This window comes from Natator depressus, chromosome 11 (genome assembly GCF_965152275.1).
Source record: "Natator depressus isolate rNatDep1 chromosome 11, rNatDep2.hap1, whole genome shotgun sequence".
Lineage (NCBI taxonomy): Eukaryota > Metazoa > Chordata > Testudines > Cheloniidae > Natator > Natator depressus.
The window spans coordinates 62,627,913-62,763,681 of NC_134244.1; the positions used below are offsets into that span (position 1 = coordinate 62,627,913).

General features: G+C 43.1%; 3 protein-coding genes across 5 annotated transcripts; 1 reads left to right on the plus strand and 2 right to left on the minus strand.

The window, feature by feature from the left end:
• Positions 1 to 49,506: 49,506 nt before the first annotated feature.
• LOC141995858 (uncharacterized) lies at positions 49,507 to 55,206 on the minus strand. Its single transcript, XM_074967309.1, has 4 exons — positions 54,556 to 55,206; positions 54,092 to 54,436; positions 50,928 to 51,071; positions 49,507 to 49,953 (listed from the first exon to the last, which is right to left on the minus strand). The coding sequence occupies exons 1-4, from the start codon at positions 55,204 to 55,206 to the stop codon at positions 49,507 to 49,509; spliced, it is 1,587 nt and encodes a 528-aa protein (XP_074823410.1).
• On the plus strand, positions 54,333 to 100,738 carry CREB1 (cAMP responsive element binding protein 1). Its single transcript, XM_074968018.1, has 8 exons — positions 54,333 to 54,557; positions 78,367 to 78,488; positions 82,251 to 82,397; positions 84,178 to 84,278; positions 88,204 to 88,346; positions 89,581 to 89,763; positions 91,046 to 91,196; positions 94,085 to 100,738. Exons 2-8 carry the CDS (start codon positions 78,375 to 78,377, stop codon positions 94,227 to 94,229), a joined length of 984 nt encoding a protein of 327 aa, XP_074824119.1. The 5' UTR covers positions 54,333 to 54,557; positions 78,367 to 78,374; the 3' UTR covers positions 94,230 to 100,738.
• An 11,096-nt stretch (positions 100,739 to 111,834) lies between these two features.
• On the minus strand, positions 111,835 to 121,324 carry METTL21A (methyltransferase 21A, HSPA lysine). 3 transcript variants are annotated; one of them, XM_074966889.1, is made up of 4 exons: positions 121,254 to 121,324; positions 119,330 to 119,506; positions 117,736 to 117,847; positions 111,835 to 114,564 (listed from the first exon to the last, which is right to left on the minus strand). In XM_074966889.1, the coding sequence occupies exons 2-4, from the start codon at positions 119,486 to 119,488 to the stop codon at positions 114,167 to 114,169; spliced, it is 669 nt and encodes a 222-aa protein (XP_074822990.1). In that variant the 5' UTR covers positions 119,489 to 119,506; positions 121,254 to 121,324; the 3' UTR covers positions 111,835 to 114,166. The 3 variants fall into 3 exon arrangements, with proteins under 3 accessions (XP_074822990.1, XP_074822992.1, XP_074822993.1); XM_074966891.1 differs by lacking the exon at positions 121,254 to 121,324 and adding an exon at positions 120,318 to 120,884; XM_074966892.1 differs by lacking the exon at positions 121,254 to 121,324 and adding an exon at positions 119,923 to 119,944.
• Positions 121,325 to 135,769: the final 14,445 nt, after the last annotated feature.

Sequence of the window (135,769 nt, forward strand, 5' to 3'; positions counted from 1 at the left end):
AATGCCACAAAACCCTCAAACTAAGACAACAAGTGCCAAATTTGTACAGTGCCTAGCACAGTTGAGTTCTGGTCCACAGCTAGGGCTTCTAGATGCTACAATAATGCAAATCAGCATAATCCTTCAGTCCTTTTCCTCTCTCTCACACCCAAGCCTGTGCCCTCTCCCTATATCTTTTGCTTTTATTTTGTCTATAGACATAGAATGCTCTGAGCAGCCTGGAGCCAGAAAAGCAGAGTTGAGTTGTCTCATTGAAGTCAATGGGGCTTTGCACAGGTGCAAAGATCAGCCAGCATGGCTCTCATTGCGGGATTAGGGCAGTGAGTGTGTGCATGCATGTGACGTTTGGTTGGTTTGGTTTTTTTTTTACCTGCTGTCTCTCTGGTTGTAGCAGTGCTGGTCCAGTTTCAGCTCGCAAAGTCAGACTTCACTTTTGGTTGGAGTAATCATTAAAATGACAGTTCCTCTGAAGCCCAGTTCACATAATGGAGATTTGGAGCCGGTATCAGGCATTTTTAGATACTGCTTTGTAATTGCCTTGTTTAACTTGCATGTTATGGGTAAGTGACTCTTTCTGTCATCATCACAGGCACAACTAAAAAAAAATATCACTCCAGTTTTCTTTTGGTAACGTGAGCCCAGGCTTTCAACTAGTCTTGTTTCACATGTGTGCTTTCACTTCGGTCTTCGAAGGGCTGTGTCACTGATAACTGCACTTGGGATGTCGAGATGGATGAGTGCCAAGTCTGGCTTAGACGGATGCATGTTGGAATTGGCAGACTATGTAATTGACCTCAGGCACACATTTGTGTTCTTTCAAGGCACTGGCTTGCCATCAGTTGTCTGATCTGTTCCACTGACAGATCCTTGTCAGATGCTGTATTAATCTCCGTGCCAGTCTGTCTTTCTGGATATTCCTGAGCAGAGCAGCATATTTCAGTCTTCACTCTGGAGACAAGGCCATGACTTTGCAATACAATACTGCTCGAGTCACATCCTCATCTTCCCTTCTGTGGTTGGGGATGTGGGGGCTGCCCAACCCTCCATGTAACTTAGAACCACCTCAGGGCTGCTGTAATTTATACTTTGCTTCCCACATCCCCCTAAGGGTCTGGGGAAGAAAGAGAACCCCCTTGCCACAATCTATCCCCTACGTTGGGGACTGGGAACAGGGCTAATGTAGGACCCTAGAGCCAGCTGTGCGCTAGCTGGGGAAACCCATGCACAGAGAGCTCTCAGAATGTTGTTTAAGGCCCCTTTAGGTTTGCCAGAGTGGCTGAAAAGGATCTTAATGCAGGTGAGAATCAGGCCCTATATTGAGATTTAGGGATGAGAACTGACAGAGAACCCACTCCCACTAAAATCATAGTCATTTTGAAGTGAGAAGGGGTCAAATTCCATGTTGATTTACAGCTTGGGGAGCCCATTGGCATCCGCGATACAACATGGGGTTTTAAGTCAGTTGCAGGCTTTAGCTGGAGGTTCCCAAATCCGCTGCACCAGCTCACTCAGCCAATTTCACTCTTCTCTTTAAATGTCGTGAGGTGGAAATGCTACATCCAATTCTCAAATAATTGGGGTAATGAATGAGAGCTGCAGCTTTTCTTGGCAATAAATCCAATTGGGTTGTCTGTCTAATCACCTCCAACTGCCTGTTCCATCCTCATGACATGAACAAAGTGGGCTGATATCCTCTGAATTGGTAATAGTATGATTAACTGCCATTTCCTCGTTTTAAAGCAATTTTTATATGAAAAAAAATGTAATAACCAAAAGATTAAACAAATTGAAGGGTTACATTTGGGTAATAAATACGCACTCTGAAATCCTCTGCAGTTGTTAAGAAGTAGCCCGATGTACTGGATTTATTGTAATTTTAACATCAGAATAATTGGCTTGATTTAGCCAGGGCTTCTGTTGCAGTAGGTGGTGCAGGCTGGGGATGGTTGTGTTCATCACACACAGAATACAGCCCCCAGTCAGCCTCCTATGCAGCCCTGCTTGACACAGAGAACTGCCCTCCCCTGGTGGCAACCCTGAGGGATGGCAGCCGTGTAAACACCACCTGGAATGAATGCCCACTGGGACACAGCCACCCTTGCTGGTGCAGCAAGATGCAAATTACAGCTGTGAATCAAGCCTATGGATTAATTTAGAGGGCCTGATTCAAAGCCCACTGAACTCAATGGAAGTCTTTCTGTTAACTTCTGTGGACTTTGGATCGGCAGCTTTCATCCAGAAAGCTACCTGAGTGTTTGTCTAACATGCATGTAAATAGCACAGGTGTGGAGATAACACCCAGGTGACAAGTTGTGGAGTCATGTGATAAATTGCATTTATCACGCACCCTTGACCACTTAACCTGCTCTCTGCCTGCTAATCTGTCTCCTCGGGATTTATTCTGACATGATGTTGCAGGAGACCCCAGAGCTAGGGGCCCAGGGCAGAGACCTATTGTACCTGGGGGGACATAGGGCAAGAGGTGGGGACGGAAGAGAGTAGCAGTGGGGTGGAGGAAGGGGAGTACCCAGTGAGACTCATGGGGATTGGGATGGAAAGAAGCGTGAAACACGGGTGGCCTCAGTTTCCCCCAGGGGGAGAGAATGTGGGGAGATGTCCCTGTCCTCTGGGCACAGAGAGTGGGGAGATTTGTGACAGTGTCCCACTTCCTGGGGGGAGGTGTCCCTGAAAACAATGGAGAATGGGAGGAAGGGCTCTGCCATCCTTCCCTGCAGATGCCAATGAGGTTATATTTGACCACTGGGCCTCCACCCCAGGAAGATGCCTGCGGGTAGGAAGTGCTTGATGAAGTGGGGAGGAAAGGCTGGGTGGAGGCCAGAGGAAAGCAGGACCTCCTGAGGCACCTTAATAGCTTCAGAGAAGCACCCAACACTCTGGACACTTCTGTAAATCTCTTTGAGGCCCTGATATAACTAAGCAGGTTGGTAATATTGACCAGGATTTATGTAGCAAATCTCGACAACAGTTTGACACCATCACTGAAATGCAGCCACTTCTGGGGAGAATCACACGTTTAACTTGGTGCTGCATAACAATGCTGTGCAATAGTTCAGAACCTATGTAGGCAAAATGCAGTGAAGCAGTCATGGCAGGGTTAACTAGGTTACCCAGAGTATTATGGGATGGAGCCCTGCCTATTTAAGCAGTGGGAGTTCCCCTCACCCCCCCCCCCACTCCATTGGGCTGCAGGGCTGCAGTTAAACGAAGCAGCAAGTTCCCAGCCTGCAGTCCTGTGTGTTACACTGAGTGGGTCCTTTTACAAAACAGAATGTTCCCCTAACTGGAGTGTGACCAGAATGCCTGGAGAGGAAGTAGTCAGGGCCATGGCATTATGTAGCATTCAAAAGTCAGGAACTAACATTTCTTTTTCAAACCAATTTCTGATGACAATGTGGCATGCCATAATGGGGATTTCTTCATGTGTGTAACAACTAAACACACACAGGTCATGTCTGCAGGCTGCTGAGCACCTCCTCTGCGGTGCCCAGCAGCCAGCAGGATTGACCCCTAGCACAGGTAGGGTGACCAGATGTCCCGATTTTATAAGGACAGTCCCAATATTTGGGGCATTGTCTTATATAGGCACCTATTACCCCCCACTCTCTGTCCCGATTTTTCATACTTGCTGTCTGGCCAGCCCAAGCACAGGCATAAGGGCTGGCTTCTGGGTTCATACTCTAGTCTACATGTGTGACTGTTACACTCTCTTGTGCTGTGCGGTTATTCCATGGAATACTGTGTGGGAGGAAGTTCTGAAGGAGCCCTCCAGAAAAGCTACAAGCTTGAAAAGCTGCAATGTTGAATCTCTGGGAGAGCGGCGGAAGCTAAACATTTCCATTATTCAGAAGAATGGGTTTGGGTTTCAAATACCTTTTCCACATCCACTGGAAAATCCTGAGGTCAGCAAGACCGTGGCCTGCAGAGTTGGAGTTTTTCACTGTCGTTACGTCAGATTCATTCCATTTAGGAAAGACAGTTAAATAAATCTGTGTGGGCGGGATCCCTTTGGACATTGTGCAGCCTAATCCTTCCTTTTCCGTGCTCCATGTCAGATTGTAATTGCACAGGGATCAGAGAATCAGTTTGCTTTTGCCGTTCAACTGAGCCCATGTAGTCTCTGACAGTGGCTGGAGGCAGCATCCTGGGAACTGTTCCTCTGTCCCAGTTGTTTTCAAGTTAGTGAAAGATACCGTTGGCTCATCTGGAAAGGCAGGTATGTAGTACAGAGTTGCAGCTCATCTGGCCTCTTCAACAAAACATTCCCTTTGCTGAAGCACTTTAGGAAAAACTTGCCCGTGCCTTCCCCGCTCATTTCAGATTTCGTCTGCAAGGGACCGCAAATTGGCCTAATCCCAAATTATACCTTGTTATTAAGATCAATTGCCTTAACTTGCTGAATCACTGACACTGCAAGACAATACCCCAAACTGGGCAACCACTGCTGTGGCACATTCACCATGGTTTGTGGAAATACATGCAGCTTCATAGGTTTTTGAGCTTAACCCTTTCATAGCTGGGCCCCTCTTTACCGGCCATAAACCCATTTCTTTGCAGCCATTCTAAGAACACAGCTTTTTGCTGATTTGACTTGCTGACTGGAAATTAATATTCAGGATATTCCAGGGATATAGGACGGCAGAGCCGGGGTTCAACAAGATTCATGTCTCCTATTTCAAATCAGCGTCACAGCATAGATTGGATTTCTCAAGTATCATCTGTTTCATAACTGGCATCATTTTAAAAAATGTTGCCAGACAGTCTTCCAAATAACCCGGTCCTGGATTCTTTGCCAGTGATTGGCTGTGTGACCTGGGCAAGTTTTACCGTCTCTGTTTACCCTTCTGTTAAATGGGGATAATAAACAGCTACTGCACTTAGGTGAGAAATATTAAGCTACCTTGACCTGATAGGTGAATATTGACCAAGGCAAATTTCCTGGCGATCCAATGGGTTTTGTAGTTAACTAAGGTCTTTGAACGGGAACCCACTAAAGCCAATGGGGAAAAACTCCCATTGACTTCACTGGGCTTTGGATGAGACCCTATAAAATTAGGCTGGGATTTTTGAAAGCATTCAGCAGTGGCCTAACTCTGCCCTATTTAACTTTGGAGGGAGCTCAGTTAGGCCAACACTGTGCGCTTTGAAATTCCCACCCTAAGTCTAAGTCTGTTGCCACGGATATTTGGACAGGCGTTAGATGTGGCTAGAAATTTCTCCCCGTTACCAAATGACCTTGAATTTCAAAAATATAAGAGCTTTTCCTTTGAAATGACCTTTGTAAAAGGGAGCCAGGCACTTAGAAGTCCAGAAATGTCCATCACTTACCTCCGAGAGGGGACCGGTAATTTCCACAGAATTCACCACAACCAATCAGGATGCTGTCTCTGGTGCTTGCAATATGTTTACCATTATTATTGACCTCCTGAGGCGGTAAACAGTAGAAGCTTGCTGACTCCTCACATGACTGTTCTCAGTTAGCCCTGATCCAGGATTCTTCTCAGGTATTTAACACTTCTATTGACATAAGTTAGAGGTTTGGTATGGGAATTAATTAATGTTTGGCAAGCGCTTTAGATCCTCAGATGAAAAGGGCTATGGAAGTACAAAGAATTATTATTGTTAGGACAAAGGGGGGGGGCAAAACTATAAAATACAGCAAACATTTAAAAACAAGAGATTCTCAGATTACCAGATTCTCAGCTGTGTATATCAGTGTAACTCTATTGACTTCAAAGCTCTGCTGACTTACGCCGGTTGTGGACCTGGCTCAATGGAAAAATAAAAGACAAAGGGCCAAATTCAGCTCTGGTGTAAATGATTACAACTATTTGGACTTCAGTAGAGCTACACTCGGGGCTCTCAGATTTGTCTTGCACTCCAGCAATGATTCCATGTATATAAATATTTACCTGTTTAAGACCAGTTGCTGTGGAAGCCTGAATTCAGAATTTCCTGACTTTCATGCAATTAGAATCTCATACTTAGCATTGCACAAAAATAGGATTTTTTTTGGTATATAAGAAACGCATGCTGTTTAGATGGAATGAGATAGTGATGGGTTGGATTTTTGAAAGCACTCAGCGTTGGCCTAACCCTGATGTTAATGAGTGTTTTAATACTGACTTCAATGGGAGCAGAGTTAGGCCAACCTTAGGTGCTTTTGAAAAATCCCATCCATAATGCTCAAATACTTACAATATCAGGGTCATAGGACAACTCTGAGATCTTATTGTGAATCATGGGAAAGGTATCTTTCCTATGACAAAAGGAAAACTCAAGAAACTAACAGTCTCAGAGTTGTCTGTCATTCCGTCAGAAATAGCAAATTGGGCCCTGATCCTGCAAACACTTACTTACACGTCTGCTTAATTTTAAGCCTGTGAATAGCTCCGTTTACTTCAAAGGAGCTACACACATGCTGAAAGTGAAGCCTGTGTGTGTTTGCAGGATCATGGCCCTGTGTTGTAAAAGTCTCACTTTAATAGCTGCATCTTATTCACATCAGAAACAATGACTCGCCAAACTAAGGTTTTCTTATCTTGGAACCTTAAGGGGTTTTGTGCTACATGTTCATGGAAATAGTAACAATGGGACTGCTCCAAATTCTGTTAATAAATTCAATGCAACAATTACCAAAAGTATGGGAGATGTGTTTGCTTCCATATCACTGGGTATTGGCAAACTTGACCTTGAAAGCAGCATGTAGGTTACTGGATTTTTCTGAATTGGCTAAGCCACGCTGATCTCTGTAAAAAGATAAGACCATGGGCTAAAAACCGTCTATTCCAAAGATCTTCTGAAATGATTCTCTGACTGTTCTTTTCATTTTCTTCATAGGAAACATTTGCCTTGCATTGCAGTAAAAACAAAAGCACCTCATGCACATTAGTAATTAGATGCTTTGCTTGATTTGAATTCCTTCCAGCAGGCTCCTGTTCTGACACGACTCTTATAATTAATTGTCTTCTCGCTGAGCGACTGAAAACTGAAGTCTGACCAAAGTACATCTTCTCATCACACACAGATGTCCCAGTTACTCCACAAAAGGTTAATTAATCATAAGAGGTGCTTGAGAGCATAAGGGGCTAGAAGAAATACCAAAAGGGCTGCTGGCAATATGCAGTAGCTGCTACCATGTTTACTGCTGGTGAGCACACACACAGGCAGAGGAACAGAAGCAAATTTTAGATGAAGGGTTTAACTACACAGAACAACAGAGACAGATTTTATCCTCCCTTACCCCCTCGTTTTTGTCTGGCTTGCAGAATTATTCATTATTATGATCTAATCTGAAAGGAAATGGTAGCTTTTGTTTGGCTTTTCCTTTGACTCACTATGTCTCTGGTAAGTACTTAAGTACTTAAGACAAAGGTTTCTGGAAAGTACTTAAGACAAAGGTTTCGTTAGATCCATTTTTTGGTTGGTTGGTTGATTGGTTTTTTTGTTCCAACATACAGAGAGAGAGCTGGTCCTATCAACTCTCCACTGGCATGAAAACCCCACTGATGTGAATGGGAGCTCTCTGCATAGAGAGCTTGCAAGAGTTCAGCTGTGAAGGGTGCCCTTTTGGCTGACACACCTGGGGTCGAACCAGGGACCTCCAGAGCTAAAAAAGAAAGAGCTGCTGCAGCTTGAGTTAAAGCTCTGTAGCCCACAGCCTCTGTGGAGTGGCACAGATGGGGACTTGTAACATATACTCACCACTGGGTTACGCACGCCTTTGTTCACTTCAGTGGACCACAAGGGGATTCCACCAAGTATCTTGTATTTAGTTTTCAGCAATTGCCATTGACTGTAACATCAGTAGGATTGAGCCATGTATAACTCAGATGTATGCTGGAATTCGGTGGTGGGTGACTCCAGTGTATGTACATTATGTAAACAGTGATGGTGGTTTTCAAGTTCTCTTTTCTTGGAATTTGGGTTAAACAACTGGGTGAAATAATCCAGTAGCAATTTTCTCTCTAGCTAAACACTTATGTTGCCCTCATCACCCCAGTATCTAAGCTCCTCCCAGTCACTGATGGATTTTATCTTCTCAGACAACCCTGTGAAGGGGCGGAAGATGGGGAACTAAAGCATAGAGTAGATGAAGTGACTTGCTCAAGGTTGCACAGGAAGCCTGTGACTTCAGGATTTCACTCTTTGCCGGAATCTCCAGCGCCAACGAACACAATGGTCTTTCGCCTCAACAAAACACCTGTTGTAACATTTTCAAAGTTGGCAGCCTAAAGTTAGGAGCCTAAATCCAGATTTAGGCACTGCCTGACTTTCAGAGGGGCTGAGCAGACCTAGCTTCCACTGATGTCGCTGTGAACCGTGGGCACACGGCATCTTTGAAAATTAGGCCACTAAATGGAGGGGCCTAAATTGAGTAAGCTGGAAAATGTTGGCTTGTAGCTCCTAGAGGGAGAAAACGTTACCTTAATTAACAAAACTGCAGAATTGGAAAGTATGGCCTGCTCTAGTAGTTTCAGCCAAACAGTCACTTGCATCAATCTCTGACAAAGAGGCTGCTTGAATGAGCTTTGTTGTAGCCAAATCTGGGAGTGCTGACAGGTGCTTCCTCATAGCCTCTTGTTTTTCTTTGGAAGGGAATGCAAATGGCATATTTATGTAATGTTGCGATTACAAAATGGCCTGGTTGCCTTGTGCCTGTATCTCCATATCTGTCTTTTACATCCAACTTCATTGCAAGGCAGAAGGAAATTAGAAAAGGCATTTTTATTACTACCGCCAATACACACTTTGTCTACCTTTGGGCATTTTGCCTGCTCTTCTTGTCAAACATATTACCTAGATGTGTCATATTTGCCAGACAGGGGTAGTAATGTACTTTCCCAAAGTGCCTACAGCCTTTGCAGAAAATTAGGCAACGGAAGGAAAACATTTCAGCAATTATATAAAGGGCTGATGGCAAGCCAAAAGCAAAATGTATGCAAAAGGTATGCTCCTTTGCCAACTAATTAGGTTTAAATTACCGAGTCAGGGAGTTTTCAAATAAGTTAAAATTGTATTGCAAATTGAGTTTCAATTAGCAAATTAAATAGAAGCCCAGCCTAGCTGTTGAGTAGCAGCGAGGCAGAGTGCGGCAGGTGACCTTTTGTCTTAGTTAAACGTTACTGGTTTTAGGGTATTTTTAAACAGTTTGCTTTTCCCCTCTAAATGTTTGTTTTTTGGCAGCTCTCCTCCAGGACTAGGTTTGCTCAAGCTCACAGAACTGCCATCTGGCACTCCCCACTCAGCTGCACAGCTCTCCGCTTCCATGTGCATGTGCATACACACCACCCGCACGCAGAATGATACACTTGACCAAAGCCCCAAGTCAGCAACACACTTCAGCGGGTGCTTAACTTGGGTGTCAAGGAGGACCCCAGCAGACGCTTTGCTGAACTGGGGCTCCTGAGCCCAATCATTCCCTTACTGAAGTCTGTGGTCAAATGCCCGCCGATCTCAGTGGAGACCCAAGTTATTGTATCTCTGGCAAGATTTTGAGTCCAAGTGGATTCCTTATACAGCCTTTATTTTCTTCCATAGGCAGGTTCTCCACTCCCTGCACATGTGTCATGACAAGGCTGTGGAAAAGAGAGCACAGGTGGAACTGATGAACGATCTCTTGCTTTTCATGGTTAAAGGGCAAACACTTGGACTTCCCCACAGCAGCCACTATAGTTGCTTGCAAGACACTACTCTATGGGCTGGGAGTTTTAGCAGGGATGAGCAGTTATACCTCAGCCTGTAGAGCCTGGTGCTGGAGTGACACGGGGTTCTATTCTCCCCTCAGTCCAATTCGATATTTATATGCTGCCACTAAAAGAAACTGGGAGCCTTCGTGGACTCTGATGCCAGCTATATGCAGCTGACACACAGTTCTCTTTCTCTCTCTCTCCTCGGCTTCATGGGGCCAAGAGCAGCACAAGGGCAAGGAAAAGCTGGCTGAAGTTAAGCTCTAGCAAGATGGAGATTAGGCAGGAGGAAACAAATTAAAATGCCTTCTGCCACAAAGCACCAAACAAAGACGCGTGTCTGCGAATTGCTATAGAGAGGTGCTTCTTGGCTTCTCGCTGCCACCGGATCCTCACGAAGCTGTGTCCCCAAGAAGTGCGTTCTGTCACTTGCAGCTGGCTAGCCCCATCGTTGCTGCTGATCTGTTCTCAATCATGCATCCTTCATTACCTTCCACCTGGATTATTGCACTACGATTTATTTAGGCTTGAAAGCATCGGCCCTGAAGACACTGCAAACAGATGCAGAAAACAGCAGCTCGCCTCAGCAACACGGATTACTGAGAGCACATCATTCCCAGGCTTGGCTTTCTCTGCTCTGTCCCCTAGAGAACAGTGCATCGAGTTTGAAATCCTGGGCCGGGATTTTCCAAGGAAAACTAGGGGATTTAAGGAGAGAGCTTCAAAGGTGCACATGGGAATTAGGTGCCCAACTCTCATTGACTTGCAATAGGAATTGGGCACCTAAATGCCCTTTGTTCCTTTGAAAATCCCTTTTAGTCACACAATTCCCATTACAGTTAATGGGAGGTGTGTGGCAAAATCCCCTAATTGGATTTGAAAATCTCAATTTAGTCCTTAATCGTGAGGCACAGAGGGGACGTCTACATGCAAAAAACGCCCCATGGCAGCGAGTCTCGGAGCCCAGGTCCACAGACCCAGGCTCACAGGGCTTGTGCTAAGATGCTAAAAATAGCTCTGAAAACTGGCAAGCCTTGGGGTCCTAAGAGCCCGAGTTCCAGCCCGAGAGATGTGAGAGAAATGTGGGACTGAGAACAGCTTTGCTTTTGTAACACATTCAGGCCCCAATTCAGGACTAGAGCATCAAAGAGACAGTGTGGTCTAGTGGATAGAACACCACACTGGGATTTAGCTGGCTCTTATTCCTGCTTCAGCAACTACCTTTCTGCATGACCTTGGGTGAGTCATTTCACCTGCCTGTGCCTCAGTTTCTCCTCTGTCTTATTTAGATCGTAAGTTCTTTAGGGGAAGGACTGTCTTTCAGTATGAGCCTAGCACAATGGCATCCTGATCTCAGTTAGAGGCTCTAGTACTGCTATAATAAAGTTCGGAAACACATCTCAGCATATGGCTTGTACTTTCCTGGATGGCCGGGCACCAAATCTGAGATTCTGAGAGGATCTCATTTCTTGTTCAAGCTCTTTCTGATTTTCATAGCTATGTGCAACATACATTTCCTCCAGGACTTCTGCAGTCTATATCTGACTCCTGGCATCTGTTCATTATTCCATTTTCTGGTAGTGAAAGAGTGAATAGCAATCAGCATTCCCGTTAAAAAGTTTTAGGAGATAATTACAATGACGGGAAGTGTACTACAGTCATTAGATCAGTCATGCTGTGTTTGTTGTGATACCACTAATCACATTGAATTGTCTGGTATTCATGTAAATTACACATACAATCCAACAGACATTCGATATTAATATATCATTATGTTAACAAACACTTAAAATGTCACTCAAAGAAGAAAAAAAAGTCCAATGATCTACGGAAAAGTATCCGAAGCCAAGAGTAACCAAATAAAAAAGATTTGTAGACCAGATTTTTTTCAAGCACTTTTTTCAAGTTTGGGAGAATTAAATTCCCTCTCACTCTCTCTCTCTCTCTCTCTCTGCCCCTTTTGCTTCCCATGTATGTTACAGATGAACAATGCCAAAATATGTGGGGTTGGGGAGGGCAATACACCCCCTAAACATTTAACTAGGGACAAGAATTCCCCCAAAATCTCAGCTTTAATTTAAGAAACAGTATGTTTCTAGCCCTTTTTGCTACAGAGAGAGCCTTCCAAACCTAAACTGAATGCTGAGGTTGAACCTTTGTCATGGTGCTATTCCTAAAAAATAACAGGTCATTCATGATTTTCAACACATGTGGCCAGGGACAAGCTCTGTGGTTCACAAAAACCCCTGGGCACCAGAATCCAAAATTGTTTGGGCAAAGAAACAATCTAATCTTTAGCTGTGAAGCCCCACCTGACAGCACTAATGTGGCTACAAAGTCTCCCTCTTGAGCACAGACTGGTTTTCTGCAGCTGATCCAACTTCTCCAGTGAGCACTCAGTTCAGCCTCCACCCCACTGGTAGGGGCTTCAGTGGAGGATCTAGTTAGGACACTGACATACCAGAGTACAATTCAGATTAATGAGTAGCTGTGTTGCCCCTGCCCTGTAACCTGGGGTGTCCTTCACAATGCTTTGCTGCTGTAGCCTCCAACCTGGACTCCTCACAAACACCCTCTAGCATGTAAGTCACATGGCCCAGCTATGTCTGTGTGTTCTGCAGCCAGTCGGGTGTCCTCAACACACCCTCAGTCCCAGATCTTCCCCTAGAAATGTATGTTCTGTACTGCCTGGCCCTTTCCTGGACAGTACAAATATATTAAATCTGTTATTCCTTAAAGGGAATAATATGCCCACTTATTATTTTAAATAGAGTACCGAGACACTCCAAATTAAACACACTGGATTAGATAAAACAGTAAAACAAGTGTATTAACTACAAAGAGAGCGATTTTAAGTGAGTACAAGTAAAAAGGCATAAAAGTCAGAAATGGTTACAAGAAAAATAAAGATAAAATGCTTCCTAGCATTTACCTAAGAAACTACCTTAGTTGCAAAGCCAACTTTATCAATCCATGCTCCAGTAGATTACTGATCAAACTCTCCGGTCAGGATCCACCCCCACCACAGTCCAATGGCTGTTTTCCTTTGTCCTCTTAAATGCAATGCCAGAGTCATTCAGGGAGAGAGAGGGATGTCTTGGGGTGTCTTCCCCTTCTTTTTAGAGTCCTGTTCCCCAGTTGAGAAGCGTTTCTAGCTGACAGCAAGGCGACAGGCAATCTGGGGAAAAAAGGAAACTCCACTACAGACTTACATCTGTAAAACTATGTCGTTCAGGGGTCTGAATAATCCACACCTCTGAGCAATGTCGTTATAATGACCTAAGCACCAGGGGGTTAAATACACCAATAGGAGAACTCTCCCCGTTGGTATAGAGCATCTTCATTAAAGCACTACAGCAGTGGAGCTGCACCAATGCAGTGTTTTAAGTGTAGACCTGCCCTATGATGGAGATTTTTCTCTGCCTGCATCCTTGCCAAAGAATGGCCACTTAGCAGGTGATGGCCTATCATCCTTGTTGACACCAGGCTGAGATGTCAGCTTGCCCTTTGTCTCGGAGGAGCTGATATAGCCACACCCCCCCCCCGACTTCTCTGGGAAGTATACTTTCAGTCATGATTTCAGCTTATGTCCATAACTTCATCTATAATGTATGTAATGCTATGTGCATTTTGCCATGATATTATCAGCAAGCTATGAGTTGTTAAATGATACCTCACAAGGCATACATTGTACAAACATTATTACAATAGTGTAGGGTGTGAACACAGGCGTATATTCTGTCACAGACAGACAGCACAATGGGGGCTTGGGGCACAGGCTGGCAGCTCCAACAGCTAGAGGGAGCTCTCTGCAGAGGTGACTTCATGAAAGTCAAAGGCAGGTCAAATCTGTGTCATGACTGTTGGTCTCCATACAGCTCAAGGGGTTGTTGGTTTTTTTGGAGCTCTCAGCATACACTTCCCCAAGAGTGCATCTCTGCGGCAGTAATTCCCGAAGGAGAAAACACTATTTCCAGTTATTATATTTTTAAAGACATACCTGGTATCAGAAGGGGCATGCTTTGGAGTTGACATCTCATTGAGATGAATGGGGTGGGAGAAGATTGAATCCCCACTTTGCTACTGTTGCTACTTGGCTGGAGACAGTTTCCTCCACAGCCCCTGTTTATGCGAACAAAATTACCCATGTGTGAAAGTGGGTGTCAACACTGGGTGCAAGAGAACTCTATTTGCCTGGAAAGTGCACCCAAAGACAAACCATGTTCCAGAAAACATGGTTAAAACCTGCTAGCTATAATTTGCCCTTAGCTACATGTAATGAGTTCAGGACCAGTTCAGCTGAACCTGCTGCTGTTATTCTCCTAGTATAGCCAAGACTCAGGACTGGGCTACTGGTGCAGCAGCAGGTCAGCTTACTGCTTATGGCTGAGTCCCTGCAATGGAAAAAGAGAAAAACTATATTTTTTCCATCGAATCTTAGTAGTTGCAAAATATTGCAGAATGCAGGAAAAAAACCACAGACATTCTTAAAATCACGAGAGCTGTTTATGTATTGATTTTTTTGTGTTGTTTTTGTTCCCTAGTTGGTGTTTACTATAATTCCTGATGCTAAGACAGCTTTTGAGAGATGCTTGGAGGTGGCGGGGGGGGGAGCGGGGATGAGAGAGAGAGCGAGCATATCCTCTCCCATGTAAACTGTCCCAGGAGTATACCCTGAGAGGACAGCATCCCCTATTCATGTCAAAATGAACAGGGACAATACACTAGATTTCCTTGCCTTACTGGATACTATGTAGGGAATAGGGCTTCATTAGTGTCTGCTAAAAGCTTAGCAGATGCCCAATGAGCATGTTCAGAAGTGATTTTTCAATTTCTGTTCAATTTATTCTTCTCCTCCACCACCACCCCTAAAACCCTAATCTCCTATCTACAGCACGTGTAATAAAATATACCAGAGAGAGAAGACGACCCAGGTTTTCAGAAGGTCCGTGTGCTATGGAAGTAGTCTCAGGTTGGTTCAAATACAGAGTCCCTGCCCAAATTAGTCTTAAAATTGGACTAGTTGGGCACTGGAAACAATGCCTTGTTGCTTAGGGTCCTGAATTGCTAACAGTCCGTCAAAATCCCAGGATAAAGTGTGCAGAGGAGACATGTTGAAGACCCATAGCTTTCGTGGAGTCATAGCAATCAGAGAGAGAGAAACACAATTAAACCAGAAGTAATATATTATTAGTTGTGCTCAGCTGAGCAGGAGGGGGAGAGATAGAATATTTTATATGTGTGTGTGTTAAATATAACTGTGAAAGAATAAGCCCCAGCTAGAGAAATAAGGGAGAGAAGAAGAGGAAGGGGACCTTATTATTAGGAAGAGCAAGGTAATAGTAACGGGGGGATTCAATTATTAAGAAATATTCAGAGTTGGGTTTGTGATGACCAGGAGAACCGCATGGTGGATTGCCTGCTGGCTGTCAAGGTTGAGGACGTCTCGAGACATCAGACAGGCTTATGCGCAGTGCTGGGGAGGAACTGGTGGTCATTGTACATGTTGGTACCAATGACATAGGGAAGGGTAGGAAAGAGGACCTGAACCCCAAATTTAGGCTGCTAGGTAGGAGATTGAAGTCCGGGACCCCCATGGTAGCATTCTCTGAGATGCTTCTAGTTCTACATGCAGGGCCAGTTAGACAGGCAGAAGTGCAGTGTCTCAATGTGTGGATGAGACGATGGTGCAGGGAGAAGAAATGTAGGTATATTAGGAACTAGGAAAGGAGGAGCCTATGCAGGAAGGATGGGTTCCACCTAATTTAAAATGGAATAAGATTGCTGGCATGTACAATTAAAAAAGCCGTAGAGGAGTTTTTAAGCTAAGGGCTGGGGGAAAGCCAACAGCTGCAGAGGAGCATATGGTTCAGACAGACACATCCCTTGGTGGAATGATGATAATCGTGGGACACAGTAATACCAGGGCACAAAACATATAGGAATGACAGAGTAGGTCGCACTGGTGGGGGAGTGACATTGTATGTGAAAGAAAGCATGATATTAAATATAGTAAAAAAAAATTTAAATGAATCAAACAATGCCATAGAAGCTCTATGGGCAGAAATTCCATGTTTGATTAATAAGTAGGAATGTACCAGGAAGGGTGAAATGTTCAGGGAGATTAGAGAGGCTACAAACACAGAAACCCCACTAATAATGGAGGATTTCAACTAGCTCCATGTTGACTGAGAACAGGTCACCTCAGGACGGGAGGATGACATCGTCCCTGCATGGAACAGGTCCATCACAGGCATCGATAGCACAAGGAGCCTCCCACCATGCTGTGAGAGTGCCACGTCTCTGGCCGTGGAGAGACCTTGGGTGCTGTTGTGCAAGGCAGGGTGGGGATTGAGGGGTGGGCAGGAGGAAGAGAGGAGGACAGCTGGCGAGTCAGGAGCTACACAGATCTTCTGGCCCTTACCTCGCACCCCTGGAGGAGGTGGCACCAGGGTAACAGTACCTGTTGGAGCAGTGGCTGTGGAAACTCAGTTGCCATGTCACATCCTTTGCTCTTTGGCCTATGGAGTTCCCTAGCTAGCAGCCAAGTTGCTAGGCCTAGACAGTAGCAACTTGAGGCGGTGACTTGGACACACGCGCCCAGTTCCTCTGTACGATTTGTCTAAACGTGACGGCCGTAGGGGTGTATTCACGTTTGTCTAAAAGCCAAAGGAGTGAGGCAGCTTCATCTGCGCTTTAATGTCCGTCTGTTCCATGTAATTATAATGGCTAACTCATAACATCCATAAAGGACCAGAACTCTGTGCATCTCCAATCAGTGGTGAATCTCTTTCAGTGGCTGCAGTTTCAGGAATTCTCTATTAATGTGGAGAGATGTGTGTACATATCTCCTCATTTGGAGCCAACCGAAATTATTTCCCAATACTCTTAAATGGATAAGATTTAGGAAAAACTGATTTCCATCCTGTATCTTAGGGTATGTCTGTACTGCAGTCATGGGGTGTGATTACAGCTTGTGTAGCCTGACCCTAGCTAGCTTTAATCTAGCTAAATCGGGTAACAGACCAGTGGAGCATGGTCTCCAGGGAGCCAGCATGGGCTTGTACAGCCTGTGCTCTTACAGCTTCACTGCTCTGGCATCTGAGGTAGATTAAAGCTGGCATGGGTATGTCTTCATGAGCTGCAATCACACCTGATGATTGCAACATAGACATACCCTTAGTCACACTTTGAATCCTCAGCTGTAAAAGACTGATATGATTTCACGAAACTCATTTCTGAACATTCCCGGCAACTCTTCTGCCGTAAAGGATGTCTGGTTTTTGCAATGTTCCTGATGTTTTGCTAAGCTTTTTATACTGGGAAACTTGGGGAGGAGGGGCAGGGGAAAGAACTAATTATCACTGAATATTGTCATCAGTCTGCCTTTATTATCCATTTTCTCATGAACTTGATCTGTCTCACTCTGCGTCCTTCATCTATCCCCTGTCCCTTCACATAGTCTTGCCACATTTGGTACAAGAGCCTTTTCCTCTGAATTTTCTGCCATCCAGAACAACCTTTGGCTTTGCATACTTGGGATTAGCCCTGATTCCACCATCAGTGGCCAGCAATCAGTGTGGCTGCACCAGGGCTACCTCCCAGGGCAGATGAGGAACGTTACGATTTGCATTAGCTGAATTTACCCCGGTTTCTAGCAGGATTTAGCTCAACAGGTGCAAATCGAGGCTTTGCCCCACTGCACTTGGGGTTTGCACTGGTACTGCGATGCCACTTACTTGTCACTGATGGTTGCACCCCAGGCATAGGGAAGGCCTACATCTCTCCACCTCCTCTGGTCTCCATCTCTTCAGATTTCCGCTGCAGGCATATTTTCCCCCCAAGTTGTCTATGCCTCATAAGTTCTCTTGCCCCACACAATTATTTGCTGTTTAACTGAGATGTAGATAATAAGAAAAATACAGTTGTTTGTATTATTGCCTATTCCCAGACTCACCATCTGCATAGTTATCAAGGCCCAAAAAACACCGGCGGGGTGACCCTTGATTTGATGGTCTGTCTCTAACAAACTTGCCTGCCTCGGTGACCTGCTTGCAGGGGTCAGGTTCCCATTGGTCAGACTTGGGATGGAGTGTCCCCTCCTGCAATGTTTCCACAAACAATCCACTCCTGGCTACTGTTTTTATTACTTTACAGCACAGTTTTTCCTCAAATTTTATGGCATTTCATTAAAGCAGCCAGAAGGTGATACTGCCCCCTTTCCCGAAGTGAAATAAATTCAAGTTTTATCGCTTCTGGAAATGCTGGAGCAGCTGTCAGGACATTTGATGGATTTCCTCAATTATAGGACTTGTGGAGCGTTTTATACTTACATCCGCACTGAAGTCTAATATACTGGAGCAGACATTTGGACCCTCTCTTTCTTTCCCTTATTTCTTTGCATCTCTTCCTTTATAGTGATCAACTTCTTGTTTTTCCCTTAATTCCTCTTTTACTGGAACCCTTTTTCTCTTTCCTGAGAGTGATCTCAAGTTTTATTATATTTTCCCCCCTATAATTTTGGGATTCAGTGTTTGGAAAAAAGGAATACACAGAATTAAATACAAAAATGGAAACAACCTTACTATTCCTATTGGATTGAATTCTAACATGTTACATAGTTTGCACTGGCAATATTTATTAACGCAGGCCTAGATTTACAAGAGGTTAGTGATTCTGAGTGGCTCAATTTTTGGGAACCCAATTTTACCCACGGTACAGGGGCCAGAATTTCAGAAAGAGACAGGTACCCATGCTCTGAATATTTGGCCCCTTAAAGGTGTTTGTGGTTAGGAACCCCAAATCACTAGTTACTTGTGAAAGTCTTGACCACAGTATATAGCATATGCTAAGGTGATAGAGAGTTCAAACTGTTTACCCTTCACACTATAATGCTGTGTCTATGATTTATTGTTATTTATATTACATAGCACTTGCAGGCCCCCAAATGAGATCAAGGCACCATTGTGCAAGGAGCTGCACAAACACACAGTTTGAGATGCTTAGAAGTTTGTATTTTTTATCCTGTGGAAAAAGTTGGCTTTTTCTTTGAAAACCAAAAACATCTGCATTTTTGGCCAAAAACTGGAAACTTTTCAGTTGTTAACAAAATACCAGAAATGTTCAAGCAATGCAGATGCTTTCAGTAAATATTTTCATTTAGCTGAAAACCCTAATTTTGCTGATATTTTTGACCAGCACTACATTGTTAATGACAGTCCCTGCCCTAAAGAGCTTACAGTTTAAACAGACGTGAGAAGTGCTATCAACCCCACTTTAAAGAGAGGGGAAACTGAGGCACAGAGCAATTAAGAGACCTGCCCAAGGTCACACAGGTAGTCTGTGGCAGAAGTGGGAACCGAGCCCAGATTTTCTGACTCTGCATCTGCTGCCTTTAACCACAGGAATATCCTTGCCCTCCTATTAGAAGCCTTTAGTGTATAAGACATCATGAGATTTACTAAAATAGCAAGATTAACGGAAAGCATTGCATCTCTGGTGTAAATAAATGTTGAGAATATTGATTGCTTCAAATGGCCTCAGTGTTGTCCAGGCAAGAAAAGCTTATTAAGAGCTAGCAAATATCTAGCTGAGTTCATTGAAGTGTAAGCATTGCCACTGAGCGCCAAATAAACTAATAATCCGTGGATGAAGCAGGGGTAGTAAGTAAATAAAGCTGGCATGAATGGATTGATCCTGTCTGAAGGCCTGGTTGTGTCCTGTCTTTGAGTGGTTGTGTGGAAGAGGTAGGAGGGGCTTGGAGCCTCTTTCATTACACATGGACAAGACACAGTTGCGGGCCCTGTGCTCACCCCATGCGTGAAGCCGGCCGCTGCACACCACCGCAGCATGGCCCGTGTAGTGATCATTCCAGCCTGTGCAGGGTGCCGTAACCGTGTAGGGGAAGGATGGTTGCGTGTTTGGTGGAGCTGGATGCAGTCACGCCACGCTCCCGCTTGCACCGCCGCTGACTGGGCAAAAGGGGGAGATGCTGAATACATGGCGAGAGAGGGGAGGAAAGGCAGCTGGAACATGCTGTCACTCTCAGGACCAGCTTGACACCAGCTGAGGATCTGGCCCTCGCTTTTCCCCCACTTTGCACACTGGATAGCTGAGGGCCTGCTGTGTCAGACTCCCGTTACATCCTGGTAGTGCCCCGGCCATGTTATAACGCAGCCTGGTCGTCTTCCCTGTGGAGAGGGGTCCAGACTGTTCATAGCCAGGGTGCCACAACGTGTTACAGCTACAGAGAGCCCAGAATTGGGCTGTAAGCAGCAGTCATCTGAGTCACATTTCTTGGCAGGAATCTGCAGCCCTTGGAGAGGCTCATGTCTGGTTCTGTTACACCTGCCTTGACACGTCTCCTTTTCTTCTCCCCCCAGACCTGGGGAGACCCAATCGCATGGCGTCATTGCCTGGGGCTTGCATGAGCTAAGTGGAGATGCAACTCACTGCCCAGCGTCTGAGCCCCCTCGCCTACATGCACTGGCCTCATTTGCCGGGTATTTGGATGCATCGTCTGCTGCTGTGCAGCAGAGGTGACCTTTTGGTCCATGGACATTAGAAATTCGGCAATCTCGCAACATCTGAATGCAGGGCAACCTGCTCCAATAGCTACAGTTAATCCCCCAATTAAAATCCAGTTGTTCCCCCCTCCCTATAATCTTTTCCATGGGCTAGATCCTTAGCTGTAGTTGTGATGTTCTCAGTGCAGCTGGAAGTGCAGGGAAAAGGGGGCTCTAAGCTACCTTGGCCTTCCTTGATCCTAGAGGCCAACCAGGGACCCGTTAGTCCTTGATATAAGTTGGGCTGCTCTAAGTTATGTGCACTGTGCTGCCCCGAGGGCAGCAATCCAAGATCATTGTAGTATGGGGATGCCCCAGCCGTGCTCCCTGTCTCCCAGGAATAGCCCCTGTGCCAGGGCCAGGAGGGAGATGGTGCAGAACCAGCATTAGAATCCCCCGGTAGAGTGCTGAATCCACTGGCAAGCTGCTTTACACCTCCAGAACGGCACAAAGCTACTACAAAGGCCCTCCGAGCTGGGCTCTAAATCTTCATGGTAGATTTTGCTACAAAATATTTTGATTCCCTGTCATTGTAGAGTCTTTCTGTATATATTTATGTCCCCCCACACTCAGAGGTGAAAGTAAGCCGGTATGGTCCGGTACGGCACATTGGCAAGAGCCAGTACACCATGCCGGACTGGCCTGGCTTCCCCAGGCTGGTGATGTAAAGGGCCCGGGGCTCCCTGCAGTGGCCAGAGCCCCAGGCCCTTTAAATCGCATCCCGAGCCCCGCTGCTGGAGCCCTGGGGCAGCGGCAGCAGGGCTCCAGCCACTGCGGGGAGCCCTGGGCCCTTTAAAGCACCACCCAAGCCCTGCTGCCAGAGCCCCGGGGTAGCGGCGGCAGGGCTCTGGTGGTGATTTAAAGGGCCCGGAGCTCCACTGCGGTAGCAGCGGCCGGAGCCCTAGGCCCTTTAAATCACCCCTGAGCCCTAGGGCTCCCAGCTGCCTCTGCAGCTGGTAGCTCCGGGGGTGATTTAAAGGCCCCGGGGTTCCCAGCCGCATCCGGAGTCTCTGGGCCTTTAAATCTTGATTTAAAGGGCCCTGGTATTTTAAAGACCCCACCTCTTCCGGTTGAGGCCACTCCTCTTCTGGTTGAGGCCACGCCCCCTGCTCAGGACTCCAGCGTACCAGTAAGTCTTTTAAGTTACTTTCACCCCTGCCCACGCTCCTCCCCCATAAACTCAATACTGGTCATTGTACGCGACGGTTCTATTTATTTGTTGTTTTCAGATTTCCAACTAGCAATCCAATATTCAGTCACATCGATGTTTCCTGGTGGGGCAGTGGAGGGCATTTGCATCTTTTTCCTATTACGTTGGCTGTATTACTGCAGAGACTAACATTTTGGCCATCCGTGTGCCTCCTGAGCTGTGTTATTTCTTTTGAAATAAATCCCATGATCTCTATTTCCTGTCCCATTCTAATTTACCTAGTTATTGATTTCATGACTCTCCTATGTGGACAGAATGGTAACATTTCAAAGGCAGGAATTCATCTCCATACTCACTGTCACTCCATCATTGCAAGATAGCGAAGGAGACAGTCTACAATAGTTTAAAACCTTTTTTTTAAAGATCCCGGTGATAGATGAACATTCATTTCGGAGCGCTCCCAAGGGAGCCATTGTAGTCCAAGTTGCTCCAGGGATCATTTTCAAAGAGGTCTATATGAAACCGTTTCTCAGACTCTTCCTCGTGCTGTCATGTCCCCGACAGGCTGCAGCAACTCACAAGAGGTAATGAAAATGTTCCTGTATTTAGAGAAGCATTTCTCTGTGGGGCAGCCTTTGGCAGGAATACCCCGAAGATGCCTAGGAATTGAAGGACATATTTTAACATGTCTGAATTGTCTTGCGCCTTCCCTTCTTTCTCTTGGCTTTAATCTGAAATGGAGAGGCAGTATGTTTTATGGCTCCCCAATCCCGCACTATTGACCAGCACAAGCACTGGAAAGAGTAGTTCTCGGATGACACGTTACCCCATTATTCCTGCAAGCTCCAACTCTGAAGGTTTTGTTCCTTCAAGATCCCTTTGGAAGGTTACTGGCACATGGAAGTATGGGCTTTTTGAAGAGAGTTTCTATTGCTTTGCCAGATTTAAAACCGGACCGGTTTTCCTTTTGTTGGAGTTAGCTCCGTGTACAGAACATGAGGAAAAACCAAGTACCGGACGTCAGAAAAGCTGCCATTTTTAGACAGTGTCACATCATACTTGGTGTTGGCACAAAATCCTGGCAGATCAGCTGGTATTGTGGCCAGCTGGTATCCTGACTACAGGATGGGTGGCACCCCTAGCAATTGTCGGAAGAAATTCCCCTGTGTGTGGTTTTGTGTCTCCAGCATAGTCTCTTTCCAATGCCCATCTTCATCCTCCATCAGAACATTTGAAGAGGGTCAGTTTACTCTACAGGTCTGAGGAACAGCTACATCTAAGGCCCACTGGAACTGGCCTGACTTATTTAACCTTTGTATTCATGGTACAATACCTTGGATTGCTTGGCTGGCAAAACCTATCCTTAGTTTTAGCAACCTACGGGCTTTGAACAGTTTGGATCTGGATCCAAGCCTGCATTGCAAAGAATTCAGGTTACTTCGTGAAAACTCACCCACTGTTCCTCGGAGAGTGCCCATGGAAACTAGTTCAAAAACACAGCAATAATACATTGGCAGTTACTGCTGTATAAGAGTGGAACCTGGCCAGAGTTTAAACCACATCATAGTGGGAGCCCTCTGCCATTCATCCACAGAGCAATACTGGATGTGGCAATAGAGGGAAAATAATCTTCCCCCAGCCAAAGAACAGTAATAATTGCTCACATTTATACAGCCCAGTTAATTTCAAAGTGCTTTACAAACCGATATACAAATTATGCAGGGGTCATTTCCTTCACTATTGAAATGCAGTCACCGGTAGGGTGAAATGTGGCTACCGTTTACCGAACTCAGCAACATTGTACAATAGTTTAGTGAAAAGGATACCATCTGCAAGTGAAACTAGCTACGCTGAATGCAATTGCTCAAGTTGGTTTGTGTCCAAGATGCCAGGGTTAACCCCCTCAACTCTTATGAAAAGTGACATGGGATCTTAAAAGACGCAAGTGGTCAGGACTTGATTTTACATCTCATCTGAAAGGTAACACTTCTGGCAACCAGTACTCTTAATACCATGCTGCGGCATTGATTTATTACGGATTCAGTCTAGGGTAGCTGATACCGCACTGGACTGAAACTCCGGAGACCTAGATTCTATTCCTGGCTCTGCCACTGGCCTGCTGGGTGACCTTGGGCAAGTCACGTCCCCTCTTTGTGCCTCGGTTTCCCGATCTCTCAAATGGGGATAATGATACTGACCTCCTTCATGATGTCCTTTGAGATCTATGGGTGATGAGACAGCTGGAGTCTTCAGGTTTTGCAGTCTAAAACCTCAGTCCCCATTGTGAGCAGGACACTGTAATTATTATTATTAATAATATCCTCACTTACTGAATCATCAGCAATACTTGGTGGAGCACAAAGGCAGTCCTTGGAAGTCTCCTTGCCAAGTACCTTTTAACCCCGGTGTCCTGGCCATATTCCAACTTGCCAAAGTAGCCAGCGCAGAGACGAAGACCTGACCCAGTCAGTCTAAACCCCCATTTTTGCCAGTGCAAAAGCTCGATGTTGAAACAGAAAGGGAGTCCTGGCATGGTCACATACTACTTTAAATGTTTGCTGAGGAATTGTGGATTAACATATGGTTCAAAAGCTATTCCATTCAGGTGCTGTGTCTTTGCAGGGGCAGCAGGCAAACCTGGAGAGCTCTGCATTGAGCAGTGATCTGATTAGCCCCGGGATGTTCTCCTTTTCATGCTAGAAAGGCTCAATGTGAACAGTTTGTCCAAGAACTAGTAGCACTGGAGAGGGTCTGGAATGGCTTTGTGAACTTGGGGCACTGGTGGGTGAACCAGAGACATTTCCTTCCCATCCAATTTTTATGTTCTCACCCTTTGAGAATCCTATATAATATGAGGGCGTGCCGGGGGAAGGCGTAACATTCTGCCTTGAGTTACACTCAAGTTCTGGTCTAAATAGCAGCAGAATCTGCCCCATTGTACAGAGAATATTAAGCATCATTGTGGGGGATAATCCTATTTAGGGTCTGATCCTGCTCCCACTGAAGTCAATAGGAGTTTTGCCGTTGACAGCGGTGGAAACAGCCTCCATGGCAGGAGAATTATTAAGGCACAGAACAAAGAAAATAGTAATCTATTATTCATTCCTTTTCCATAGATATTACAAGCCTTTCAGTTCAAAGCACAGTTGAAATTCAGTTGCCAGAACAGTGGGAGATCTTGAGGCTTTCGTTTAATGTGACTTCCTGTCATGAAAGGCATTAGGGCTGCTCCTTGAACTACTAGGGCTCTTCTCCGCCATAATTCCAACACTGATTAAAAAGTGTCCTTAAATAGTTACATTAAAGAGAAGGGAAATTCAGATTTAAAGGAAGAGCATAGGAATAAATAAACATGTAGGGCCTGATTCTGAGGTCTTTGTTAAGGCAACCCTCCCATTGGGCCCGATTCTTGGCATCCATCAACCCCAGGTCGTCACGTACGCCTGTGCAAAGTGGCTGTGAAATGCAGGCAGCTCGGAAAGGTAGCCTGTTACAACCATGGTGCACAGGTGTAAACAACTACCCAAGGTGCCGGGCAGTGCGGATCAGGCCCAGCGAAAGTTATTACACAGTCCTTCCTCCAGCAAACTTCCCCCGATGAGTGTTGGTGGACAAACTACAGGATTGTCCTGTGGGGACCAGTCGTTTGAGATGGGGAGTGTATCCTGGCCATGGTTCAGCAAACCCATTTAAACATGGGTTTAACTCCATCCCTGTCCAGCAAAGAGCAAACTGACAGCGTGTGCCTAAGCTAAGCACGCGCTCAAGTGCTTTGCTGAATAGGGATAGGCTGCTGAATCAGGGCCCCTTGGATGCACCAAACATCCCCAGCACTGATTAGGCTGGGAAATGTCAGTGCTCAGCATGTAAATCTTTTTAATAAATTTCAAAACCAAGGTGTGATCCCAGATTTATTCAAATTAAGACAATTAAAGAGAAGGGGGAGACAATTCCATGGGGGAAGGGAAAAAAGGAACCACCACAAAGCAGAATAATCGCCAGTAAAGGCTATCAAATTTACATAAAAAAAGATTAAAAAGCTGATTTACATTTTTTCAAAAAAAATCCAGCCTCATCTAAAGTAGATAACATATCCCACTGAGGAAAAATCACTTTGTACATAAAAAGGAAGCAAAGGTGATTATATTTAACAAAACAAATCTTCTCTATTGCTTTAATCACCTCAGGCTGTTTCGCCTGTTTATTTGGAAACTGTTACACTGAGGAGAGGAAAAAATTCTTGTAAGAACTGCCTCATTTCTAGGTCTCAGCTGAAAGTGACTTGGGTTTCTAACCATCTATCCCCAGAGCTTTTAACGTTGGCTATTGCTCTGGAATATAAATGTTTGCTTAAGACTCTTCTGTACTTAATACATATATTCATGAGTCAGGCTTCAGATACTATGAACACACAACTTGATGGTAAGATTTTTTTAAAAGTATAGATGGTCAGCTACTTAATACCCTGGAGAGGGCCTTGTGTCTGATTCCGCTGTCTTACACTGTGTAAATCAGGAGTAAATTCCTTTGAAGCCAATGGTATTCCGCTTGTGTAAGTGAGGGCTGAATTAAGCCCACATCTCATGGTGCAGTTGCTAGCGTGGTTAATAGTTATCTCCTGCTCTGCTTTATGACGGATAGAATCGGTAAGAAGAATGGAAACAAGCCTGCAAAAGAAGAGGCAAAACCCAGAGTGTTCAATTTATGAGGCGGCAAAGTGAGAATGGCAAGGCCAAAACGCTTTTGATATTTGCCAACAACAGCCTGGCCAGAGATAGTCGGGTCACTGCAAATTCTAGTGCTGGGACACCTGAGTGAGTTGGGTGGCTTGATTTAAAACTTTTTACTGACGATGCGGGACAAAGTTTCATTAAAGCTGCCATGCATTTTTCCCTCCCATAAATCTTGGATAACATAATTAACAAGGAACTGACCTGGGAACTGTTCCGCAAAGAGTCATCAGCATGAACACATATGGAATAATATGAAGTATCAATATTGGTGGTAATAATAACAATTCATCATGCTCTAATATGTTATCCAGTATCTTTCATCCTGAAGGTTCATAAAGCTCTTTACATTCAGAGATTGCTGCAACCACCAAGCTCTGGGGGCAGGCAAGGGGGAACGCAACTTAACAGCACTCAGCAACACTATCCAACAGTTTAGGACTGGAAGTGCAGAATACTGTATCTGACTGAAAGTGAGAGACTTCAGATAGGCAGAGTATATTTTCCCAAATTGGAAATCATTCAAGAAAGGGCCTAGCCTCTAGAATTGAGTGAATATAATGCAAAAAGTGTGTGTGTGTGTGTGTGTACACCAACACACCCAGCCCTACATATATATAAATTTAATAAAGTTCATATATGTCCATGAATAGTCACACGTTAACCACTCAGCTCTACAAAGTGAGCAAATAATGAAAACAATTCTTACCCCAGTAATACTATACAATCTCGATAAATTACTCAACCATTATGTGATCAGCTCGACTAACCTCCCTACCCAGATGAAAAGAGCCTTGGGTGTTTTGATGACCACAGATGTTAGGAGGCCAATTACTTTACGTCTTCTTGAGTACCCTAGCAGACATGACAGGAGGATGGAAAGATGCAATAATCGGGGCATGTGTGAAAAAGTAAATGATGTAAAAACAAATCACTTCTGCACACTGATGCACTGGTCCGTTGTCATGATTCATTCTGAACCAGAGGATCAGCTCCTCAGTTTTAGGATCCTCACCTATTAAATTGAGGTGCTTTTTCCCCATTGCTACTCAGAGATAGAGTACTTTGAAATACTGCGGGAACTTTAAGAAAATATGTCCATGAAAATGAATATGTTGGCACCATGCATTGTATTCTTGGTTATCTTAATACTGAGTATGTTTGATTCCATGATGCAACCATGTGAGTGTCAAACGGTCACACTCACATATTTGGCAGAATATCAAGGATCCTTTTCTTGCATTGCAATCTACAGCACACAGCACGGTGCCTATTCTATCTCCTGCACAGCAATTTGAGCACAATTAGATCCATGATAGTAAACCCTGATGCTTTCCTAGTCCAACTGCTGTGTTTTTTAAACAATACAGCATGGGCCTGCTCCAAAGCCCTTTGAATTCAATGGGAGTCTGTCCACTGACTTGAATGACTTTAGTTTGGGATCAGACCCTAGGAGAGCAAATTAGCTATTTGTTCAAAAAAGGGCTTTCAACTAATGGGTTATGTTGGCAATCGGACAGATCAGCAATATTAGCAGAGTCCATATCAGGACTGCAGATGCCTTCACCATCCCATGTCAGCCCTCAATGCATACTTCATCTTTCATATGAATGCTATTTCATCATCCTCTCCAAATTCCTGATTGGCTTAACTGATGCAAGCTCTTTTGGGCTGGCAGCAGGGGAGGGAAAACCTGTTACAGTTATTAGTATACAAATCAGTTTGGTCAAGAAATACATTCACTCTTCTTTCTTAGACTAATTAGTTCCAGATCCCAGAGAACCCAGAAGAGGAGCAGAAATAAGCTTGGGGGGCGGGGGAGGGGCAGGGTGAAGGAGGGCAGAAAGTGTCCTCCTCCTCCTTGTCGTAAATCATTGAAATTGAGTTAGATCCTCTCAAATTGAGGCACAAAAAGCCAGTTATAGATCTATTTTGCAATGCTGGCTGACATGGCTTCCATTTGTGACTCAGTGAGTGACATTACTTACTCAGAGTGCTTCTCTGACAATATACGCCCTTACTGTGAAGACGTGTAAAATTACAGCGCAATGCATGAAACCCAGGAATGCTTTTCTAGGCATCCTCTCAATTTCTCTCTCCTAAATTAGGGTTGGGGTGATGTGTCCCCTGCCTGTGCCTTTCCCTAGCGCGGGTTCTTTTCTCCTCTTCTGCATGTAAGCAACTCTCGTGAGCAGGAGTGTGCACTGAGGGGTGAATAGACCCCCTACATTTCTGGAACAAATATTCAGGCACTTAAACACCTACACTGAAGCAGCTCAGTCTTCCAAGTGCAACACACGTATGGAAATCACATTTGCTCTGGTGCAATTTGCCTGAAAGCAAACATTACAGGTGACCATATTAACCTGATTTTTCAAACAGATGAGCTCTGCAAGGGGTTTAAGGAACCATCGATAAATTACAACATAGAGTAAAGTTCCTTCTGCCGCCTTTACTCTCCCTTTTTGGTGTGAGTGTCAAATGGTCACACTCACATATTCGGCAGAATATCAAGGATCCTTTTCTTGCATTGCAATCTACAGCACACAGCACGGGGCTTATTCTGTCTCCTGCACAGCAATCTAACCGACAAGACCAATAGTGTTAAAAGCAGCATTTTACTGGTTTACATCTGAAATGTAGACAACGCAATGTGAATGCCTCAAGCTGGTCACGTGCTGCAGGGAGCAATCATAATAAGCCTGGCCAGATTTCACTGCCAACTGGAAGGGCCAGATGTGGGGAACAGATGTGTTGTGAAGGTGATGCCCTCAGCCATCAGCAGGGGGAGGATGGATGCTGCTCTCACAGCTCTTCCAAATCAGCATCCCTACTGGTAACTTTAGAGCTCAGCATTAATGCCAGCTGCTAACATTTCTGCCATCATCAGTGCTCCTGGCCACCAGGAAAAGAAGTAATCAGTAAAGAGGATGGGGTGGAGGGTGGGGCATTTGAGCCTTAGTATATTTACAAAAAGAAAAGGAGTACTTGTGGCACCTTAGAAACTAACCAATTTATTTGAGCATGAGCTTTCGTGAGCTACAGCTCAATATTTACAATACATTGCTTTGACGCTGCTGTGAATGCACTGACTTTACAGTGCAGAGTCAACACTGTTTGGTTATCTTAGCCACTACCATGGGGGAGCTATCTATTCTACGGGCACCCAGGGCTGCCAGGCACCTGCCTCCCATGGACAGCCATTGGCCGTCGCGTACCTGACTCCCATCTCTGCCTGTGAAAAGCTCCCTGTGCCTTCACATTGTTCAGATTCATGCCTGTTGCCCTGCAGCAGGCTCAGCACAGCTAAACACCCGGGCACTGGACCCAGGTCAGCTCTGAACGCTGTGCAATTGATACGCCTCTGTTAGCAGCGTGCTGGAGAGATCCAAAGCGTATACACATCATCAGAAATACCTATCTGTCTCCCATCTCCTTAATCAATAGCTTTGTTATTGTTTGCATTATCTGCCTATACGTTTGGTCAATATGTCTAGCTAATGGGCAACATGAGACAGGAGAGGATTTCAGTTTCCCCAAGGTGTGCAGCAGCAGTAGGATAGTCAGAACGCACTATACAGCTGGTGCAACGCACTGTGTGCCGAATATCAAGTTGTGTCATGATATGTCACCTGATATTGAGTATAACACTGGGGGAAATGTTGAGTGTCAGATGGAGCAGCTAACAAAACACCAGCTTTATGGGAGTTCTCCACTGTACCCCATAATGTTCTCTGCACTCCCTGTGTTAATAGCAGGTCGCTCAGTGTACCTAGCTGGCTGCAGCTGGCCAGTCAGCCATGTTCCCTGCTTAGTACAATTAGCCCACACAATAATGAAATCCAAAAGGGAGACAATATTTCGATCCACTTGCTGCACTTTAAAATATTTACTGTTTTCTGAAATACAGATTTGGCACCAACCTTGCATACAGCAGGCACACCTCAGGGAATAACTGAATTACTCACTTGTGAGTGATCACTGTGAGATCATTCCCATTCTCCTTGAAGTCTTCATCATCCTGCCTTCAGTCATTAAGTATGCTTTCATCTATATCCGTCAGTTGATATGTATAATCAGTATGATACATGCACACACGGAGCCCTCACAAAGACACGACTCAGGTTATAGCTACACTAGCTAAATCTTGGCTTTAATGCATGCATATACATTCTAACTGTTTGTTGCTTTATATAGCGTATCTCACAAACACCAATGAAATTTCCAAAATTAAAAACTAACCCTAAAATGAGACTCCCTTTCACTTCATCAGCACTGGAATGCTGCCATCTCTGGGGTGGGACAGAGCTGCTGTTATGCATTTGTTTGTAGTGTACATTCAGTTAAGACCGGTCACTGTAGCCTTCGTAGTTTTCCCAAAAAATAATCTCTCCTATTAAATTCAAATCCCACATAGAGATTTCTGGTGGTGTTAAATGTTCTTTTGTGTGAAACAGAGTTAAATGTGAGAGAAGGAAGTTTGCCTTTCCTTACAATGACCTCGGGAATGATTTAATTAAGCCCATATTCCAATCCCAATTTATATTCTGAAATAGTGTCCTCATGACAGCTGCTCCTATGTGCTGTGTTTTCCAACAAGCAGAAATGCAATAAGTTAAATTAAAATGCCATTCTAGTTTCTGCTGCCACCAAGAGATCACCTCCGACAATGCACTTGTCTCTGAATCATTACTAGTGGAAAAAAAAATCTTTAAAAGGGTCTGAAAAGCCACCTGGAAGCCGACACCTTCCTTCTTTTTCATCAGGATCTGATCTTACTAGCTGACCTCCACAGTTCTTTCGTTTCCGTGGAATCCCCCACTGCGCCAAAAGCCTGATCCAAACCGACTGCAGTCAATGGAAAGTCTTCCATTGACCTCCATTGGAAAGTTTTCCATTGACCTAATGGGCTTTGGCTCAGATGCCAGTTAGGAAAGTAGAGCTATGCTGTGACGCCAAATATCCCACCAGCCGTTCCATAACGGCCTGAAGAAAGAAGCAGCTTTGGAAATTAAGGAATGGAGTAAAACTAAGCATGTGAATCAAAAATATGCAGAGCCTCAAAATAGCTGTCCCAGGAAATGAGGTGCTGTGCTGTTTGGAATGGCTCACGACTGTGAGTGCCAGCCCCAGGGCATACTGTCAAGAGGCAGGACAAAAAACCCCAAATGGGTGTAGGTTCTATAATTAGATGCCATCTACCAAGTAGCAAGCGTGAACACCTCAAGCCTTGACCTGGAGTCACTGACAGTCCCCTGGGGCATTCTAGTCTATCTTGCCACCCAGGCAAGCTTGACTTGATTCAACAGCCGGTGAGGGTCCCGTTCCTTCCTAACCCAATTCCAGCTGATGCAAGTGTTTAGGAAGGGGCTGTTGCTCTTGGGCTTGCCACCAGGATAGCATGGCTCCCTCTTGTTCTGTGCAGGGGCCACAACAGCGGCTACCCAGTTGGGTCCGGGAGCATCAGAGATCCAAGCTATAGGGTGTGGGTGATCCAGGGTCTATAACGCCTGTGTGCAGCTGCCTGGGAAGAGGCCAGTGCAGGTGGTGGGCTGTGAGCACCACAGGGTTTAACTATGCCTGCTTCCTTCCCATGTCTCTCCGATAGAATGTATCAGAGCAAGAACAAATGGATAGAAACGGGCCATCGGGAAGTTTAGGCTTGAAATTAGATGAAGGTTTCTAACCATCAGAGGAGTGAAGTTCTGGAACAGCCTGCCACGGGGAGCAGTGGAGGCAAAAGACATATCCGTCTTCAAGACTAAGCTTGATAAGTTTATGGAGGGGATGGGATGATGGGATAGCCTAATTTGGCAATTAATTGATCTTTGACTATTAGTGGTAAATAGGCCTAATGGCCTGTGATGGGATGCTAGATAGGGTGGGATCTGAGTTACTACAGAGAATTCTTTTCTGGGTGTCTGGCTGGTGAGTCTTGCCCACATACTCAGGGTTTAGCTGATCGCCATATTTGGGGTTGGGAAGGAATTTTCCTCCAGGGCAGATTGGCAGAGGCCCTGGGGGGTTTTCCCCTTCCTCTGCAGCATGGGGCACGGGTCACTTGCTGGAGGATTCTCTGCACCTTGAAGTCTTTAAACCATGATTTGAGGACTTCAATAGCTCAGACGTAGGTCAGGGGTTTGTTATAGGAGTGGGTGGGTGAGATTCTGTTGCCTGCCTTGTGCAGGAGGTGAGATTAGACGATCATAATGGTCCCTTCTGACCTTAAAGTCTATGATTCTAGGAGAGCATGCCTACGGCTGGAGATACGGATTTGTGAGCACAACATGGTGCACTGGTTTCACAAGAGAGTGTGTAATTCAGCAAGGGGCTTTCAGCTGGGCCTTGGGCTGGATGTGAATTTTGTCTTGGCAAAGCAGGTAGGACATGTGCTGGGAACAGCTTATGCCTCCTTTGCATGGGGGCTGGTGCCCTGTGAGGACACATCAGACGTCATTATTATCTGCCTGGGGAGAACAACCTGGGAATGTATTCTGGACTCCAGCTGATTTGAAAGGCTGAGCAGGATATAGGGCTGCTGGTGGACATGTTTCCTGGAGTGGGGATAGTATGATTGGAGATACTAACCTGCAGGGTTTGGTGGACTGCAGTCCACCCATGAAAGGTGGATAGGGCCTGGAGGATGGCCAGATGGAAACTATTGACATGGCTCAGTTATTAGCCCAGAGGGCAGCTGAGCTTTATCAAGAGAATGGAGTGGACCGCTCTGATATAGGTGCCCATTTGTTCCTGGGTGATCTCGGTATTGGGTTGGCCAAACTTCTTTGTAGCCTGTGCAGAGTGGGGTGAAGGCCACCAAGCTGATGCTGGCACCTCCTTGTGGCAGGTGCCCAGTGCAGGAACTTGCTTATTTAGGCTCCAGATCCAAAAAGGTAACACAGTGGGCATCCTGAGGGCGTGTCCTTAGGAGATGAGGGCATTGTGTCTAACTCCCTGGGGGCAAAGGTGAACCAGGGGCATGGACATTACTAATAGGCATTGCTATTGAAGGAAGAGTCAGTTCTCTGGCCCCCAAAGCGGGCTGATCTGGGTCCCTTGTAGCCCTAATGCAGGACACAGATCAATGGATCTGCTTGCTTGTACCATAAGACACTACGCATAACTAGAGATGGCGCTAAGATGCGAAGTTTTAATCCACTTTCTCAACGTTCAGGGATTTTTTATTTTTATTTTATTTTGTTTGGTTCAGACCCAGGTCTTCTCATAACTTCGCTGCAGCAGAGCAGAATTTAGAGTTACGTGGGTGAGTTAAATAGACTCGCTGAGGAATAGTGCAGAAAACAAAAAATGTCTCCCAGTTTTCTTTAATAAAGTATAATCGGAGCCCAGCTGGACTGTGCAGAGAAAGAAGTGCTGGCTTTTCATTAAGTCTACTGTGCTTCAGAACTGAGCAGTGCTTGGCACTAGAGCTTCCTAGCGGCCTTACTGTTGTTTGTACAGTATATGCCTAGCCTGCCCTTTAGTGTTCATCAGCTAGAACTGCATGGGCCAGTGTTTGAAATCTACGGTCTGTCTCCCCTGTTATTTACAGTGAACCAGTTTTACGTTGCTTTAATGCCACCTGACTTCAATGGAGATATTTACTCCTGATTTACCCTGTAAGAGAGAGGATAGTCAGACCCATTCTTTTCTCTCTGCTGGCTTCCATTTATCAAAATCACAGCAATTCAAGATGGAAACAACCCACCACCATGATACTGAGTCCATCCCCTGGCATGTGCAGGATTCTATCTTCCGATAAAGCATATCTCAGAAACGGAACAGATACTACACTTGATATTAGCCAAAATCAATATGAAATATGTATCAAAGTTCCCAGTTTGTTTCTAGATCTCAATATGAAATTTTCAAGTGTGAACATTCACAATGACAATATAAATTGGCCCAAATCCTACAGTCCTTACTTGGGCAAAACCACCATCAAATTGTAATTATTTGTATCGCTGGGACAAGAAGAGGTACCGAGATCGAGGCCCCAATGTGCTAGGTGCTGTACAGGCACATAGTAAGACACAATCCATGCTCCAAAGAACTTAAAAACTAGATAGACAAGACTGACAAAGGGTGGGAGAGTAAACAGAGTGACACGGGGTCAGTGAGAGAACAGGGAATAGCCCTCAAGGCCCCAGTCCAGTGCTCTAGCTACTTGCCATCTCATTAAAACCAGTGAGTAAGACCTGAGTAAGGACTGCAGGAGTTTATCCCTTATGGTTACCTTTAGTGTTATTTCTAGGGCCTCACTTTCTTTGCTGTGGTTCCTATAGGGCAGCAAACACCAAACTGGACAAACCCATGGAAGATAAATTTCTGGGTATATGGCTTACATTGGCAGAGGAATGGCCAATGGACTTGATTGTTAAAGGAGCCTTTTTTCTTCTTCTTCTTCTTTTTTTTTTTTTTTTTTGGTGAGTGGGATAAGTGTAGAACTCCTGCAGCCTTCCTAGGAAATCCTCTAAGGCTGATATAGAAAAACAACCAGTGAAGGTGCTTAAAATATTTACATTTGTTTCATTGCAGATAACAGACAACTGCTACCATTTCAAGAGCAAGTCTTGCTGTGCTGAGGAAAGTTCCAATTGAAACATTTCAGTCGCTCATTATCTGCCGTTAAACAAATGTAATAACGATATCTCTCTTCTGTGCTTGTTTCAGCCTCAGGGCTTTTTTTGCTTAGGATGCACAGACGTTCTTTGGTTGGTTTGCGTAAAATAAAGTCAGAGAAACCTGCCTTGGCAATCAAGAAAGCTACAGTCCCTCACAATTATTTATGGATTGAGTGTTTGTGACAATGTCTGGACTGACAAGCCTGAAGAGTGATGCTTTCTGGTTATCTGCTGAACAAGATATAGCATGCAGCAGCAGTGCTAGCTCATGGTACCTCAAACTAGAAGTGAGGGACCACACATAGAGGTGAGAATGTATCTCTTGGCCTCTATACTTCCACTGCCAACAATTTCATGTCAATTTCATGTTGTGCTTTTGTGATGTGAATGCCTGTCTAATAGGTATTGAACTGAGACCGCCAACTCATTTTATGTAGAACAGACATCATTATATGGCAACAACTGAGAAAGTTACTGGGTAGCAGACAAACATTAGAGAGTTTCCATTTCAGTGGGAAAGTCCCAACCAAAAGGACGAAAGGGCTGATCCAAAACTCATTGACGTCAATGCAAAAACTCCTATTAACTTCAGTGGGTTTCAGATCAGGACCTAGGAGCTACTGCTTAGCACTGATGAGGTCTTTAAATTAAAAACAATGAAAAAACATTAGTACAGCAGGAAGGATGGAAAGAACCTAACAGTTCCAATGACATTGACTAATTGGTCGTTTAATTATCTTATTTGTTTATATAGCACCCATCACCACGTATATTGGGTGCTGTGTAGAAGTTAAAAACACCAATCATGAAAATAAAGCTGTGTCTTATTATCCAGAGAGAAGCAACCACCCTGCTAAAAGAAAGACATACTAAGAATATTCTAAAAAGGAAGCACTAGTTAAAAAAGAGAGGACGAAAGGATCAAAGATGAGCTGACCTAATAGTGAATCTTGATATCTACCAGAGACCGATGTAAAAGAGGAAGGATTGTTTTATGTATAAGGGGCAGAAATGGGATTAGGAAGATCCAACTTCTGATTCTGCCATGGATTTCCTCTGTGACTTTGGATCATCAGAACCTCTCTGGAACCCACTTCCCCAGCATCCATAGAATGGAGATGATAGTATTTCCCTCCCCCACTAGGGTGTTCTAATTCATTCATGTCTATAAAGTGCTTTAGGACCCCTGGATGGAAGGCGCTATACAAGTGCAAGGAATGAGAAAATATTTATTATTCAAAGGAACTTGGGCAGACACACTCAGGAAGTGAGTCCCTCAACAAAGAAGACCTAGCCCAGCTCACTCCAGATCAAACTTGGGACAAAGAGCAAGGGCAACCCTGTCAGCTTCAGCAACTTTGGAGGGACTCAGCGGGAGAGAAAGACACTCAAGTACCTCAGATAAGCTGAACACAAGTATGGTAACTCATTAACCTTGTTCGTTTCACTTGGGAATGCTTGTATGATATGGATTGGCATGGCTGGAGTATGGGTTGATATGTCATATATGGTTTGAGTTGGGAATCTCACTTTCAAGATGTAAAAAAGTTTGTAACTAGAAATTAGGGCTTCCTTCATTAGTAAAGTACAGGATATTCCACCATCTTAGATAACTCAAGGGGAAGTTCTGGTGAGGAGAATATAGGAAATGGGTACATTACCGACCTTTTCTGTGCCTCTGCTGGGCACACTAAGCTGTCTTCTGCCTCGCTTAAGAAACACTAATCGCTTTACAATGGAGATGACATCAAGCAGAGAAGAAGGTTATAGAGAATTAATGGGTCAAAGGATTTTATTAGCAGGATATTTCCCCTATAGGTCACCATTCTGAATATGGTCAAGGTTGGTAGTGATCAAAATTTGGTACAGTCTAATGGCTGGTTAATGCCCTATACAAATTTAGTTATTCATTCTAGTTCCTAGCAAGCAGGTATCCATAACCAAGAAACCCACCATCACAAGTGACACCCTTCCTGGCAGTCTCAGAAAACAGGCAGTGCTTGAGACCACAAACAGAAACAAGTTGAATGGCCGCAGCTCCAAGATAGCTCCAGTGCTGTGCTGATCACAGTAGTAGTGGCACTTCCCAGGATTAAGATCTGCAAAGTTGTTTTTCTCTTGTGCTTTCTTTGTCATAGTTTTCTACGTGCAACTGAAAAGGATCGTTTCTTTAGCATTGCTGGTATGGTTTAGTGCTGTCTGACCTGTAAGAATACGTGGCATTGAAATTCTAATATATTGAGCTATCTTTTTGCTGAAATTCATGGCTTCTCTCCTCACTTAACACATTGGGTTAAATCCCAAAACCTGCTGAGTATCTGTAAATCTTACTGAAGTCAACAGCCGCTTCCAGAATTTGGCACTGTATTTTAATTTAGATTTCAAAGTTTAAAAATAGCTGCAGATGGGTGTGGTACTTGAGTCCAACCATAAGGGATGAGAATACACTGGAATGCAGTGTTCACATACAAAAATATCTTGTAATTCTGGGATCTCATACCGAACCTGTATCTCATGAGACTTTGCCATTGAGAACAAATACAAATTATAGAGATGAGGAAAATCAAGACGGGCTATGGTTTGGTTTTGCAAAGTATCATCCACTGGGTTTTTGTTTTGCAAAATCAAAATCAAGCCTGGTTCAGATCCTGGTTCCATTGTAGCTGAATCTCTAAAGTTCAAACAACAAGGAGTCCTTGTGGCACCTTAGAGACTAACACATTTATTTGGGCATAATCTTTCGTGGGCTAAAACCCACTTCATCTGATGCATGGAGTGGAAAATACAGTAAGGAGGTATAAATACACTCTGTATTTTCCACTCCATGCATCTGATGAAGTGGGTTTTAGCCCACAAAAGCTTATGCCCAAATAAATGTATTAGTCTCTAAGGTGCCAAAAGGACTCCTCGTTGTTTTTGCTGATATAGACTAACACGGCTACCACTCTGAAATCTAAAGTTAAAGTAACATTTAGATCAATGGTTTGGGGTCTGACCCTTCTTGGCCAAAACATTAGGGGAAACCATAAAGGAGACATTCTTTCTCAAGAAACTTAAGTTCTCTCAACCATCTACCTCTCAACCATCTTCCTTGCTGTTATGTTCTTGAATCTTTTTCTGTATATAAGAAGTTAGGAATGGAGGATGCATTTCCTTACTCTGAATAACTTGTTTTCTATTCTGGCTAGGACCTTTTCAACATGCAATCATTTGAATTACATCTGAAATCTTTTCCTGTAGTGATGGCACTATATTATCTTTCCAAGCCTGATGATCCTGTTTTGGCCATCATAAGGCTCAAGGCTCTAATGCAGAATGTCATTAACCTCTTCATAAAATGCTAGTGCACACAACACAGGAGATACAGGGAGCATTGATTTAGAGATGACATTGATTGATCATGCCAGAGAGGGACAAAATGGCCTTAATGGGGCTGAGGATCTGGCCCTACCCTTTCTAGATAATAGGATATCCTGTATATAATTCTGTGGCTACATGTTATAGTTATATGAAATTTTACAAAAATCTCTATTTATGTTGACAATGAGCCAGCTCCTCAGCTCGACAGTTAGTGTAAAATGGCATAGATCTATTGACTCCAGTCGATTGTCACTTTCCATCATCTGAAGGTTTATCCCTCTGTATTTATTCTTGGTTTACAGAAATTTTCCCCTTTTTTTTTTAGCAAATAGCAAAGCTTTAGACTAGCTCTGTAAATTTATTTCACAAGCAGGCATTGGATCATTTGAAATACTAATCTGATCTCTTTGCTAGTGTTAGGTGTATTTGCCCAGCAGTCATTGCCTGTCCCAGATTCTTTTGAGAGCTTAGACAGTATCAGCAGAAATTCCTCCATGGAACAACTTGTGATATTTACAGGTAATAAAAGACATTTCAACTGCATAGCTCAAGATCGTAATGGCTCATCCTCACTGTCATTTAACATACCCAAAAGTCCCAGGCATGCTAGGTGCCTAGGCTGCAGTATGGAAGGTGGAAGATAGTATTCAATATTCTGAAATGGTAATGGAGGTTCTGTGTATAAACTGTTTAGAGAAGATTATCCCAAAGCCTGATGTTTAACTGAAGAAGTGGCCTGAAGACTGGTCCCTTGTCACAGCTGTGGGAATGAATGTGACGATTAGAATACGTGCTGCTGGTCCTGCCCAGGTTTCCTAGATGTCGGGCCCCAACTCTCTCAGATGTTGGCTGTTTGATACACATTCTCTTGTAGCAGGATTGTGGGAGGATACTTTGCAGTAGAGATGTTCTGTCGGTGTTGGGAATGTATGTTTGGGAATTTGCCGTATGGGGCATGCTGATGGGGCGTCTACCCAACCCAAGCCCCGACTGGGTTAATGTGGGCCAGAGTGGACCAAATAACCTTAATCGCTGCACCTAGAGGGGAACCAGGGATTGATAAGGCCTAATGGCAGATGAAGCCCAGCTGGGGAGGAGCTGGGATAGGATTATGAACCTGGAAGTGAGAGCAGAAAGGGGCTCCAGGGAGAAGGTTTACAGTCACTCCCCAGAGGGAAAGGGAGTTGGCCAGGGACAAGGAGGAGATCCAAAGTGGGAGAGTAAACCCTGGAGTCCTGCCCTGAAGTGGGGAGTTTGACGCACAACTGAGAAGGGTGAAATAGCCCTGGGGAGCAGAGGAAGTTGCAGTGGTAAACCCAGAGATAGGCAAGGAGATCAAGAGATGGGGTAGGAAGGAGCCCGGAGAAACAGCAACAGGGTCTGAAACGGAGCAGATGTGGCTTGCTAGTCATAAGGTCTGAGGACTGGAGCCTGGAGTAGTGGGTGGGCCCAGCTTCCCCTACCAGCCACTGGGAAAGTGGCACAGGATCCAGAGACTTGGACCAGAAGACTGTCAGAGTCAGCATCTATACAGCTTGTCTGGTGGGATTTTGTTACCTCAGAAGGGGGGGGAAACTACATAGTGACCTGGCTGGAGGGCCAAGTCACAGGAAGGGAGCATCCTGTGTCACAGAAAGAGAGAGGGGCCACAGTGTAAACAACCTCCAGACGGGGGCACCAGGCAGGGCGAGAGATAATTCCCAGATATAGCTGCAACGAGGCATTCCTGCAGAGAGTGGAACCCCCTTTACACCCTATCACATAAAGTTCTAGAAACACAAACGCTAAGAAGATTTGTCTTAGGTGCACATCCATATTAAGTGTCATCAACTCTTGTGGTATAAACCCAAGGCTGACGATACTCAGTGTTTTTCATAAAACCCATGCTGCTGGAGTCAGTAGATTGCAGGAGAATCTCATCTTCCATTTTATTGGGAAAAAAGTAAGTGTTTAGCCCTTATAATTGTGGAGAAATGTGAAGTGAGTGCATCCTAAAGGCTCAAAAGACAGAAGGCAAATTTTTTAAAATTTTAAAAAAATTAATCTTATTATTTTTAAACCAATCACATGATTGGGGGGCTGATATTTTGGACATGTGGGGTTGGCAATACTGTATGAGATTCAGAACAGTGCTGCTGGTATAATAGTTACAAACGAAGATGTTAGTAATCCACGGTTGGAAGATGCGTTCAATACACCTTGAAAAGTATTGCTCATGTGGTTTGCTTAAGAATAGTTAAAGTTGCTGTACGTATTACACCTAAATTCTCAAAAGTGGCTAGTCATTTGAATGACTCACTTTTGGCATGCCCACTTGAGATACCATAGAGAGGACCGCACCTCTGAAAATCAAGCCCCTCTCAAGTATTTCCAGTTGAGCACCCAACAATTGAGTCACCCAGTAGACATTTATGGAAATTTAGGCCATTTGCTTTATGTGTTATGTTTATTTTTACTGCCTTTCTTTAACTCAAACGCAGAAGGCTATGATTCTTGATAGCTATGTCTTGGTCAGAGTTAAGGCTGTGACTGGAACAGGAAGAAGGGGGAAGAGTAGGAGGAGAAAGTGGCAGAAAATCAGAGGCAGGATTATGGAATGCTTTTAAAGAGAGGAGACACATGAACTTAATGAAGAAGAAGAAGGAAGGCCAATACAGAGAATGAAGTAGGAAGAAAATATAACTAGAGTAGCAGAAAAAGACGGTCTTGCCAGGGCATTTTGGAAGAAAGGAAGGCCAGAGAGGAAGTGGTTTTAATATTCAATACGGAAAATACCCAGAGCATGGACTAACATTTTGGCAGCACTTTGCTTTCAGCAGTTTGTCCAATGAGGTTTTTTCAAAAGAGCTATTTTATTGTACATAAGACATAGTACAGTGATAAAACTGCAGGAATCTGATTCCAGGAGTCCATTTCACGCCTTTATATTCCTGGAAAATCCCCACCAGCCCTGGAAGGATAATGTTTTACTGATGTTTTTATTTGATTTTAAAACTCAGAAAAGGACTTCTCCTTGCTTGACAATGTAGTAAAACATATTCCAGAACAAGAAATTCTGTGCAACTCCTTGCCACACAATTATGAGAAATCTAAGAGTTTTACACAAGTTAAAGAGGGGTGTTTACATACTACGCACATAGTTTCCCTAACAGTGCATTCATTTTTAGATGTACATTAAAACCATCTTATGGGGAGCTCTGTTTTAATGAAGTAGAATGAAGCTCCTGGGCTTTTCCCATACATTGCAGTGTGAAAATCACAATACTGCATTTAGAGACAAATCCACCAACCCAGGTAAGTGCTGTGTAAGGCCCTGAATGCCATGGAACCAGAGCAGTTCTGCTACATGAGGAGGGACAGGCACTGGCCTCCTCAATATCATGGGGTACAGCACCAAACTACCTTTTGCAGCATCACAGGCTTGTGTGGTGTGTTGGCATGGTGAACTAGGTGCAAGGTCGTCTGATTGCCAACTACATGGATCTACTGGACAAACCCCTGTGCATAGGGGGTTACAGATACTATAAGCCAGGAATTGCAGTGGTAGTCATGAAGAGAAGCTCCTCTACTCTGCACAGTGTAAGAACCTAGGAGAGTGATCACATCCCCTCTCTCTTCTGCTCCTGCACATGCTCCATCTGTTTTGACTTTGCTCAGTAGAGAAGATTTCCTCCGTTTGCGCTATGAAAAAAGTGACTTCACTCCAAGCAGGTTTCCACTGCAGCAGGATCCGTATTTCAAATTGCAGAGGTTAAACAAAGTCACCAATTTCCTTGGACTAATCGAGCGTGTGATTTGCCTTCTTGTAAAGCCTGTATTTGGCCAAGAAGATTTACTACTTGGTGTGACAGTAAATGTCCAAATGCAGTTGAGGCAGACCTGAGCTGCAGTTCATTAACTTTCAGTGGGAAGATGTTGGAAAAAATATTTCTATTTTTGGTTATTTTATTTTAAGTTGCCTTTGTATTTAGAGCTATTTAAGTAATAAAGTGCTGGGGAAATCTTGTGATTCTTATTCTTCATGGTTTTTGTTCTCATCTTGATGAGCAAGCAAGCCTCCCTGAATCAAGAAGAAAATGGGGCCACAGAATGCTCTTTTCTGTAGACATCTGAAGTTAAATCTCCGCCTTCTCAGAATCAGAGACCAAAATGGAGGATGACATGCCTTTGGATTGTTTCTCTTTTCTCCCCAGAAACTCATGATCTGGGATTGTCTGCGCTACAAAATTGCCATGTTTGTCATGGGGATACCAGACATGGCAGCCCTACCGCTTCCCCTTCACTGGTGTCAGAATCAGTTGTCCCACTTATGTGACATGGTCAACTGAATCGAACACTCACTGCAGCGAAGTGTGCTAGACCCTTCATTCTGCTAAGTGCCTAACATACTTTGCCACAATAGCTATTAAGCTCAGTTATCCCTGTCCACATTTGTGGGGAGGGCAGAAGCCGCTATGTTTCACACCCAGTGGTTCTGTAATGTAGACACATTCTTAATGGGAGGAGGCACTCTGTTGTTGAACATCTGGGGCCATTTGACTTCAGTGGAGCTACACTGATACACATCAGCCAAGGATCTGGCCCCTTTAACTGAATGCAGTATGAAAATGAACCATACAATCAGAATATTCCTCATGTAATATATTTTGATGATAAATTCAATGTTATGCTGCTTCTACATTTTCAATGGGCTGCAGATTTTTATATTGACAACATAGCCTGCGTTGTAGAAACTGGCAGTGAGGGGCTGGTGAAGGCCTTTTGGTAAACTGGGAGGTGTCGAAGGTCATTTGGAACTGTGGGATAAACAGATAAGATAATGTTTCTGCTAAAATGATCAACAGTGACCTAGTTAACTGTGTTGACATCTGAATTATCATTAGATTTCTGAGTGAGGCAAATGAGACGAATTCAGAGCTATTGCTACAGATCTTCTGCAGATTCTGGAAGGCAGTGCTGCATCGATTTACAATCATCTCACGTTTGGAAGGGTTTATTTGGAGCCATAGGAGATGGAACCATAAGATCTAGAAGGAGAGTTTATATTCTGGAGCAGACTTCTTCAGCCAAGCGTGGATTCTGTGGCCACAGAATCACAGCATTCACTGCGATCCTGACAACTGGGCCCTAAGGGGCCTAGATTTGTTCATGATTTATGCCTGACGGCTCTGAGGGTTTGGTCTGCAGTTGTTGAGTCATGGTGCTAGATTCTGTTTTGGATGCAGATCCTCTATCTGGGACACGGTTCCCATACTCTAACCATGCACTGGAAGGAATCCTTCCTTCTTTGCAGGCCACATAGTAGCAGTGTCAAGACTGGCCCACACAAGTGTTCTCTCTCTCTCTCTGCTTGGGAGAATAGTGAATAATTAGTGTAGCTGGAAATCCACAGGACCCATCGCATCTTCTCCTCTCTTCAATAACTCTTGTGCTCAATGGACCACTTACACAAGCTCCCCAGGTCCTAGCCCCACATTGCTCTGCCACCCTGGTGCAGCTGCATGGTCCTTCAGGATTTGGCAATAAGAGGTTTTGACGGTACATTCCCTGATGGGAGTACCTTTGTATTTCTTTTTCAGGAGCTCTGATTTCATTTCAGGGGTGTCAATTAGAGCCCTGCAAGTGTATATGTTTATTTTAGCAATATTATATTGTTGTGGACTACCAGTGTTAGGTGTGAGAGAAGGACAAACCAGTCCAGATTATTATTTATTTACAGAGGATCTGCCACATATTGCAGCCACCTATGATCTTGCCTTGATCAGTTGTCTGCCACTATCCAGAAAGTACCTTAGGCAGAGGGCAATGGACGATTAGTGCTATACACAAGAAGCCAGCTGCCCAGGGGAAACTGACTTGAATTCTACAAAGCTAATTAATTTGCCTTTAAGGCTTAATAGTGAAGAAAACTAATTAATCTTGCTGGGTTTCACTCAGCATCAAGTAAAGCAACTCTGTGCATGTAGTAAGGATGAAGGAGACTGATTCCCCACAGCAGCCTTATCTTGGATAATATTTGACACTCTGAATAATCAGCATATCGTGATGGCACATTTTTACAAGGGTGAACCCCCCCCCCCTTTTCCCCCCGAGACAGCAGTGAAAATGAACATGCAGGCATTTGGGAAACATCCATTCATTTTTAGGTAAAGATGGCTTTGCATCTTAAAGTCCCAGTTTTGCCTATCTTCAATGTTTCATTCCAATTTGATTGGGGGTGGGGGTGGGGGTAGAATATGTGGAAGGCCCAGATGGGAAAGGGCCCAGAGTGAGATGGCAAAATAGCTGGCATGCAATTTCACAAGAACATGTACAAAACTTTCACACAGCTCTACTCCTCTTCCCGCAGAGGGGAATTTCACATCCACCTCCACTGTAGAGATCTTCTATGGCTTAACCGTGGGGCGGGAAATTAAGAGACCCTGGAACATGATTCACAATCCCAGTCCCAGTGATGAACCAAGGGATTTTGTAAGGAAGAATTAGTCAGCATGAGAGCCATGAGTTAAAAAAAACCCACCAGCTAATGAGGTCGAAGAGATATTGAGTACTTTTGTGTGAATCTGTTGTAGTTATTAGTGGTGGTTTGCTCTACAGTAATTGCATGCAACAGTGAAGAAATATTTCCATCTAGTTTAAATTGAAGTTACAAAATCAAATTATTTAAACCTTCATATATAATGCCACCTGGAGGTATTGTGACATAAGTATAGAAAGGGTAAGCATTTTCTTATATATACACACACACACACAAAATCTAACAAATTGCTGTAATATTTCAAAATTAGCCAATAAGAATTACATTGTAGAGTCTGGTTCATGCAGTTATTTTGTGGAGATATTGCTTGGGCTGTAAATTGGGTTTCAGGCTATGGCATGTTATAAAGACAGCGTTTGTTGCTGGGGTGGACAATCTCCTCCTGTCCATAGACAAGGGATGTAATGCATCCTGCTGGACTTCTCCCTGGCATTTGATACCGTTAATCAGAAAATACTTCCAAGAAGGTACAGAATGGAAATGGCTCATGTCCTTCTTCTCAGACTGAACTCAGAGGATAATTATGGCAAATTGTTCCTCCTCCTCCAGAGTTCTCAGCTGTGGAGTCCTACAGGGCACAGTCATCTCCCCCGCATTATTAAATATTGATACAAAGCTATTGGAAGAGCTGGTGAAATAGCATGAGCTGAAGTGTTAATGGCACACAGTTAACACACAGGTCTACATCTCGTTTACCCCAGAGCACTGCCCCTGTCTGGAACATTTAAACTTCAATAATGGAAGGCTTGTGTGTGCAGGAGCAGGGCATCGCCTATGAAACTTATTCCCCCAAGAGATAAGAATAACTATCACTGTCACAAGTCAATGCAAACATTTATTCAATAGCTTTTCCTCAATAATTTTTTCACACAGAGCTACACAATACACTCACATCCTAAAACAAACAAAAACCCTTGTGAACTGATCAAGTTATTCTAGAGAGAGCTAATAATTAGGTAGCTGCCAGAGCATCCCAGATATAAATGGCTAAGTTCTGCTTTATCAGGACTCATGTCCGTACCTGAGCCGTTGTTTACCTGGGAAAAGTGTTAGTGCTTTAAATGCCTCTTTGTATAGTAAAGAATTGTTTGCTGTGCCCACAATTGCGGTTGCAGGGTATTTCTAGTTGTATGTGATTTCATTCTCTGGCAAGATTTTCTTAACTGAGGGGAACCTCCCAGGTTTTCCAAGAAGCCTAGGAAAGAAAGCTTTTGAGGCTGGTTCTCAGTTGCCCTAGACTTTACATAGTCATTACACCAATACAAACTGAATGCAAAGCGGATTACTATGAGGGCTAGTCAAACATTTTCCATTAAAACTATTTTTTGGTGGAAAGTTGGGTTTTCAATTATATGACTGTTTTTATGAAAAGGGCCTGCTTTCCACAGAAAATTTCAAGCTTTCAGTGAAAAATCAAAAACCAAAAGATTTTGACCAACTGCCATGAAGCACTGTCTGCACTCACTAAGCTGGGAATTCCATGCTGGAACCTAGGAGATGTAGTCCAATCAGAGAGCTTGGCTTATAGAGGAGAATGGGACAATCAGGCACCTGCCCTACATACAACTCCCATGAGGCAGTGCGGTGACATTTCATAATCTAAATATTTTCAGTTGCATTTTCAATTTTTCACTGACACTTAACATTTTCTGTGGGAACAACCCTCCCCGCCACCATTTTTCAACCAGCTCTAATAACCATACTGATCTGGGAATGTTTTGCAGCCACTTTGCACTGGTGTCAATGACTACACAAAGGGCAGACCATGGAGAATTAGGCCCTGTGTGTATTGTATTTCACTACTTTTTTCCAGGAAGTTTCAGGTTTTCCATGTTATGGCAGAAGCAAAGGAGTTTGAAGATTACATTGAGCCCGGTGAAGTTGGGGTTTTGCTGCCTGAGAATGTATTGTTCTTAAAATTGTTGTTATATATTAATTTCTGGTAGCACACCCTGTGTTCTAGGCCCTTTCCAAAAGAAAAGAAGGCATGATCCTCTGGGTGTGTCCTTTCAGTTTTGAGGTTGGCTACTCAAACTTATAGGAATTTTAGGAGCATTTTTTCAGGAAGGCAAAAACAATTGCCCTGAGCCTTCAGGACAGTTATTACAGCACTAACTGGTTTTGATGTGGTCACAGCAGGCTTTGTGTTTATCAGTTATTTAGCATTTGTATCATGCTTTACAGCCATAAAGACAGCGTCCCTAAAGAATTTAGAGTCTAAGGCTATGTCTACACTACGAAATTAGGTCGAATGTATAGAAATTGGTTTTGTAGAAAGTGTTTTTATACAGTCGATTGTGTGTCCCCACACACAAATGCTCTACGTGCATTTAGTCGGTGGAGTGTGTCCACAGTACCGAGGCAACCGTCGACTTCCAGAGCATTGCACTGTGGGTAGCTATCCCACAGTTCCCGCAGTCTCTGCCGCCCATTTGAATTCTGGGTAGAAATCCCAATGCCTGGTGGGGCAAAAACATTGTCGCGTATGGTTCTGAGTACATATCGTCAGGCCCCCCCTTCCCTCCCTCCCTCCGTGAAAGCAACGGCAGACAATCATTTTGCGCCTTTTTTCCTGGGTTACCCATGCAGATGCCATACCATGGCAAGCATGGAGCCCGCTCAGTTCACCGTCACCGTATGTATCCTGGGTGCTGGCAGACGCGGTACTGTATTGCTACACAACAGCAGCTCATTGCCTTTTGGCAGCAGACAGTGCAGTATGACTGGTAGCCATCGTCGCCGTACTCCAGGGTGCTCTTTTAGCCGATCTCAGTGAGGTCGGTCGGGGCACCTGGGCAAGCATGGGAGTGACTCAGCCAGGGCATTACCCTTTTAAATTTCGTCTCATGGCGATTCAGTCCTGCCAGCAGTTGTACTGCCCCATCTTCTAATGAGCAGCCAGGAGACGACGATGGCCAGCAGTCATGCCGCACCGTCTTCTGCTGAGCACCCAGGAGATGACGATGGCTAGCAGTCGTACTGCACCGTCTGCTGCCAGCAAGATGTATAAAGATAGATGAAGTGGATTAAAACAAGAAATAGACCAGATTTGTTTTGGATTCATTTCCTCCCCCCTTCCTCCCTCCCTCCGTGAAATCAACAGCCTGCTAAACCCAGGGTTTTGAGTTCTATCCTTGAGGGGGCCATTCTGTTTCTCCTTGATGCAAAGCCACCCCCTTGGTTGATTTTAATTCTCTGTAAGCCAACCCTGTAAACCATGTTGTCAGTAGCCCCTCCCTCCATCAAAGCAACGGTAGACAATCGTTTCATGCCTTTTTTCAGTGCAGACGCCGTAGCACTGGGAACATGGAGCCCGCTCAGATCACCGCGGCAATTATGAGCACTGTAAACACCGCACGCATTATCCAGCAGGATATGCAGAACCATAACCTTCAAGAAAAGCGAAACCAGGCGAGGAGGAGGCGACTGCAGCGCGGTGACGACAGTGATGAGGACATGGACATAGACTTCTCACAAAGTACAGGCCCCTGCAATGTGCACATCATAGTGTCAGTTGGGCAGGTTCATGGCGTGGAACGCCAATTCTGGGCCCGGGAAACAAGCACAGAGTGGTGGGACCGCATAGTGTTGCAGGTCTGGGACGATTCCCAGTGGCTGAAAAACTTTCACATGCGTAAGGGCACTTTCATGGAACTTTGTGACTTGCTTTCCCCTGCCCTGAAGCACAAGAATACCAAGATGAGAGCAGCCCTCACAGTTGAGAAGCAAGTGGCGATAGTCCTGTGGAAGCTTGCACCGCCAGACAGCTACCGGTCAGTCGGGAATCAGTTTGGAGTGGGCAAATCTACTGTGGGGGCTGCTGTGATGCAAGTAGCCAATACTATCACTGAGCTGCTGATATCAAGGGAAGTGACTCTGGGAAATGTGCAGGTCATAGTGGATGGCTTTCATGCAATGGGATTCCCTAAATGTGGTGGGGCGATAGATGGAACCCATATCCCTATCTTGGCACCGGAGCACCAAGGAGGCGAGTACATAAACCGCAAGGGGTACTTTTCAATAGTGCTGCAAGCACTGGTGGATCACAAGGGACGTTTCACCAACATCAACGTGGGATGGCTGGGAAAGGTACACGATGCTCACATCTTCAGGAACTCTGGTCTGTTTCAACAGCTGCAGCAGGGGACTTGCTTTCCAGACCAGAAAATAACCATTGGGGATGTTGAAATGCCTATAGTTATCCTTGGGGACCCAGCCTCATGAAGCCATACACAGGCACTTTGGACAGTAGTCAGGAGCTGTTCAACTATAGGCTGAGCAAGTGCAGAATGGTGGTAGAATGTGCATTTGGGCGTTTAAAAGCACGTTGGCGCAGTTTACTGACTCGTTAGACCTCAGCGAAACCAATATTCCCATTGTTATTACTGCTTGCTGTGCACTTCACAATATCTGTGAGAGTAAGGGGGAGATGTTTATGGCGGGGTGGGAGGTTGAGGCAAATCGCCTGGCCACTGACTACGTGCAGCCAGGCACCAGGGCAGTTAGAAGAGTACAGGAGGGTGCGGTGCGCATCAGAGAAGCTTTGAAAACCAGTTTCAGGAATGGCCAGGCTACAGTGTGAAAGTTCTGTTTGTTATTCCTTGATGGAAACCCACCACCACCACCACCCTGGGTTCACTTTACTTTCCTGTAAGCTAAGCATCCCTCCCCTCCCGGCTTCGATCACCGCTTGCAGAGGCAATAAAGTCATTGTTGCTTCACATTCATGCATTCTTTATTTATTCATCACACAAATAGGGGGATAATTGCAAAGGTAGCCCGGGAGGGGTGGTGGAGGAGGGAAGGACAAGGCCACACAGCACTTTAAAACTTTACAACTTATTGAATGCCAGCCTTCTGTTGCTTGGGCAATCCTCTGGGGTGGAGTGGCTGGGTGGCCGGAGGCCCCCCGACCGCGTTCTTGGGTGTCTGGGTGAGGAGGCTGTGGAACTTGGGGAGGAGGGCGGTTGGCTACACAGGGGCTGTAGCACCAATTTGTGCTCCCGCTGGCTTTTCTGCAGCTCAACCATACACTGGAGCATATGAGTTTGATCTTCCAGCAGCCTGAGCATTGACTCCTGCCTTCTTTCAGCAAGCTGACGCCACCTACCATCTTCAGCCCGCCACCTCTCCTCGCGGTCATATTGTGTTTTCCTGCAGTATGAGATTGTCTGCCTCCAAGTATTTTGCTGTGCTCTGTCAGTGTGGGAGGACAGCATGGGGTCAGAGAACATTTCATCACGAGTGCGTTTTTTTCGCCTTCTAATCTTCGCTAGCCTCTGGAAAGGAGAAACATATGCATCAGGTGGAGGGAAAAATGGGAAAGTGATAGTTAAAAAGACACATTTTATAGAAGAATGGGTACACTCTTTCACGGTAAACCTTGCTGTTAACATTACATAGCACATGTGCTTTCATTACAAGGTCGCATTTTGCCTCTTATTGAGGATATGCCGGTTTGGTATGAGAGATCATTCACGCAGGGCCGGGCAACAGAATTCGGCTTGCAGGCAGCCATGGTAAGCCCCAGTCTTTTGGCTTCTTTAACCTTCATAACATGTGGGAACGGTTTCAAACAGCAGCGCCCTCATTTCCCATACGAAGTAGCCGTTGTGCTGGCCACTAAAAATGGGTTGGCAATTTAAAGGGAGGGGGCTGCGGTTTCCGGGTTCACGTGCAGCAGAAATCCAACTAACCCACCCCGCCCCCACCCCCACCCCCACCCCCAATTCTTTGGGATGATGGCTTTACCCTCCCCCCACCACATGTCTAACAGCAGGGAAGATTTCTCTTCCTCCACAGGCAAACAGCCCAGCAGGAATGGGCACCTCTGAATGTCTGCTTACTAAAACAACCCTATTTCAACCAGGTGACCATGAATGATATCACTCTCCTGAGGGTAACACAGAGAGATAAAGAACGGATGTTGTTTGAATGCCAGCAAACACTGACTCCATATGCTGCAATGCTTTGTTCTGCAATGATTCCCTACTACGTGCTACTGACCTGGCGTGGTAAAGTGTCCTACCATGGAGGACGGAATAAGGCTGCCCTCCCCAGAAACCTTTTGCAAAGGCTTTGGGAATACATCCAGGAGAGTTTTATGGAGATGTCCCAGGAGGATTTCCACTCCATCCCCAGACATGTTAACAGACTTTTCCAGTAGCTGTACTGGCCGTGAATGCCAGGGCAAATTAATCATTAAACAAGCTTGCTTTTAAACCATGTATAATATTTATAAAGGTACACTCACCAGAGGTCCCTTCTCCGCCTTCAGGGTCCGGGACCCCGCCATGGGGGGGTTCGGGGGATACTGGGTCCAGGTCCAGGGTGATAAACAGATCCTGGCTGTTGGGGAAACCAGTTTCTCCACTTCCTTGCTGTGAGCTATCTGCAACTGTTGGATCATATTAAAGAAATTCTGTATTAAAATCACAAATGAGTTTGATTCCCCATAGTTTAAATTCCAGGGTATTACTAATTAAGAGGTCTCTTGGTTTTTGGTACTGTTTCTCTCCCTCTGTGTGTGAAACTTGCAAGCTGCTAATTGTGTTAGTACATTCTAAGACAAAGTCTGTTCTCAAAGCAATTCTTTGTAACAACAACCACTCACAGAGAGAGAGACTCAAAGCAATACTCTGTAACAACAGAAACAGAACACAGAGACTCCCTGCCCTTTTGTTGTATTCATCTCGCTTTGTTAACAATTGTGATTAAAATAGAGATAGAAGATGTATGTGGATGGATGCTTGGTGTGGATAATAACTGAATGATCAGGGAGGCGCCAGCCTAAGAATCCAGTGTCCATCGGTTGAAGAAGGCGTCAAGTGGAAATAACCAAAGGATCCCCAGAGGGCAGACTGGAATCCACCCAACAGCCTCAAGAATGGGAGAACCAAAGAACAAGATAACATCTGGCAGCACGGAGCCATCAGGAATGTGCCATCTGCTGATTGATACAGCAACAGCATAATGAAGCAATTCCCAGAGACTGGCATAGGAAGAAATTCCTATAAAAATGGACTCTAGAAAGTGAGAACTTTGGGGTCTGATTTTGCAAACCAACTTCCAGGAGCATCAGATGTGCATCTGACAAGGCCCTGCTCCCTCCTCATGTTCAGGCCACCTGGCCAGTGGCTTGGCATGAGCAACTCTAAGGCTGGTAACTATGATAACAACCTTGCAGAACCTGTGTGTGTGTGTGTGTGTGTGTGTGTGTGTGTGTGTGTGTGAATGAATGTGTGAATAAATATGAAATTGAATGGAATGTTATAGCTCTAACTAACTGCTTACTATGATTCTTTCTGTATTGACAATAATTGTGGCATTTTGCCTTTTCCCCTTTAATAAGGTCCTGCTGGTTTTTATTTTATTGGTATAACACAACCTCCTCCTCCTCCTCATCTTCCTCGCCCCCAAAACCCGCTTCCGTGTTGCCTTCCACTGCTTGGATGGAGTCAAAGCACAGGGTTGGGGTAGTGGTGGCTGCACCCCCTAGAATGGCATGCAGCTCATCATAGAAGCAGCATGTCTGGGGCTCTGAACCGGAGTGATCATTTGCCTCTCTGGGTTTTTGGTAGGCTTGCCTGAGCGCCTTAATTTTCACATGGCACTGCTGCGGGTCCCTGTTATAGCCTCTGTCCTTCATGCCATTGGAGATTTTTGCAAATATTTTGGCATTTCGTCTTTTTGAACGGAGTTCTGCCAGCACGGATTCATCTCCCCATACAGCGACCAGATCCTGTACCTCCCATTCGGTCCATGCTGGAGCTCTTCGGCGATTCTGGGACGGCATGGTTTCCTGTGATGATGAGCTCTGCGTGGTGACCTGTGCAGGTGAGCTCGCCACGCTGGCCAAACATGAAATGAGAGTCAAAAGTTCATGGGCCTTTTCCTGTATACCTGGCCAGTGTATCTGAGTTGAGAGCGCTGTCCAGAGCGGTCACAACCAAGCACTCTGGGATAACTCCCTGAGGCCAATACTGTCGAATTGCGTCCACAGTATCCCAAATTTGACCTGGCAAGGCCGATTTCAGCGCTAATCCCCTCGTCGGGGGTGAAGTAAAGAAGTCAACTTTAAGAGCCCTTTAAGTCGAAAAAAAGGGCTTCGTCGTGTGGACGGGTTCAGGGTTAAATTGATTTAACACTGCTAAATTCGACCTAAACTCGTAGTGTAGACCAGGCCTAAGGCCATATCTATACTACAAGGAATATACCTGCATAGCTATGGTGCCCTAGTTATGCTGGCATGACCCCATAGTGTAGATGCAGCCTAGGCTGATGGAAGGGTTTTTTTTTTTGTTGGTGTAGGAACACCACCATCCTAAGCAATGGTAGCTGGGTTGATGGAAGTATTCTTTCACTGATCTATCTGTGTCTACACTGGGGGTTTGGTTACCATAGCTATGTAGCTCTGGAATATGGAACAACCCTGAGTCATGTAGCAATAGCAACCTAAATTTGAAGTGTATACCAGACCAAAGACCCCAATTCTGGAAGGAGTGAAGTATGCTGATCCTTGTGCCAGCAAAGAGCTTCTTCAGGCTTGGGGCCTAAATCAGAAAAACATAACAGGAAGGAGAACAGAAGGGGTAGGGAAGAGGTGGAACCCAGACTGGAGGAGGGTTCAAAGGAGGCAGACAAGGTGGGAAGGAAGTGGGGAGTGAGGATTTCTTTAGGATTCAAGAGGGTGTGGCATTGCTTGAAAGGAGCCAGGCAAGGTTAACGATGAGTGAGGGAGCAAGACAGGGTAGGGGTGAGAGTGCAGAGAGCGTGTCTGCAATGTGTTGGGAGGAGACAGGTTAGTCAAGTACCCTAAACTGCTGCTCTTATGAATATTGCAATGGAGAACTTAACGGTCCCTCAACGGACGGGGGCTCTCATGTCCCAGCTGACCCCTGCCCATGCTGCGGTACCTGGTGCATCTTTCCCAGGACAGGCGGGGAGGGCTGGAGAGGCATGGGGCCCGTGCATGGCATGGGGCTGGGCCGGCGAGGCATGGGGCCCGTGCCCTGCATCGGGCCAGGCAGCCGGGGGGCCAGGTGGGGGAGAGGCGGCGAGGCGTGGGGCCCAGGCTGGTCTATGTCAGCACTGGCAGTGGGCTCAGGTGGGCACGGTTCGTGGGGTGGTTGCTGGGCCCTGCTCCCATCTCCATGACAGCGAGGGCCGAAAGGCTCTGGACATGCCCCACTCAGGTCTTTGGCTCCCTGCCAGGAGCCGGGCCCCACCACCCTGCAGGCCAGCGCCAATCGGGAATTTCCGTGCTTCTCCCCCAGCACTTCGGCCATTTCCGGAGAGCGACGCTCTCCGTTCGGGGCCACGCTCAGCGACTCCTCCCGAGCTTCGGTCATTTCCGTGAGCTTTCGGGGGTTGCTGTTCGTTTCCGAGCGCTGCCCCGCGCTTCGGCCGTGTCCGTACCTGTTCGGGCGCTGCCGTGAGTTTTCGTGCGAGTTGTCCAGCGCTTCGGTTTTTCCCGTACCTAATCGGGCATTGCCGTGAACCCGGTCGGCGGTTCGGCTTTTTCCGTGTTCCTTCGGGAGTCGCCGTGCGCACAGGTAGGCGCTTCGGACTTTTCCGGATCGATTCGGCTGTTTCCGTGATCTCCGGTCGGCTGCGTTCGGGCGCCGCCGCGCGGAGTGTGGCTTCGGCCTTCTCCGTGAGAGCTCGGCGTTTTCCGCGCGGGGCCGCGGCGCTCTCGGCGCTTGCTCCCTGGCTGGCTCTCCTCAGTCGGCCGCTGCCTGCCTGTCGCCGGGCTGGGAGAGCCTTGTGTGTGAGTGACGCGGCGGAGGTGTAGTTTGACGCGGTGTGTTACGTGGGGGAGAGAATAAAACTGCGGCGAGAGCCTAGGCGCGAACGAAAGCAGTGACGGAGCAGCCCGTAACCGGTAAGAGGAGGAAGGCGCCCAGCCGAGGGGGGGATGGAGCCGGCGGGGCGCAGGGAGCAACAGGCGCAGGACGCGGCCCGGCCTGCACCGCCAGCGGGAGGGGCGCCCGCTTTAAAGATGGAGCCGAGCCGAGCCCTGCAACATCCCCGCCGCCGCCGCCGCTCCGAGCGCGGCGAACAAAGAGTAATGGCGGCGGGAGCCGGCCCGCAGCCGCTCTGGCTGCAGCCCGCGCGCAGCGCGGCGGGGGCAGCCCGGCCGCGGCGGGGGCAAGGGGAGCAGCGGCCGCGGCGGTCCCTTCGCCCGGCCGCGGGGGGACACGGGCTGGCCCCCCGGAGGGACCGCTCCTTTCCCGCCTCCGGAGAGCCCTGCCGCGGGAGCGCCGGCCGCCGCCGGGGCGCCGCAGGTCCGAGGAGCCGCTGTCGGGAAAGTGGCGCCTCGCTAGTGCCTTGTGTGTGTGTGTGTCCCCCCCACACACACACACAGCCCGGGCTGGCCCCGCCGCGGATCGTCCCCCCCCGGGACGGCGGGTCCCCTCAGCCCGCCCCCACGGATCGTCCTCCCTCAACAACCGCCCAAAGCCCGGTCCGCTCCCCTCCCCGCCGCGGATCAGCCCGCCAGCTGCCCCCCAAAACCCAGCCCGGCACTGCATCACCCGCCTCCCAAAGCCTGGGACGGTCTCCCCCGCGCCCCCCACTGAGCTGGCCTGCCCCCGCCGTGGATCGGTCCCCGCCGCCCCTCAGCGTCCGGGCTGGCCTTTACCCCCCCAGCCCGGGCCGGCCCTGAAGCTGTTCTCTTCCCCTTTCCCCCGGTCCAGACGGAGTTGTTACTGTGAGAGTAGGGCGATGTTTTATTCGATGAGAAATAGACCTCTTGAAAGGTGTATTTTTGACACCTACAAGGTGCTGCGTGCAGACAGCTCAGTTCAAAGGGTCAGTTACTATTAACACACCCCACCATGTATGGCACAAATATCTCTTAGATTAAAACTGAATTTGAAAAGCTTTTTCTCTTCATGCTTATTCAATTTAGTTTGGATACTGAACAGCCTAGTTAGTTTCACTCTCTGACTGGTATGCTACACTGTGCTGTCTGGGAATATCTGGTTAAAGAAACTGCAATTAAACTATATAAAAACATGTGTAGTGGTTTTAGCTTGTTGCAGAACTAATTTTTCTCCAATAAAAACTTTTAAAGAGTTTATGTTTTGGGCCAGACTTGATTTGATGGGATCCTCTTTCAAAGTGGGGTATGCAAATATTCAATTCTTGAAAGGCCTGAAGAAGAAACTTTCCCAAAGTCTACCACCACATTGCTTTTCATGAAAGTTCAGTCGAAATACTGAAGATGCTTATGTCGCAGAGCAAATAATAAAGATACAGATGTCTGTTTGTAGCATACTCCTGGTATATAGTAGTAGAAAGATACACAGTCTTGCTAATACTTTAAAATACTAAAAAATGAATTTCACCATAAGCATTACTGTAGTTAGCTTTGGTTTGGTGCTCACTCTTGCCATTAATCTTGCAAGTTTCTTCAGTGGGAGTTCTGCAGGCAGAAAGATAGCTGGATTGGACCTATACTATTTCTCAATACTTCTGTTAATATCTGCTCTCTCTCCCACATTATCCATAATTCTGAAAAATCTTTTTAGATAGCTTATGCTTCTTTCTGATAATTGTGACTGTCGTTTTTATTCCTCCTCTTCAATGTCCATACTAGAAATTCTTAATCTGTGATTTTTTTCACTTGCTGTTGTACACCTGCTTCAGCTTTAGGATTCTGCGTCTTCTTGGACAGTAACCTTTTAAAATACTCTGCAGCTCATTTAAAGGCACAACGTTCTCAACTTTTTTTTAAGGACTGTTGTGATACAACAGTGCTCGAACCTGGAAGCACACCCCTTCCTGGTGCTGTTTTGTGCCTGCCCAAAGATTGCAGTTTGGGGAGGGCAATGCCAATGTTAAAAAGTGGGGGCCTTGTCGTCCCCCCCAACACTTCTGCAAAGGTTCTGGTGCCCTTGTGAGTCCTACAGTAGGTTTAAAACTTTTTTTTTTTTAATTCTTGTATATGTTTTTATAAAGTACATGTGACTTGTCTTTTCCCTCCAAAACAAATTTTTCCCTTTTTAATATATAAAGTCATGCTAGCAACCCAGTGTTTCTGGAAGAACTCTAGCCATCAACCGTGTGAAAGAAATAAAACTCTTCAGTTAGGGGGCAAAAATCAGGTTTTAACTTTTCCAGAGGTTCTTGTATATAAAGCTGGAAATTACGGGGGAATATTGAGTGTCTCCCTCCACTCCTGCAAAGAGATGACTGTAAAGGGTTAGAGTACCATGTGTTGATGTATTATTGTGCTTTTTAAAAAAAAAAAAAAAAAAAAAAAAAAAGGTTTTGAAATGCTCTGGTGAGAGTCTCTTCATTCCCTTCTGTTTAGCTGGTTTTTGTTTTTTGGAGACCCTTTATGCCTTAGTCCTGTAATCAGGTCTATTTGTACCAATCAGAATGCAAGATTGGGGTCTTTAAATTACAGCAACTGTAAAGCTGGGATGTCCCAAAATTTAATTTTTTTAAGACAGTGTCTCATTCACAAAAATGTTGGGCTCTAAGTGAGTAGGTAAACTGTTTCTCATGTATGTGAATTCCTCTCTAACCACCAGTGCCTTTCCTCTTTACAGTGGAAGCCACATACTATGCCTGATTCCCGCATTGAGTAGTATAAACTTGACAATTAGAGGAGTGCTTGAAAATCTTAGGAAACTGAAGGGCTGATACAGCACCATTGAAATCAGTGGATCTTTCTGTTGATTTCAGGGGGATGGTGATTCAGTAATGAAATATAATATACTTTTGTTTTGTAAAAAGAAAAGGAGGACTTGTGGCACCTTAGAGACTAACCAATTTATTTGAGCATAAGCTTTCGTGAGCTACAGCTCACTTCATCGGATGCATTCAGTGGGGCATCCGATGAAGTGAGCTGTAGCTCACGAAAGCTTATGCTCAAATAAATTGGTTAGTCTCTAAGGTGCCACAAGTCCTCCTTTTTCTTTTTGCGGATACAGACTAACGCGGCTGCTACTCTGAAACATTTTGTTTTGTGTAATTCATTCTTAGTGAAGTGGATTGTGTGTTTTTTAATACAAAAGTGTTAGTAAAGTGACAGTAAATACTTGAATCTTATTATTTTACATCTGCAAGACTTACCTCTCATCTATCCTAAACCTATTCTATTTGAGGGTAGGAAGTAAGACACTAAATCGTTGCTTTCTAACCTGCGAAATACCTGTTTAAGAACTTTACTACTCCCCTCATCAAAATATTAAAGCTTAAATTAGTTTGCTTTGAATGTGTCTATATTTTTGTCGATAAACTTAATGCCCTCTTTAGATTGTATGGGAATCTTGTCCTGGGAAGGGAGGAGACTGAACTTCTAGCAGAGGGGAGAGGGCAGTCCATTGGGTGTTGGCTGCCCAGCTGAACTCTGGCTCCTCTGTGGAGAGGCTTATGTGCCACCTTAGGCTCCCCTTTGGCTTCATAGGTCAGAGTGGGACTGGGAGTAGTGGTGGTATCTCCAAGTACTGGTAGCCTTAACATGGGGGGTAGATCTTCAGAACCTGATTAATCCTTACTTGCTTTAATCATCAGTGACATAGCTAACTATTTTGACATTTTAGATTATCCTAGGGTCCATCTGCAAAACAAAACCTTCACTGGTGGTGGTATGCTGCTACAATCATCAAATGTAGATATGCCACACTGAGACAAATTACTGCAGAAAATCACTGTTCTGCTGGAATAAAAAGTATCAGTACAAGCCCTGTCTTGCACTAGTGCAGAGCTCTACATCGCTATGTAGCTGCAAATTTTGTTAATGTAGGTAAGGCCCTACATTTGTAAAGATACAATAGATGTCACTTACAGTTACACATTACTCTTATTTTCAATGCTTTCTTTGCAACTAGCAGGCCTGGTTGGAGTCTTATTGATATGTATGAGCACATCAAGAACAAAATGGCAACGTTTTATTTATTTATTTGAATAAATGCAGCAAACTGTCCAAATTGGAGCATTGATCTTACATACTCCTACATCTTGTAAAGTTGTCTATGATACAGCTGGCATGTTAAAATGTTATTTATTATTTGTATTGCTATCTCACTGGAACTGAATCCTTAAAGTAAAAATTGTCACGCTACCTTGTCTGTGGTCAGTGATTATGAATGTCTGTAATCTTATGTCTGAGTGTTGAGAAGCATCCCTGTAGATGAGTGTTTCTCTTCCACTTCTCCCAGTTGTTTCCCTGTTCAGCTGCTAATATTTGGTAAATGCTTCAAAACTTTACATTTAGACCAGAGAAGTGCAGCATATTTTAAGAAGAAAGGCAGGAATGCACATTCCCATGCTGCTTTCTCCCTGATGCTGGCAAAAGCAGTAGTTCGAAATAGACAAGGATTTCCTCAGTTTCCTATTGCCTCTGTTTTCCCTCTCTGTGTGGGATGTACACTATCCATCTAGGAGAAGAAAACAAATTGTGGGAGTCTCCTGATAGGAGAGGGTAAGAAAATTGGAGGAAGCATATTTAGTTGTTAAAATACAGCTCTAGACATTATCTTGCTACTACGGCTGACTCAATAACTCATGCGCGACCTTAAGCAAATCCTAATTATTGTGCAGCCATTTCCCCCTTAGTAAATGGGCATACCTACCTATCTCACAAGAGTGGTGGTTGTTTGTTATGCACTTTGTGATTCTTGGGTGAATGGTGCTAAAATAGTGCTAAATACATAGGAATTCCCATTCTGGCTCATACTAGTGGCCTGGCACTAGTATTACCATACTCGTGGTCTGACAGTTAAAAAAGCTAACCATGTTAGGAACCTTTAGGAAAGAGAGAGATAATAAGACAGTCAATTTCATAAGGCCATTATATAAATCCACGGCATGCCCACACCTTGACTACTGTATGCAGTTCTGGTAGTCCCGTCTCAAAAAAGATAATTAGAAATGGAAAAGGTACAGGGAAGGGCAACAAAAACGATTAAGAGAATGGAACAACTTCTTTATGAAGAGAGATTAACAAGACTGGGACTGTTCAGGTTGGAAAAGAGATGACTAAGTGGGGATATGATACAGAGCTATAATATCATGAATGGCATGGAGAAAGTGAATAAGTGTTATTTTTCCCTTTGCATAACATAAGAACCAATGGAATTAATAGGCAGCAGATTTAAAACAAACAAAAGGAAGTACATCTTCACACAACACACAGTCAGCCAGTGGCACTCATTGCCAGGGGATGTTGTCAAGGTCAGAAGGAATAACTGGGTTCCAAAAATAACTCGATAAGTTCCTGGAGGATAGGTCCATCAATGGCTATTAGCTAAGATGGTCAGGGATGCTGTTATACCAATAAAATAAAAACCAGCAGGACCTTATTAAAGGGGAAAAGGCAAAATGCCACAATTATTGTCAATACAGAAAGAATCATAGTAAGCAGTTAGAGCTATAACATTCCATTCAATTTCATATTTATTCACACATTCATTCATACAAACACACACAGGTTCTGCAAGGTTGTTATCATAGTTACCAGCCTTAGAGTTGCTCATGCCAAGCCACTGGCCAGGTGGCCTGAACATGAGGAGGGAGCAGGGCCTTGTCAGATGCACATCTGATGCTCCTGGAAGTTGGTTTGCAGAATCAGACCCCAAAGTTCTCACTTTCTAGAGTCCATTTTTATAGGAATTTCTTCCTATGCCAGTCTCTGGGAATTGCTTCATTATGCTGTTGCTGAATCAATCAGCAGATGTGGCACATTCCTGACGGCTCTGTGCTGCCAGATGTTATCTTGTTCTTTGGTTCTCCCATTCTTGAGGCTGTTGGGTGGATTCCAGTCTGCCCTCCGGGGGTCCTCTGGTTATTTCCACTTGACGCCTTCTTCAGCCGATGGATACTGGGTTCTTAGGCTGGCGCCTCCCTGATCATTCAGTTATTATCCACACCAAGCATCCATCCACATACATCCTCTATCTCTATTTTAATCACAATTGTTAACAAAGCGAGATGAATACAACAAAAGGGCGGGGAGTCTTTGTGTGCTGTTTCTTTTGTTACAGAGTATTGCTTTGAGTCTCTCTCTGTGTGAGGAGTAGTTGTTACAAAGAATTGCTTTGAGAACAGACTCTGTCTTAGAATGTACTAACACAATTAGCAGCTTGCAAGTTTCACACATAGAGGGAGAGAAACAGTACCAAAAACCAAGAGACCTCTTAATTAGTAATACCCTGGAATTTAAACTATGGGGAATCAAACTCATTTGTGATTTTAATACAGAACTTCTTTAATATGATCCAACAATGCAACCCCATGCTCCTGGTGTCCCTAAGCTGGGACTGGATGGATCACTTAATGATTGCCCTGTTCTGTTCATTTACTTTTTGAAGCATCTGGCATTGGCCACTGTTGGAAGATAGGATACTGGGATAGAAGGGCCATTGGTCTGGCCTAGTATGGTCATTCTTATGGTCTTATGTCTGGTCTGAAGTACTGCCTCCAACAGTGGCCAGCATCAGCTGCTTTAGAGGAAGGTGCTAGAAACTAATAATGGACTTTTGTTACTCTGCTCTAGAGGCAGTTGGCTGATACCCTGAAGCATAAGCATGTATGCCCTTTATGTACATTTTCATACTGTTTCATGTGACTAGCCATATAAATCTCTAATCCTTTATTAAGTATTATTTGAGCGATAGCATATTAGGTTGAGGATAGTTTTGTCCCTCATTCCCTGGGGTTAGGCAGGGTCTTTTTTTGAAGGGAGAAAGTGACTTGGATTGCTTTGTAGGCGGACCGACCTTTTCTGTTCCGTATAAATAGTGACATCCTTTCAAGGCCAGACAGGCTAGGGGAAAAAATCCTATTGTCCAGCAGCCTGGGACAATCAAGAACCCAATCTGAAATTTACATACTGCCTTCCAGACTAACTTAAATTTTAAAATTATGGATGCATTTATAACTAAGGATGGATGATGTGATGTGGACTCTGATCCTTATTCGTGGCTGCAGTGCTGAGTGGTTTATGTAAATTTGAATTTTTTTATATATGCAAAATAAATAAAAATGTGATGCAGCAGTTTCAAATATTTTGCAGTCACATGCACACTTACCTTGTCACATTCATTATTTCATTGTCTTCCTGTGGCACTCTTTACCTTGTATGTTATCCTTTCTCAACTCTGCTTCCTTCCGTGGTCATGCTTTATTATTCATCTTGTTAATTTTTCGACCTCACTGCCCGTTTCTTGAGCTTTCTGTTACTGTCGTTTTCTAAAGGCTGTCTCTAGCTGCAACAGAATTTCCCAGAACCTTCTAGCACTTGGATTATATCTCTTCATCTGTTACATAGACACCGCTAGAAAGAACGAGGAGGATTTGTGGCACCTTAGAGACTAACAGATGTATTTGAGCATAAGCTTTCGTGGGCTAAAGCCCACTTCATCAGATGTATGCAGTGGAAAATACAGTAGGAAGATATAGATATATATACAGAGAACATGAAAAAATGGGGGCTGCCATACCAACTCTTAACGAGACCAATCAATTACTCGTGGCGAAGCACTTACATGAGAGGAAAGTGATCAGGAACAGTCAGCATGGATTCACCAAGGGAAGGTCATGCCTGACTAATCTAATCGCCTTTTATGATGAGATTACTGGTTCTGTGGATGAAGGGAAAGCAGTGGATGTATTGTTTCTTGACTTTAGCAAAGCTTTTGACACGGTCTCCCACAGTATTCTTGTCAGCAAGTTAAGGAAGTATGGGCTAGATGAATGCACTATAAGGTGGGTAGAAAGCTGGCTAGATTGTCGGGCTCAACGGGTAGTGATCAATGGCTCCATGTCTAGTTGGCAGCCGGTGTCAAGTGGAGTGCCCCAGGGGTCGGTCCTGGGGCCGGTTTTGTTCAATATCTTCATAAATGATCTGGAGGATGGTGTGGATTGCACTCTCAGCAAATTTGCAGATGATACTAAACTGGGAGGAGTGGTAGATACGCTGGAGGGGAGGGATAGGATACAGAAGGACCTAGACAAATTGGAGGATTGGGCCAAAAGAAATCTGATGAGGTTCAATAAGGATAAGTGCAGGGTCCTGCACTTAGGATGGAAGAATCCAATGCACCGCTACAGACTAGGGACCGAATGGCTAGGCAGCAGTTCTGCGGAAAAGGACCTAGGGGTGACAGTGGACGAGAAGCTGGATATGAGTCAACAGTGTGCCCTTGTTGCCAAGAAGGCCAATGGCATTTTCGGATGTATAAGTAGGGGCATAGCCAGCAGATCGAGGGATGTGATCGTTCCCCTCTATTCGACACTGGTGAGGCCTCATCTGGAGTACTGTGTCCAGTTTTGGGCCCCACACTACAAGAAGGATGTGGATAAATTGGAGAGAGTCCAGCGAAGGGCAACAAAAATGATTAGGGGTCTAGAGCACATGACTTATGAGGAGAGGCTGAGGGAGCTGGGATTGTTTAGTCTGCAGAAGAGAAGAATGAGGGGGGATTTGATAGCTGCTTTCAACTACCTGAAAGGGGGTTCCAAAGAGGATGGCTCTAGACTGTTCTCAATGGTAGCAGATGACAGAACGAGGAGTAATGGTCTCAAGTTGCAATGGGGGAGGTTTAGATTGGATATTAGGAAAAACTTTTTCACTAAGAGGGTGGTGAAACACTGGAATGCGTTACCTAGGGAGGTGGTAGAATCTCCTTCCTTAGAGGTTTTTAAGGTCAGGCTTGACAAAGCCCTGGCTGGGATGATTTAACTGGGAATTGGTCCTGCTTCGAGCAGGGGGTTGGACTAGATGACCTTCTGGGGTCCCTTCCAACCCTGATATTCTATGATTCTATGATTCTACGATAATTAAGGTGGGCTATTATCAGCAGGAGAAAAAAAACTTGTAGTGATAATCAGGATGGCCCATTTTAAACAGTTGACAAAAAGGTGTGAGTAACAGTAGGGGGAAAAATTAGCATGGGGAAATAGTTTTTAGTTAGTGTAATGACTCATCCACACCCAGTCTTTATTCAAGCCTAATTTAATGGTGTCCAGTTTGCAGATTAATTCTATTTCCCCATGCTAATTTTCCCCCTACTGTTACTCACACCTTCTTGTCAACTGTTTGAAATGGGCCATCCTGATTATCACTACAAAAGCTTTTTTTCTCCTGCTGATAATAGCCCATCTTAATCGATTGGTCTTGTTAAGAGTTGGTATGGCAGCCCCCATTTTTTCATGTTCTCTGTATATATGTATATCTCTTCCTACTGTATTTTCCACTGCATGCATCTGATGAAGTGGGCTTTAGCCCGCGAAAGCTTATGCTCAAATAAATTTATTATTCTCTAAGGTGCCACAAGTACTCCTCGTTCTTTCTGCTGATACAGACTAACACGGCTATCGCTCTGAAATAGACACCATTCTAAATCTTCTGCTTGGTGTCTCAATAGCAGCAAAGAATAGACCATTATTCCATTCTGCAAACAGACCCACCAGCACATCTGATCTGGGGTTAAATACGATAACCTTCTTCCTGTATGGGTTTCCTTCTAAACCCCATTGAACTGTAGAAGAAAGCATGATTTACCTGAATTGGCCCTTATTCTGCAAAACTCTTCCTCTGGCTCTGCTTCGCTGGTAATACCTTCAAATGTACTTGTGTGTGCTCTCCACAAAGTGCAGTAGGAGATATAAGCAGGGCTTAAAAAATCCAGACCCTAGTGGGGTGTAGAGAACTTCCTCTAGAGAGAGTATAAAACCAGTACCATGAAAACAACAGGATTCTGGTCACGCTCTGTGAAACTGATCACAGTCATGGCTGTTTCTCTCTTGCTGCTCTAAAATCTCCTACAAGGGAACAGGATAGGAAGGGTCTTTTCCCTTTTGCCTCATTCTCACAGAGTGACTCCAGTAGATGGAAGCAACAAGTGCAGATTCCAAGCATAGGCAGAGGCAAGAACCAAAGACTGATTATTTTAACTGCTTCTGTCCACAGAGACCAAAGTCATGTAAACTTGTCCATACTGAAGCCGTGAAAGCTGTGACTGGCCAAAGTATGTGGGTGATCTAGGGAGACGTTCCCCCTTTCAGAAGCCTGGACATGTGTGGGGGGAACATAGCTATCCCTTGTCAAAAGTCATGGGGAAGGAGGGGTAAGGAAAGAATCCCTGTAAGAGGCAAGGTGAGAGAACACCTTGGGTCCCCCTTTTTCCAGGTAGCCATGTGTCAGGAAGAACTCCAAAATGTCATGTTCCTTCATTCGAACCTCATAGGTGCTATGATAATACCGATATAAATAATATGAAACGTGAAACCCCCAAACAGAGTCCAGGGGCAGCATCTTGGTGGGGATCTGAGCAGTCCCCTTCAGCTGCTGGAGCAAGGCAGACAGTATATTTTTCAGGAGGCACTGCCCCTTAGAACTCACTGATGATGCTTCCTGCTCTGCAGGACAGTGGTGAATTTGGCCTTAGTAGTGTCCTTATCTCAAACGATATGCAGCTTGGCCTCTCTCTTTCTCTTTTTTTTTAAAGTAAGAATTGTGCCTAAAACTGGATTAGCAAGTTGTTGCCAGTTAGGATTAAGGTGCATTGCAGAGCAGTTCACATTTCTTCTGGTTGGTGAAAGCCAGAGAAGAACAATGTTGCCCATTGCTAATAAATAATCAACACTTTTTTCAGAGAAGCAACTGTAAGAAAAATGTAATTGCCTACCCATCCTCAAAAAGCCAGCACTGAACTCAGCAAACCTTTCCAGTTACCATCCCATCTCCAAACTCCCAGTCTTAGGCAAAATCATTGATTAAAATAGTGACAATCAAGCTCTATCTCGTGATTCTGTCGACATCCTGGATACATTGCAATCAGGCACTCTAAAAGATGATCTCCTCCTGGAAATGGAGAGACTTAATCTTAATGCACATACTGTTTGATATGCCTGTAGTTTTGGCTCCAGCCAAGCATGGGGTGCTCCTTTTCCACTCGCATTCATGACATAACTAGATTTAGACAGGGCAGAACTACAGTGGCTCAACTCATTCCTCTCCAGCAGGACCCAGAGAGTAGTGATGCTTTTCATCCCAAAGGCCCTGCCCTGTGGGGTCCCTTGAGGATCCATCCTGTTTCCGCATCTCTTCAGTATCTACATGGCTACTTACAGAGATGGTAAGACATCTGGGGCACTGATGCCAATGGTGCACCATTGACACCTACCTGTCTGTTTTATTTTACACCAAGGCAACCAACAGCATCACAAGCATATGCCAATGTGTACATGAAACAAATATCCATGAAGAGCAGCTGGCTCAAACTCAGTCCAATCAAGAAGTGATACTGGTTGGAAGCAGGGAAATACACTTAAGAACTAAGCTGGACATTGTCCTCCTTTTCCATTGAAGTCATGTTTGACTAAAAGATAAAATAGCATCAGTACAGGAAAAAACCACCTTTCATCTGTAGCTTGTTAAGAAATTCCACCTCTTTCTGGATCTGGGCACACTTATCCATGCATTTGTTATCTCCACATTGGATCACTGTAACTCACTGTACCAGGGCTGAATGTAGAAGCAAAGCAGAGTCTCCAGTTTTGTGCAGGAAGAGGCTTCTCACTATCTCAACAGGACAAGCTGCTGCAGGTACCTCACCCATGTGCTCCACTCCCTCTCCTGGCTCCCAGTCTGATTCCATTGCCAGTTCAAGTTCTTAGTCCTGATTTTCAAAATCATCAATACCTCAGGACCACCTCTCATTCCTGTATCTACCAAGACAGCTATGCTGCTCTAGAGCAATGCAGTTCTCGAAATTCAAGATGAAGTATTAGAGTTCTAGCTTGGGGAGGTTTAAGTGTGGAGATCAGAGTAATCCAGAGTATGACCACCCATAAGGCATATTGCAAGACCCTCTTTTGAGAATGCCTTCCTGCAATGGCCAGACTGATTAAAAATACATGGAAAAACTATTCACTGAGTGTGTTATTTTTTTTTAAGGCAGAGTAATTTTGGATTAAATTTAGCAAGTTTAGGTTTTTTTTGGGGGGTGCTGCCAAAAGTGGCTTACAAGTTACATTGTTTTAGTACAACAGGACAATTAGTATAGAATCAAGGCTCTTTGTATCGCTTCAGAAACACTTTACAAGAGTGGTGACATTGAGTTAAATGGGGGAGTTCAATTAAAGCAAGATGACATTGACAGTTTTGTTTCAAAATTAGTGGAGCCTGAAAGACAAAGTAGTTGTAGAGAATGGGGGTGTATGTGTATAACATAATTCTTTGTAAGTGTCTCAAAATTTAAGGGGTGACCTTGAGTGCACATGGCTTCTAAAGACTTTTATTTTGTGCATAATGGAGCGAGTAAAACTTTAAAACAATAACACTCTATAGGTTGAATTCATAGATATTGACTGTTGTTCTTAATTCACTACAAACATTTGGCCTCTGTTATTTCTAGCCATCTTGCTTCCAGATTTAATCCACTTCACATAGTAATCCATTAATAAACTAGTAGAAAAAAATCAGTTTAATGAACATGTCCATTTTTGTTTTTTTCCCTTATGAACTCATTAAACAGATTTTCAAACAAAAGTCTTGTCAGTGTTCATCATGTGACATAACCTCGTATTCATATGTTTGGGGTTGAATATTTGAACTGTCATGTATATTCCAAACATCAAACATTATGAAAAATGTTTTTTGTTTTGTTTTTTTAATAATCTATTCCTGTAAAAGCTGCAGTTTATACACGAAGCAATGATTTTGTACAACCTGACTTACAATAATGCTTACTTTAGTGCTCTAGATTCTAAAGTGGGTCAGATACATTCAAAATGAAGTTGTCACTTCTGATCAACTTATAAAATCTGAGCATAGAGAAAGAGTAGTTGTCTAACATTCTGTTACATAGTACATAGAATTTAGTAATTCTGTTGATCACATTTAAAACTTGACATTCTTGCACTGAACGTCTTGACTCAGTTGCCAGTCTTTATAATACAAAAACATTCCAGCTGTAAATGTTGGTTTTACCACTTTAGAGCTTCAGCAGTAGATTTTTCAAGTTCCAGTATTTTGCTTCATGCTCAGGTGGTCTTAGTGTTCAAATCCACCCCAACATAGAAAGGAAAGGAGTGGCCTGGATAATAGAAATCAAGCACTGAGTCTAATTTATCATTTACTTTTTTGTGACTGAATAACAATTTTTAGCTACTCAAGAGTTGCCACCCAGTATTATGGGAAGGGAGAGAAGACATGTTTTGTTGTCTGGAATCTATTTAGTTCCAGAGTCGTGGGGATTTTCGCTAGGATTTTGTTTCAAAACATAACCTTACATACATAATAGACCAGGATGGCACCCCCATTCTGATTGTGATCTCTGTGGGCCATCAATCCAATCCTAAAATGGGATACCTTGATCAGTGTAAGGATTGCCGTCTATGTTCACACCGTAACGTTAACCTACGGTCCACAAACAAATGAGTTTGGCTTGAAAGACTACAAATAATGGCATTACATTTAATACAGTGTGTAGTGTTTTTTGTGATACCTGCTTTTGTAGCCTTAATACATATTTATCTGTTATACAGATCCTCTGTAACCATATAAATCAGATAAGGAAACACCTGTGCTGAGGCAATTTCCTTGCTTTCTAGTAGAGCTGCAAGATTGCCACTTGCGTACGGATGTGCAGCATTCCGGGTTAGTAGATTACTGCAGGTCGCATTTAGTGTTCTATGCCTGCAGAGAAGTTTTGAGCTGCTGACTTTTTCAGAGGGCATTAGTTTAAAGAAAGCTGCAACGGGAAACTTATATGTCAGTTTTTTGAAGGAAATTAACATTTCAGAGTAACTTGGACTTTGTTAATTTAACCAGTATGTGAGGGACTGAATGATTAGAGTCTGTGAATCTCTGCACTGCAGAGGGAAAACAAAGTCTGTACAAGAGACTATCCTTATTAGACAACCTGATATCTTAAGCCAGCTGCAAAGTATCCCCCCAAATATGAGTACAATTCTACTTCACCTTTCTTAGGAGACCACCTCTGTTGAGCAACCAGTCTTTGCTCCCCTAACTAGTTGTTTAAACCCAGTTTCCCTGTATTACTAATATACCCTTCACTACCCACTTCTCAGCAGTAACTAGTTATTGCCTTATCGAAAGTCATACACTCAACGTGCAGCCTAAGTGACCGGGATAAGTGCAGACTTCCCCGTAAAGGGGGAATCCACCACCAACACCAGGCCACAGTGGTTCAGGACTACCGTAGTCTCTGCAGCTGGTGGATCCAAGCAGTTATGTATGCACTGAACCTCACCCAGTGAATTGCTATGTATGAAGCCAATGTGGCACGTGGATCAAGATCCTTAAATGGGTTCATCTCACTTTTTCCTGAAGCAGTTACTCTAGGTCTAACTGGATGGGGTCTTCAGAGATTAGAATATACTTGGGGGAAAAATAAATGTTCTATTTAAATGAAAATGACAGGTCTGCCATCAATTCCAAATCCTGATAAACTCCACACAGTGAGAAACGGATGCATGTTTGCCTCTTCAAGTGGCGCTTAACCTGCTCTTGCTTCTTTCCCGGGTCTCATGGCGTCTTCATTTCCTTTCTCTGTCATTTTTCTTATTGTTCACACAGACATTACCCTGCTTTCTGTTCGCTTCGCTCTCCCACTTCCTCTCTCTCAAGGGGTCTGCTTTCAGAATCAGCTCGTCTCTCTTTTATTCTGCGCTGCCTAGCTCTTTTAGCCAAAGGACCATCAGATGCTAATGTTCCGAACGTACTGCCACTAAAGGAGATTCCCCAAAATATTTCACATGCTATTAAATCGTAAAAGAGAAGAGAATCACTGTGTTGTACCCCCTTACAGTAGTGAGCATGACATTAGGGAGCTGCAGTATTTGAAAGCAGCAGTATAGGGGCCCCCATTTGAGATCATAAACCCAAATGACACATGACTTAATATTGATGTGATTGTAGCTTTGTTTTTTTAACTGCCAATCAAAATGGAAACTGGTTTGTAGTTTAATGCTGGACACAAGTGACAGTGTTACAAGGGTTCGATTTATGACTTGCTACAGTCACTGGCTTCAAGGTAAGTTGTCAAGAAATGTAAACTCTCATGTGTCCTTTTCATTCTCCAGTCCTCAGTTCTATACCCAGTATGATTCTGGCCAAAGATAAAAGGAATAATTGACTAGGGCCAGAAATTAAACCCTTTATCGAACAGTATATTGCTGAGCATGACTCTAGTTTACCGGGCCTACACCACCTGTCAAGAACTTGTTTTGTAGAAGAGGTAAGTGTCTAAATATATAGTAGGATCATCAGCTCCCAGATTCTGCCATCAAAAAATAACCTGACACCTACTCTTTACATGGAGTTAAAAACTTTGGTGTTTAAGTCACATTGGCCCAGTCTAGTAAAGTGATCATTTTAGTGGGCTATCATGCTGCTACAGTGAGCATGAGTGCAACTTTCTGAATTATATTAGCTTCAATATTTTGATCTTTGATATCAGCACCAAGTTAAAAAGGTGTGCTCTTTCATTTATTGACATTTCATTTTTGTCAGAGGAAAATGGTGTGTGTACTATTAAGGAGAACCACAAAAAACTCAGTGGGGTTAAAAATAAGGTATCGGTACTTTTGGTTTTTTTAAAGTAAATAAATAAAAAGGAAAGATACCAAGCTGCAGCGAAACACAATTGGAATACAGAAGTGAACAGACCACATAATATTTGTACTTAATTCTGTTCTTAATAACGTGTGCGGTATGCTTATTGAAGTCCATGGGAGTTGGTCACATACTTTCTAGGGCAAAATTTAGCCTTCAGAATCTCTATTGCTTGTATAGTTGCAATGCATGGAGGTATTTGGGGATGAGGTTGTTTTGTTTTTATTCTTTTTGTCTGCATACTTATCAAAGGTATTTCAAATCCTGGAACATATATCAAAATTTCAAATAAAAGCAAACAAACTGATTATCCTTTTAGTATCCTACCTGTGTACATCCAGCTGGAAGCAGTAAATCATATTCATGAATTAAAGGTGACTTGTAAAATAACTTTTTAAAAGGGAGTAGGGGTTGTGCCTTTTTCTGTTTTTGTTCTGTTTCTCTTTGATAGTGGAAGAATCTCTTTGGATGGTAGGGGGAATCTTTTTCGTGGTGGCTTTTTTAAACATCCACCTCAAATATTAAGTTTGGTCCTCCTTTTTTCTGCTGGAAGAGAACTGGAATAAGAACTTTTTTAGCTCTCAGGTGAAGGGACAGAGTATAGAATCTTAAATAGTTAGCAATCGGGTATTTAAGTTAAATATTGTGATGCTTCCCAGGGGTTCTCAGGGTTGTGAGGCACCTCGCTATCACCTGCCATTAGCATGAGGAAGCCTTGTCTGTACCTGCCTCATCTGTACCTGGGTCAGCTCCCTGACTCCTCAGGCAACACAAGCAGTCCCCTCTAGGCCAATGCAGACCTTGCTTTCTCTACAAACTAGCAATAGGCACCCCTGGAGCCCTCCGATCATGTCTCTGAAGCATCCAGCCCCTGGTCCATTGAACATGCACAGTATTCACAGATTTGTTGCCTCTAAAGAAATAGTATACCCCAGCTTACCCATTTCACTTTAGGTCACCACTCCACTTAACACACAGCACTTATACTTGTTTTCACTATTGACATGTCTATATTTATTTTAAAAAGAAGAGAGATAATAGCAAAGTAGAAGTATTGGAAACAAATTGTTACATATAAAATAAAATCATAACAAACATTCTACCACCTACACTTACTTCTCTAGATACTTTCATGTCTTACAGAGCAATGTTCACCCAAAGTCCTTCCAGCATTTTTACAGCCAGCATTATACCCCAACAATCTATTGTCTTTACTCATAAATAGGATCCCCTCCTGCTGTTTATCTCTTGAGGATTTTGCTGTCTCTTGATTATCATTTGGCTCAGTATGCACTGTGAGACACACTTCCTGCTTGGCAGGAATCTGCCTGAGACATATCACCTCCTAGTTAGCTACCTTAAGAACGTCATTTTCAGTAGAGACACACAAGTCCTTAAATACTATCTGTAAAACATTGTGCAGTGATGACGACAACCACAGGGCTGCTGGCTCTCTTTAGAGACCTCACATGTGCCACCCTTTAATGATTTATCCTAGTATCTGACCCAGGGAGTGCCTGTAAAACTTCATGCACTCTTTCTGCCAGTTGGCACCAAGAGGTTCCTGGGTCACAAAACTTGCTGTTATTTTTTTTAAAAAAGGAAGAGAGTTGAATAAAAATATCTTCCCCTCTCATTTAGGGTCTAATCCAAAACCCACTGAAATCATTGGTCATTTTTCAGCTAGGTCTGTAGGGTATTTCTACAGCCTGCACAGACAGACTTGCACTAGTTTTGCTCAAGCTAGTGGGCTAAAAATAGTGTGGCTATTGCGGTATGTTCGGAGACTCAGGCTAGCCACCTGAGCTTGGACCTAAGGAGCTGAGTGGGCTTGGACTTTGGCAGTTAATCCAAGCCACTGCCCATGCCACGACGTCCACACTGCTATTTTTAGTGCTCTACCTTGGGCAGAGCCGGCACCTGTCTCTCTGCCTGGCTTAGGAGGCATGCTCCCAGCCGCAGGTAGGTAAGACCTGGATTTCTAAAATTAAAAAAAAATAAAAATCAGAAATTGTGTAAAATGACACACATCTCTTTCTATTCCCCCCATCACTTTCCTGAATTTCACATGCTCGTGACCTCCCAAAACATTCACATTTTGGACTAGAATATTCCATGCTTCAAGTCTATGTAAATACTTGTAAAAAAAAGTTTTAGGAAAACTCTTTCAGCTATAAGTTCAGCAAAAGTGGGGGGAAATGCCCATTTAAAAATACTCTAGACATTCGTTTTTTTGGCCGAATACACAAAAAATGTCCATATCAAGTTTCAAATGTCAAACTAGTGACTTTGATCATTCAAAAAGAATAATTTTAGTTTATCAAAGAGGAGCGTATTTGTGCATTACTAGTTCAGGCCCTGATTCTGCAAATGTCTGGAAATAGGATGAGTCACATGAGTTAAATTATGTATGTATGTGTTTGCAGGACCAGAACATAAGTGCACACTTATGGAAAGTGTGCAGCAGGAAATAAACTCCGCAATTACATCACCACCATGTTTTCTTTTACTTAAAACAAAACAATTTAAATTCAAAAAATCCTAGATAGTAGTGTAACATTCTGGTTGTAGTGTTAAGTGTTCAAATTAGAACATTCCAATAGTTAAGAATGCTAGGCAACATTCACTCAGACATCTTGTGTGTATATTTTCTCTTTCTCATTCTTCCTGTTAAAGGAAAATTTTATTGTATTATAGTTAGTGTGTGCCAAAAACTACACAGGAATTTCCTGACTTGGGTGTTCCACAGCTCTGATGTTACATTTTGTAATTATGATGAGATCAGACACTCACATCCTTGGTTGTGAGATTTTAATTGAGGATGAAAATAATTGTAGCCCCAATAATTTTTGCCAGTCGTTTGTCATTTAGATAGCCAAAATGAAGTAGTGAAATTATTAATGGGAGCTACATGAAATTTGTTTAGATACTGTAGTACAAAGGTACTATAATGCTAGATTATTTCCTACCTGAACATCCTTGAACTGATCTAATGCCAAAGACTGCCAATAATGTTTGCACAAAAGTGACATAGAAGGGGTCAAAATAGAATCCATGCAGTTTGTTACAGATTCAAAAACTGGATATATGTATCTATGTAAAGACACAGTGTTTCTTGAAATAGTATTTAAATTTATTCTGTTAAATATACTTTGGCTTTCTGATGTCTTAAGTATCAGTTTCTTTAAGGTGACATATGAAATGGGTGCGGAGGGAGTTACATCCTTTTTTAAATTATTATTCTTATTTTTGTTGTATGAAGAAGGCCTGAAAGGTTTTCTACTTGATGATTTCCTTAAAAATATCAGGAATGTTTCAAGGGATGTTCCTTTTTTTGTTGAAGACCTTACTGGAAGACTCAGAAATATGCAGGGATAGCTTGTTCACTCCTTTCTTGAAGGGGCAGGGTGTTAAATCTTTAACAACGAGAAATTTTCTCTGAAGTGTGATACCTGAATAGCAGGTAAGAGTTTTAAACAGTCTGAGTTTTAAACACTTCCCATTTCAATTAATCGGGGTTAGTTCCTTTGTATGAGATGTCAAGATCATACTAATTCTCCAGTCATCCATACAGTATTCCAGGAGAGACAAGACTTCAATTTCTAATGTAGAAAACAAGAAAACAAAAAAAAAAATCTTTTCTGGCTGCTGCTAGGGCATCTAAATCATGTTGAGGGAAAAGTCAGATCCCCAGAGTGTGGCAGCAATTGATTTTTGTGAAGGTTCAATGGAAAGTGAGAGCTGCAGGGGAGTGTGGAGATGCAGGGAGAGGTGGAGAGGGAGTGGAATGTGATGTTCAAGAAGGAGAGTGACGCACTTAGGAGAATATGTGGGATAGGAATAGACTGAGAGAAACGGGAATGTGGGGTACAGGAGGGAGACTGTAGAGGTACAGGTGGATACTGTGGGGCATATTTGTTAAGTTTACTCGTCTGTAATTCCCTGGATCAATATCTTTTTTTTTTTTCTTTCTTTAGATATAGGTATAACATTTGCTACCCTCCAATTCTCTGTTATGGTAGCTATTTTTAATGAGAGCTTATGTGTTTTTGCTAGCAGCTCAGACACTCAAGACTTTTCCAGAACCCCTGGGCCTAGTGACTGCTTTTTAAGTGATCTATTTGTTCCAGCAACTCTTCTTCTGTCACCTTAGTCTCTGGTAGTATGTGATCTTTATTACCAGAAAGGAGTGGGTCTGGGAGAGGAATAACATCCTCTTTGTTGAAGACTATTGTAAAGAAATCATTTAGCTTCTCAACAATGTCCTGATCTGCCTTATTTGATTCCATTAATCCCTGGTTTATAGTTGAATTTTGAACCTGAAATGATCATACACACTTCGTAAGGTTATGACAAAGATGTTAGATGTACACTCACCCAAATTCTTGTACAGCTGTCCTTTCTGTCTCTCTTTTTGCATGTAGACTCTCGACAATAGGACTTAGAGGAACAATACCAATAGAGTTTAATTTAAGGGGGAAGTAGACCAACCGTTACTGTTTCAAAAGTCTCATGCATTTTTGCGCCTTGATAAGCAGTGCAGTGGAGTGCAAACTTGCAGTTTGTTCATTTATGAGGTCTTTGATTGCTATGGTAATACAACTAATAAGTAGTAATAGTGCATAGGACTGCTTTTTTTTAAGTTACCTTTTTGGGGGAAATTAAATGGAATATGAAAAAGATTTGTGATAGTATAGCAAATAGTATTTTAAAAATCTAGCAGATTTTCTCTCTAGAGAAGTCTGGATAAACACATTGCTAAGGTTTGCCAGACAGCAAGAATGTGTCTTCCCTTCTTTGACACAGAACCGCTTTACTGTACATACCAAACAAGGACTTGCACATATACACAGGGTTTCACAAATATTAAGTCAATGGAAAAGCCATGAATAGCATGTATGTAAACTATATACATTTTACAGTGAACTTTTAAATCTGTGGAAAGGTCTGATGACCTAAGGAAGACTAGAAAGTCTTCATGGTCTGAAGAAGACATTATAATATCCAGAATGACACTTCTGTGTGCTATAGATGTTTCATTGTTGCTTGCAAACTAAAATCTTTGCTGACTTCCTGAAGTCCTCAGCTGAAGAGCTTGGGTTGAGAGGTTTAGGACAGCTCTGGATCATGGACTAACTGTTGCATGGATTCCCGTGAAGGTTCACACTACAAATATGTTCCTAGTTTAGAAGTTAATTATGTACATCAGATTGTTACAAGCAAATCTTAATATCTGTTTAATAACTTAAAGAGATTTCCATGCAAAAAACATAATCAAAGGTCAGAGTTAAGATTGTAAATAAATCTTTCTAACTTTAAAGATAGATAAACACTGGCGTTCACAAAATTAAGCATTATAAAGGAAGGAAGTTTAAGGTTTTATTTTTAAACAAAATTTAATAACTTTGAACTATAGAACAAAATAACAAACTATAGAATATATAAAAATGATGAGTTAAATTGTCTCAAACAACCTTATCTCAACCCCATTATCCTATCTATGCTCAAACTCCATTCATGAGATATTCTTAGGTAAGCAAGCTTTACATTTTCCAACTAAGATAAAATCAGCCACATACTATACATCCCACAATTGAAATACTAATATCTGCATCATCTGCCAACCAAATGGCCATAGTATCTCCAGTCTGCTCTCTCCTGACCAATCAGCAACCCGAACATCACACCTTTTAGAGGTCAGACACACAAAGACCTATCCAAATCTCACCTTACCTTCCTAATATTGTTCCCTCAGACCCACCATTGGATGCAATGAACCAATCTTAAATTGTTCCGATCCTCAGTGGCAGGCTTCCTGTAGATACTAATAGATGAAAATTGTATTTTGTGTATGTACAATGGTGTGGCCCCTGCAATCTGAATTCTGATTGCATGATTCATGATGGTTACCCGGCCACAGGCTGTGTATTTCTTGAAGTCCTAATGAAAATTTGTAAGGTATAAACTGCCTAAAATACATTAAAACTACAAGATTCACTGCCAGATTACCAAATTATAGAGTATCAGGTATCTGTGAGCTGTGATACTTGTCAGACTCATGTCTGCCTTCTGTGGAATATACAAATTCTGGCATCAGTGGGAGGCAGGGCAGAGTTTGGAATGCTTTGGAGAACCTAACTTGCTTTTTCCAGAAATGGAGAGGGTTTTGTGCTTTTTGTTTTTTAAGTGTAACTTAACCTTGATTTCCTTCCTTTCCATAGTGTTTGAATTTTTAGAATCACCGTGTTCTAATGTTATATTTCCCTTAAATTAGTGATACTTAATTACAACATCACTCCATCTTAACCAGGGACTTTTCTAATTGTTTCCAAACTGATGTTGGAACTACATATGTGGTACTTGATAGCACTAAAACTAGGTTGCTGATTTGAGGGAATATTTTTTTTGTATTGGAATGACCACGTTTTGGTTTATGCACAGTGCCTTCCTCTTTTCCCATGGAACATGACTAAGGTAGTTGGCACCTGTATCTTTCCATTGGTATTTTTCCTGAAGAAAACAAAAGTGTTTATGCAAAATTGGTCTTCTGTTGCTGCTTTCAGTATTTATGGAGCTTTCTCTTTAACAGTCTGGAAACATTCAGTAGAGGCTAAACTGGTCCAGAATTCACTCTTATTGTTGATCATCATTCCACAGATACTTGTCTTAATGCCGTTTACTTTCATTGGTCTGATATGCAGTAACTCTAATCCAAGCCATCGAGATTTCATATTTTACCCAGGACTGAAGTGTGATAAACAGAATGAATGTGAAAGACAATGATCGCTTTAAAAGAGAGCAGTGCCTATTCCCAAAGAATATACATTCCAGTAATTCTGAATCACAGTTCTTGTTGAAATGGAAGCTTCTCTACCATAATATTTCATAAGAAATGTTTAGGCCACCACCATTAAGAAGTGACTGGTTTGTACAATATTCAGGTGCTTATTGAAAGGTAGTGTGATTGGAAGACTTCTCTAAACTTTGAGGCAATTCTTTATTACATGCTAAATATTTTCTTTTGAGTATTTAAAGGCGATTGTAACGTCACTTTCACAGACTGGTGCAGATTTAACATTCAGTAAACTCTCCCTACATGCTTGCTTTTTGGAGTTATGCAACTTCATTGTATAGAATTTTGTATGTTCTACCGAAAAACACTTATTCAATTAACGCTTAAAATAAGATTGTATTAAGAGCTGTCTATGATGCGTAATTTAGCCAAGGAAAATTCATGTTGTATACAAAACAGCATAAAGCCCTCCGACATTTTTATAAAGCTAATTCCAAAAATATTTCAAAATATTATGGGTTGATTATTGGATATCATGCCAAATCCCTTATGTTGGTGTTGGTCCATTCTGGAAGTGACTTCCAGTATTATCTATGTTTATTTTCTTTGGCAGGTGAATTTTACCCACAATTGTGGGTAAAATTTTATTCACAGGAACAGCATTTGTAGGAAACATCCTGCTCAGTCCAAGTGATGGCACATACTCACTTGCTCTGTGGGGATGGTCCGTGCACAGTGTGATCACAGATAGGATTTGTGGGGAATGGAGCATGAATAGTTCATATAGAATCTTCAGCGAATTTAGCTGCCAAACTTAAGTTGCTGAGCATGTGCAAACTGTAGGTTTTTTTGAAGGTTTATATAACTTGGCCAAATTGGGGCAGGTTTTCATGGGGATGGCAAACGGCATATAACTGACAACAGGGAAAGCCTCCTGAGAGATTTTGAGTCCCTGGAAGCGCTAGAACTTCTCAACAAAGCGGTTGTAAGAATATTTTAACATAGGGCAAACAACCTATTTTCTTCAAGTCTTGTTATTAGAAATTGCTAAACTATTTTTACTGAAACTTTACAGAAAATTCAGCCTGAGACAGACAGCTGGCACAGAAAATTTCTTCCTGAATGGTTAAAAGAAAAATTATAAGCAACTGAAAACTAGGTCTTATAATATGAAATGTTGGCCTACATTAACTGTATGCATTGCTACCAGCCCCACCGATAATAATGGAATTACATGGATACGTAAGCCATGAAAGAGGCAAACCCCCATACTCATGACACACATCATTGTGATTGTAGGTAACTAAATGACCATGGAATCTGGTGCAGAGAACCAGCAGAGTGGAGATGCAGCCGTTACAGAGGCAGAAAGCCAACAGATGACTGTACAGGCACAACCGCAGATTGCAACATTAGCCCAGGTACAAAGTGACTTGGTTTAATATTTTTACAGCATTGTTCCCAACTGCATAAGGTGTAAGAAGGAAACTATTTTCTGAGGAGGATGAGAGAATGTTCCATTTTATGTGAGTCTGGAACAGGGAATATGTGTGTTTCATTTAATTTTGTAATGAGAGTTGTACAGTACTACTTGTTGATTTAACTTCAATATCATATTGGACTGTGTTAGGACTGAAGTAGTTTTAATGTATAATCCATTTATAAAGAGACTACAGATATAGACTTTTGAATTACTTCGTTTTACTTGTAGCATTCCTTCTCACCATCCTTTAAAGATACTTCGAAACTTTGAATTTCTGTGTTTCTGTACTGACTTGTATAAACAGGGTTTTGCTCATTTTAGTTAGGAACTTTGTTATGACAGTATACCTATTTCTTAAGAAAACAACTGATTTGTTTTACATGGTTAAATAATGCAGAGAATACATAAATTAACAAAAGGGATGGATATAACGAACATTATAAGCAACAGGAGCAGACTTCCATTTGTTGTATGCTGTTTGCTTTTAATCAGAAACTCAAATTCTGCTGTTGTCTCCCTTTTACTGGGGCACTATTAGACCCTTTATTGTCTCAAAAAAAGTTACTTTGTAGAGGCCAGAAATAATGCAAATCTAATTATCTTCTTAATTTCTGGAACCCAGTTCTTTCCCGGGTTCCATTGATGTTTGCCAGGAGTAACTCCATCGTGTAAATGAGTATAGAATACGGCCTATGGCATCAGTCCTTTGTGTAACAGTTTCACTTTGTAAATTATTTGCATTTCCCCAAAGTATATAAAATTACGTCTCACTCTCATCTCTTTATTTTGTGAATTTCTGATGTCTGTCTTATGGCATGATTATGAAATCATTTACCACTTTCATGTTTACAAAAATACATGACACCTTGTAATAGGCAAGTGTTAAACTCTTTTCCCTGGAATTATGGTCTGATATAATCGACATTGAAACACTGAGAATTTAGCTGTATAGTACTGCAAGTACTTTAGAGGACAGGATTTGAATTCAAAATGATCTAGACAAATTAGAGAATTGGTCTGAAATAAACACAATTAAATTCAATAAAAAGAAGTGCGGAGTTTTTCATTTGGGAAGGAAAAATCAAATGCACAAATACAAAATGGGAAATAACTGGTTAGGTGGTAGCCCTGCTAGCAGGGATCTGCGGATTATAGTGGATCACAAATTGAATATAAATTGACAATGTGATGCAGTTGCTTCTGGGATGTATTAACAGGAGTGTAATATGCAAGACACTGCAGGTAATTGTCCTATTCTGCTTGGCACTGGCAAGGCCTCAACTGGAGTACGATGTCCAGTTCTGGCTGCCACACTTTAGGAAAGTCCGAGAAGACCAACAAAAATGATAAAACCTGACCTATGAGGTAAGGTTAAAAAACCTGAGCATGTTTAGTCTTGAGAAAAGAAGACTGAGGGGAGACCTGATAACAGTGTTCAAATATGTTTAATCTGTTATAAAGGGGACAGTGATCAATTGTTCTGCCTGTCCACTGAAGGTAGGACAAGAAGTAATCTGCAGCAAAGGAGATTTAGGTTAGATATTAGGGAAAACTTTCTAACTATAAGGATACTTTAACACTGGAATAGGCTTCCAAAGGAGGTTGTGGAATCCTATCATTGGAGGTTTATAAGAACAATTTGGACAAACACCTGCAAGGGATGGTCTACATTTATTTGGTCCTGCCGCAGTGCAGGGGCTGGCCTTGATGATCTCTTGAGGTCCCTTTGAGCCCTATGTTTCTATGATTCTATAATTTTATTGTTACATTTTTCGAGGGCTAGGGAATGCTTCCCTAGTAAAGAGAAAAGTTATACTTGCTATTTTGAATAAGGTAAACTGATTCCATTAGGTATGAGTCAGAAACATCTGCTGAAATCATTATCAGATGTTGGCTTAGCTCAACAGCACAACAGCCTTCAGTTGATCAGCTTTGCTTTCATTGGCAAGAACTGCTTTAGTCAGTTGGATTCATTATTAATGAGGCCACATGATGATGGAACTTAATTTGTCTTAAAAAATTACATTAAAAAGCGGATTTTTCTGCAAGTTTGTTCCCTTCTGCCTGAGAAGCTTGTCTCCCAGATTGTTTACTACCCTTCCTCCAGTCAACTGACATCATGGCACAAGTGCCCCTCAACTGCCAAAGAAGAGGAGCGCCATGCTACTGTAGCTCCTGGTTTCAGCTGCAGATGGCACATGTGAAATTGGTCAAGTGCCGCTGTGCAACAATGCAGTGCATCTTTGCAGCAGCCATCTTCACAATAGAGAGCGAAAAGACAGGCACCAAATTTGGAGAATAAAGGGGAGACACCTGGGTGATCCAAGTACAGTTTCCCTTGATTTTCTATCAAACAAGGCTTCCACATAAAGGATTGTTGGTTATGGAAATTCAGAGATCAGTCTTTTGAAAATCATTCATTTGTTAAGATATAAATGTGTTCACTTCTGCATTACAATAAATATTAATGCTGCTGTATGACATTATTTGAGGTTCATAGAATTTTTTTAGTCAAAAGTTATTAAGTTGCCTGAAAACTCCATTAAACATAGTGACATTGATTAGCATATTCAAACTTGGGTCTTTGAGGGCTTGTTTGCATGACACAGCAATATACACTAGTGCGTGTTAACGTAGCACTACACAGAACTTTTTATGCTCGCCATCAGGGTCTGCGTGGTCCAGTTAGCGCACAGCACATTGGTGTGCTTTAGAAATCACACCCCTATAGTGTGCATTGCTTACCATGTAGACAAGCTCTAAATTAAGCTTCAAAAACCATATTTAGGCACCCATGTTTGAAGATTGTAACCATTGTTCTTTGTAGCAATAAATTAACTCTTAGTTGTGTATCTTTCAGTATAACATTGAAATGACTACCTAGAAGCCATTGTTTCCATTGAAAACATGCATTGTTACTCTGTTCGAACAGTTGGTCTGTGGGCTTCATTTAAAAGGACATTGCCAGCTACTTGATTTGATTTACTTCGTGGCTATACTTTCTAACAAGTCTCAAAATTTGACTCTCTAACTAATTTTGACTTTTTACAGTTGGCAAATACTCTCCTGCATTTTCTAGTCTGAAAACAAACATAGCTCGGCTCCCATATGTTTCTGCCTGTGAGTCAGCAACATCTCATAGAATCATAGAATATTAGGGTTGGAAGAGACCTCAGGAAGTCATCTAGTCCAATCCCCTGCTCAAAGCAGGACCAACACCAACTAAATCATCCCAGCCAGGGCTTTGTCAAGCCGGGCCTTAAAAACCTCTAAGGATTGAGATTCCACCATCTCCCTAGGTACCCCATTCCAGTGCGTGGAAGGAAATATTCATTGTAGGAATATTCACAGTTCTAGCAATATTTAATTGCTGCAAGGGAGGGGCGCATATTAGGTTTTGATTACATTACCTCAAAAAAGAAGTGTTTCCTTCATTTCTTGGCAGTGGTTTTATAACATGATGTTTAGAGCCAGGGGGACATTCTTCAGAAAAGTAAGTTACAAATTAGGACAAATGTTGGGCCTAGACAAGGGTGTGTTTTTTTGTTTTGTTTTCTGGTGTCCCTTTTAAACACTTTTGGTTACCAAAGCCCTTCCTAGGAGAAGAGGCATCATCCTTTTACTGCTAAGAATTTTCTTGGTAGTCAAATAATGAGATGCTGCAATAATCTAATATATATTCCCTCTCTCTCTTTTGTAGGTATCTATGCCGACAGCTCATGCAACATCTTCTGCCCCAACGGTGACCTTAGTACAGTTGCCTAATGGACAGACAGTTCAAGTCCATGGAGTTATTCAGGCAGCCCAGCCATCCGTTATTCAGTCTCCACAGGTCCAGACGGTTCAGGTATGTATTAAAGGCTTTCAAACTCCTAAGTCATGCATTCTATATAACCTTATCAGTCCACCTTAATCAAACTTATGTGTGTTCTCTGTCATGTCAACTTAGAATATGTTGAAAGGAAAGTCTGTACTGTACTTGTTACCCCATTACTTTTGTCTCTTTCTTTATGGTTTATCTGCTTTTCGTTTCCATACATTATTGAGTTTCATTTCCCTCTAGAAGTTGGTAAGCCTATTAAGTTGTGCTTTTTGCTGATACTATTTCTATATCCGGCTTTTACCTGCTGCAATGTTAACATTACTAGACCATTTTTATGTCTGTTTAGTGACTTCTAAGATGTCTTATTTCTGTATCTTAAATGAACAACAACAAGAATTTTAGAGATTGCCGAATTATTAATGTGGCTGATGTTCAGGAATCAAAGTTTTTGCTTCTTGGAAAACATTTGTACTGATTTGCATGTGTATTTCTACTTCTGGCAGGTTGCAATAAGTGATTTTAATATTTTTGTTTTGAATGTTAACTTTATAAAACCTTAATAATTGCTTGATGCTGTATAAACAAAGAAAGACAATACAGTTCATGATGCACAGGATGAAAAGCCAATCTCAAAACTTATTAAAGACTTGGAGAAAGGCTTCAGTAGTCCAGAAAGCCTTAGTCTTAATCTCTACTGTGGTTCCTTCTCTGAGCAACATTTTAAATTACCCTTTAAATCCAGTGTTGCTGAACATGGAAGCAGGAACTATTGAAGCTGTTACTGACCACATAAGATAAGGATTGTAAATCATTTTTGGGGCATTGGGAACCCACAGAGATGAGAACTAAACTAAGTTAAAGGCTAACTATTGAGATTTTTTTTATAGAGGTATTTAAACCAGTATCGATTTTAAAAAAAATTAGGTGAAACTCATGCTTTAAAATTGGATCATTCTGATAATGATCTTGGTTATTTCCTTGCATTGCTTCAGTTCTGTACTTTCATCAGCCTCTACCTACCTCAGACCACTGGAGTTAGAGTTTAGTGTTTTATCCTGTTAAAATCTGGAGATGCACAATTTTCAGATGGTATGTGGCACTTGTTTCTGGCTCTAGTGATTCAAGGTAAGAGACTGATGATGAAATCATGTTGGAATTCAGAACAGAGGATGAAATGCAAAAATGTGTTTGGAATGGTGATATTTACAGTCCAATACTTCACAGTCTGCTATGGTTGTATAACCCGTTAGCATGGCACCAAGAAGGCCTTAAGCACCAAGTATACAGCATGAAACCAGGAAAGGCTCCTGCAGGACCTCCATATCCTTGTAGAGTTTTATAATTGGTTCTGTCACAACTGCACTCCTCATTCCCTTTGTCTCCAGACCCTTCTGCTTTCAATCCCACGTTGCTTCTAGTTACTGTGTCTCCAGACCTGACTGCCTACCTTGCTTTGGTTCTTTGGACTGGATGGAAGCAGGATAGAAAGAAGGAGTTATGGAAAGAAAAAAGTGGGTGGAACCATTATTTATAATAATTTGCCCATTATATATTCTCTCATTTGAGTGACTTAATTGTTAAATACATTTCTGAAGCTAGATGGTTGAGTTTGGGCATCTATGTATCCAGTAACAAGTGATCAGCTATTACTTCTGATTTTCTAGGTCAAAGTCCTGTATAGTACTTGTATTGGGAATGTCTTTCACATACTGTGAAAACTTGCTTTTAGTGGTAGATTTATTACTGTAGAAGTAGCTTGTTAAACTTGCTTACAGTGGTAAATTTATTCTGTTCTTATTTACAGATCTCCACTATTGCAGAAAGTGAAGATTCACAGGAGTCAGTGGACAGTGTCACAGACTCTCAGAAACGCAGAGAGATCCTTTCCAGACGACCCTCCTATAGGTATGGATGTTAAAAGCCGAAGCATTTTGCTTGATGCATTTATTCAGCAAATGGGTAAACAAATGGTGTGTTTCTGTAGTTAATGTGAGATCTACTTTTTTATTAAAATATTCCTTCAGTGACACCTTTCCATGACCAATTTCTGATGGGATGCCAGGAGATAAGCAGAATAAGATAAGGAGGAAGAGAAAAATATCTGCCGTTATGGAGAGATAGGAAAGAAAATCAATTGAGAATAAGCTGAATGCTAAATAAATCTTTATGTGTAGCATTTAGATACAACTGTGAGAGGAGCCTTAAGTTGCTTAAATGGATATTTAATTCTTGGAGTGCCACTGAAATGTGCAGGCAGGTTGCTGCTGTATATTCTGTAGTCTCTGTAAAATCAACCTTTCTGTTTGTTGTTAATGTTGAAACACTAGCAACAGTCAGATTTAATTCTTTCCTTCACCTGAGACTTTCAGTGGAAACACGACATTGTGTGGCTCATTAAAACTGCTGTAGGTGGTATTTCAGAATTTGCCATGCTTCTTGAGGAAAACTAGTTAATAACCAAACAGGCTGTAGGTGCCCAGCAGAGAGAGAGGTGGCCTAGTCAAGCTAGTTTACATGTATTATTCTCTTCAAAATGCTCGAAATCAGGAACGCCGTGGGTGTGAGTTAGAGCTAGCCTTCGGCATCTGTAACTTCCATGTAAGCACTTATGCAGCAGAACAACTGGTATTTTTCTTTAAAGCAGACATTCAGGTCTTCCTTCCTTTAGTAAATGCCCATGAACGTTACAAAGAACAGCTCATTCTGGCAGGGTTGAATTTTCTTCTGTATTTGAGTAAATGAATTAATTTTTAAAATTCAGTACCGTGGAGCAATTGATTATATGTAATTCCATTCAGCAATGCTTTTTGGTGTGCTGAAACTGACACTTATCCTTACTTTGGCATGTGAAGGTCTAGAATGAGCCCCACATCCTCAGAAAATGTGCAGGGACAATGTCAGTAGCAGATATGGAGACAGTACTGGAATCACTTATTTGGATCAGAATTGGCCTTGGGACCCATAATCATACTCACACTAACTCTGATTTGGGGGGCTTTAAAATGAGAATCTCACCTTTTGTTTTAAAACGTACTAACTATGCAGTTTTAATAAGCAGTCACAGCTCCCCTCAATGTCAGAGTGATTTGTGGGTGCTCAGTACTTCTGAAAATCCAGCTATACATTTCTAGCCCTTTTTTGTGAAAATTGGCTTGAAAATATAAGCCAGTCACCTGGCTTGAAAACTTGTTATTCATTTTTCCTAGCGTGCACAGGTTATTCTATGTCCCCTTCTATAGCCATTCAGGGTCTTTGGGGGTCCATTAAAGCCATGATGGCAGGCTTCTAGATTTTGTGAGTGCCCCAGGTATGTTTGTAGCTGTGGAGGGCAGGGCTACTGGTGTTAAATCTGCCACAGACTTCCTCCTAGTCAGCTGTCTGCAGCTGAGCTTTCTCCTCTGTTGAGCACCCAGTATGACCTCTGACCACAAGGAAAAGGCAGTTGAACGAAATGAGGCAACAGAGTTTAGTGAACAAGGCAGAGCACTGAGAACAAGGGACTCATGCATTCTCATCTCAGATTTAACACTGACTGCGTCTCTAGCCTTGATGAAGTCACTTAGGGCCAGATTCTGTCCCCCTCAAGTCAGCTTCTATGTGCCATTTAGGCAGGGGGCAACTCAACTGGTATAAAGCTGGTGTACCTGGCTCCTATGCCAGCCAGCCTCCCCACCCCAGCGGAAAGGTCATGTTGGGACAGAAAGGGTCAGGACCAGAGTACAGCCAGTTCTCAACTAGCATAACCCAGGCTGCTGTAATTTACATCAGGGACAGGGCTAGTAGGGATCAGCCCACAGAATCAGGGAGCCATAACCAACTCCTTGATGACCACATCTTCACCTTGCTTGTCCATTTTTTCCTCAGATATCTTGCACTTTTTCCACGCCACCTCATGTGCCTGTGAGAAACTCCCCATCTAAATTCTAAAAGCCACCACCTTATCATCTTTGAAATTCCTCCTTAACACTTTACCTCTGCCACAGTACCTACCATGCCCATCCGGCATTGGTTAGGAAAGTGGTGAGCTGTAATTTCTGCTTTTCTGATAACTGCTGTTTAGTTTTATTATTACCTCATCCCCCAACCCCCCATCTGTTTTGTCTGTTTTGTCCACCTGTCTCATCTTTTCTGTCTCATCACCTGTCTGATGCCTACATTGTAAGCTCTCCAGGGAGATGACTGTTGTCTTTGTTACTTGTCTGTGCAGCGGCTAGCAAAATGGGGAGCTGATCCTCAATTGGGGTTCCTAGGTACTAACAAAATCTAATTAATAACAACAACAAAGCCCTATTTCTATCTCTGTCTTCCTCTCAAATTGTTTGGTAATTGACTAGCCTCCTTGGAATACAGCAATATAGGTTTGGCTACCAAAGCCAGGCAGGAAAATTCAGTGTAGTCTGGGCCTGGGTTGTTCAAATGTTTTTGGATGAGAACTAGGGGTGCAATCCACAACAGAACTAATAGATGCTTCATACAAAAACAAAAGAAAATCCCAATTTGCCTTGCTGCCTAATGAAGCCTTTTGCAGTTGCATACGATGGAGCGTGCAGTCAATAAAAGAGAGTTTGCCACTCCTCCATATTCTTGGTAGAGAGAGTTATCAGTCAGATTGCATCACAGAGGGCAGGTGGTAGACCCAAGCATTTTGGGCAGCTGTTTTGTTGAGCAGCTATCCCAGTCAGTTCTAGTCATAGTCAGTGAGATCCATGGCCTTTATGATTACAGTAGAACCTCAGAGTTACGAGCGTCTCGGGAATGGAGGTTGTTCGTAACTCTGAAACGTTTGTGACTCTGAACAGAACGTTATGGTTGTTCTTTCAAACTTTTACAACTGACATTGACTTAATACGGCTTTGAAATTTAACTATGAAGAAGAAAAATGCTTTTAACCAAATGAAACAAGCTTTTAATTCAAATGAAACAAGCACAGAAACAATTTCCTTACCTTGTCAAATCTCTTTTTAAACTTTCTCTTAATTTTTTTAGTAGTTTACGTTTAACACAGTACTGTGCTATATTTGCTTTATTCAATTGATTGATCGTCTCTGCTGCTGCCTGATGGCGAACCTCCGGTTCCAAATGAGGTGTGAGGTTGCCCAGTCAGTTCATAAGTCTGGTGGCCGTAACGCTGAGGTTCTACAGTATGTTATGTTTTGTCCATTTTGGCTTTAAATAATTAAGCCAACTCAGTAATTAAACCCAAATTGCTCCTTCCCCCCTTTACTATTGCAAGTCCCAAAGCTTTCTCAAGCAGAACAGTTACCTAATCTGTGGATTTAATCGTGTGACTTTCATTAAAAGGCCCAGCTTTGTTTCCTGAACAGATGGTAGGTCATGTGCTGGTTGCACTTCACAGTAATTTCTGCCAAGTTTTTGAAACTTAAGTCCCTGGGTGAAGTTTAGGCCTTGGTGGCCTCTGCAGCAGGTACACTTCCTCTGAGTGTGGATGGGGGAATGAGGAGGTTTGGTGCTTTAAATGCTCTTGCTTTCTTTTTTCACATCTTTCTGTGACTGAGAGCAGAAAACTTGTAAAAAGTATATAAAAGATAAAGAAGTTTTTGACGAAAAAGGGAAAATGTGAGTTCTCGATCCAAGTATGCAGAAACACACAGGCTATTCTAGATTGATTCCACAGCACCCTTTTCTGATGGCATTTTTAAAACAGTTACCTAAAATCGTTTTAAAGTGTGCTTTAACTTTTCTTCCCATCCCATGTATTTTATTTCCCTATTTGCTACACTTTTCAGTTTTCCCCAGCACCAAGTAGCCAGTAGAATTGATTTTACTTTCACTTTTTGTTAAAATTTTTACAACACACTGTCTTTGCCAGAAAAATTTTGAATGACTTATCCTCAGACGCCCCAGGAGTGCCAAGGATTGAAGAAGAAAAGTCCGAAGAGGAGACATCGGCACCTGCCATCACCACTGTAACAGTGCCAACTCCAATTTACCAAACCAGCAGTGGGCAGTACAGTATGTAGTTACGTTTATTATTGGTTGTGATAGTTGGACAGGAAGAAAGAGAACTGTTAAATTCTACTTGCATGACTGTTTGGGCTGGGGTAAAAGAAGCCAATATAACACTAGTTTAATCTGACCCTTGTGCAATGTCAGAAGCCTTATTAATCCTGTTCCATGACTCTCTCTATATACTAGGGTCTGTGACTTTTAAGTACATTCCAGCTGTGGGTGTGTAAAATGTATAATTTACATTCCCAAGCCCTGTTGGTTGCTGTTAGTAAGGTACATGTTCTACTTTCCATCAGCTAAAACAAACAGATGAACTCCTGTTAAGTGTACAAGAAGGGGAAGAGAAGACCTATCAAATGCCTTATTCCTCTTCTAAGTGTCCTTTTAAAAGCATTGTGCTATAGTTGCTCCCTGGTCTGTTCCCCAGTCTGCCTCTTGATTTTTTTAGAGATTGATGTTGCTGACACTCCACTTCTACCATCGATGTACAAATACTGTTCCTGCCAATATCTGCTCTGTCTGATACATCCTGATATATATGTGGAAAAGCAGAGAAATACTCTAGAGACGCTGAATGAGGGGATCTGTGTAAGATGTGCTCCCACTGCAGCCTGAATACTGGGATGGAAATTATTGGATTGAGGAAGTGAAAGGGAAGCGGAAACAAAATTATTAGATGGAATGAGAGACTGGATATGTGTGTGTGGAAACAATGCATGGGAAGGGAATGGAGAGGTAGTGGAGAGGGAGATTCAAGCAGGAAAAGACACTGGAGAACAAAATGGACACAGCAAGGTGAAAGTGGAAGAGAAAAGCATGTAGGAGAGGAGTTAGAGGAAGGAGCAGAAGGAAGAAAAGAGAAAAGAGCAGGTAGCCAACAAGAAAATCATCAACTCAGTAAATATTACAATTCTTCATTCTACATTGGGAGGGATGTAGCTCATCGCAGGGATGTGATTGATAGGAGAGGCAAAACTTGGTCTATATTTTTGTTTGTCAGAAAGGTGGCAACCTTATGGTACTGAATGAAATGATAGTAGGTCACTGCTGAAGAATGACCACTTCTAAAATACAGTTATAGTGACCTATCTGATGTTAAGGTATGTAGTTATGCAAGGGATTTAACTCAGGTGTTTCAAACTGTTCTTCTGTAACTGGGCTGTAAATGGTAAATAACCATGTAGGATATCGAATAAATTAATCTTTTAACTATTGTATCAAATGTACTTGTTTTCAGTTGCTATCACCCAAGGAGGAGCAATACAGCTGGCTAACAATGGCACAGATGGAGTACAGGGCCTCCAGACGTTGACCATGACGAACGCAGCTGCAACCCAGCCTGGCACCACCATTTTACAATATGCTCAGACCACTGATGGACAACAGATTCTTGTACCGAGTAACCAAGTTGTTGTACAGGGTACGAAATGTCATTTTATGTTTAGTCCCAAGGGAATTTAACTTGCCAAAATAATTCCCTCAAATATGTCAGAAAAAGCAATTAACAGTTTTGGCACAGATCAAATTCTAAAACAGATAAAATAAATTCAAGACAAAACTATATGTCACATTTTCTCTCACTCAGAACAAACTTAAGATATTTTTGAATATAGAAAATGCTTCTATTTCGGTTCCTGAAAGCTAGTTAACTTTTGCTTTGTCCATACTGTTATTTCCTTCAGCTCTTTCAAGAGAATGTTTGCTATCTGTTCCCCAAAACCTGTGACACAAATTTCTTGAGAGTTCCTAATTTCTGTCAAGTGGTTATCTGCAATGATGATAAATTAGAAGTAAAGTTTTAGGAATGTTTTCCTGTTCTTTGGGCAGAGATCTGTTCAAAATCTTCTTTCCATAGGGGAATTTTCCTTTACTAGTAATTAACTGCCCTCTCCCGTTAGAAATCACTGTTCCTTTTTAATGCTCTTCCTGGCATTACAAAACAGACATTGTTAAAAAAGGATGCTTCTGATTTTGCTCTGACTCTGTTCAAGTCATTCAAGGGAGAGACTTTCAAGCCTTGATGAATATTAGTGCATTAAGATTAATAATATGTATGAGGAAAATATGTCTTGTTGATCTTCTGTCTTGTATATTTTTTTAAAAAGCCATTTCTTCAAGTAATAGTGAAAATGCAATAGACTCCCAAGTAAATAAAAGCTGATCATAAAGAAATAGCATTGTGCTATGGGCTGGGTTTCAAAGGTTAGTGTCTAAATTGCACACATGCCTGCCGTGGATACACATCCTACGTTTCTGCACAAAACCCCCAGATACCAGTTCGCATCTGCAGTTAGTCATTTGGAGTTCACTTGAAAAGTACTGTTTGCCTAGGAAGATCCTAAAAGCTATTTCCTGCTTACCTTGCTAGACTTATGGTTGCTTAGCCTGTTCACAAAATAAAACTGTCAGAAATCCAGTGGAAGATAAATGTGCAGTGGGACCAGCAGCTGCAGATAAATCTAGTTATCAGACACAAGCTAAGCCCTCTTCAGCAAGAATGGATGCAACCATAAATATACTAAACTAAGAATGAACTACCATTGATAACCCGGATAATGCTAATCCCTCCTGTATTGTAGCCTAGAGTCATCACCTCATTTTATCTGGTTATGCTTAGATTGGTGACTAGGTGTTATTCACACAGTATTTTAACAGTGGATTCTCACAGTGCTGTGTAACCTAACACTATACTTCCCTTTCAGCTGCCTCAGGAGACGTGCAGACCTACCAGATTCGCACAGCACCCACCAGCACCATTGCACCTGGCGTGGTCATGGCCTCCTCCCCAGCACTTCCCACCCAGCCAGCAGAGGAAGCTGCGCGGAAGAGAGAAGTGCGTCTAATGAAGAACAGGTATGTGTGTAGTGTTGATTTTGCTTTAGTTGTGCATAGAATTAGAGTACTAAGTGTGAAACTCGTGCAATATACACATTACATTTCTAACAGGTCTAGAGAAGAGTGGGTGTGTAATTGTTTATGCAAATAGATTCCTGGCCTTTCTCATCCCTTTTATGAAACACTATCTGAAGAAGGTCAATCTTCTTTAAAGATGCCAACTAAGACAAACAACATCTGGTAACTCAGTATATTGTGGTTATGAAGCCATAAGACTTGGCTGTCAGTTCATTCTTCAAGGGCTGAGTTACCCTTTCAACTAGCATCTGTTAAGTAAATACATTTATGCAATCTCCTTTCCTCTGTTCTTTAACTTAGCCTTCTGTGCATTCTGCTGGTCACTAGTCCCCGTGCTCACCTCCCACTTCGGTGAATTCTCTCTCTCATCTCACCCATTCCCTTTGGGCACTTGCCCTGTGGGTTCTATTCTCTGGAGGCAGCAGGAGCCAAGGGGAGGGGTAGAGAAGCAGGTGCTCCTCTGAGCCTGGAGTCTCATGTCTCAGCAGTGGCAGCAGATAGGGTGGGGGAGAGAGAAAAAGGAACTCTACGCTATGAGGTAGGGATGTTTGGAGAAGCAGGAACTGGTGAGGCGGGAGAGAAACAGCCACTCCCCCAAGCCTATTACACTGTGGGGAAGGAGGGCAACAAGGAGCGTGGGGTCAGAGAGAGGCTGGGAAAGAGCCTGCTCAAGTCCAGATGTTGTGGAGGTGAAAGTGGCTGGCTGGGAGTGGGAAAAGGAGAAAGGGGTTTATCTGATTCTGCCCCAACAAGCTTGAGCTCCCCCTTCAGCTCCTCCCATTTGGGCCCTCCATGACCTATCTGAGCTGCAGAACAGGCCATGTATTTGACACCTCTGCATTAAACAGTAAAGAAAATGGAAAGAAAGAAAATGGCAATGTTTTCTGTCATCTGTGATGGGAAAGAAATCCTGGGGGTTGTTACGGGTCTGATTGACTGACTTGTTGTTCCAAAAAGCCAACTGTGTTACCTCGGTGAGTGTATCTTCTGGTAAGCCGGGGATACACTGCGAGAGGTCATCACATGAACAGAGTGTTGTGCACTGTTTGAGTAGTATGAATGAAGAAATAACTAGTGCTGAACTGCAGAATTCACCTTTTCAAAAGGTCTTTACCCAAAAGGTCCCGTCTCCTCTATCAGGACAGGTTTCAGATATTCGTAAATAGTTGGTGTAACTGTTTACCTTCTAGAGCCTCTTCTATTTGAGAAACCATAGGGCTCTGCTAGTTGGCATAAAGAGGTCCTGGGTCACAGTCATGAATTGACTTTATGTCAGTTACACAGAAGTCTTATGCAGCTTCCAGATGACACGTGGATAGAGCAGGGGATTTGGGTTCTTTTCCTGGCTTTGCCACTCTGTGACTTTAGGCCTCTCCCATCATTCATTTATGTCAGTGGGGTCTTTCCATTGATTTTAATGGGAAACGAATCAAGCCCTTTGTGACCTTTGGTGATGAGTTTTAACCCTTCTGGTCCTCAGTTTCCTTATCTGTAAAATGGTCGTGATCTTATTTATGTACCCAACAGGGATGGTGTGAGATCTTTTGAATGAAAGGCATTACAAAAATAGGGATCATGCCCCCAACTCCACCCTCTCAAGGGATCACCATGAGATCCAGGCCTTGTGCAGAGTGATCCAGATCATCACGGTCATGCTGTTGGAGATCCCCCAGCTGGTGGGTGACCCCAGAACTCCCCTTCAAAGAGGGAGTACACCCAGGGCAGAAACTGGCTGTCACACCCACTCCTTGTTTCATGTAAATATTGCCTTCCAAATGTCCAGGTTGCTACAGCTTTTTACCAGATCCCAGTGCCCCCTAGCTAGGTATCCTTTACAGATCTTTTATCCAGCCTTCCAGTCAGGTCTGGTAAACATTCATTTTTGAGGTTCTTGCCTCTGGTTGCTTCAGTGCAGTATTGTAGCATTTTGACACCTGTTTTTCCTCTACACTTTGGTGCTGATAATTTAGTGCCTCGTAAAGTTTTTGCCTCTTTGTTATTGCTTCAGGATGCACTTAGTTTGGCACTGTTGAGGTATTTTTCATTGATGCTCTTAGCATTCTGGTACCAGCACTGCACTTAGAGGGCTGGCATCTGAGTTAGGGGGCTTCAGCACCAGTTTTTACAAAGCAGCCCTGTGGCTTACTGTATTGAAGCTTACTTCATCACTTTTTGGTCCCTGTATTATTGATACAATAGACACTGGTAAGATGAGTGTATTGTGTCCATGTGGTTGCTAAGATTGAAATGCTGTAATATTAAGTGCTGTGATATGAACAGTGTCAGTAAAATGAGGGCATTGTTAGCAAGGTTTGGTACAGGTAGAGGACAAATACACGAGTGCCTTAAGTATAGCTTCTGTTGCATCAGGTAAACAAAGCTAAACGTTTTTTTATCACTGCTGTCACTATTCAGTTGTGCCATAGCAAATGGATGGGTTTACTAGAAAGATGAACATTGCTCTTATACAGGGTTTTTACTCATCTTAACCCTTATTGTAGAACCCAGTGAAATTGTAGCACTCAACACAAAGGCCGCCATAGTTACGATACTGTTCAGAGTCACGTTCTAAACCAGGCAGAATTTTGTTAGTGTTTATTTGGTGCTACTTATATATTGGAGTGATCCTTGTGATTTTGATATGTTCATGATTTGAGATGTAAATCATTATATACTTAATTTCTTCCTGAATTACAAATACCTCTAATTCTACAGCCAGGTTCTGAAAACACTGATACTGTTTTGGCCGTTTGACCTGAACAATCAAGCTCAAAAGCAGCTCATGGTCTCAAATGTTCTGGGTTTGAATGGCCTTTTTTGCTTTACAGGGAAGCAGCACGTGAGTGTCGCAGGAAGAAGAAGGAATATGTGAAATGTCTAGAAAACCGAGTGGCTGTGCTTGAAAACCAAAACAAGACACTGATTGAGGAGCTGAAAGCACTTAAGGACCTTTACTGCCACAAATCAGATTAATTTTGGATCCCATTTTCACTTGTCAAGGTGGGATAGAGACTGGTTTTGCCCACAACCAGAAAGACAAAGTAAACTTTTTATTTTCTAAACATTTCTTTTTTTTCTATGCGCGAAACTGCCTGAAAGCAACTACAGAATTTAATTCGTCTGTGCTTTGCATTAAACTGTGAATGTTCAAACACTTGCCTCCACTTCTCCTCCTAAGAGATTATTTTCATCACAACTATCCTGAGCGTGAAAAAGAAGAAGAAGAAGAAAATACTTCTTTCTCATGCCCCCCATCATTTTCAAGGAGTAATAATGTTCATTTGTGAAGACTTGTGGGGGAGGAGGTTCTTTTGTATGATTTCAAGAGTTTGTGCTGACCTCTTTTGATTGCCTTAGGGACAGAATCACCCTCATCCTCTTGGCCTGAAGTACTTTGTGGACCACATATATATAAAAGTAGGTATGGTGCGATGAAGAAGCAATGGTTGCCAAATTGATACATATTCATTATAAACAATACAAATATATGGCTGAGTGGCATGCCAGACGAAGGGAGCTCCATATACAGATTCTTAGTATGGAGAGAAAATTATTAAATTAGCCCAGAAGGCTTTTTGGTGCGTCATCTGTAATCTCTCCGCCTTCTAGATTGATAAAAGCTTCTCCATACCTCAGATACCATTTAATTGAAACTAGCTCCATTATTTGTCAGTTGTTGCTTCTTGCAGTAGGTGTATGTATGTGTGTCTGTGTGTTCAATATTTTGAATACACTAAAAGAAATTACCAGCTGAGTGAAGCATCTTGATATTGGATGGGAAATGAACTCAAAGTACACAAAGGTAACATAGAACAGCTTTTGTTTAGAAGATAGTTACATAGTAAACAAGAGTAATGCTTAAAGCCCTACCTGTTTTTATCCAAGACAACTATATCACCAACTCCATGTATAAATTCACTGATGAACATGGAATTCCTCTGAATGTCTCAGCTGTACTCAAACAAGTAGGTTATCTGCATTACTTTTATGTTGAACACTGGTTTCCTACATTCTTTTTCAAACCCTGAGGCCTCCCTCTATACTTAAAATTCATCTTTGTAAGACAACTTCAAATATGAGGACTACAAATGTGACTAAATATTCCCTATTGAATCCACTTTTAGCAGACTTTTAGGGTGAGAACTGTGTTTGGGGGAAATATTGACTATGAACCTGCCCATCCTAACCATAAATGTACATAATTTATTCAGTGGATGGTTTTAATGTAAAGGGCCAGATCCAGCAGATACTTTACTTATTGAGTAAAGTTACTCACATGCGTCAAACATTTGCAGGATCAGGCCCTTGAGTATGCACTGAGGGCATAGCTATTTTTCCCAGAAATACATGGCAAGAAACAGTAGATGTATCATGTTAAAAACAGTGAACGCTGTACTCAACATTAGGATTTCCATTGTGTGTCAAAAAGAATCATGTTAGTTTGTGTATTGGCCCTTTAAAGCCAGACTGTGATGTTTTAACTTGGTCATTTGATGAAATAAGTTTGCTCTGGATCTCAGGTCCTGGTTATTATTTCAAGCTTTGTGTATATAGACATACACACAAGACTATGGTCTGTACTAATACCTAGGCTATCTAAGTATTAGCTAATATTTTCTCCTGTTCACTCAGTCTGTTTAAGGTAAAATTTCAATTTAAGATCCTTTTAAATGGTGAAACAGCCAAGATGGCATTATAATAAAAGACACTGAGAGGACTGTAAGCAATCGACTCAAACAGCTGTAAGCAGTATTAAAAGTTCTGGCTTTCTTATTTGAAAGGGCATTCGGTTTCCAAGAGGTTTAGGAAAGAGCATTATTATTTCATCTTGGGTCAGAGATAACTTCAGGTCAAGTTTTGTTTGTATGTCAAATTAAACAAAACTGGAACATGAGTATCAGGATTGTGAAAGGATAAGTTTTCAAATCTAAGATTGTCAAATAGTTTTTATACATGGCCTATTTTTATCTGCAGTAGAGGAGTGATTTTCCTTTTGTATTTTATTTTTTTTAAATTTAGAGGTCACTTTATGAGTTTAGTGATGCAAACTTAAAGAAAGCCCCCAAATTCTCAAATGTGCTTTTATTAAAATTTGCAGATTCTTAAAGATGGAGAATACATATATTGGAGTGAATTTGTGCCCCCCACTCTAGATAAATAGCTTACTATAAATGCATGGTATTTTCTCAGAATTAGTGCTAGAAGCAGAATTCCTGATGATACTGCAGGAGTGGACTACTGATTGCCTCATTTAAACAATTATATGTAATAACTCCAGCTCTGAGAATTAAAAAAGCTGTAAATACTCTACATGAAGCAGGGTTTTTCTCACTACAGAACCATCCACTTGCAAAAACTTGGGTTTTGTGGTGAACCTGCATGAAATTAGTTGATGATCTCAGATCTGTTCCTTTTAGATAATTGGCACTAATTAGCACCTTTGTTAATATTCTCTCAGCAGAGAGAGACAAAGAACTGAATAGGCTGTGGAGACTGAACTGTTAGCCCCAGAGGTGCTCCTTCCAGGACAAAGTGGAATCATATTCACTGGGCAGTGTGGGAAAGCTCCCATTGCTAATGTCCGTGCTGTACATGTCCTGTGGATAGGCTCTTCAGGGTTAACAATCCAGACCCTCATCAGCATTAAGGTCGCACACACAAAAATTGAGCCTTCTAAACTACCCAAAGATCAACAAGAATCTTTATTTTTGTGCGCAGCATTGAGGATTTGGGGACTTGGATTTCTTTAATGGAAATGAAACAAGTCAAGAATAAAAATTATCATATTAGACCAAGTACAGGGCTGGCTGATTTTACCAGTTTATGCTTTAGTATTCACATTGGCCAAAAAGGGAAAGAAAAAGACAATACAGGAATCCAGTAACAAATAGCAAGGTGTTGGGGGTAGTCAGCTTTTATAACTTAGGGCCATTTTGCTGTAGAACAGAAATTCTGCTGAAACTAAATGGGAGGCTTGTTTTAGATCTCACGGTTGTGAGTTTTCAAGCGTTAATAGCCTGGTTTAACTGAAGAGAGGGTTAGAAAGGGCTAGATCCATTATGTTCATAATAAATAAGAATTGATTTCAAATATAATTTTTGTAATGTCATTATTTTTCAAAACAAAGGCACCAACCAGGCAGTTAAGATATTGTCAGAGGTGCTCTCTTAATTTAGATATTCTTGGAAAAAATACATATGTATAATATGTACATATATATATATATATATATACACACACAGTATATAATCTACAGCTCTGAGAGCTTTTAAGTCAGGAATGCTGAGTATTATAGTATATTGAGGTCAGAAACAATTTTTACTTTTGTGTGTGTGTGAGTGTGTGCGCACGCTTACATTTTCAGTAGGTTTGGGCTACATTATTCAGGCGCTTATTATTGATTTTTTTTGTGTGTGCTGTTGTTCAGTTACCCATTTTAAAGGATTTTATTTCATCCTTCAAAGCTATTGTGTTTTTCTTAGATGGAGATTTTGAAATAATGTAAACAATTGTTTAAAAACTCCCCCCCCCAAAATTATTCACTTTTGTGCTTTGTCTCTTTGGCAGCTATAAAACAAAGGCAAAAATAATTGGAAGGGGTTTTACTAAGAAACCACCGGTAAGACTTTTTTTTTTTCTCATGGTGTAGGGGCTATGCATTTTTATTTGACCAATGATTTCACCAGATTTGGATAGTTGCCAGCAGCATTGCTAGTATCTGAAAGCACAATTCCAGCCAGTCATGCTCTTCAGGACAAAGTCATCTGTAGGCTTTTGGTTGTTCTATGGTTTGTCTTTGTGTCTCAGACCTACTGGCTTGTCTGGTACTAAATGTTGACCAGAAAGGTGGTGGGGTGTTTGGAACCATACAAAGACTCAGGAAAAAATAAAGGTTAATTTAACAAGGACAAACCACCCTATACATAACATTTCTGATCTAAATTTGTACTACCGTTTTTTAATCTGGGCTTCCAGTAGACAGCAGCTGCAGGCAGTCATCTGTTAATTAAAACTGGTCTCTGCTTATTTTTAAAACAGATAGCCAGTGCTTTTTGCAAGTTAAAGCAAGAACAAGTCTACACTTTAAAGTGAGTTCATTATCAGTGGTCACAAACCTGTGGCAGTTATAGGAAGGTTTCTCTGCGTTTCTGAGATCCTGTTTGTATTGCCATTTTTTGCCCTGAGAACAGAGTTCGTGACATAACATTCGCCAATGACCTAAAGGAAAGGTTGTATATTTATTTTTGTTACGTGATATGCTTTGTAAATGTTTGATAAAATGTGCACTTTTACAAAAAGAAAAAAAGCTTAGAGCAATTGGATATTCGCTTTGCTTGAGAAGCTCCCTGACATGATTATTACAGACCTACTACCTGTTTGTGACTCTCACTCCTCTCCACAAATCTGTTGACTCTTTCATGAAGAGCTTTCAGCATGAAGCCTGTTAGCACGTGACTTTCAGCAGGTGCTACTTCAAAATGGCAAGGGATCTGAACTGGCAGTACCAAAAGGCTAAATACCCGGGTGTAATGTAAGGGATCCCATTCTGTCACTTAGGAACACATACTGGATGAATGTTAAATTATTTTTAGACAAAACAGAACTAGTTCAAAGAACTCAAGTGAGAAAGGGGAATTAATTTGGAAGGAAAACTGAAACCTTTTCAGTCACGTTAGTCCCCTGTCCCCAGTTTGAGATCTAGCTGCACATTTCCGGAGCTGCATACCAGGAAAACAAATGCAAAAAGATTTACAGATTCTAGGCACCAGGAAATGGAGGTGCATCTAATGATAACTCTCCCGTTCAGCTTTAAAAAAAAAAGGACAGCTAACTCTCTTTTGCAGTGGCAATGAGGGGAATTAATGACTTAGCTATACCCTGAATCCTTGTAATGTAAGCTTTTCAAATGTCCTGTACATTCACGGTTTGTGTGGACTGTAACTAAGGACTGGTTTCCTTGATCTTCTGAATTTGCTAGTTATAAAAGATACTGATCCGAGAGGGACCTGAACGTATCATAAAGCTGAGCTAGGCTGGGAAGATTCAAACCAATATACAAACAGGGTCCAGCTGGCATTTGCTCAGGGTAGGTTCAGCTCTGTTGATGGATGTAGCTTCAATATTTCTGTATTTTTAGGGAAGAGGGACCAGATTCGATTTGTAAAAAGGGTTTGTATTTCAGGTTTTTCATCTTGCAGTGTTTTTTGTAAGTGTATTTAAATCATAGCCTATGAAGAGAATTGAACAGGCAAATTTGCCTAGCACAAATTAAAGACCTTGACCTGTCTACATTCTGGTACTGCAAGTGCAGGTCCCGGCTGCACTTTTTGGCTCACTATATAAGATGGTAATTTTAGATCTCATTCTCACCAGCAAGAAATAGGGAAAGTTTACTGTCCTCAGGAGACATACATTGGGCAGGGAAGAGGGTGGGGGAAGGGAGGCTAATGATCCAAGGTTAGCACGTTTAACGTAAGCTGACCGTTTGCTGTACTTGTGACTTGGAAGCATACTGTTATCGAAATCAGTTCCTTGAGTCTCAGCCTCCGGCAGCATTTCTATGAAGTAAGGGGAAAGCTGGGATAACACGCAGTGGGGTAACCAACCAGAAAAGGGCCTTGTGCCCATCGGCCATCTGCAAATGGTTATGGTTAAGAATCGGCGACAGCAGGGTGCTCTGCCCAAATTATATCTTATCCAGGTGCCACTCCATTTTGTGTGTGTAATGAAATTATTTATATTTAAAAAAGAAATAAAATTATAGAACTGCAAATTTGTATGAAATTTATCACTCTACTGCTTGTATGGATTTTCTGTGGTGAGGAAGGGAAGGGGCAGAGCGAGGTGGTAACTAGCAACTGCTCCCACACACCCCCCACAGACTTGTCCACATATCAGTTGTTCATGTCAAAAATAAATCATTTCTAGGCCAGATTTATAATTTGAAATGTTTTTAGAACAATATTTTTCAGGGAGGTTTCTAGAGCAAGGATTATTATTAACTATGGTTATTATTTTTTAATTTAAGATGGAGAGGGTAAAGCTCACCTCACCCCGTGTCTGATCCTTTACCCAAAACTATCAGCACAAAACAGGGTATTTCAGCCTTAACTCCAGCATTTCTGTGGGAGTTAAATTACTAAACAAAGAAACCTTGATGCGGGAAATAAGTTCCTATTACAATTCCCTACATTCTAGAAACATCCCTGCTTTAATTTTTTTTTTACTTAATCTTTTTGTGCTTTATCTGTGTTTAAAAAAAAATTGTACTGAGTTATAATGCGTTTTATTAACACTATGTACATATTAGCTGCTTTGTGTTTCAGAATGGTAGTAATTGCTTTGTATATTAAAGTGATCCTTGTGAATTTGTGAATTATTGTCATAAAGAAGTGCTTTTTCTTACTGTAACCTTTGTGGTATAAACTGTCATAAATCCCTTTTTACACAAACATTGATGTGCAGTCACATAAACATGCTTTTAAAAACTCTACAAAGTCTCTTTTTTGTGGAGTGGGTTCCATTTAGACTGTGTTGGGGGAAGCTACAAAGCAGCTACAAAGCAGTTAGGTAAGAAGTTAGCCATATTTGATCAGAACAATGGTCTGTCTAATCCTGTATCCTCTATCTCACAGTAGCTGTTTCAGAGGGAGATGCAAGAAATCCTGCTGTAGGCTGTTATGGGATAACCTGCCAATAGGGAAAGTTTCTTCCTAGCTTAATTCATTAGTTTAAGTTAATTAGAGATTGGTTTCTATCCTGAAGTACAAGGTTTTATATTCCTTCCAAAAAAAAAAAAAACGGGACCTTTTGATTTATTTTTAATCCTCTGCTATTTTCTCTCTTTCTAAGGGTCTAATCCTTTTTTTGAAACCTACCGTCATGGTGGCAGTGAGTTCTGTGGAATAATTGTGTGTTGTATGGAAAAGGTATTTCCTTTTATCGGGTTTAAATTTGTTGCCTTTCAGTGTATTGAACATCCCGTTGTAAACCCTATACTATTGTTTTAATCTAGCACTATCCAAAGTAGTAATAGAGAGACAAGGTGGATGAGGTCATATCTTTTATTGGACTAGCTTCTGTTGGTGAGAGAGACAAGCTTTCAAGCTGAAGAAGAGCTCTGTGTAAGCTCAAAAGCTTGTCTACTTCATCCACAGAGGTTGGTCCAATAAAAGATATGACCTCACCCATCTTGTGTCTCTAATATCCTGGGACCATCATGGCTAAAATACTGCAAAGTAATAATGTGTGGCAGGTCAAAATGCAGGGAGGCACTGCGATCATGCAAAGATCGTGACTGGGTTGTAATCTACAAATCAGGTCAAACAGTGGGGGTAAAAGCCAGTGGACCAAATCCAGCACTGCCGTAAGCAGATGCCTCTCCATTAAGGTCACTGGAGTGCAGTGAAGTCCTCCATCCCCTTTCTATGGCTGGTTTTCAGTGACCACCTAATTTCTTAATGGAACATTTTTCTTTTGAAAATCCACCATCCCATCTAGGAGAGGGTGACACCAGGGCTTACCCTCTCATGAGTACTGAAGTAAAACTTGGCTCGAATTTCATCGTGAAGGAAGTCAGGTAACACTATACCATATAAAGGTAGTGGTGGGAACTGCGAGGCCACATGATGGTAACTTTGTTTAGCATGCTGCAGAAATGCTACTACAGTTACATAGTTTTTGCTGGCAAAAATATTAAAATTGTATCCGTGTCACATGTCTTTGCCGTTGCTTTCCTGAGTAGAATGGGTCTTTTGTCCTGACTGAAAAATACTTGCACAAGATGCAGTTTTTTCCCTATGTTAAGGCCAAATTCTGTCCTCAGTTTTAGCCACACCACCTTATTGAAAACAGCTGCCTGGACGTAGCAGAGAATAGAATTTGGTCCTTATGGTGTAAATATTTTTAAGCATCTTCTTAGTGTTAATGATAATGCAAACAAGTTCACTCCTTTATTAAATGTCACACGCTGGAAGATTTCAGTAACGGTCCCAAGACTTCATAGCAATGAATCCTGGTCAATATCCTGACCACCTCCCTGGCCTGGATCCTATGGTTTTAACTGACCAGGAATTTCCTAATGGAATATTTATTTGTCTTTTTAAAATTCATTACCCCATCAATGGGAGTGTTACAGTAAGAGTCCCCGTGCAACCACGTACTTACGTAAAACTCCCGTTGACTTCAATCAGACTCCTATGGTGACACACATGGGAGTCTTGCACAAGTAAAACGAGTCAGATTTCATCCTGAAATCCAAGTGTGTGCCGTAAACACTTAACACAAAGAAGAAACCAAAGATGTGTTCACCTGGGATTATGTAACTGTGTATGTTCCTGCTGTCATCCATTCTATTACAATGCTCGTGCACAGACTGATGTACCCAAAAGACATCCATATTGACTTCTGCAGTGCTAGGGGGGAAAGCAGCAACATAAAATTTGTCAATGGAATCTGATTACTTTACAAAACACGTAGTAAACGGTATTGCTAAAATGAATAATTGGGATCTATTAATAATCTAATACCAATCTTCAGATTACAGAATGGAATCAGTCAATTGTCCTAGATTCCAGATTTTCTTAATCTCACACAGGATGTGTTGAATCCTGAGGTCCCTTCTCAGAGCCCTCACAGGGCTTAATATTTTTGTATGTAATGAAAATCAAAACCATACTCATCCACTTTCCCTTTAGTTCCTTTGGCTCTATTGGCTAAATATTTGGGGGAGTTTTTTTCTTTCTTTTCACTTGTTTTTAATTTCTAAACATGATAGCTCTTTAAATAGAATTAACTGTTTATGTCTCTTGTTTTTTTAACCATCTGCTATGCTCATGACACTTTAAAGTGTTAACTGCTAAATTGATTGAATTGTCTTTTTCTTTTACACATTCTTTACTCTGCATTAACTTGAATCTTTCACTTTTGTTACTTTTTTAAACACTTTTCTATTTCAACTGATTCTTTTTCTCTGCATTTTATTTTTGTCTACCAGTTTTCTCACAGGTCTGGATGGGGCCAAAATACCATTAACTCTTCCACCAGGAGACTTGTATGGCACCTGTGTTCTCTTTTGCTATTTGCTAGCTCACCTGTGCAACTTAATTTGAAAGCAAAACGGGTCCCCTTAATGGATGAGCCATTCAGCTCCTTTGGATACATGGTTGCCAGGGTCCATCCAAACTGTAAAAAGCAGTTTTATTCTTACCAGCCATTCTGTACAAGTGGCATTGTTAGGTTCCCTTATTGTCATTTCTTAATGATGTCCCTATCAAATATGTTGGGCTTACAGTGGGGAAAAAAATCCTTTTGTTAAGTTCAAGTTGGGAATCTGAAAAGCAGGTTGCTTTCCTGCACCTCACAATCAGAAATAATAGTTGTGTAGGACAAATTGTCATCAATCACACACACACGCCCCGCCCCCGTAAGCCTGTTGCCTCAAAAGGGCATTCCCAGGAGTAACCCAGCAGAGCGCAGTAAGCGTGTGGCTGATACGAATGGAATCCACCACCACGTCTTGCCTAAAGAGTAAAACTATGGGGGGGGGGGAGGGGTTGTAACTAAAGCCAGCAGCTGTGACTCTGAACACACCCAAGGAGCACATGTGTTAAGAAAGTAGGTGCTGATTTCATGCGGGTGGTTTTCAGCAGAAATGCATGTATACTTTATGCACATACGTTCCAGCCACTGGTCCTAACAAAGCCACCAGATTCTCTGTGGATTCCTACAGCCGGTTTACCCTTTACTGCTAATGGGTGGGCAATCGTCTATTACAGTAGTTCTCAAACTGCAGGTCACAACCCCAAAGTAGGTCATGACCCTGTTTTAATGGGGTCGCCAAGGCTGGCGATAGACTTGCTGGGGCCCAAGTCTGAGCCCCACCGCCTGGGGCCAAAGCCCAAGGGCTTCAGCCCTGGGCTGCAGGGCTCAGGCTTTGGCTTCAGCCCTGTGCAGCGGTGCTCAGGTCACAGGCCCCCCCCATCCAGGGCTGAAGCCCTGGGGCTTTGGTTTTGGCTCCCATCCTGCCCATGGCGGCCGGGGTCAGGCTTCAGTCCCCTGTCCTGGGGTCGTGTAGTAATTTGTGTTGTCAGAATGGAGTTGTGGTGCAATGCAGTTTGAGAGCGTCTGGTCTATTAAGAAAACACCTCAAATTCAGTCAATTATTTCCTTGGACTGCTGCTGGCTGTCAAATTAGTTACCATCTTCTGTGTAAGAAGAATTGAGATAAGCTAGGGAGATATTTCCTAAGACGAGCAATGTATGCGCTGGATCTCAGACTGGCTGTCTGATAAACTATGGTTGTTCTCTGTAACAGGGTAGCTGGTCCCTTCCATGAAATCAGACCCAACTTTCCTGCCTAGGGGCACTGACAGAGTCCAGAACCGAGAGTGCAGGATGCTCAGAGATGGATGCCCTGAAGGAGAGTTCAGAACTCAGACTCCTGAGACGGAGTTCAGAAGAAGTGCAGAGCTGGGCTGAGAGCTACACGGGCAGGGATGCCTCCGAAGGAGAGAGTGGTCAGCGTTCCCTGGTTGAGCAGCGGAGCCAGATCAGGCTGGTGAAAGCAAAAGGCAGAAAGGCAGTCGGGGTCACCTACAAACTTCCCCAGGCCAGAGAGGGCTGAAAGTGGCAGAGGAAGATGCCTGTTGGCTCCCTGAGCCGGAGAGCTGAAGGCTGAGGAACGATGAAGGAGTGAGACAGCTGATGTCTCTGGGCAAGAACTAGACTTAGACCTGAGAATGAAACCGGAAGCACAGAGAAGCACCCCAGCTAGACGGGGTGAGCGACCACAGAGCAGTACCTGGAGCGTGGTGAGAGATGCTGGAGCTGTACTATAGGGGCGGTTGTAGGCATGGCGAGAGACGTCGGAGCTGTACAGGATAGACTGTTGGGACTTGAAAGATTGACTGCACTATTTAGACTGTGCGGGGGAGGGTTAGATTACGGTTGTGGGATTTTTTTTGTAATAAATTAACGCTGCAGAGGGCTATTTATACCTGGAAACAAAGGCCTGGCGTTAATGGAGATGCTGGAAGAAAGGAGAAAGTGAGGCAGGTGCACCAGTTGTACTACGGCCTGCCACAGGAGGGCTCCCCAGGAGAAAGGTCACCATATGACAGCCTCAAACAAAGGCAGGGGGTCAGGGAGGTAGCCAAAATGAGTTGTGTATTAATCTCTGTATGGTTAAGTTCAGTCCGTCACTGTCCTTTTTAATTTCTTTACACTTAAAAGTTACTCTCATCCCACGAGCAAAGAAGCAACCCCTGTGTGGATATGTGTTCTGGGTGGCTTCTTATTGCCTCCCACATCCAATTTAAAGGGGAGGGAATTCAACCACATCACTTCCCTCCTCCCCAAATAGCCTGCAGTGAGGTTAGCTGAGTGAGCAGCATGCAGCTGCGGGGGGGCGGACGGCCGGGACAGGAGAGAACAGCAGTAAGCTCTAACTAGACACAGCAGCAGCGTGAGTGATGCAGCACAAACTCCACTCAACAAACAGATGGCAAAGTTGCAAAGACACACACACACACACACGGAGCGTGAGTGCAGCCTGTGCGGGTGATGAGGACAGCAAAATGCTCTCGCTGCTTCTCATCCTCAGAAAACGTATTTTGGCACCAAGGAACACAGAAGGTTCCTGTCTGGTTCTGAGCCTCTTCCTTCCCTCCGGGGACAAGTTTCTGATCTGAGCTCCGCTTTGCAATCGTGGGTGAACTGACTGACACACGTTTCTGCGCCAAGGCTGCCAATGAAAAGTTGTCACGTGTATCAGTTTCTTTGCAGTAGGCACTGAAAAGCAGTGGTGCCCCACGCTACGCTCTGAAGGAGAGCAAACAAGCCACCTGTACCCTTCCCAGAGTGCAGTATACTGATATGCAACAGCTAAGCTGACCTGGGCAGGCAATTCAGCTCTTTCCTCTGGTAAGTACAAGGAAAATGAGAGAGGGTGACAGCTTTCATTCTCAGAGGCTGTTCGGCCTGGAGCAGTCAGGGCTCTCAGGAGTTGAAGTACAGTTCAGCAGCATCTTTCATGGGCCTTGGCTCCCATTTGCCATTTCGCTGCACCTCGTGTAGTCACTAACGCCAATGCAAAGTGAGCGCAAAGCACAGCCGAATCAGAATGGCCGTATTTCAGGCTCCCTTTGCCATGCGAAGAACTGCACAAGGTGCAGGGAAACAGAGAATCAGGCCCTTGGTGAACAGACCTCGCTTTTCCCAGTATGAACACAGAGCTGGATGGAGTAGCACTTTACACACAGATGTTGCACTTGCTAGCCACTACGTAACTTGTTTTGTTTCTGCTAGATCAGCATTTCTGCTACGGCTGACCACAAATCCCCTAGCATCATCTGGGACGCCATTAACTCTTCTTCCTGGGTTGGAGCCCAGAGCACATGAATTCAGCCCCCTTTTCTGTTCCACCATAGCAGATAAGGGAAGCTGGACCATTACAACCCTCTGATTTCATTGTAGGCTCTGGGAGGAGATGCATTGAAGTGGGAAACCCTTTGTTGCAAGTTGTTAAATAATAAGCAGAAGTGACACAAAACCCTGAGTTTTAAGTTCAAACGTCAAACTGTTGTCCAGTTGGAAAGCCCCTCTTTGCACCATGGAAGCTACTTGTTTATTCCAGGGTGTGGAACTGCCTCGTTGGCATTTCTTCTGGTCTGCTGAATTGAGGTTACTACATTGTGTCAATAGTTTCCAAGTGGCAACCTGCAGGTGTAAATGCCCACAGCACGAAGCACTGCAAGACGCTAAGCATGCTGGCCTCAATCCTGCAATGGAACTACCCATATTCTTAATATTAAGCACAAAATTAAGTGCTTTACTGGATCAGGGTAAAGTGTTCAAAGTAGGGCTGTCAAGCGATTCAAAAAATTAATCACGATTAAGCGCACTGTTAAAGAATAATAGAATACCATTTATTTAAATATTTTTTGGTGTTTTCTACATTTTCAGATATGTTGGTTTCAGTTACCACACAGAATACAAAGTGTACAATGCTCACTTTGTATTTATTTTTATTACAAATATTTGCATTGTAAAAAACAAAAGAAATAGTATTTTTCAATTCACCTAATACAAATACTGTAGTGCAATCTCTTAATCCTGAAAGTGCAATTTACAAAGATAGAATTATATACAAAAAAAAATAACTGCACTCAAAAATAAAACACTGTAAAACTTTAGAGCCCACAAGTCCACTCAGTCCTACTTTTTGTTCAGCCAATCAGTCAGACAAACAAGTTTGTTTACATTTGCAGGAGATAATGCTGCCCGCTTCTTGTCTACAATGTCACCTGAAAGTGAGAACAGGCGTTCTCATGGCATTGTTGTAGCCAGCGTTGCAAGATATTTATGTGCCAGATGTGCTAAAGATTCACGTCTCTTCATGCTTCATCCACTATTCCAGAGGACATGCGTTCATGCTGAGGATGGGATCTGCTTGATAACGATCCAAAGCAGTGCGGACCGACGCATGTTCACTTTCGTCATCTGAGTCAGATGCCACCAACAGAAGGTTGATTTTCTTTTTTGGTGGTTCGGGTTCTGTAGTTTCCACATTGGAGTGTTGCTCTTTTAAGGCTTGTGAAAGCATGCTTCACATCTCATCCCTCTCAGATTTTGGAAGGCACTACAGATTCTTAAACCTTGGGTTGAGTGCTGTAGCTATCTTTAGAAATCTCACATTGGTCACGTCCTTGCATTTTGTCAAATCTGCCGTGAAAGTGTTCCTAAAACGAACATGTGCTGGGTCATTATCCGAGACTGCTATAACATGAAATATATGGCAAAATGAGGGTAAAAGAGAGAAGGAGACATATAATTCTCCCCCAAGGAGTTCAGTCACAAATTTAATTAAAGCATTTTTTTTAAACGAGTGTCATCAGCATGGAAGCACGTCCTCTGGAAGGGTGGCCGAAGCATGAAGGGGCATACGAATGTTTAGCATATCAATACCTTGCAATGCTGGCTACAAAAGTGCCATGCAAATGCCTGTTTTCACGTTCAGGTGACACTGTAAATAAGAAGTGGGGAGCATTATGTCCCATAAATGTAAATAAACTTGTTTGTCTTAGGGATTGGCTGAACAAGAAGTAGGACGGAGTGGACTTGTAGGCTCTAAAGTTTGATGTTGTTTTGTTTTTGAGTGCAGTTATGTAACAAAAAAAATCTACATTTGTAAGTTGCACTTTCAGGATAAAGAGACTGCACCATGTACTTATATGAGGTGAATTGAAAAACACTATTTCGTTTATCATTTTTACGGTACAAATATTTGTAATAAAAAAATAATATAAAGTGAGCACTGTACACATTGTATTGTGTGTTGTAAATAAAATCAATATATTTGAAAATGTAGAAAAACTTCTAAAAATATTTAATAAATTTCAATTGGTATTCTATTGTTTAACAGTATGATTAATCATGATTAATTTTTTTAATCGCAATTAAATTTTTTTAGTTAATCACATAAGATGAAGTGAGCTGTTGCTCACGAAAGCTTATACTCTAATAAATTTGTTAGTCTCTAAGGTGCCACAAGTCCTTCTTTTCTTTTGGCGATTAATCGACAGCCCTAGTTCAAAGCTCTTTGCAGGATCAAGCCCTAAAAGAAAGACTAAATGTACAGTGATGACAGATCAGGAGTGTGAGAGGAATAAGGGTGGACAGCACTGGAAATTAGGCCCATGGGAAGGTAATTGAGAGGCAGGATCTGGAGGCCAGCCATGCACCAGGGAAGAGAACGTGAATGTTCTACAGTTTTCTTAACGCTGTTCAGCTGATCCACAAGCTCACTTACAGAATGAGCTTTATTTGCTGTTAAATTATGGCTTATGATTTAGAGGTGTGGTGTTTTTGTTGAAGATGCAGTTTTCCCATCATCTAACGGGAATTAATATTTGTTTTCATTATGCTGGTTTTCGTTGAGCGATGTGTCTACAGCTTTAGTGACACCTTGTGGCTTCTGAATTACAAGAAAATATTCCTAAAAACAGATCCACAGAATAGTGCATTTCAGGCCACATCCTCCTTCTTTGCTTAAAATTAACGTTCTTAACAGATCACTTCTGAGTAATCTTCAATGCCGAGAAATAAGAACTATGGCCCCAGTTCAGCAGGTGGAAATGGACCCAGGGAAAACAGCCTAGCACAGGCCTGATTGGGACTTAAGCACATGCACATGCTTAAAATTCTTTTGTAAATTGGGGCCTTTATAAATTGAGCGTACAATAGACAAAAGTAATTCAAAAAAGAAGCTGTGTATTTTTTGGTTTCAGAGTAGCAGCAATGTTAGTCTGTATCTGCAAAAACAACAGGAGGACTTGTGGCACCTTAGAGACTAACCAATTTATTAGAGCATTTGTTAGTCTCTAAGGTGCCACAAGTACTCCTGTTGTTTTTGTGTATTTTTTATGCTTTACAAATACATTTGGAGATATAGGTGCTTGGCCTCTGATGTTTGAATACTTTTGCTTTCTCACCTCTATTTTTCCTCCTTTACTCTCTTCTTCGTTTTCATGTCATCTTTTCCTGATTTTATTGTCTATTTTCTCCCCCGCCCCATTCCTTTTTCTAATCAAATTCTGTTTTAACTTGGTAACTTGTTTGTTCTGTCATTGGTTAACATTACACATGTTTGCGTCTTTGCAAGAAGCCGGCGATAGACCATAAGCTCATTGGAGCTCTGACTGCTTCTTTCCGTGTCTCTACGAAGTGCATAGTACAATGGGGTCCAGCTCTTGACTGGTGTTTCTAGGAACTATCACAATACAAAGGATGATATTTTTCCCTAACAGCAACTACTAAGACCTGCTGGAAACAAAACAAACGGTAAATGGACTCGACTCTGTATGGGGAATATATGATTGAGGGGGTGTTCAGGGTGAATGTTCTATCAGTTTGCTATGGAGAGGAGGTGGCCCCTACTCTCAGAGGGAGGGGAAGTGACAGTTGGGGGAGAAGAGGGAGGCAGTGGAGGGACAGAGGTAGGCAGTGGGCAGCCTGAGAAAGAGAGAGAAACACAGAGTCTGGGAGTAAATGCAGAGAAATAGGGTGTGGGGAGAGGGCAGCCGGAGAGGCAGAGGGGAACCAGGACTGAGAGTAAGTGGAGTGACTGAGGTTGAGCAGGGCATACAGAAGAGGGTTCTGCTGGCTGGTCAAGTCAGTCCATGTTCGATAGCCTGTTCCTGAGCTTCCGTTCCTCACCATCGGTTCTGGTCATCTCCTATCATTGACACAGGTGGTGCCAGAGAACTGCAACAGGAGAAGCAAAAGTCCTTCAGATCCCATGGGTCTGGTCTAACATCCACTCCTGCAAGCGAGCACCACTGGAGTTAAATCCGTCCCTTCAGGAAGTCAGGAGAGCCACTCAGGGCTCAAAGGCTGCCTTGAGCGTTAGATAGTACCCTGTGACATATCTGGGGAAAGGGGAACCTTGACCTAACATAATAAAAACAACAGCCACCTATAAGATAATAGCCTGTGCATACAGAGAGAGAGAGAGATTTCTTTATTTAGGGGGTTATATTGAGTTAAGTACACTTAGTTGTGTGTGTGTGTGTATATAAATGTATATACACACACACGTACCCTCTGATAAATGTTTTTATTATATACATTCTTCATCTATTTAATGTTATTGTAGGTAGGTGGAATCCAGTTCTGTTTGTTCTGGTTTAAGTTAAAATCCCTGTTATGTTATTTTATTTATTTTTTGACAACCAGTTGTATTATCTTGGCTCTCTCCTGCCAGGTAATGATGGACCGCTGTGATGGACCATTACTAGATCTTAGTTGGTGGTTTGGGGATGGGGTGACCCTCAGCTGTATTACAAATTATCAACACAATAACTCGACTCTGAGAGGTCTGTTTACCAGAAAACAATCCCCCACCCAGAAATAGCAATTCTCAAGGATAGTAGTCAAAACAGATGATTTGGCCACAAACAAATTAGGGTAGAGAATCAAATGTAGGGCTGGAAGAGACCTCCAGAGGCATCTAGTTCAGTCCTATGAATTGAGGCAGGACCAAGTAAACCTAGATCAGAGGTTGTCAACCTGTGGTCTGCAGACCACCAGTGGTCCGCAAGCTCCATTCATGTGGTCCGTGGATAGTTCCCTCTAAGGTGCACCTGGGCGGCCGCACACAAGAGAATGAAGAACCACCCCCCTAATTAGTGGAGCCACGCCTGTCCGGCTACACTAATTAGGTGCCTGGACCATGGAGAAGACACACACGTAAAGTGAGGTGGTGGCCTTGGGGGGGGGGGGGGGCGGGAAATAGGGCGTAGGTGGGAGGGGGCAGTGGAGTGAGAAGAGGGGGCGGGGGGAATTTGGGACATGCAGGGCTGCAGTGGCCAGAGAAAGAGCCGACTTTCCCCAGCTCCAGGGCTGCTGGGGAGAGACCCCCCCACCTTTCCAGCCTCAGCTCTGTGGCTGGGGAGAGACCCTCCTCCTTCCCAGCCCCAGCTTGGGGGCTGCTGCGGCAGGGGAGAGAGGGCACATCCATCACATTAGAAAGGTAAGACTACGGATATTAAAATACGAGTTGTGTGCTTTTATTTGTAGAACAAAAAAACGTTTATTATTAAGGGTTTTTTTTTAATGTAGCGCTTTTATCCAAAGTGCTTTACAATAGTTAGCTAACCGTACAAACAACATTTGGAAAGATCATTAAGTGGTCCACCGAGACCCTCAGCAATTTTCAAGTGGGCCGTGAAAAAAAAAAAGTTTGAGAACCACTGACCTAGACCATCCATGACAGGTGTTTGTCCAACCTGTTCTTAAAAAGCCTCCGATGATGGGGATTCCACAACCTCCCTTGAAAGCCTGTTCCAGAGCTCAACAACCCTGACAAAGTGTTTCCTAATCTCTAACCTAAATCTCCCTGGCTGCAGATTAAGCCCATTACTTCCTGTCCTACATTCAGCAGACATGGAGAACAATTCATCACCATCCTCTTTATGAGAGCTCTCAACCTATTTGAAAACTTATCAGGTCAGAATAATAGGAGTTTCATGACAATGATGTAACTGAGGTGGTGATGCTTAGAACACTATGCTGTAACCATTCTTTGAGACCCAAAGGCTAACTAGGTCTTTAAAAATCCATTTGTCTTGCTCTCACAATATCCCTTCTTTTTGTGCATGTACACACACGCGCGTGGGTGCATACACACCAAGGAATGTTCACTCTCTGTGTGAATCTTAACATTTCTTGCTCTAAAATCACCCTGCTATTTGGCATATCCTGCTATTGACAGGACTTCAGTGTCACAGTTCCTATAGCCGGTGGGAAAAAATGAAAAAAAAACAACCCAACCACAAAATTTCAAAATTGTTTCAGTTTCGCAGGGCTTTTTAAAATTTTCATGAAATATTTTTTTGAAAACGTTCAAGCTATTGTTTGTTTTCCCCTCACTTTTTCCTTTCTGCTACTGAGTGTCCATGGTTTCAGATTTTTGGACACTTTTCCTTTTTCTTAGTCCTGGTCTACATTGAACAATTAGACTGACCTAGCTACATTGCTCAGGGCTGCGAAAAATATCATGCCTGGAGCACCACAGCAACCTACCCCCGGAGTAGACGCAGCTAGGTCATCAGAAGGGACACCACACACCCTCCCTAGGAGCCTGGTGGGAGTGGGAGGACCAGGGCTCACGTTCGCACCTTAAGGTTTGGGGAGAGCAAGGATAACAGGGAGGCAAAAGCTCCACCCCATAGGACATAGCTACCACTCTCTGTTAATGTAGGAAGTGTCCATATTACAACACTACAGTGGCATAGCGGCAGCTGGCCCTTTAAGGGGAGGTGGGCCAAGTGACAAGCCTAACTTGCCTCCCCAGGTGAGAAAATGATTTTGGTCATGTGACAGGAAAGTCATGGGACTAAGTTAGGCCAAGCCTAGGGATATATAAGGGAGAGGCCTTGGGGACACTAGGATGTTGCTGGATAAAGAAGTCAACCAGCACACAACCCCAGGATGGAGGACTGTGAGATCCCAGACTTGCGAGGTAAGTTACAGGCTGGGGAGGCCAAACTTTAAAGCTACAGTCGCAAGGAGGACTCAGACCCTAAATCTGAAGATGAGCAGAAAGGAAGCTTTGTGGGAGTTTAATTATATTGAACGAATTAGACCCCAGGAGAAGAGGAATACTTTTTCAAAGACTTTGCTTATGACTGAATTATTTTAGCAGAACTCAGAGGGAAACTGAGGCAGGGTGCCTACAGGGCTGCCCTAGGCCACAATGGGGTGTCCTGGGACAGTTACTTGTCTCTACACTGTTTAGTTTACATTTTTCCCCACTCGAACTTTCCAAAGTTGAGGGAGCTTTGAAAAGTTACAGCAAGGACAGAGAGAAAAAATGAGGGAAAAATAGAAGAAGTGAAAGGGAAATCCCTCAACATCCTTCATTCTATTCTATTCAGTGGCAAAAATGGGGAGAAAAGAGGAGGAAAACCCCAAAATCTGATATTTTGAAACATTTTCAATTTACAAGAACTAAAAGGAAAATGTTCATTTTGAAACAAAAAAAATGTTCGTCATTTTCTGTCAACCAACTGAACAACCTTCATGAAACGATATATTCCTGCAAAACAGCTGTTTTCAATTAAACCCTATTTTTCACAGGGAAAGTCTCTTGGCTGAAAAAGTTGAAACCAAATGACCTTTTCTAAGCTCACTCAGTGATAATGAGAATGTTGACAATGAGCCTTAAACACATGAGAAGGGCGGAGCATACAACCTTCAAATGTGCTCAGATACCATGGCGACAGATGTGGCGTAAGAGTCTAGATGGATCCTTTTGAAATTAAGCTCATCAGTACAAGTACAGTATATGTAGTAGAAATGATAGTAGCAAACCTTCAAGTACTGTTTGATATTAGAGAAAAGAAATGCAGTCAAAAGTCTTCCTTGTGAATGCTCCTCTGTGCTTTGAATACACGTACATCCTTACTGGGATCGTAGTGGACCTCACGTACCGAAAATCGTCCCTTCAGCATCTCCAGGAAATTCTGATCCCGTTGATAGCGAATCCGACACGATAACAGAATAACAGTATGTTCTGAGCACAAGTGCTCCAGTGTCTGAAGCAGATCCGCAAAGGTGTCTTCCAGATAAATGATGTCTGCGCCCAGGATAAAGTCAAACTTTCCTGGCGCGAAGTTCCCCAAGTTTCTTCCCCAAGTCAGTTCCTTTACCACGGCTCTTGGCTGGAGGTCAGGAGGTAAGTTAGCCTGAACGTTTGACTCGAGAAATTCCAGTGCAGCTTCCCTGTCTGTGATGGTGACATGAGCACCTGTGTGGCACAAGGAGTGTAAGTCTCAAGACAAATAACTGTTGCCCACCGATACGGCTTTTGGAATACAATGCTTTAAGGGATGCAACCTCGAGTTCCCATTAAGAGTTAACAAAATTACTAAAAAGAAAAAAGAAAAGGAGTACTTGTGGCACCTTAGAGACTAACCAGTTTATTTGAGCATGAGCTTTCATGAGCTACAGCTCACTTCATCGGATGCATCCGATGAAGTGAGCTGTAGCTCACGAAAGCTCATGCTCAAATAAACTGGTTAGTCTCTAAGGTGCCACAAGTACTCCTTTTCTTTTTTCTTTTTACGAATACAGACTAACACGGCTGTTACTCTGAAACAAAATTACTGAACAACAATGAAAACATTTACTGAGCTGCTTGATTTTAAGTCAACTGACACTTGGAATATTTAGTTTTATTTATGTTTAATGGTAAAAATAGTACTATCAGATCAAAATTGTTTTTGGAATAAATGACTATTTCTTTTTAGAAAGACGGAGCCAATTGCTTTCTGTCTTTCTATGAGGAAACTACAGAATAAATTGTGGGAGATTATTATAAAAATGTCTCACTGATTTTTGCCCTAGTGTAGCATCAGATTACCCCTAGGGATCCAGATAGAGCAGATGGGTGACTGAAGAGCCTTAGCCACAGCTGGTTTTTTTTGATGTTTAAGTTAATGGTTGTGATAGTTTATTTGAATTTGGGCAGAGTTTTAAACTATAATGGGGTTCAAAAAAAATTAGATAAGTTCCTGGAAGATTGATCCATCAATGACTATTAGCCAAGATGGTCAAGAACACAACCCCATGCTCTGGGTGTCCCTAGCATGATGGCCGGAAGCTGGGAGTGGACAAACAGGGGTGGATCATTCAATGACTGCCTCTTCTGTTCATTCCCTCTGAAGCACCTGGCATTGGCCATTGTCGGAAGACACAAAGCTGGGCTAGATGAACCATTGGTCTGAGCCAGTAGGGCTGTTCTTATCTTATAATTTAATAAATATTTGATTATTTTTTTCATCCCCATTTTAAAAGGAAGTCTGCCATAGTGGCTAGAATTTATCACTACAGGGACATTACACTTGAATGTAGTCATGTTTTAGTTCAATGAGATATGATCAGCATGGCAAATTTAGACTCTACACAAATGTGTGTGCTGTCTGCTCTAGACTATAGAATTGTGCTAGTTAAGTCATCTTTAACATGTGTTAACATTTAAGAATTGACACACCGGAGCAGATCCTCAGACCGGGTAAACTGTCATAACTCCACTGACTTCAATGGGGTCAGAGTCAGATCACTCCCACCCCACTTCTGCTAATTTACATCAGTGTAGAAGAACTCATTGGCCTAATGAGAGTTTTACCATTGACTTCATTAACTACACTGAGTACAGAACTAGGCTAAACGGAATGCTTTTGAAAATCCCCACCTAGGGCTCCAATCAAATCCACCTTCACAGATCCAAGTGCAGGATCAAATCCTATGGCTACAGCAAAGGTAAGAAAAAAAGTAAGATGGGGGGGGGGGGTTGTCATTTTAGCGTATGCGTAACGTGCCTCCGGTGGCATGTGACCAGGTTTCATCCCTGAATTTGGTGCGCTGATTGGATCATTAGCTTCCCCGCTTGGACTGGGCACCGAGGGGGAGTGTGACATGAACCCTGATCCATGCCCCCCCGGGGGGGTGTGGGAAAATAATGTATTGTTAACACACACCGTGAAGGAATTAATTACAGTTAGAACAAGTGAGTTTCTCAGATAAAGAAGGCGCTAGTTTTAAAATCATCAAATACCGGTTGCTTTTCAAATGAAAATCAAACTAATATTAGTTAATGTTAGGGGAACTGAGCATTTGTCAAGAGTTGTCGGTGGTCAGGCAAAGGAGTCCTGGGCTACGTTTACTCTTAATTTGTGCTACCGCTAGTGTAATTAATTAAACTAGTGTAGTCTAATTAAACTTTGAAACCAACAATGAGTGAATGCAGCAGGAAGCAAAGCTAGGGCTGTGAGATACCAGACTTATGACTGGCCCCACTGTTGGTCTAACGATGCCATGACTCACTATGCACACCCATTGTAAAGGGGAGGCAGCACAGCACAGTGGATGGGACATCAGACTAGATCAGGAGACCTGAGTTCTGTTCCTGGCCCTGCCACTGGGTGACTGACAGAACCTGGGCAAGTTGCTTAATTGCTCCGTGCCTCAGTTTCCCTGTCTGCAAAAACAGGGTTAATAACGCATATGCATCTTTGTAAAGTGCTTTGCTATCTGTTGATGGAGCTCAAAATGTGAAGTATTAATAAAGCTGAAGGACATAAGCACAGCATTTATTCCCTGCGGGAGAATAGCTACAGAAAAGAAGGGGATGCCACTGACAGGGCCGTCCCTGGCTATTTTGGTGCCCTATAATGCCCCCTGTGGGGGGGCTGTGTGAGGCCCCAGGCCTCCACAAAGGGAAGCAGGGGGGGGCTGGCCCCAGGCCTCTGCTGGGGGGCTGCGTGGGGCCCCGCCCCAGGCCTCCATGGGGGATGGCTACTTCCTGTGGGAACTGGAGTGACCTGGCCCCAGCCTGCTCCACTCCCCTGGCTCCCAGCCGTGCTGCCGGCGAGTGCTGGGGGGCAGTTCCCCCTTTCCCCCCAAACCTGGGAGCCAGGGGAGCGGAGCAGGCTGGGGCCGGGTCACTCCACTTCCCGGTGAGTGCAGGCCCCCCCGCTTCTGGAGTGCTCGGGGGAGTGGGGGCGGGGCTGGGGCAGAGCAGGGGTAGGGGCCATGGGGAAGAGGTGGGGCAGGGCCTGGAGCAGCACACAGCTGTGCAGAGCACCAGGAAATGTGGTGCCCCAAATTTCCTGGTGCCCTACGCAGCTGCCTGCTTTGCGTATGGGTAAAGACGGCCCTGGCCACTGAGCTCACCGCCATGGAAACAGCAGGCAGCCTTAAGGGGGTTCTACTATGAAGCAACCTGCTGTAGTACCATCACCACAATAAATAACGCAGGAGGCTCTAAAGCCGAATAAGAAAGGAAGGAAGATGAGCCACAGATGAAACATCACAGTAACCGTCACATAGCGTGGCTGTTAACTTACACAGCAACCCTGTCACCTATGTGTGAATTTTACAGCGGCACCAATTCCTTAAAGAAAAAAAAAAAACTTACCCAATAACGTGGCCACTATTCCCAGCAATCCTGTTCCTGCTCCTAGTTCAATCACTGAGCGCCCTTGTAGATCAATACTTCCCATCTCCAGATAAGTACACAGGACTACAGCCTGAACCAAGAGAGACAGGACTAATTAAGAATTGGGGATCATTTTAGTGATGCCAGACCACAGTATTTCTGACTGAAACCAGTAGAGAAGGTTGCAAGAAAGGTGTGGACAATCAAGCACCTCAAGTCTGCAGGTATACTTCGCCATCCGTGTTATACAAAGGCTGACGGGAGGCAGAAAGCAATATCCAAACTATCAATCCTGCAAAGTAGGTTAAAATAATGGCATGGGATGGTTTCTCCATTAAATCCAAAACACAACAGAAGGAAGCAGAAAAAGAAACAGTTGCACTAAGAAAGGAAAAGCAGGATTTTTGTTGATGCAAAAAATTAATGCAAAATTGCAGAACTGTTGAGATGCACCATTGCCCTTTATCGTATTTCTTACATCTTTCCAAAACCTTTTGGTTTAATCTTGGTACGCATGCTCTTCCATACTGTGCGTGAAGGTCAAGCAGTCGAGTGTAATGGATTAAGAACACTTCTATTTAAGTACAAATTAAATCCAATGTGAGCTACTGTTAAGCAAGGTCCCACACCCAAATCATGACTTTGCAAGAGCATCTGCTATAGAAAATTCTGTCTCACCAGTATCCTTAGGAACAGGATGATAGCTGTGTTAGCGTATATGCTCCAATTAATGCGAGCAGTTCAATTGCCAAACTCATTATTTATGACCAGAGAGGGGCATGATTTAGTGGTCAAAGCACAGGTCTAGGACCCAGGTACAGCTAAACACCAACACAAACCCAACCATTGACGACTCCTGTGCTTTGGGTTCTCTAGCTACAACATGACGCTACTTAACTATCTCATCAAGGTGGTATGGGGATTATCGGCTGCCCAGCGCTTTGAAGATTAAAAGAGCTATGCAAATACGAAGTATTATTTTATTATTATTAAGACTTGGTTAAAAAAAATGGGAAAACAACTTTGTGATAAATCTTGAAAGAGGCCCCATTTCCCAAAGTCTTTCATGATCTTTTTTTCCAAAATGTTAAACTTTCTATTGCAATAATTGTCAACATTTTTCATTTACCAAAAAGTGAATTTTCTTACTGAAAACAGGAGTTTCCAGTACACTAGCAATCTAACAAAAAAAAATTCTAAAAATATTGAACATTTAGATCAAATTATTAATTTTTAAATGTTGCAGAAAATTGTGAAAATGGAAAGTTTTGATCATGCCGACAACGTACCAGAAAAGTTTTTATATTTAAAAAAAAAAAAAAGAGAGAGAGCACTTTTCAATTGGGGGGAAAAAACTTCTCATGCAGAGAATTTGCAGCCAGCTCTCCTAAGCTGCTGGGCATGTCATTTCACCTCTCTGTAAAATGGAAATAATTGTACTGGCCTCCTTTGTAAAGAGTTTAGAAGTGTACTGATGAAAGACATTACACAAAAGCTCAGTATTAGGGGTTGGACTTGAAACAGACACATGTTCTGCACAAATTGAAAATATATTTATTTTAATCATACATACCGCATCCCATACGACTGCAGCTACACCCAGTTGCTTCCAGTTTTGTTTGATTTGGATTGTGTGGTTGGCAAAATGATACACAGATGAAGATTTATGGAACTTCTGCAATCCCCAGACTGCACTGTCATCATAGGGAACCAACGCCATTTTATTATCCATCTATCAAATCTCTCTGACCTATGGAACAAGGGAGAACAAGTCTATGTGAAACCTCAGTGAGAAAAGAACATCTGTTTTGTCCTCTCAAACTAATTTGGCTTGTTTTAAATAACGAGGGAGATTCCAAATAGCGTTTTGGATCCTAATAATTTACTCATTGTTTAGCTACAGTGGAACAGCTTCAACGAGAGACTGAAGGAGTCCCACGTGAGACTTTCCCTTAGCTCGGTGGTTATGGCATTCACCTAAGAGGTGGTCAAATTCCTTCTCTCACTCAGCTGGAGGGGAGACTTGAACTGGCGGTCTCCTGCATCCCAGTTGAGTACCCTAACGTCTGGGCTAAAAGTCGAGGAGAAGGCATTCCTCTCCCTCTCTGTTCTGTGTAAACTCACCTGTAGGGGCTCATGCAGTAGGTGATCTCTGAGCACACTTACCAAATAGGCCCCTCAGGTGAGTTAGACAGAGGAATGCCGATATTCCCCGGTTCACATCATCAAATCAGCTGTTTGCGTAAAATTCTTTGAATAAGATGGCAAGACAGGGTGACAAATGTGGAAGTGTTTAATCCTGCTGGTATGTCATTCACGGGAACGTTGATTTGTAAGAAAAGATTTAGGTGGCTTGGACATGTGAAGCAAATGCCGGACTACAGGATCCCAAAGAGCGTGCTGTACTCTGAAGCTCGCGAAGGGCCTAGAAAGAAAGGCAGACTGCTGCTCAGATTTCGGGATGCTTGCAAAGAGAACTTAGAATCCTTTTCAGAGTAACAGCCGTGTTAGTCTGTATTCGCAAAAAGAAAAGGAGGACTTGTGGCACCTTAGAGACTAACCAATTTATTTGAGCATAAGCTTTAGAATCCTTTGGAATCTCCGTGGATGATTGGGAAAGGAACGCAGCGTGCCGCTCTGGTTGATGGAGTCAGCTTGTAGATGGGTCGAAGCATTGCGAGGTGGACTGGATCAAGCTTTGTGATGACCGGCGACAGAGAAGGAAAGAATCTGCTGCTTGGATGCAGAGCGTTGCTTGTGCGTGGGTGTGCCCTACCGGTGGACGGAGCAGTCACTAGCCCATTGGACTCAGCAGCCACCAAAGAACTCCTTGGCGCAGATGCCATGCTCTGTAAAGAGCGCTGGTACCACTGACTGATTGAACCCGCTGGAGACGGCAGGCTAGGTTTCCTGCCCTGAACCGTCATGCATTCTGACGATGCTCAATCCCCTATACTCCTGGGAATCACATCACCCACTCGTGTGGGTGGAACAAAGACAGTTTAATACCACAATGGTTTCAGACCGAGCATGAGGGATACTGCATGAGGGATACATGAGGGAGGCTGCAGGAGGAATTCAAGGAGAAGGTAAATGATCCCCCGTGGAATTTGGCCGGGCCATTGGGAGTAATGCTAACTCCGCTAAGAATGCCCAGGTCTCGGCCAAACCCTGCAACAGGAAAGAAAACAGAGTGGGGGGGGGGCGGGGGGGTGAGCGTAATCTGTGGGGCTCTGGAAGGCAAGGGAAATCTGTACCTGGCTGCGGCGTCCCCGCCCGCCCTGTCTCCCAGTGGGCACACGGCCGGTCTGAGGAGGCAGGAGCTGCCCGGGCACCAGGGACACGCAGGGCTGCAAACGCCCTTGCACCGCAGTGTGCCCGCAGCGCCCTTTTCCCGCCGTGCACACACTGGGGGGCGGGGCGGCCCCACTGGAGACGCGCTCCCCCCTCCCCGGGGCCGCGAGGATCCCTTGCTGCACCCGAGGCCGGGGACTCACCCGCCACCGCCTCGCTGCAGGCCGCGCGGAGCCCCGGCCACCCCCGCCCCTTAAAGGGGCGGTGTCGCTCCCTGCTCCGCCCGCCGCAGGGGAGGAGGCCGCTGGTTTAATGGGGGGGGGGGGGGCGTCCCCAAGGGTTAAAAAATGCTGCAGTAGTCGCGGTGGCTGCAGTGAGTCGTGGGGGGGGGCCAGGATTCCCTGCTCCCGCGTGGGGCCAGACCCCCCCCATGTCTGAACGCAGCCCCTCCTTTCCTTGGGGGAGAGGGCACAGCTCCCCCCAAGCCTCCAGTGGCCGTGATTGAGGGAGATGATGATTTATTTGCATTCCTGTGGCATAAGGGAGTCCTGGGCCAAAGCCCCAGCGCGCCAGGTGCTGGACAAACCAGAGCGGAGAGACAGTGCCTGCCCCAAAGAGTTTACAGTCTAAGGGTTGGGCGAGCCACACCAGGTGGAGCCAGGCAGGCGGGGGAGTGCGAGGGAGCGCTGAGATGGTGGATGCAATAGTCCAGGGTGGAACCAGGGTCCCCTAGGCTTCTGGCTGCAAGCCCAACGTTGCCATGCTGGCAGCTAGTTAGAGACAAACTGGGATTGTTCTGAAAGGGTGAAATAAATTGAAGCCTTTTTGAAATGGAAAGACTCTGAAATATTTCCTTTTTGAGATTTGGCAAACATCCAGCCTTCCTAAGGCCTGTTGCTTTACACACTGTTTGCACTAGTATAACTATGTTGGTTATGGGTGTGATTTTTTTTCCCCCTGGTATAGTGATACCAGTACAACCTAGAGTGGGCACTGTTATACCCGTATAAAGGTGCCTTGTACTGGTGAAATGTATTTCTTTTCCCAGGTGGACGTTATAAGCACTTTTATACTGGTATAACTGCGTCCACACTGGGTGGGTGGGTATTACACTGCTTTAACTATAGTGGTACAGTTAAAGCAATACAGTTTTGGTGTGTTGACAGTCTTTACTGTTTTATCCCTTAGAAAACACTCCAATAAATAGAGTTATGGTTTTAGGGGTGTGATTTAATATACATGTTATTTAATAAAAGGAGTACTTGTGGCACCTTAGAGACTAACAAATTTATTTGAGCATAAGCTTTCGTGAGCTACAGCTCACCTCATTGGATGCCACAAGTACTCCTTTTCTTTTTGCGAATACAGACTAACACGGCTGCTACTCTGAAACTTGTTATTTAATAGTAATTATAGCTGGTCTGAAAATGCTTTCTTTCTGGATATAAAGCGGTAGGTTTCTTGCGCTACTGCTAAAAGAATGCTAAACTAGCTCTATGGGCTACACATGGGGAGATTTTGAGTTTACAGCAAAATATCAAAAACTGAACTATTTTGAATCCGAAATGCCCACACTGTACTTTATGGGAGTTGTCCTCTATAGACGGAACTCCTCAGCCTGACTACATCTCCCTGATACACCACAATCTTTCCTATGGTGAGGCCATGTGTCAGGGCAGTTGCATGACCATGGTGTATCATGGGAGATGTAGTCCGGCTGGGGGCCCATTGAGGAGGAAGGGAATATGAACCACAAGGGCAGCATTTTAGAATTAAAATATTAGGGGTTTTGTCCAGAATATTTCAGTTTGGGGCCAAAAAAACCCTTTTTAAAAAAAAAAAAATCTGATATTCAGGGTTTGGGGTTTTTTATTTTACAAAAAAATCAAAATTTTTCAAGGTGCACAGTTATTTTCTTTGAAACATTTTGTTTAGTCGGCAATCTGTTTTTCTGTCAATCTGTTTTTCTGTCAGAAAATTTTCAGCTATCCTAATAATGTAATTTATATATAATGTGGGCAAGCTAAGATTTATTATTTCCTTAACTGTCCGTTGCCTTGCTTTAAATAGCCTGAGTTTGGTAGACCAGTGTTTCCCAAACTTGGGGCGCCACTTGTGCAGGGAAAGCCCCTGGTGGGCCTGGCCGGCTTGTTTACCTGCCACATCCGCAGGTTCAGCCGATCGCGGCTCCCACTGGCCGCGGTTCGCTGTGCCCAGCCAATGCGGGACGTGGCGCGGGCCGAGGGACGTACCTGCCTATTTGCATTTGCACGGCTATGAACATGACCTAAGCACCTGGAAGTTTTCATTACTGATCTCTAAATAGTTCTTGGGTAACCACAGTTGACCATTACTGCAGCACTGAACTTTTAGCTTATCTTGGTCAAAGCATATCTCAGGATTGGAAGATGCTCTGCATAGTGGCTGGTTGGTGTAAATGTCCCTGCAGAGTTGTTTGTGTCGGGGGTTTCTGTCCATCTTATCCCATTTCTGTTCAAACGCTACTTGTTTAGCCTAGGAAAGCAATAGGACCTGACATACTGCGTCTCTCTTTTTCCATCTTCAATATCCGGTTATGAGGAGCCTGATCCAGGCCCACTGAAGCCATTGGGTGTCTTCACATCGATTTCATTGAGCTGTGGGTCTGGCCTTTATGACACAGACTAGGTCTATACCCTGAAAAGATACAGAATCAGATTCTTAAATGAGATCCCTCGGGCAGTGCAAATGAGACAGAATCTAGCTGTGAAGGGGCAGCAGGGAATTGCCTTGGTGTAGGGAAACTCCCTGTGACGTTGCACTCCATATGTTTATGGAAATATGCTTATGAGTGTAAATATAATGTAACTGGAATATGCTTTATGCAAAAGGTCTCTTGTAAAGTGTCATTACAAAGCTTATAATCTACTGAGTGTATTCATCCTATTTGTATGAATGTATCATTCTTGTATGATAAAGTCAGCTGTTGCTCATGAAAGCTTATGCTCAAATAAATTTGTTAGTCTCTAAGGTGCCACAAGGACTCTTTTTCTTTTTAAAGTCCTAGTTACCACCTGAGCTGGAACTAACAAGAACTGTACCAGGGAAAAGGATTGGGCCCAGACTAAGAAGTCTAGTCTGTGAAAGAAGCTTATTGGAAAATCTCTGAAGGTGAGATTTACCTGTATTCAACTTCTTAAATGTATTAGGCTTAGACTTGCGTGTTTTGTTTTATTGCGCTTGGTAACTTACTTTGTTCTGTTTGTTATTACTTGAAACCTCTTAAATCCTATGTTTTATACTTAATAAAATCACTTTTGTTTATTAATTAACCCAGAGTAAGTGATTAATACCTGGGGGAGAAAACAGCTGTGCATATCACTCTATCAGTGTTATCGAGGGCGGACAATTTATGAGTTTACCCTGTATAAGCTTTATACAGAGTAAAATGGATTTATTTGGGGTTTGGATCCCATTGGGAACAGGGTTTCTGGGTGCTGGAGTCAGGTGACCTGCAGAGCAATTTTTGATTAAAGTCTGCAGCTTTGGGGGCGTGGACCAGACCTGGGCCTGGGTTGCAGCAGGCTAGCGTGTCTGACTCAACAAGGCAGGGCTCTGGAGTCCCAAGCTGGCAGGGAAAATGGGCTCAGAGGTAATCTCAGCACATCAGGTAACAGCCTCAAGGGGGTCTCTGTGACTGAACCCGTCGCACTACCACCTGGCATAAAGCTGCTGCTGCCTATGCACCACCCCCTGGATCTCCCCAGTCAGGGTGCAAGGGACTATGGCAGGGCTCCACTACATCGGTCCACCACTGGCATAGAATCTGCCGATCCTCCTCAGCTGCTCTAATAAATGGTCAGGGTCAGGGACAGCGCTGACCAGCCCTCAGGATCAGGGAACATAACCAGCTCCCAGATGTCCCATCGCTCTTCTGCACTGGGCACAGCTTGGCTGCAGGAGAGAACCTGTCCCAAGCTAGATGAAACTAACGTGGTAACATCTGAAGCCTCTCATTTTCAACACAGTTGGTGGAAATCAGTTCAAGCTCTTCAGAGACAATAATAGTCTGCATAAAGATGGGATGAACCAAACTTTTTTGAGGGAAAAACTGTTGCCATAGGGAAATGGAAACTGGAATTTCACTTGCCCCAAACCAGTTTATACGTGCCTCATGCTAAGTAAGCCCCATGATTAGAAGCATGCCAGGGCAGGTGTAGTGATTCAGCACGTTGAGGTTTAGTGCCTTAAGTGCCAATTTGTTGTTGTTAGTACAGCAAGTGGGAACTTGAGTTGCTAATGCTGTTATCTGGCTGCATTTCTGGATATTACATGTGTGGGCGGTATAAGAAAAAGCTCTCACCTAGTGATGAGAGCAATCGCACCTGGAAGGAAATCTCAGATTGATTTAGTTTTGGAATCACTTAACCTGTGCCTATCATGACTCCAGAAAGCATTGGGCAGGCAGGGTGGTTGTTTCTTTTCTTGAGTAATGCCCTTATTATAAGGTGACTCAGAAGACCTACCATCAGGTAAGTTATTTGACACCACCACCAACCCTGGAAAAAAAATGCTGTCCATAAAGTGATACACCAGTGATCCCAAAGGAGATCATTTGGGGAATGACATGATAACAAGACAGTGCTATGAGTAAGTCAGGGATCCTTAAATACCTTCAGTGGATACCATACCAGGCCAGCTCTATGTCACAGAAAAACTTACTTATTTGATTTCTACCTTCTTCCCAGGTAATGTCTTTGTTTGGTACTGACTTCCCTTGAACCGAAGGAAGTAGATTAGTCTCATAAGGTACAATCCATGAAGCAGCTTAGGTACCTAAACCCCCATGCATGGCACTACTTTGATCTGCAAAACTCCCGCTTGGCTGCCACCTAACCCTGCTTAAATTCATTTGGCACCTAAATTTCCACTGAAAGTTCCCTAGCTCTCTGAGTTTTAGACCGTGGAGCAGGTGGGTTGCTGCCACCCTCTAGGTGCCCGGTCACCTATCTCCTAAGGCCCAGAGTGATTCATGAACTGGGGGACGATAAGCATTTGCCTTAGGTTGTGTGTAGGGCCCAATCTTGTAGATGGCCTCTGATCATGCCTACTGGATGGGATCCCATTAATCTGGTGGAAAATACGTGTTCATCTGCCTAAGTAGCATGTGGGGCCTGATCTCACAGGTGGCCTCGCATCATGTCTACCAGATTGGGTTCCATTCAAAATCTAGAGGAGGAGATGGTGGTGGTAACTTTATAACTTTCAGCTCAGTGGTCAGAGCACTCACCTGGGATGTGGGAGACCCAGGTTCAATCCCTCTTCCTCCCCCCGTGCCCGTCCCCCCACCTTTGCAAGTAGAGAAGATGGATTTGAAGCTGTTCCACCATGGATAAATAATGAGATTGATTGATTGGAGCAGGGGGTCTGGACCCAGGGTGCCCTGCGCTACAGAATCATTCTCGCGGGAGAGCCTGAAGAAGCCCCATGTTAAAATGTCCCATAGCTCAGTGGTTAGAGCAGTCTCCTGAGATGTGGGTGACCCCTGTTCAAATCCTTTCTTCCCCCTCTGGCTGACCCAGGGGGATTGAATGTGGGTCTCCCACATCCCAGGTGAGTGCTCTAACCACTAGACTAAAAGCTTATAGGTCACCATCTTCTCCTCTCGCACCGAATTCATTCCCTCAAGTGGCTGCAGGGCCTACCGTGCCTGGATCCAGACAGTTGGTTCCCATTCACGGATCACTCGCTGAACGAGGCCACCTCCCTGCAGCCTGGATTTAGGCGCTGATCTCTGCGAGAAGGGAGGGGTTTAGTTCACCCCCCTGTTGTTGGCATATCTCTTTGGCTCCCTTAGGCAGTTCCCCTCTTAGCGTGCTGGCTTTTTTGGCTTGCATTCTTAGGGGCCTGTCTCTCCCCATCCATCGTATAGGGAGCCTAGGCGCCTGACTTAGCTTTGTGGGTTGCAGTGTTGTTCCTGTAATTTTTCTAGGTACCTAAAAGCAGTTGCTACGATGCTCCGTGCTCCAACACTGAAGTCCCTTCGTGGAGTCCATCCATGCTGCTTAGAAGGCCAGTACAGATTAGGTTCCTGATCCAAAGCCCACTAAAGTGAATGACCATTTTCCCATTGATTTAAATGGATTATAGATCTGGCCCTCTCTGCAACAGTTTCCCTTTAGTCATTCTAAATCTGCTATTTACCAATTTTTTTTTTTTCTGTCCAAACTCATCAGCTCTCATGATATCTTATCTTGGGTATTACAGGAGCAGAGAAGAGCTACATGGCTTCCACCACAGTGAGGGACAATAAAATAACGGGCGGGAGGTACCGACAGAGAACTGATCTTGAGAACTTGCCGAGAGCTGAAATACTTAATCTCTCTTATGTTAAGGGCTTAGCTAAATAAGAAAGTTGCATCAGTATTACTTGACTCTGCTTTTAAGCTGATGCAGTTTAACCAGAGCAAAAGGCTCTGCGGACATTCTTATTTCTGCGTAAGAGTGGGTTACTTATGTTTAGCTAAACCCTGCTCCTGATCAACTTAAACCCCCTTATGCCAAAATAAGAGCATCCATGCAGCCTTTTGCAGCCGTTTAACTATATTGGTTTAAATTCATGCCCTACATTACACAGGTGCAACTTTTTTGGGGGGTATGCAAGTGCTGAACTCTGCTGACTTGAGGAGTCACAGTTCTGAAGTCATCCTTGAACCTGCTGTGTGACAGCACTGTGATACTTGTACATTACTGGGATAGCTTTCCCTCTCTGTTTTTTTCTAAAAAACTTGTAACATAGATACTTGCCTGCTGTAGGATGAGCTGAAATAGGTTTAAATCAAGAAACACTGCTTCAGATACATTGTTATGTGATTAATGAGGTGGAGGGGGTCTTTCGCTCAGTTGGCCACTTGATGGGATCATCCGGGTCTGTATCTCACTATCAGTGAACGCTGCCAGCTCAGAAGCATGTAAGCTTCTTAAGTGATATCTAACAATTTCTTTTAAGTGTTATTGTGCAAATAATATTCAGAAGATCAAAGAGTCAGGTAGATGGATACAAGTTAATAAGGTTTATTTTTAAAGCAATAGTTGAAAATATGTTACTGACATCTTCTCTTTCCTGCTTAATAACTAAAATCCTTGGCTTCTGTTGAAATTACTTTGATCATAATGTGAAATCCTACCCACTACATATATTGTGTGACTGCACATGGTAGCTTGCAGTGATTTGTGATGTGGAGAAAATACTGCACTAAACAAGCAATCTCTAGTTACCAAGGGGAAATGTGATATAAATAGAAACATTTGGATTTTTTTCACTTTGCTTGTGAAAACCCATGTTGTCCACAAGTCCCTAATACCTTATTCCAAACAGTTCTGTTCAACAAAAGACTAGCAACAACCATTTGGGTAAAGATTTCCAGTTATTTATGCTGCTTATTTCTTTCTTCTGTACAAGAACATCAGTCCCTTCTGTGCTCCATTCTGCTGAATTATTGAAAAGTATCTTTGAAACGAACATTTTATACATAGATACTTTGCTATGAAAATTTCATGAAACAACTACGATTAGTCAGCAAAGAAAATAGACAAGGAAAAGACAGTGACTTATTCTTCTTAAGTACCACACACAGTCACAAACAACTGGACAGTTCTGCTCAAATGTTCAGCAGTGAAATGATTAACAATTTTTACATTTACACATTCATCATTAGGTTTCAACTTTATCACACAAATAAGATGGATGGGCAGTTTACATTTCAGAGGCATTGAGCTAAATTAATCTCTGTTGAAGAAAATGGAGTAACACCTGGGATGAATTTGGCTCATTGTATCTGTCAGACTACAGACACAAGAAGATAGCATTAACCTCAATTTGATCTATCTTTGAAACCAGGGAGGCCAAAATCTTTGTTTCAAATGAAAGCTTAAGTTTTGCGGAAACTGAACAGAGAAGTGGCAGTTTGTCCTGCCTGTTTAGTAAGACTCCTGCAAAGAATTATTGGATATTGGAAAGGAATCCAATTTGTGTGTTCCTTCACACACTCAGCTACAAAAATACACAGATGTACAATTTAATAACAGAGCTGTGTATGAACCGAAATGTAAGTGATTTTGGATTCTTCTGCAGAATAGTTTCCTTCAGTAATATTATGTAAGTGTCTGAAACCTCACCTTGATAATTAGTCACACATAATCTCCACCTTTATGAAAATGCCTTGCTACAGAAGAAACACTTCGCTTTTAATGGCGTGATATAACTTATGATTCAAAGGTGTTGCAATTTTGAAAGATAACTTACTCTGAAAGCTTAATTAATGATAACAAGAAACAAGACAAATGAACATGTACTGGATATTAGCATGATACAGTAGGCGTTTCATGCAAACCTGATGTGCTACAATACTTATACATGTGCTGTCACTTAGATCACAAACTATGAACGTGTTTACAGTGCTACTCTCACCATTTCCCCCTCCACAGCAGCCGCCACCGGCAAACAGTCTTTGTAATAAAAGACTCGAGAATCTCAAGATGTGAGGCTAAACATGATCGGCTACCAGTTGGTACCAAAATATTATCTTCTTCTCACAGCACCAGGATCTGAATCAAATACCCCATGCCCAAACAAAATAACGATTGCTGGTGTCAAGGATCAGCCCTGTGGTCATTCCAGAAAGTGCTAGGAAAACTAACGTAGAGGGTCTGAGGTGGTGTAATGCATTCTACTGCCCTGGGCAGCTCTGTGTAAACTTGAGAGCTTGTCCTCTCACCAACAGAAGTTAGTCCCATAAAAGATATTACTTCACCTACCTTGTCTCTCTAATATCCTGGGAGCAACATGGCTACACGTACACTGCAAACATTAATTTTAATGGATGTGAGCAGCCCAAATTTCTGTGAGGATCTGGGCTTTGATCCCTCCCTGCCTCCATACCTTACCTAACATAGGGATAATATTTCCTTTCTGTCAACTTTTGTTTTGTCTTATAAGCACTTCATGGTCTCTCAGTATGGCCCAGATCTTCAAAAGTGCACCTAAATCTGGGGGCAAGGCACCTAAATACCTTTGAGGATATGGGCCTATGTATCTATACACTGCTTAGCACAGTGGAGCCTTGATGTTATTTACCTTATAGTATCATTTAGATGCCCAATTAACAACACTTTCAAACCTGTGTGCTTAAAATTAGGCTCCTAAATAAAAGTTTGGCTTCTTTTTAGAAAGTGCTGAGTACCTTCTTTTTAGAAAGGGCTGAAGTGCTTATAAGACAGATTGGAGAGAATCCAGAGAAGAGCGATAAAAATGATTAAAGGTTTAGGAAACATGACCTATGCGGGAAGATTGAAAAAACTCGGTTTGTTTAATCTGGAAAAGAGAAGACTGAGAGGGGACATGATAACAGTTTTCAAGTATGTAAAAGGTTGTCACAAGGAGGAGGAAGAAAAAATTGTTTTTCTGAACCTCTGAGGATAGGACAAGAAGCAATGGGCTTAAATTGCAGCAAGGGAGGTTTAGGCTGGACATTAGGAAAAACTTCCTGACTGTCAGGGTGGTTAAGCACTGGAATAAATTGCCTACGGAGGCTGTGGAATCTCCATCGTTGGAGATTTTTAAGAGCAGTTTAGACATACACCTGTCAGGGATGGTCTAGATCAGGGGTCCCCAACGCGGTGCCCGCGGGCGCAATGGCGCCTGCCGGGGCAGTTCTGTGCGCCCGCAGGACACCACGCCACCGAAATGCCGCAGAGAAGGGTTGCCATTTCTTGGCGGCATTTCAGCGGCGACACTTCTTGCCGCTGCCGCTTCTCGGCAGCATTTCAGCGGCAGGGTGTCTGGCACCCGCCACAGTCTTCTGGGAATAGGAAGATGCTATTCCCAAAGAAAGGTTGGGGACCACTGGTCTAGATAACACTTAGTCCTGCCACGAGTGCAGAGGACTGGACTAGATGACCTCTCAAAGTCCCTTCCAGTTCTATGATTCTACCCGCAACTCCCATTGACTTTTTAATGGGATTTGTGGGTGTTCAGAATTTCTAAAAGTTGCGCCACATTTCACTTCTATTTAGGAGCCTGAATACGGATTTAGAAGCTTAAACTTTAGGCACCCAGATTTGCAGTTTTATTTACAGCTGCTATCTTATGTAATTGGAGAAGAAATTATAGAAACGAGCAGAGTCCTTAAAAAAAATAGCATCCCCCGAAGCAACCTGAACCTGTGCAAAGTTTTCCAGTTAAAACAGCCAAAATCCTAGGTTACAAACACAAATATCAAATACCGTGCCTGCTGCATTAATTATATGTCTTTTCTCTTCTCTAAGCACTTTAAACCCTTCACACCGCCGATAGGCTGTAATCAAGTCTACATAATAACATCCTCAAGTAACTCAAAGCTGTTCTGAGGCTCATTTATAGCCCCTCCCCAATTGTGGGTGGTGCTAGCGGTGGGCCAGAGATGGAACGAGCCCTCTAACAGCACTGACTCCTCGGGCTCAATAAAAGGGTTACTCCTGCAACATTATTCCTCCAGAAGAACTTTCACATCGACATTCCACTGCCCCAGGGCCAGAGTGCTGTAAAAGATTTGCCTCTTCCTCACAGCAAAGGAAACTTTTAAACATGACCTGTAGTATCAACTTCTTTCCTGCTACAGCATGCTAAGTCATAGAAGTGGTTCTACCAGGTCTCTGCCTCACTTTACACACAATATCGCTAACTAGGCTTTATGCTTTCCTGAGTTGAAGAGCGATCCCATTTCCCTTGCAAGCATTTTAAAGCAGTGGTTGATTCTACTAGCTGCACTTCGTTGTACTACTTAGCTACCCACAAAATTAGTCTACTCAGGACAAACTGAAGGTAGGATCAGAAGAGAGATAGTCAAACCAAACTTCTGTATAGGGTTGTGTTTTGACATACTATGGATATCAATACAGCAATCTTTACATTGCTGCTGAGACAAAGGTGCTCATTTTAATCTAAGACAGAGGCATAGCAGTTTGCCTTTGTGCTATCAAGCATGGGATGGTAGCCTTAGTTAGGCTATATTTACCAGTAGCCAAGAGTAGCATGGAGATGATAGAAAAGTGCAAATCTATGTGGTTACTGAAAATCTAGGCGTGTGTGTTTCACTCACCCTCACTGATGAATGGTTAAATCAAGTCTTAATTAATAGGTCCGAAATTCATACTTCACTGTTAACTACGGTTTTCCTTCGGGCTCTTTCACTTAAATGGTGATCCTGCCTGCTATAATTTCATTGCATTATTTGCCAGCTTCAGAAGAAAATCATTCTAGCCAACATTCTTGTCCTGTTGCTTGGTGGTGGATTTTCCAAACAGAAGCTTTTCTTTTCCCAGAATGCTCACTGTATGCCACAGGAAAACACCCAACTCTGAGCTTTTGTTTTCAGTTGGTTATACAGATTCAGCCTGCTGATTCACTCTTCCTGTAGCTATGTTTCTGTCTTGGCTCCTGTCCAAAAGATCCATAGAATGCCCTGAGAGGAAGAGCAGAAATACAGCCATCTATGACAGCTGAAATACTTTCTAAGAAGGGAGAAGATGAAGGAAGAGCACTCCTAAACTGGTGGCATCCACCTATGGATGTGCGAGAGAGGAGGTTGTGCATTGGGAAAGAGGTTGCAGATTCTATATCCAACACTGGGTGAAGATGCCCCCTTAGTGTCAAGATCTCAGTTAGAATTTGCGAGACGAAACTCTCTTAGCAACGGGAAGCACAGCATAGATGTTTCAAAGAGCCATTCTCCCTTTACAGGAATAAGGGCTGCTACAAAGGGAGAGGAGGGAAAGGACTGGGGAAAGCATCAGAGCCCCTGTTGGTTGTGAAATAGCTTTTAGGAGCATCTCAATTCCTTGCTGCAATTAGTTTGGGTAAAAATATACCCTAAATTTTTGGCATTTTTCAGGAGCCATTATTGAGACCGGAATTCCGGTAACTATGGTTTCAGCTACTGTATCTTTTTTTCTCTCCACGAGACTATTTCTCCCCACCCGCCCCCAGATCTCAGGAGAGAATGGTTTTACACAGTGAAGCAAGGGTGTAAGGAAACAGCATTAATTATGTGGTTATGAACATTACTGCTGAGCTTAAAAAGGGGGGGGCAGAGTTCATGAAAACATATAAAAATCAACAGAGAGAGCTAACCACGCCAGGGACAGTGTGGGGATTCAAAATGTAAAAGACTCCTCTGAGATGCAGGATTCTTTTCAAGGGCCTCCCTGATTCTACGTACGGAGCAGGCAGACACAGTGAAAAGACAGAATGACATGCTCTCATGTGTGCACAACCACAGCTGCTGGCTCTAAGATTAGTCTGTCTAACTTGACCGTCTTCATTTCATATGCATCCTACAAATTATTTTATATAATAACTTGCAGGATGCATATCAAAGATACGCTTATCACCTAAATGCTGTGCACAATAGTCACTGAGCCAAATTCCTCCCTGGTATAACTCCTTTGACGTCCTTGGAGTTACTCCAGGAATGAATTTGTCCCATTATATTTTCATAGCTTAAAGGAATCATAGATGTTAGAGAGAGAAAGAGCCTGTTAGAATATAGGCTGCTCCTCCTAATGTCATTGTGACATGACAACTAGGTCCACCTATGAATCCTGAACAATATTCAGAGACTGCTTGAAGTTTCCCTGGTGACCTTGGGTGGCATTTCCAGGCTTTTGAAAGTTGATTCCCCCTTTCAGGAAAACAAAAACCCATCACACCTCCTTCAACCTTATGTTGTTAAACCCCTATCCAAAATGAGCAGTCAGAGTAGAATGCGCAGATCTACACAATATACTTGCTCTCCTTTCTTACATAATTTGACAGAGACATACTTTAACTGTCAACATTAACTATCATTGTTAGCATTCATTGAAATGCATCAGGACTTCTCACCTTTGAACTACTGTGTCAGGATCTCTGCAAACTCAGACATTCATGGCTGCATAGGTTACACGTGGGTAAGATTTTCTTTGTAATCATAATAACAAGAGACTTACTTTTTTCCTTTTGTGAAAGTGGAGATTCTGGAGAACAATTAAGAGGCCTGTCTGAATCCCTTTGGCTCTTGGGAGGGAGAATTGGTATGCCCTACCCTTTGGAAAACACTGATTTAGGGCTTGCTCCTGCTCCCTTAAGTTAATGGAATTCCTGCTCTTGGTTTTCACTGCTGTATGACCAGACTCTGATATTCACAGTATTGCCTATGTCATCACCTCAACTGGATCAGTTTAGTTCTCTAGCAAATAGATATTCTCTGTGGGGCCATAAAATACTGAGAAGTGCATATCTAACCATAGGATGGCATGTTCTAAAAAAAAACCAAAAAACCTAGCATGATCTATTCTTGATAAAGCATTCATTTTTATATTAACAATATCACATGGTGTCGTGGGAACAATAATGTAAATACCACTTTTTAAGTTCACATTACACATTCAGAAGAAAAGAATGTTCAATGATTCTTCTCTTCTTTAGTGAGTGGCTGAAATTTGTTTGAAATATGATTACAAATTGAAAAGTTTACTCTAATTATGGATATAGGGGTGTTTGAATCCAGGAGTTTGGTTTATGCACTTCTTGTTTCAATTGCCCCTTAGATTCCCATCACTGGCCGCTTTTAAATCAAGATTGGATGTTTATTTTTTAAAAGAGATGCTCTAGTTCACAAAGAACTATTTTGGGAAAGTTCTGTGGCTTGTGTCATACAGGAGGTCAGACTATATGACCACAGTGGTCCCTTCTGCCCTTGGAATCTATGAATCTATATTAGTCTTGTGCAGTGTGGAGTTGTGTGTTCAAATGATAAGATAAAATGTAATTCACAAAAGGTTAATTGAGCATTAGTGGTATGAATTTAAACTTACAAAAGGTACAGTTCTCATAGCAATGTAGCATTAACCCACACTACCAATGTTGTAAATAATAAGTATAGATTTAATTGCCTAATTAATAGAATTAGTAAGTAACTCTCCCACTGTCGTATATTATAACTGTTGATCTGTAATAAAGTTATATTGACCTTTATAGCACAGATCCTCAGCTGGTGTAAACTGCCACACTTCAACCTAGCTATTTCCCGCAGCTAAGGATTTAGCTCTACTTTTTTGCACTTTAGTGAAACTATAGTTTCAATTGTCCTATATATGCTGTGGGCCCAGACAGGATAAACAGTGTAGTAAGGGGATTCTGTATGTAATTGGGAATTCCTCTTTCCTACAAACAGTCAAGAAAATATTGACTCCAATCCACTGGACTGCACAGTGGTGTGGCATTGGTTGGGTGTGAGTCGGTGATTAGTTGCTCTCTAGCGACTGTCAGACAGAGAATAAAAGGTCTACTAATAGCAGCAACGATGGAAATTTTCCTTTGGGTCAAGGGGTGGAGGCTTTCTGAGGCAGCACGACAATGGTTCAAATCTCATGTATAGAGTAAACTGCTTGCAGCACATGAATTCATGATGCTGGAATTGATCATATTCAACCCCCCTGTTTATTGTGTGAAATATGGAACAAAGTGATTTTGTTATAGTGGGAACTGTCTGATTTATCGACTTAGATCAAGCAGAAAATCAAAATAAGTAAGACAGTGGAAGAAAGAGACCTAGGGCTGGTAATGAATTGTGATAGTAGATACAGTGTATTGCTATTAGCAGGGAGTCAATAGGGTGTTAAATTTCATAAATAAGGGAATAATGTTTCAATCAAAGATATA

Bases quoted from the DNA above. Each gene is read 5' to 3' on its own strand.
- CREB1 (XM_074968018.1), top strand. From the start codon at position 78,375: ATGACCATGGAATCTGGTGCAGAGAACCAGCAGAGTGGAGATGCAGCC. The intron at 78,489-82,250 runs GTACAAAGTGAC...TCTCTTTTGTAG, and splicing joins AGATTGCAACATTAGCCCAG to GTATCTATGCCGACAGCTCA. The intron at 82,398-84,177 runs GTATGTATTAAA...TCTTATTTACAG, and splicing joins CACAGGTCCAGACGGTTCAG to ATCTCCACTATTGCAGAAAG.
- LOC141995858 (XM_074967309.1), bottom strand. From the start codon at position 55,206: ATGCAGTGCCGGGCTGGGTTTTGGGGGGCAGCTGGCGGGCTGATCCGC. The intron at 54,437-54,555 runs GTTACGGGCTGC...CTCACACACAAG, and splicing joins GCGCCTTCCTCCTCTTACCG to GCTCTCCCAGCCCGGCGACA. The intron at 49,954-50,927 runs GTGAGTGTACCT...TCTCCTTTCCAG, and splicing joins AGGCGGAGAAGGGACCTCTG to AGGCTAGCGAAGATTAGAAG.
- METTL21A (XM_074966889.1), bottom strand. From the start codon at position 119,488: ATGGATAATAAAATGGCGTTGGTTCCCTATGATGACAGTGCAGTCTGG. The intron at 117,848-119,329 runs GTATGTATGATT...CTCTTGGTTCAG, and splicing joins CTGCAGTCGTATGGGATGCG to GCTGTAGTCCTGTGTACTTA. The intron at 114,565-117,735 runs GTAAGTTTTTTT...TGTGCCACACAG, and splicing joins AATAGTGGCCACGTTATTGG to GTGCTCATGTCACCATCACA.